Source organism: Rhineura floridana, chromosome 9 (genome assembly GCF_030035675.1).
Source record: "Rhineura floridana isolate rRhiFlo1 chromosome 9, rRhiFlo1.hap2, whole genome shotgun sequence".
Lineage (NCBI taxonomy): Eukaryota > Metazoa > Chordata > Lepidosauria > Squamata > Rhineuridae > Rhineura > Rhineura floridana.
In genome coordinates this window covers 113,759,861-113,888,305 of record NC_084488.1, presented here as the reverse complement: position 1 = coordinate 113,888,305, position 128,445 = coordinate 113,759,861, and the positions used below count along the sequence as shown (strand labels likewise).

The following is a 128,445-nucleotide window of genomic DNA, read 5'->3' as shown; positions in this document are numbered from 1 at the left end:
TACTTTCCATGCAGCATGCCCCAGGTCGAATCCCCAGCATCTCCAGGTAGGGCTGGGAAAAACTCCTGCCTGAAAGCCTGGAGAGCTGCTGCCAGTCAGTGTCGACAATACAGAGCTAGATGGACCAATGGTCTGACTCAATATAAGGGCAGCTTCCTATATTCCTATCCTAATCAGTTCCCGTCCCTCAAATAAGTTGTATGTGGATGAAGTTTCCATTTTCAAATATACTAGAATTACTTTTTCTGTTTTCCACATGGTAAAAGCAAAGCAGTTTTGACACCATCATGTCAAAAATGAGCTGGAAACTGGCTTGCATTTTAGGGTTCCTGCTCAGTCAGGATCCACATCATTTTGGTACTAAATACTAATAACTGAATATGAGAAATGATATAAAATGCAAAGGAAGTTATGAGTTATAAGGGGTGGGATCCAAAATCCACAGTGGGGCAATACCTTTGGTTTGGACCAACCAAAAGTGTCACAAAATGAAAATAGTACTGCATAGACATAATTTCTAATTTGTTCCAATTTGCTGCCTTACAGAGTCATTTTCCAAGGAAATGGCCGAAGCCGTTGCCTCGACATTAAGATGGAGCAAGGCCAGCGCATAAAACAAGTAAGTGAGACCAGAATAAATAGCGCAGGTTGGGTGCGTAAGGGAGTGGGTCCTCCCAGTACTTAGCGATGGGGGAGAAATGCAATCAGTTCACATTTAAAGCTGAATTGATCAAATTCCGAAACAATATCAGAACCGAAACACAGCTATCCTTTGAAATGCACTCTTCTCTGAACTTTGTGATGCAGTTCTCCAACCAAGCAATGTTTACAAAAATGCATATATGAGGAGGAAATGTGCCTAAAAGCGAATATATTACATACAAAAATGCATTACGTTAGGAGAAACTGCTTGCAAGAATGTGTATATCAGTCAAAACAATTGCATACAAAAATATATGTTTTAGGAGAAATTTGCACCAAAATGCCCAAGAATTTTCATGAGGTTTTTTTTTTAAAAAAAGCAGATTGGTACAAAACTGAATTTAAGACTGGAAAACTGACAAACTCAGAGAACCAAGATTGACAGATCCTTCCATCCCTACCAGTACCTCATCACCATTAGCTGCAAATAAAGCACATTGTACAAACCACATATTTTTATTTGCTTCCCTTACAGGCAATTCTGAAGAAAAGGAAATGAGGATTGCAAGAGAGAGAAAACAGCAAAAACATAAGTGGGTCTCTCGTTACAGATGAAGATAAGTTGTGAAATTCAAGCACTCTTTGGGGGAAGTTCCTCCACCACTTCTCCGTGAGGACCTCCTGACAACCCTCTGAAGAACTTGCGCTCTTTGGAACACACTCTGAAAACCACCAGCCTAAGTGTTTAATGACAGGCTTGTTCTACTAATGCTACTGGAATGTGGAAGTGAGCCAAAGCTTTTCCTGTTTAGTTTCTTTTCCTCACTTTCAGGTCAAGAATTCTGTTTTACTACAGAAGGAAACTGAAAATAAGGAAAAAAATAATTGCACAACGTAAAGCCTTGATAGGTGCGTGGCTTAAAAGTCTCTGTGAATGGAAGGCATTCGGTAGAACGTTGTCTTGTTATCATTGTTAAGGAAGAATGTTGTCTTGTTATCATTGTTAGGTTATAATTGTGCTGTCTCCATGTCCTTAATACAGCCTACTAAGCTAATGGTGAAGAACATATGTTTCCTTAATGTAAAGATGGGGAACCTGTGGCCTTCCAGATGTTACTGGACTCCAACTCCCATCAGCCCCAGCCATCATGGCCGATGGGAGCTCAACAACATTTAGAGGGCCACAGTTTACTCATCCCTGCCTTAATAAACACCCAGCAGTACTCTTTGTCCAAAGGCTACTTTAGAATGAATGAAGCAAATGCAAAGCCAGACTGCTCAGTCTGAGGGACAAATTAGACATGATTTTAAATGTATCTTTTCATTAAACATGCAGATTTTTTAATGCAAATAACAGGCTCGTCCACATGGCGATTTAGTGTGTGTCTAGTGCTGCTTGCATCCCCTTGTAATCTGCATGGTTCATATGACGTTGCAGGCAAGCAAAAGTTATCACGCAGTTTCCCTTTTAAATCCATATTAATCCAATCCGCTGATAATGCAAAAAGGAAAGGAAAAACCATCTCAGCTGTGCTGCGCTCCTCCTTGTAGGCACTTTGCTTTAATTTTTTTATTGGGCGTGCTCTCTTATGCCACACTGCCTGCTCCCCCTCTCTCTGCCGCCTGCAAAAGCTGCCGCAGTCGCTGCCTACTTTGCCTTTCACACTTGACCCCTGTCCGCCTTTCACTTAGGCTTGGACAATGGAGAAGGGGAGGTGGTCTAGTCAGGTTCATTGTTTTCTTGTCAGTTGCACACCAAGGTGCCCTCTGGGCTTCAGCCTTGAACTGGAGGGTGTATACATCTAAAATCAGAGGACGGGGCCACAAGGAAACAGCGACACTAATCCTTCCCAGAGGAACACCTACTTGTGTGAATGAAAAACAGTGGATTGAAAGTGTGGACGCTGAAAATCTATTGTGATTGTAAAAGCAGCGTCTTTAGTATGAAGTTAGGCTCCCCTGTGGATAAGCCCAACATTAGCTGTGGGACTTACAATTAACAGGATCACAGCAGGCATGGAGAGAGAGCTACAGTGGTCCTGTGGAAAATCCCTCCTTTGAAGCTGGTATTTGCATAGGGAGGAAGTCCCCATGACAAATGTTTGTGTGTGCTAGGGTGAGCTAAAAGTAGATCAAATCTGGCCAGAGAAAACAAACACTGTTCTGTGATTTTGGTTCAAAGTAGAAGAACTGGTTTTGGTAACTCTGGGGTGCTGTTCTTGCTTCAGGATCTGTATGCACTGCATGCTTACTACCTACCCAACTTGTACATTTGTAAATAAATAAATTTTTGTTTTGTAACAAATCCCCAGTGTTCTCTCTCTCTCTTCTCCAAAGATAACTGGAAAACTGAAAAGCAGCCAGCTCTCAAATCAGATCTTGGCCACAGTGATTCCCTAGTACAAACATAGGGTTGTCTGTTGGGGGTGAAGAGGGACAACATACAATTATGCCCCAGAAGCACCCACCTATATTTCTGCCCAAATCACCAATTCCCTACACCGCGGCCACAAGCCTATGCATACTTGCCTGGAAGTAAGTCCATCACTTCCCAGGTGATCTGCTTTTGATTTCAAGGCACATGTCTATATTGTTATAATTATTAAGCAATGAAATGGGCCTATGTACTAATTAGGATTGCCACCATACAACCTTGAGTCCAGATATATACATATAGGGCCTTTGTAGTGTCCTGGTTAGACTTAGGATGGGGAGACCCATGTTCAAATCCCTTTCCAGTCATGAAGCTCACTAAGGCCCTACCTGCATTATACATTTAAAGCACCATCATACCACATTAACCTTGTCATGGCTTCCCCCAAAGAATCCTGGGATGTGTGGCTTGTGAAGGATGCTGAGACTTGCTAGGAGACCCCTATTCCTGTCACTCGGCTTTGCATGCAGAAGGTCCCTGGCATCTCCAGGTAGACCCGGGAGATTCCTTGATCGATGCCCTGAACAGCCAGTTTAGGACAATACTAAGCTTGATGGACCAACAGAGAGACTTGGTATAAGACAGTTTGCCATGTTCCTATGATGTAGAAATCAAACTTTTAGCACATACCCTTTGGAACTCTCTCCTGTTACATATCAGGCAGGCACCATCTCTATTATCTGTTTGGAACCTGTTGAAGATCTTCCTTTTCCAACAACCCTTTAAAGTGCAGATTTTTATCTGCACGGGTTGAGAAATGGTGTTTATATGTGGTTGTAATTGCTGATGGGTGGTATTCAGTGGTTGTCCTAGTCTGAGTAGACCCAGGGAAATTAACGGACATGACTAACTTAGGTTCATTATTTCAGTGGGTCGACTCTGAGTAGGACTTAGCTGAATACAACCCATGATGTTTTTATTGTTAATTGCTTCAGGGGGGGTTATGGGAAGCAGTTCATAAATGAGCACATCAAATATGCAAAAAATGCACAGACCTTTTAAAATAAACACACTTTATCCCACTGATGTAAATACGGTCAGAGCCAGATTTAGGAGCAGACTACCCATGCCAGCAACTGGGGCTCCAGGACTGAGAGCTTTAGGTTGCTGGGAGGGAGGGCACCTGTCACTGGCTACCTACTCAACTATCCATTAGTACCAACAAATCCTCTTCATTTGCAAAACTGGGAACAGAAATCTGTTTGGAACAGTGTTCTGTTAACGTTCCTCCCCACTCCTTCATATTCATGGGGAAATGAACATAACCAGTACCTCTTCAAAGAATGGTGTGCCTATGACTGATCGTCACTGGAGAACCTGTGTGTGAATTTATTGTCTAACTAGGGGGGCTCTGAACCTCTGCTTGCTCCACTCGCCAACCTGCTCCCTCATTCATCAATGGCATATTTTTAGTTTATTGCAAGGGTTCCGTCAAATAGTAACATCAGTTAAGCTGTGCAGAACATGTATGCCGTTCACTGGTTTACACACACACACACAAGTATGCCAATGCATCTAATTACTCACTGAGCTGTGGCCCATAGAAGCCTGGGCTACCCTAAACCTGCAAACCTTTAAGACCAGGCCCTTCTTTCCTTCCATGACTTTCCATTCTCTCCCCCCTCTGAAGGAGCCACTTGGCACCATCCCCCCTCTGGCCACCCCGGATTGGATGGGCTCCCTCTGGCCTGATCCAGCCGCCAGGCGTGTCCTTACACCCACTCCACTCCTCCTCACATGCACGGAGGAGACAAACACCACAATCCCTGACTCGGAGAATTGTGATTTATTTCGCTGCATAGAAACCACAATCCCTGGAATGCTGAGCTAGGAATTGTGACTTCTCTCCTGAGCACGAAGGAGTGACATGGCTGCTATCAACTCACACACGGTAAACCAAGCTTTACGCTCACCGCGATGTGCAGACACAGCCAGTGTTTCTTTGGGAATTATTATCTTGCCCACCCACATCACCTTTCTTTTCTCCCGACTTAAATGTTCAAAAAATCATGTATATATTTTGGCAAAATCAACGAAGGGAGCATCAATCTGTACACCAAGTCACTCCACTTTCAAAAGTAGCTGAAGATCACACCCAGAGAGGGGCTTACAATGCTGGCATCTCTCAAAAATGAAATTTAGGGACTGGGGGAAAACAGGCAACGGTTCTCCAAGGTCTTTTCGGGGGGGGGGTGTTGGGGAGGGAGAGGGGAGAATTTTCCAGGCCACAATCCTCTGTCTTTTCTAACTGGGAGTTGTGGAGGCTTAGACTTTGGGGCTTCTATGAACAAAGGACGTACTCTAGCCCTGACCTATGCCGCTGTCACCACCACCCACCCCCAATATTGTCACGCACGTGATGCTCTCCGTGTCAGGTTAGAACCACATTAGGTTCCCTTCATCTGACAGAACAAACTTTGCTCCTTTATTGGCAGAAGGGAACTTCCCTTTGGCTCCAGAATCATCATGATTCCTGCACAACATAAACAGGCTGATCTAGACTCAGAGCTAGTGATGTTGGAATTTTTGCCTCGAATGACCTCCCTCCTTCCAGATTAAAAAATTTCAGCAGCTGGAACAGCAACCGGTTGCAGACAACACAAAGAGGGAGGGAGGGAAGCCCACTCGAGGCTGGTGCCCATTGGGACTGGCAGGGCAAACGCCAGGGAGGGCCAACAGCAGGTGGCGCCAGAGCCCATGACAGGCAGAGCCAACTCATTCTGGTTTTCTCCCCATCCTCCTCCCTGCTGAGTTCTGCAAGGGGCAACACTGAGGCTGCGAACATGCTAGGTGCCTGCAGCAAAGCATTTCCATTAGCCACACTTGGAGGGGGAAACGATCTGCCCATCAGCTGTGAACGCTCTTTAAAACTGGATTTAAAACACACACACACACACACACTCAAGCTGCTCCCACCACGTTTTACAGTAAAAAGGAGCAGGGTGCCCCCGTTTTCAGAAGAGAGAGGTGGAGATGCACTGGAACTGGCAGAATAGTGAGTCTGTTTCTACCCAGAGAGTGAGACTGAGCAGGAGGGTGATAGGCTGTCCCACCCCTGGGCAGGCAAGTGGGAGGAAAGTGGGGGCCGGCCTGGGGGCAGGAAGACTGAGGTTGTTAGGGCAGTGCCCTGCTAGCCCCAATGGACCAGCCCCCACTGATTCCTGCCATACACGAACCCTCTCCTTTCCCCCAGGCAGGCTCAATCTCCTCCATCTCCATGGAGCTACACCCTGCCCAGAGCCACTGGGCCTTTATGCTTATCAGCCCTGGTCCTTACCCAGTCCTATGAGTCACTCTCCCAGGCAAGCTGCTTTGCGTTCCCTCATCTTCAGGCCATCCCAAGGCCGCACCAAGCCCTGCACATGCACACATGCCTAAAAGCTTACGTAGCTCCACATTGCATGCATGTGCAGATTTAGTTTGGATGCCACCACAGAGACAGAGAGAGAGAGAGAGACTTGATTCTTCCCCTTTGTGTTTCTAAGGAGCAGGAGTGTAGCCATCCAGGGTCTCGAGGGGTCTTAGACCCCTTACTTTTTTGGGAGCCAGGTCCCAGCAGGGTCCTTATGTCTCCAGTGAGCCAATCAGCAAGAAAGGGGAGTGTCTTGGGCATTGAGAAAAGTTTTGTAAAGCAATATTCAAGTCTGGCCAGATTATTCTATAATCATAGAAGGAAATGAGCTTGGAAAAGTTACTTTTTTGAACTACAACTCCCATCAGCCCATTCCAGTGGCCATGCTGGCTGGGGCTGATGGGAGTTGTAGTTCAAAAAAGTAACTTTTCCAAGTAGGATGTATAATTTTAGAAAGGGGTGTGACTGTGAGAGGGCGTGACTATTATAAAGGGACTTCTGAATTTGCCACTATACTACTGCCAAGGAGACAAGACTTTTTATTCTCCCTCCTGCTGCAAAGGTTGTTGATTCGTCCACCAGGCCTGCCCCTCCAGCATGATGACAATTTAGTACAAATATAGTATAGAGATATATAACAGGGATAAATCATGACTGCAGATTCTGCACCAAAGTCATGAAACGAATGTTAAAAACACCACAGCATTCAAAAGTTGAACAAATTTAAGAAGGGCAATGAAGATGCTCCTCGGTGTTGCCTGGGCCACTCTTTGATCTAGGGCTGAGCTGGCTTGAATGGGCTTAAGCACTGCAAACTTCATAATTGTGACCAGATAAAAAGGACATTTCTTCCTCTTGCTTGACTAACAACCAGAGCTTGGAAGTAACTAGTCACAAGTAACGAATTACTTGTAATTTATTACTTTTTTGAGTAACGAGTGGGTAACTTCATTACATTTTGCTGGTAATAGAACGAGCAGTAACTTCATTACTTTTGAGGAGTAATTGTAATGTTTCCAGCATTACTTTTGTGCATTACTTGGGGGGGGGAGCAGGGGAAGTCTTCTGCTCCTCTGATTTGTGAATAAAAATCATGTGCTTCAAATTGGGCTTCTGTGCAGCGTTGTTCTTCCTTCATGCTCTATGGGTGCTTAGGAGGCGACGAGGGAGGAGGTGGAGAGCGAGATGGCGTGGAGAAAACAATTGTTTAAAAATTGACAGGAGTGGAAGGAGAAAAGAGCTGGAGGCAATACATATATATATACAAAATATGTGTGTTGGGGTATCATCATTGCTGGGGGTGGGGTGAGGGGATGTGAGATTCTGTTATGCCATTCTGTTAATCTTATGGATAAAAAAAATATTCTACTACCCTCTGTGTGTGCGTGCTTATTTTTAATGTTGTTTTAGGCTACTTAGATGTGCAGCAGCCAAGGCCAGCACCTTGTAGGTAATTTTTTTTAAAAAGTAACTAAAATGTAATTGTAGCAATTACTTTTGAATAAAAGTAAAGTAATCAGTTACTTTCAGAGCAATTGTAATTGTAACGGTAATCACTACTTTTGGGGGGCATGTAACTGTAACTGTAATTTATTACTTTTAAAAAGTAATCTTCCAAGCTCTGGGCAGTACTCATGCCTTGATGAAAGTACCATGGGTGCCAGGGTACCAACACATAATGGCTGCCATGGGCAGCAAAAAAAGAGGTGCCAGTACTCTGTACCAGTGATCCATACCGGTGAGTACTATCACACACACAAAAGCTCTGGTAGTAAGTAAGAAAGCAGGCAGGTTGCATCTGGCTGAACCAAAACCGATGTTGGTGGTGCAATGTGTCCCACTCACCCAAATTGACCAGCCTCCACTGGAGAAAGGAGGCAGCACTCATCTCTTCCTCGGGAGTGGGGTGATGCAGAATGGGCACAGAGATAGGACCTGGGCTCCCAATATAAATCTAATAAATAAACAATAAACAAATGATTTGGTGGAGGGTAATCCATCACCACCTTCTAAGTGGTTCTGCCCATGATCCAGAGAGCCCTCTTTTGTGCTTCTTTGAAGTCCATAGCACCTTTGATAATAGCCAACTTCCATTTGGGACACTCATGGGCCAAGACTTCCCAGTTCTCGATGCTCATGTTACATTTTTTTAGATTTGCTTTAAGAACATCTTTAAACCTCTTTTGCTGTCCACCAATATTCCATTTTCCATCCTTAAGTTGGGAGTGAAGTAGCTGCTTTGGAAGACAGTGATCAGGCATTCAAACAACATGGCCAGTCCAGCGAAGTTGATGTTGAAGGATCTTTGTTTCAACACTTATAGTTTTTGCTTCTTCCAATACGCTAACGTTAGTCCGTCTGTATTCCCATGTAATTTGCAGAATTTTCCAGAGGCAGCGTTGGTAGAATCTTTCAAGAAGATGGGAGTGGCATTTATAAATGTTCCATGTTTCACAGGCATACAGTAAGGTTGGTAGTACAATGGCTTTGTAAATAAGCATTTTGGTCTCCCTGTGAATATCCCAATCCTCTAACACTCTACGCTTCATTTGGGAGAATGCGGCCAGAGCTTGGAAAAGTTACTTTTTTGAACTACAACTCCCATCAGCCCAATCCAGTGGCCATGCTGGCTGGGGCTGATGGGAGTTGTAGTTCAAAAAAAGTAAATTTCCAAGCTCTGAATGCGGCACTCGCAGAGCTCAAACAATGTTGAATTTCAGCATCGATATCGCCTTTTACAGAGAGATGGCTGCCAAGATAGGGGAAGAAATCAATGTTCTCCAGCGGCACACCATTAAGCTGGATTGATGGTGCTACAGAGGGACTAGTTCGCACCTGTTGATGAAGCATGTTGGTTTTTTTAATATTAAGTGAGAGCCCAGTCTTTCCCTATGCTTCTGCAAATACATTTAGGATAGTTTGAAGATCTTTCTCTGAATGTGCGGAGACTACATTATCATTGCAAAATTGAAGTTCTATGACAGAGGTTGACATTACCTTACTTTTTGCTTTCAGCCTACTGAGATTAAAAAGCTTTCCATCTGCTCGATATATGATTTCCACACCAGTAGGAAGTTTCCCCTCAATAAGGTGTAATACTAGATTAATTTCCCCTTAGGGAAATCTACAGTGCTGTGCTACACAACACCTGTAAAAATATGTAGAACTAAGAACTAAGACCCCATTAATTATCTTAAAGTATACAGTTTCCCAAACACTTATTAATTTGTGCACATTGAGAAACATGAGAATTTACTCATACGTACATAACAAATGTTGAGGGTTATATGGCAGATGGCCTGAAGAGGGTGTCAGAGACCCCTTTAGAATCTTTACAAAGCATCCTGTTGAATATTACGAGCTTTTTAAAAAATCCTCATTTATCTGGGCAGGGAATCAAAGAGCTACATTAAGCGCAACTAAGATCTTGGACATACTCAATAGAATCCTCCTCCCCACCACCACCAATTCTCTTTGCTTGGCAGATCCCCATCCATGCCAGACTACTTTAAACTTGGGTGGTGTTCAACAAATGCATGCCCATAGCCCCCCCATGGGCAGGTAGAACTAGTTGCACTAGGGTTGCCAGGCTCAGGGTCTGAGAATGATTCTGTATCTTTAAGAGAAGAGAAAATTCAGCCAAGTGCAGGTTTTCTTGCAAGGTTGTAATGGGAAAAAGCACAAGGTGGAATTCTCCCTTCCCCCTGCACAACTTTTAAAGATACAGAAGACCTCTTGATTGCCAGGCCCAGCCTCCAAGAGGTCTTCTGTATCTTTAAAGGTTGTGCAGGGGGAAGGGAGAATTTAACCTTGTGGTTTTTCCCTTTACAGTGTTGCAAGAAAACCTGCACTTGGTTGAATTTTCTCTTCTCTTAAAGATACAGAATCATTCTCAGGCCCTGAGCCTGGCAACCCTAAGTTGCACTGTTCTTTGGATCCCAGCTGTAGCACCTGAAAATTTTCAAGTGCCTTGGATGTGTTATTCCAGTAATGCTGACAACACTGTGCTGTGCTAGCATATCAGGAAGAGTGATATTAGAGACCCACTGCACATTCAGCTCATACAGGTACAGCACCTGTGTGTTGAAAGGCACACCGTGTTAACAAGAGAAGTCAATCTGATTAACACTGTCTTTTGACAGGAAGTTTCTGAAATCCAACCAGTGACCAAACTGGCACTTTCATCCCTTGCTTTACTGAAGTGACCTGTCTCCAGTCAGTCTTCTTTCTTGTGGGATCTTCATCAAAGACCTGCACACATAAAACAAAATTAAAGAGATAAAGATACATTCTCAGAAAGGCTTCATCTGATTCACTGCTCTTGCAGGAAGCTTTTACATTTAATCCTCCATGTGCCATGACTACAGTGGAGTTCCTTGGATAACTCCTTGGAGAAAGGGACAAAGGCAGTAAGTGTATACATCTCCTGATGAAACCAGAACAGTAATTATTTTGTTTTGATTGAACAGAAACAAAAGGATTTTAAGTGCATTATATGTATTAATTGGCCTACCAATGCTAATGTCTGTGTCAAAACTGTTTTGTGAATAGGGATAGGTGAGAATTTAAGTTCACATTTCAAGCCAAATCTATCAAATTCACACTTTCTGAAACATGATAACTGAAACACAGTCATCTTTTGAAATTTGCTGTGATCCAAATTTTGCAATGCAATTCGCCAACCAACCAATATTTACAAAAATGCATATATTATAGGAAAGCAAGCATAAAAATGAATATGTATTAGATGACAAGAAATTAATTGCAAGGATGAGTATATTAGTCAAAACTGCTTAGAAATACTGTGCTTATTAGGAAAAATTAACAGTAAAATGCAGAAGAATTTTCATGGGAATTTTTTTTTAAATATAGTTTTTTCAAATTGCTGCCAAAATGGGGAAAACTGAATTTAAGATTGGAAAAATGAGAAACTGATGAGTAATAATTAACAGAGAGAAAACTCACATGGTTTGGTCTACCTTCACAGGCAGCAGCTTGGGAACAACAGCAATTAAAGCAACACTGCCCAGTATGTGAAATTCCTTTTACCACTATTGGACAAGAATTAAACCATTATGAGAACAACAAGGTGCATCATCAATGGGTTTAAGGGGGTTGAGCTGAGCACATGGAACCACTGTTGTTGCTTCTATGGATGTAAGGGAGTGAGGTTAAAGGTAAATTAAATGCAAATAGAAAAAGACAGTGATGAATGTTCATAAATTTTCCTAAATGCAACACCATACCAACCACAACAAGATTCCTTTGAGTAAGCCAGAAAACTCAGCATCCCACAATAAATCAGGATTCCTAACAAAAAAAAATCCTAGCAGCCAGTCAGCCAAGGTACAGAAATCCCCATGCAGCACAACCTGACTAGAGTTATCGGACCTCCGGAGTTCAGCCAGAGACTCCAGTTTTTGGAGGTCCTCTGTGGGTCTCCAAGTGACTCACCTTATTCTCTGGACTTTGAGCTTTCATTTTTTAAAAAATTAAGTTTCTAGGTGGTCTGGTTTGTCAAAATGTCAGCTGCCGCCCCCACAACTTCTGTTAGTTGCTCTAAGTGCTCTAATCCCTGTCCTTTCAGATTTTTAGCCAATCACAACTCAGGGTTATGATTGACGAGCTAAACCTCATTTTCAGGTTCTGATAACAGTTTCCTTTTCCTGTTTCCTTTCACATCAGGAATTCAGTAAATATATAGCTTTCAGCAACATAAAGAGTACTTTCTCTGTACAGGATTCGGACTTGCTTCTGAGTAAACATCCATAGGATTGCATTGCAACAGAAGGATCTTGATAGGCATAAAAGTGTACATGTAAGGTTTTTTTAATTACTTGTAGAAATGGTATATTATGCTTTTTATTTTTCAAATAATTTTTGAACAAAAGTTTTAAAAAGTGTATATGCTTCAGTGTTATACTTTTCTAATTAAGGAGTCAAACAAAGTTTAGATTTTACAGGACTGTGGAAGAGGGTAGCTTATTTGTCTTATTCATAATCTGTTTTGAAAACCTTCCCAATATGAAAATTTTCTGGGAGTAAAACTTCAGTGCTAATTCCACATGCCTGGGAGCTAACACCATTGAATTCAATAGGACTTACTTTTGAGTCGACATGGTTAGGATTGTGTTGAAAATCAATGGAACTTTTAAGTGAACATAGAAAAGGATTGTGTTGTAAATCTTTCTCTCCAATCTTTTTTTTTTTTAAGCAGTAAGGCAGGCTTACTTAGGTGTCACTGCTTTTATTTGGCAGGAGGGGATGTGAGATTCTGTTATGCCATTCTGTTAATCTTATGGATAAAAAAATTATTCTACTACCCTCTGTGTGTGCGTGCTTATTTTTAATGTTGTTTTAGGCTACTTAGATGTGCAGCAGCCAAGGCCAGCACCTTGTAGGTAATTTTTTTTTTAAAGTAACTAAAATGTAATTGTAGCAATTACTTTTGAGTAAAAATAAAGTAATCAGTTACTTTCAGAGCAATTGTAATTGTAACGGTAATTACTACTTTTTCGGGGCCATGTAACTGTAATTTATTACTTTTTAAAAGTAATCTTCCAAGCTCTGCTAACAACACTTAACACAATACCTTCTTCCACAAAGGCAACAACATTCATAGAATCATAGAGTTGGAAGGGATGTTGGAGATCCTCTAGTCCAACCCATTACTTGGTGTAGGATCTACAACATAGGATGCAACTAAAGCAGAGCTTGGAAAAGTTACTTTTTTTAAACTACAACTCCCATCAGCCCCAGCCAGCATGGCCACTGGAGTGGGCTGATGGGAGTTGTAGTTCAAAAAAAGTTTTCACCCATTTGTACTAGTCCTGACCTCTGGAGCAACAGAGTTGTTCCATCTTCTGCATGACAGCCCTGAGATATTTGAACACCACTGTAATCTCCTCCTCATAGAACTTGGTTTCCAGACCTTTACCATTACAGGAGTCCAGCTGTTTTATCTAGCCACTTCATTCATGGGGGATGGCCTGGATTGTATGCTTCCAATTGATGCATTTTTGCTTGTACCCAGGTGCTGGGATCATTGCCCAGAAACTGAGTCATTTCCAGCTGCAGACCAGAAATCATATTCTTGAAATAATTTGTCACTGTAATTGCTCCCTTTTCCTCTAAAAGTGCAAATTCTCCTACAGAGTCCAATTTCAGTTTCAATGTCTATGATGAGTCATCAAACTGCAGGCGGAGTTTTCTTGTGGGCTGGAAGGAATGTTGTCTGGCTGACATTTCCACACTTCCTGATTTTAAAAAGGGGGAAGAACAGAAACTGATGGAATTAAATTCGGCCTTGGGCAGACTCACTTTTAGTGTGAAGTCTACACTTTGCAAGTTTGGGCAGATTTCTCTACTCCATTCTTCCACAACCTGATGCCCTTCAGATGTTGTCTCTGTATGCAGCAGCTGTGACAAATGTGCATGCTATTCTAGGGATCGTTAGGAAAGGGACTGAAAATAAAACTGTCAATATCATAATGATGTTACACAAATCTATGGTGTGACCACACTTGGAATGCTATGTACAGTTCTGGTCGTCTCAATGAAAACAATGCCTGCACAGTATGTGCTGAAAGTGGGCATTTATCTAGCAGATGCCCAACATCCCATGGCAGATGCTCCTGAGCTCAGGTGGCAAGGCATTAAAATAATACATTCAAAGGATATTGCAGAGCTGGAAGACGGTTCAGAAAAGGGCAACTGAAATGATCAAGTGGTTGGAGCAACTTCCTAGTAAGGAAAGGTTGCAGCATTGGGGCTATTTCATTTAGAGAAAATGCGAGTAAGAGGAGACATGACAGAGGCATATAAAATTACGCATGGCATGTGGATACAGAAAAGGTTTTCTCCCTCTCTCATAACACCAGAACTCGTGGACATCCAATGAAGCTGAATGTTGGAAGATTCAGGACAGATAAAAGAAAGTCCTTCCTCACACTTTGTTGTTGTTGTTATAGGTTCCTTCAAGTTGATTATGACTTATGGTGACCCTATGAATCAGTGACCTCCAAGAGCATTTGTCATGAACGATCCTGTTCAGATCTTGTAAGTTCAGGTCTGTGGCTTCCTTTCTGGAATCAACCCATCTCTTGTTTGGCCTTCCTCTTTTTCTACTCCCATTTTTTCCAGCATTATGGTCTTTTCTAGGGAATCATGTCTTCTCATTATGTGTCCAAAGTATGATAACTTCAGTTTCATCATTTTAGCTTCTAGTGACAGTTCTGGTTTAATTTGTTCTATGACCCAATTATTTGTCTTTTTCGCAGTCCATGGTATGCACAAAGCTCTCCTCCAACACCACAGTTCAAATGAGTTGATTTTTCTCTTTTCACTGTCCAACTTTCACATCCATACATAGAGATCGGGAATACAATGGTTTGAATTATCCCGACTTTAGTGTTCAGTGATACATCTTTGCATTTGAGGACCGTTTCTAGTTCTCTCATAGTTGCCCTCCCCAGTCCTAGCCTTCTTCTGATTTCTTGACTATTGTCTCCATTTTGGTTAATGACTGTGCCGAGGTATTGATAATCCTTGACAAGTTCAATGTCCTCATTGTCAACTTTAAAGTCACATAAATCTTCTGTTGTCGTTACTTTCGTCTTTTTGATGTTGAGCTGTAGTCCTGCTTTTGTGCTTTCCTCTTTAACTTTCATCAGCATTCATTTCAAATCATTACTGGTTTCTGCTAGTAATATGGTATCGTCTGCATATCTTAAATTATTGATATTTCTCCCTCCAATTTTCACACCTTCATCTTAGTCCAATCCTGCTTTCCGTATGATATGTTCTGCTTATAGATTAAACCAATAGGGTGATAAAATACACCCCTGTCTCACACCCTTTCTGAATGGGAACCAGTCGGTTTCTCCATGTTCTGTCCCTACAATAGCCTCTTGTCCAGAGTATAGGTTGCGCATCAGGACATTCAGATGCTGTGGCACCCCCATTTCTTTTAAAGGATTCCATAGTTTTTCATGATCTACACAGTCAAAGGCTTTGCTGTAATCTATAAAGCACAGGGTGATTTTCTTCGGAAATTCCTTGGTCCGTTCCATTATCCAACGTTTGTTTGCGATATGATCTCTGGTGCCTCTGGTTATTGGATTTTAAATGGCTTTATTTCTTGTTGTGAGCTGCCGTGGTTTCCAACTCTATCTCACAGGGTTGTTGGAAATATTACATATACGCACACACTAGAGATGTAAAAATACATATACCCCATATAATAGTTTATTGCCAAAACCAGTTGGCCATTGCAGAACATTTTTTAAAAATAACTATTTGTTTCCTGCCAAATAAAAGCAGTGACACCTAAGTAAGCCTGCCTTACTGCTTAAAAAAAAAAAAGATCGGAGAGAAAGATTTACAACACAATCCTTTTCTATGTTCACTTAAAAGTTCCATTGATTTTCAACACAATCCTAACCATGTCGACTCAAAAGTAAGTCCTATTGAATTCAATGGTGTTAGCTCCCAGGCATGTGGAATTAGCACTGAAGTTTTACTCCCAGAAAATTTTCATATTGGGAAGGTTTTCAAAACAGATTATGAATAAGACAAATAAGCTACCCTCTTCCACAGTCCTGTAAAATCTAAACTTTGTTTGACTCCTTAATTAGAAAAGTATAACACTGAAGCATATACACTTTTTAAAACTTTTGTTCAAAAATTATTTGAAAAATAAAAAGCATAATATACCATTTCTACAAGTAATTAAAAAAACCTTACATGTACACTTTTATGCCTATCAAGATCCTTCTGTTGCAATGCAATCCTATGGATGTTTACTCAGAAGCAAGTCCGAATCCTGTACAGAGAAAGTACTCTTTATGTTGCTGAAAGCTATATATTTACTGAATTCCTGATGTGAAAGGAAACAGGAAAAGGAAACTGTTATCAGAACCTGAAAATGAGGTTTAGCTCGTCAATCATAACCCTGAGTTGTGATTGGCTAAAAATCTGAAAGGACAGGGATTAGAGCACTTAGAGCAACTAACAGAAGTTGTGGGGGCGGCAGCTGACATTTTGACAAACCAGACCACCTAGAAACTTAATTTTTTAAAAAATGAAAGCTCAAAGTCCAGAGAATAAGGTGAGTCACTTGGAGACCCACAGAGGACCTCCAAAAACTGGAGTCTCTGGCTGAACTCCGGAGGTCCGATAACTCTAGTCAGGTTGTGCTGCATGGGGATTTCTGTACCTTGGCTGACTGGCTGCTAGGATTTTTTTTTGTTAGGAATCCTGATTTATTGTGGGATGCTGAGTTTTCTGGCTTACTCAAAGGAATCTTGTTGTGGTTGGTATGGTGTTGCATTTAGGAAAATTTATGAACATTCATCACTGTCTTTTTCTATTTGCATTTAATTTACCTTTAACCTCACTCCCTTACATCCATAGAAGCAACAACAGTGGTTCCATGTGCTCAGCTCAACCCCCTTAAACCCATTGATGATGCACCTTGTTGTTCTCATAATGGTTTAATTCTTGTCCAATAGTGGTAAAAGGAATTTCACATACTGGGCAGTGTTGCTTTAATTGCTGTTGTTCCCAAGCTGCTGCCTGTGAAGGTAGACCAAACCATGTGAGTTTTCTCTCTGTTAATTATTACTCATCAGTTTCTCATTTTTCCAATCTTAAATTCAGTTTTCCCCATTTTGGCAGCAATTTGAAAAAACTATATTTAAAAAAAAATTCCCATGAAAATTCTTCTGCATTTTACTGTCAATTTTTCCTAATAAGCACAGTATTTCTAAGCAGTTTTGACTAATGTACTCATCCTTGCAATTAATTTCTTGTCATCTAATACATATTCATTTTTATGCTTGCTTTCCTATAATATATGCATTTTTGTAAATATTGGTTGGTTGGCGAATTGCATTGCAAAATTTGGATCACAGCAAATTTCAAAAGATGACTGTGTTTCAGTTATCATGTTTCAGAAAGTGTGAATTTGATAGATTTGGCTTGAAATGTGAACTTAAATTCTCACCTATCCCTATTCACAAAACAGTTTTGACACAGACATTAGCATTGGTAGGCCAATTAATACATATAATGCACTTAAAATCCTTTTGTTTCTGTTCAATCAAAACAAAATAATTACTGTTCTGGTTTCATCAGGAGATGTATACACTTACTGCCTTTGTCCCTTTCTCCAAGGAGTTATCCAAGGAACTCCACTGTAGTCATGGCACATGGAGGATTAAATGTAAAAGCTTCCTGCAAGAGCAGTGAATCAGATGAAGCCTTTCTGAGAATGTATCTTTATCTCTTTAATTTTGTTTTATGTGTGCAGGTCTTTGATGAAGATCCCACAAGAAAAAAGACTGACTGGAGACAGGTCACTTCAGTAAAGCAAGGGATGAAAGTGCCAGTTTGGTCACTGGTTGGATTTCAGAAACTTCCTGTCAAAAGACAGTGTTAATCAGATTGACTTCTCTTGTTAACACGGTGTGCCTTTCAACACACAGGTGCTGTACCTGTATGAGCTGAATGTGCAGTGGGTCTCTAATATCACTCTTCCTGATATGCTAGCACAGCACAGTGTTGTCAGCATTACTGGAATAACACATCCAAGGCACTTGAAAATTTTCAGGTGCTACAGCTGGGATCCAAAGAACAGTGCAACTTAGGGTTGCCAGGCTCAGGGCCTGAGAATGATTCTGTATCTTTAAGAGAAGAGAAAATTCAACCAAGTGCAGGTTTTCTTGCAACACTGTAAAGGGAAAAACCACAAGGTTAAATTCTCCCTTCCCCCTGCACAACCTTTAAAGATACAGAAGACCTCTTGGAGGCTGGGCCTGGCAATCAAGAGGTCTTCTGTATCTTTAAAAGTTGTGCAGGGGGAAGGGAGAATTCCACCTTGTGCTTTTTCCCATTACAACCTTGCAAGAAAACCTGCACTTGGCTGAATTTTCTCTTCTCTTAAAGATACAGAATCATTCTCAGACCCTGAGCCTGGCAACCCTAGTGCAACTAGTTCTACCTGCCCATGGGGGGGCTATGGGCATGCATTTGTTGAACACCACCCAAGTTTAAAGTAGTCTGGCATGGATGGGGATCTGCCAAGCAAAGAGAATTGGTGGTGGTGGGGAGGAGGATTCTATTGAGTATGTCCAAGATCTTAGTTGCGCTTAAAGTAGCTCTTTGATTCCCTGCCCAGATAAATGAGGATTTTTTAAAAAGCTCGTAATATTCAACAGGATGCTTTGTAAAGATTCTAAAGGGGTCTCTGACACCCTCTTCAGGCCATCTGCCATATAACCCTCAACATTTGTTATGTACGTATGAGTAAATTCTCATGTTTCTCAATGTGCACAAATTAATAAGTGTTTGGGAAACTGTATACTTTAAGATAATTAATGGGGTCTTAGTTCTTAGTTCTACATATTTTTACAGGTGTTGTGTAGCACAGCACTGTAGATTTCCCTAAGGGAAAATTAATCTAGTATTACACCTTATTGAGGGGAAACTTCCTACTGGTGTGGAAATCATATATCGAGCAGATGGAAAGCTTTTTAATCTCAGTAGGCTGAAAGCAAAAAGTAAGGTAATGTCAACCTCTGTCATAGAACTTCAATTTTGCAATGATAATGTAGTCTCCGCACATTCAGAGAAAGATCTTCAAACTATCCTAAATGTATTTGCAGAAGCATAGGGAAAGATTGGGCTCTCACTTAATATTAAAAAAACCAACATGCTTCATCAACAGGTGCGAACTAGTCCCTCTGTAGCACCATCAATCCAGCTTAATGGTGTGCCGCTGGAGAACATTGATTTCTTCCCCTATCTTGGCAGCCATCTCTCTGTAAAAGGCGATATCGATGCTGAAATTCAACATTGTTTGAGCTCTGCGAGTGCCGCATTCAGAGCTTGGAAAAGTTACTTTTTTTGAACTACAACTCCCATCAGCCCCAGCCAGCATGGCCACTGGATTGGGCTGATGGGAGTTGTAGTTCAAAAAAGTAACTTTTCCAAGCTCTGGCCGCATTCTCCCAAATGAAGCGTAGAGTGTTAGAGGATTGGGATATTCACAGGAAGACCAAAATGCTTATTTACAAAGCCATTGTACTACCAACCTTACTGTATGCCTGTGAAACATGGAACATTTATAAATGCCACTCCCATCTTCTTGAAAGATTCTACCAACGCTGCCTCTGGAAAATTCTGCAAATTACATGGGAATACAGACGGACTAACGTTAGCGTATTGGAAGAAGCAAAAACTGTAAGTGTTGAAACAAAGATCCTTCAACATCAACTTCGCTGGACTGGCCATGTTGTTTGAATGCCTGATCACTGTCTTCCAAAGCAGCTACTTCACTCCCAACTTAAGGATGGAAAATGGAATATTGGTGGACAGCAAAAGAGGTTTAAAGATGTTCTTAAAGCAAATCTAAAAAAATGTAACATGAGCATCGAGAACTGGGAAGTCTTGGCCCATGAGTGTCCCAAATGGAAGTTGGCTATTATCAAAGGTGCTATGGACTTCAAAGAAGCACAAAAGAGGGCTCTCTGGATCATGGGCAGAACCACTTAGAAGGTGGTGATGGATTACCCTCCACCAAATCATTTGTTTATTGTTTATTTATTAGATTTATATTGGGAGCCCAGGTCCTATCTCTGTGCCCATTCTGCATCACCCCACTCCCGAGGAAGAGATGAGTGCTGCCTCCTTTCTCCAGTGGAGGCTGGTCAATTTGGGTGAGTGGGACACATTGCACCACCAACATCGGTTTTGGTTCAGCCAGATGCAACCTGCCTGCTTTCTTACTTACTACCAGAGCTTTTGTGTGTGTGATAGTACTCACCGGTATGGATCACTGGTACAGAGTACTGGCACCTCTTTTTTTGCTGCCCATGGCAGCCATTATGTGTTGGCACCCTGGCACCCATGGTACTTTCATCAAGGCATGAGTACTGCCCAGAGCTTGGAAGATTACTTTTTAAAAGTAATAAATTACAGTTACAGTTACATGCCCCCCAAAAGTAGTGATTACCGTTACAATTACAATTGCTCTGAAAGTAACTGATTACTTTACTTTTATTCAAAAGTAATTGCTACAATTACATTTTAGTTACTTTTTAAAAAAAATTACCTACAAGGTGCTGGCCTTGGCTGCTGCACATCTAAGTAGCCTAAAACAACATTAAAAATAAGCACGCACACACAGAGGGTAGTAGAATAATTTTTTTATCCATAAGATTAACAGAATGGCATAACAGAATCTCACATCCCCTCACCCCACCCCCAGCAATGATGATACCCCAACACACATATTTTTTGTATATATATATTGCCTCCAGCCCTTTTCTCCTTCCACTCCTGTCAATTTTTAAACAATTGTTTTCTCCACCCCGTCTCGCTCTCCACCTCCTCCCTCGTTGCCTCCTAAGCACCCATAGAGCATGAAGGAAGAACAACGCTGTACAGAAGCCCAATTTGAAGCACATGATTTTATTCACAAATCAGAGGAGCAGAAGACTTCCCTTGCTCCCCCGCAAGTAATGCACAAAAGTAATGCTGGAAACATTACAATTACTCCTTCAAAGTAATGAAGTTACTACTTGTTCTATTACCAGCAAAATGTAATGAAGGTACCCACTTGTTACTCAAAAAAGTAATAAATTACAAGTAATTCGTTACTTGTAACTAGTTACTTCCAAGCTCTGGTACTGCCACCTCATTTTTTTTTACCAAAGAAGCACAACCAATCCAAGGGTTTGGCACTGTCTTGGGGGCGGAGGAGGAGGGGGACAGCACTTCAGTTAGTTGCCTCTGCCTTTTTTTGGCTCTGGCTTCTGCTGTTGGCATCCCGGCTTTCTGCTCCCAGGGACAGCACTACCTTTCTCCCATTTCTGGAGGACAGGCAAACCAGCAGTAACAGCTGGGAGGAAGTTCAGGGTGAGGGTGTTCAGAGGGGTTGGCGGTGAAGGTGAGGCTCCCTAGAGACAGCTGTTACTAACCTAGTGCCCTCCAGATGCTTTCAACTACAACACCCGTTGGACTACCAAAGCCATACTGGTTGCGGCTGATGGGAGTTGTTCTCCAAAATATCAGGAGGGCACCAGGTTGGTGAAGACTGCCTGAAGAGATGGCCTGGAAGAAACAAGGGGTGAGAGAGGGAGTAAGGCAGAACAAGATGGAAGGCTAACCAAGATGGACGTCTCTTCTATTAGGTGACAATAAAATATTTGTTGGTGTACTAGGGTTTCCAGCTTTGTTCCTGCTCTGGGGCATGGAGCTTTGTCTGATGATGCCAAGCCCTCCTTAATGTCAGCCCTAATTGCAAGCATACCCTGCGTGCCCAGATCACCCCTCCTCTCAGTCAAGGCCAGTGACAACAGCTGCCTAAGGTTACTTCCTTGAACTTCAGGGGTGAACCTAAATGGGAATTTAATCTGTCCACAAGGAACCTTTTTATTGATCTGCTGTCTGCTGAGGATCAGGGCAGGCAGAAATGTAAGGGTAGAGTGTAGAGTGCCCACTTACCCACTGCTAAAAATACATGACAAAAGAGGATACACATTTGCATAAGCTAATGTATATGTAATGGATGCAAATATAGAAACAACTGCTATAATAAATAGAAAACATCTCTCCATAGTGGGAAAGACTGCAGCCAGCATGCCTTCTCAGTCTGCTTTGCAGGTGCCAACTAGACCCCAGCAGGTGTAGAGTCCATGCTGCCTTCCCTTTTTTATGGTTCTTGATCTTTAAACCGGACTTGGGCCTGACACCTCTTCAAATATAGGATGCTTTCAAATAGAGGACTGTTCTCTCAGACAGGTCTGCAAACAGAGGTCTGTGCTCTGTAAAGCAAAACACACAGCCATCCTAGTACAAGTGTGCGAAATCAATCCTGAATAGCCAAAACCTATATACAGGCAGTAGGAGGAGAGCTTTGCACATACCATGGACCGCAAAAAAGACAAATAAATGGGTGTTAGAACAAATTAAACCAGAACTATCACTAGAAGCTAAAATGATGAAACTGAGGCTATCATACGTTGGACACATAATGAGAAGACATGATTCATTAGAAAAGATAGTAATGTTGGGGAAAACAGAAGGGAGTCGAAAAAGAGGAAGGCAAAACAAGAGATGGATTGATTCCATAAAGGAAGCCACAGACCTGAACTTACAAGATCTGAACAGGGTGGTTTATGACAGATGTTACTGGAGGTCGCTGATTCATACGGTCGCCATAAGTTGTAATCGACTTGAAGGCATATAACAAGCCTAATATAGTATTTATTAATAAGTAAGAGCCAGTGTGGTACAGGGGCTATCTCTGGGTAACCTTGGGCCAATCACTATCTCTCTCAACCTAACCTACCTCACAGCATTGTTGTAAGGATAAAATAGGGAGTGGAAGAACCTTGAGCTCCTTGGAGGAAAGGTGGGATATAAACGTAAAAACAAACAAACAAACCAGAATACTGCTTTGGACACTTTTCCTTATATTTTCATTTTTTAAATTTTAATTTTTAAAAGAAATTAGCAAATTTTAGGAGGAGCCTGATCTGCCCCTGCTCAGGCCAGCAACCCCGCCCGCCCCCGAGCATTTATTTAATTATGCTTTGAACGCAAACGCGGCTCCAGATCACTTGTTTCTGTTGCAACTTTTTGTCAACCTAATTCTTGGTTCGGGCTCCGCTTGTGCCAAAGCGACTGAGTTTGAACGGAGCATGAGCCTTCGCAGGAGCCGTATCCACGTGGTCAAAAATGGCGGCGCCCAGAGGCCGGTCCATGTGGTTCTTCCGGAGAGGGAGGAGACTGGCAGAAGCTCCGTCGCCGCCGGTCTATTCGCGGCCATGGCCGGTCGCAATAACAACAAGTTGCCTCTCAATCTGCCGCAGCTGCAAAACTTGATCAAGCGGGACCCGCCTTCATACACCGAGGAGGTGAGAGCGTGGAGGAAGCACTAAATTACTGTCGCCGCCGACAAAAGTGTAGGACTGGATAAGGGGGAGAAGGAATCGCCGCTGCTTAATTAAACCACTGACTTTCGGGAATCTGTATCGGAGCCTACACTGGATGTTAGTGGTCAACTCTGGCACTTGTAAAATAGCAACTAAGAGAGTGTATCTGGGCATGTACAGAGTTATCACGGCTAGTATCTTCACCTGGGATTGGAGCATTGGGAGACAGAGCTTCCGGGGTCATGAGTAGTGGCTGCCAGGCCGCCTTGAGTCTTGAAGCTTCATTGCGGGGGCGGGGGCGAGAAGAGAGAGAGAAAAGGATCATAATAGTTAAGTGGTAAAGCATTTGTCTTGCATGCAGAAGTTCCCCAAATTCAGGCCTTCCTGTCTTTTGGTAGGGCCTGGGAAACCTTGGAGAGCAGCTGCCAGTCAGTGTAAACAGTACTGAGCTACATGCACCAATGGTCCGACTCAGCATAAGGCAGCTTTTTATATTTCTATCGAGAGGGGAACTTGTTCCCACCCACCCTGGTGTTGTTAGATCCCAACATAAATACATAAAAGTAGACCCAATCAGCATGGCCAGTAATGATGGGATTTGTAGTCTAGTAACTTTGGAAGGGCTGCAAGTTTTCCACTCGCAATAAAAGAACTATGTAAAGATCTAAGGGACAGTATGAATAGCAAGGATGGGGTCCTTAGGAGAACCAGGAGCCCCTTATTGCAGTGACTCTTGTACATCTCACAAGGAAACACATGCCCCTTGATATGCTTTAAATTGTTGTCTGATAATTTAGTCCAGGATGTTTTTATATATAATAATGTAGTTGAGGAACTGTATAACTTCGTGTTCCTGTTACGTGTTATACCAGGGGTGATGTTCTCCAAATGTTGGACTACAGTTCCCATCATCTCTGACCATTGACCATGCTGGCTGGGGCTGATGGGAGTTGGACCCCAACAACATCTGGAGGGGACCATGTTGGCCACCCTTGTACTATAGCTTCATTATCCTTTTCTAATAAAAGGAGTGTCCTCATCTTTCCTTACAAGTAGTTTCCCCTGCCCTAGAAGAGGTCAAATATGGATGTTTAAAACATTTATGTGAAATAAACTGTAATGGAAGCAATACCTTTTTGTTTTGTGTTTCTTTTTAGTTTCTTCAACAATATCGCCATTACCAGTCCAATGTGGCAATATTCAAACTGCAGCCAGCAAAGCCAAATAAAGAACTGGCTGAACTGGTGATGTTCTTGGCGCAGGTAAACTGACATAATCTGTGCGTGCACTTGTGCAGTGTGGAGAATTCTTCTTGGATTAGATTAGGTCGCCATCAGTTTTCTTGCTGACTTAACCATTGTTATAGAAAGAGGAAAATGGAACTGCAAATTCCTAGAACTCTTTCTTTTATTCACAGATGATGTGTAAGCTCTAAAATACAATACAGAAAAGAAACATCAGTTCTGATGTTGGTGTGAAAAGCTAAAGCTGATTTTTTAAACAGTCTCTCCTCTTGGAACTGTAGTTATATGTCTGGGGTTAGGTTTTTCTCATAAGTGTCAGCCCTTTCACAAAACTTTAATTCCCAAGATTATTTGGAGAAGTCGCAACTGTTGATCTGCTATAAAATTTACGTAGTTTGTAGTATTTATATATGACAGTAATAAAAAAAACCTGATGTGTACAGGGAATTTCATTAAATAACATGGCTGATTTAATCTATTCTAACTTCAGAGTAATGATATTTTCTCCCTCTCCATGCCTGTTGTTGTTTTTATAGCACCATCAGTGTGCATGGAGTATTACAGAGGACAAGAGGGCAGGTTGCTGCCCCAAGGAGCTTGCAAACTAAAATTAATCACAGAAGAAACAGTGGAAGGTGAGGGAAGTAGAGGCAAGGCTAAATGGAGAAGCAGTATGCGAGTCTTAAGTAGTTACACATGCTTAGGCTGAGTCTGAGTAGAGCATGTGAAGCCAGGGGGCTGTGCCAAGGGCTTCATGGAAAAGGTGGGTTACAGGGCATTGTGCAGGTGTTCCAGCAGTGTGGAAGAAACAGAGCTTCATGTTCTGTTTGAATCAGATGTGCCAGAGGCACTTTATTAAAACAAAAGATGTAGCTGCTTGGAGAGAAATTCAGACAGGCATGGAAACACCATGTAAGTCCTAAAGTTTTCTGTCCCAAGCAGTTTTCAGCACATACTTATAGTGACTTTCAAGAGCACAAAGACAGCTGCTTCTAGCCTGTTAAGAAGCAGAACGTCCTTATCAGTACACAAACATCAGCATCAGCACTATGCAAGCATCTTTGTCTACTTGTTAAGCATCAACACTTTCTCGGGATGTTTTGTGCCATATCCTTCCAGTACTTTTACCCTTCCTATCACCCCTTTTGCATTTGCACAGTCTGAACCAAAGTTTGAGGCCTACAAATGTTTAATTCCACAAGAGGGAAATCTAAATTGTAAGATTACCACAAACTAATTGTCTTGTAATGAAAGCCATGGTTTCCTGTTCTGCCCTTTAACTCATGACAGACTCCAGAATACAGTAAAACTTTTTTTAAAAATCCTTTGATAGGTAATCTCCCTTCCTTCCTTCCTTCCTTCCTTCCTTCCTTCCTTCCTTCCTTCCTTCCTTCCTTCCTTCCTTCCTTCCTTCCTTGATTGATTGATTGATTGATTGATTGATTGATATCCCGTCCTTCCAGCAGGGGCCCAGGGCGGCAAATATCTGAAATAAAGGGAATGGGCTGTGTGTGTGGTGCAGCAGGTTGAGCGTTGTATGTGGAATGGGGAGAGAAGTTTTGGGTTCCAATACTCCCTCAGCTACGAAGCTTATTGCTTGACATCACACCGGGATGTGATGATTGACCTAATTTTCAGAGAAGGTTATCATGAACATAAATGAAAAGTGGATTGTCATAAATTCTTTGGAGGAAGAGAGGATGCAAATGTAATGAATCTAAGGCAAGGATGAGAAACCTGTGGCCATTCCAGATGTTGTGGAATCCCCATCAGTCCCAGCTATCCTGATCAGTGGTCATGGATGATGCAAGCTGTAGTCCAGCAACTGGAAGGTGACAGGTTCCCCATGCCTTGTCTGATACTTATTCTGTCATCAGGTATGGCTTTTTAAGTGTTGCTTCCTTCAAATTACATCTGTCTTGGGGATGGGAAACCTTTGGTCCTCTAGATATTGTTGGACTCCAGCTCACATCATCCCTGACCACTGGCCATGTTGGCTGGAGCTGATGGTAATTGGAGTTCAGCTACATTTGCAGGGTCACAGGTTCTCCATGCCTGATGAATCCAATTATGGAGACACTTTCTGTTAAACTTTTTTAAAAAAAACAGGTTGGCCACTGCTACCCTAAGCATCTTGCAGACTTTCCACAGCAGCTGAAGGAATTGCTCTCCTACAATCACACAGTCTTGGATGCAGATCTTCGGATGGTGAGTCTGATGTTAATACTTCTTTATCTGGGCCCGAGGATTCTGTAAGCCATGGTGCTTACAATTTGTGAAGAAGTTCTTAGTTTTTAGTGCTGAGAGCAGGGCTGTGGAGTCAGAGTCGTGGAGTCGGAGTCGGAAGCAATTTTGGGTGGAGTCAGTGTCGGTAGAAATGTACCGACTCAGGCTTCAAAATAAATTTTGATTGACAGATTTTTTAAAATATAAATTCAAAATGTCAAATAAGCTTCCCATGAAGTCAGCTGTAGTTGAGCATTTCACCATAACTCAAGATGGAAAACATTTTGTGTGTCAGTGTATGACACAGGACCCAGATGAAGACAAATGCTGTGATGCCAAGATCAGCGCATATTCAGGCAGCGATAAAAATGCTCCTATGAGAGCTTCCAATTTAAAAAGACATTTTAATTGTGTTTTAAATTGTTTTTTAAAAGATGTATTTTAAATTGTATTTGTTTTTAGTTATTGTAAACCGCCCAGAGAGCTTTGGCTATGGGGCGGTATACAAGTTTAACAAATAAATAAATAAATTTACAGCCCTTTCCAGGGCTGTGGAGTTGGAAGCAATTTTGGGTGGAGTCGGAGTCGGACAGTAGAAAAATAGAGGAGTCGGAGTCGAAGGTTTGGCGTACTGACTCCACAGCCCTGGCCGAGAGGTTAGAGTGGCTGTTTTGGAATAGGAGGTGGCTGGACTTTTACACGGCCCCTTCTTGGAGGGCCACCCTCAGTTCTCCCCAACAGTCTTAATGTGAACGTAGACACATAATATTAGATACTCCTGCAGGGTTTAAAGAGGAGGGTGCAGCACCGTTACCTACTCTTCCTGACCATTGGCAATGCTGGCTGAGGCTGATGGGAGTTGTGGTCCAACAACATCTGGAGGCACACCGGTTGGGAAAGGCTGATGTAGAGTTAAATCATGTGGGGATATCACAGAGTTCTCATTCTACTTCCCTGGGCTTTGGCAGGAGCACCCTGGGATATGGATGTTCACAGCACATTGTCAGGACGTGGAATTGGGGTCCCGGGGATTTAGAGTCAGAAGACGAGGGGGAGGGGAGCCCCCTGTCAGACTTGAGCGAAGGAGAAGGAGAGGAATGTCCAGAGATAGGGTTGCCCAGCAACGGAGATCCTGGGAGCGCCAGAGTCTCGGAGCCAACCTTGAAAGTTCACACGCCTCCCCCTCTGCCCGGACCTCCCCTTACGCCCATACCGGAGTCGGAATCTTCAGAAGGGGAGGGGCCGGCGCTTCCCCCCTCACCGCGTACTCGACGACGAGTGAAGAGACAAGAAAGGGGGAGGGGGAGACAGGTGGCCCCTGAGGGTGGATTGAGGCGGAGTGAAAGGCTTCGCGCCCGTTTGGGTCCTACTTAAGAGTTGGGCGGGAAAGTGCACTTCGCTCTGTCAACTATCTTTCCATGTCGCAGGATCTGTAAGTCAGTGGCGCTTTATGAGAAGGCGCAGCGTTTGTGTGGATGTCACTCTAATAAAAACTGAATTGCTTTCACCCACTGGTCTGGTTCCTCAGTCTCATCCTGGACCTGACACACATAGTGGAACCATGGAGTTTGCTACCCCAAGATGTGCGATGGCCATCATGGCTTTAAAATGGGTTTAGACAAATTAATGAAGGATAAGGCTGTTGGTGGCTATAGCCACGGTGGCAGCATACTGCCTCTGGATGAGAGGCAGGAATACCAGTTGCTGAGCAGCACAAATGGGGGAAGGCTATTGTTCTTATGTCCTGCTTGCGGACTTCCCATAGGCATTGCAATGGCCACTGTGGAAAACTAGTGCTGAACTACATAGGCTTTTGGTCTGATTCAGCAAGATTCTCCTTGAGGACAACTTTGAAAACAGCAGGACTTCCTGTGACAACTGCTGTAATGTTTTGGAAGCACCTGCTATGTGGACCAGAGCCATCACTTTAGGGATGTCTCCCTCCAAGCCACCAGAAGTAAGGAGCTGTGGGAATGAGGAGTTGTGAAAGTGTATGGTCCCAATCGATGCGGGGTTAGTTGTCACAGGAAGGCCATTTTTGGTGCATTTCAGTTTATTCAGGGAACATGGTAGATAGGCTACAGTGGGCTGGTTCTAACATAATGCTAAGCTGTGATCCGCTTAGACCAAGTATAGTTTGTTGGAGCATGCAACAGCAACTAGCCATAGTTTGTTTTTTGGCAACAAACCACAATGTGAAGCCATGGTGTGTTGTTGGCTTATGAACCAAGACTCATTTTAACTATGGTTTGGTGTTATGTCCAAACCCAGCAACATTGCTTAACTATTGTTTGTTTGGCCTCCCAGCTAGAAGGGCACAAGGCAAGAGCAGCTGGAAAGCAAACCAAGCTTTGGTGAAAAAAACCACACCTTTTTTCCTTGTCTGTGAGATGAGTCATGGTTTGCTGAACAAGCCATGGCTTAAACAAACCATGGGTTAGTGTTGTGTGTGAAACTTCGTTTAAAAATAAATAAATTGAAAGCTGAGAAAGTAAGAGTGGTGAATTGTCCATTAAGCACCAAACTTCATGTTTGTATACTATAGTAACAGTTTTTATGGTGTGACAAATTCTCATTTCATGATCGTAGGCTGTAGTAACTTCTTTCCTCATGTTGCAGACCTTTTGCAAAGCTCTGATCTTGTTGCGAAACAAGAACCTTATCAACCCCACAAGCTTGCTGGAACTTTTCTTTGGACTCCTCCATTGCCATGATAAATTTTTACGAAAAGTGAGTAGTGGTGTTACTGTATTTTTTAAAAAGATTCTTGTCAGTCCTTTCTTTCTCTGTTGTAATATGGTTTTAAATATGACTGCAGAACGAGCTCACATCTTCCGTACATAACTTGGAGCCCACGCTTAAGTAGTTGAACCCACCACTGTGAATGATCATCCCTCTCTTCAACCGGGGCACATGTTTTGAGGGTACCCATCTGTGTGGGGATGGAGGTGGGGGGCTGGCTACAGTCTGTAGAGCAATCCTGTTGGCTCCTTTATCTCTGGGACAGCCAAGCAGCTGGAGAATGCCAGTGGTTCCCAAGAGTTACTCCAGAAGGAGTAGTGTGAACCATAGCTGGAGAGGGAAAAGGAGGGGTAGAAGGACTTGAGCAGGGGTGGGGAATCCCAGGTCTGGGTGCCTCTCTGATTGGTCCTCTGGATTCTTCCTAAGCCCATCCCCTCTTCAGGCCACACCCCTTACGAGCCATACTGTGTGCCCTCCTTGAGTCCAACACATTCACACCATGCATTTATTCCACTATTAGTCCACTTTAAAGTGTCATGGCTTCCCCCAAAGAATGCTGGGAAGGGTAGTTTATGAAGGGTGCTGAGAGTTGTTAGGAGATCCCTGTTCTGCTCTTAAAGCTGCAATTCCCAGAGTGGTTTAACAGTCAGTCCCTCTTCCCAGAAAACTCTGGGAATTGTAGCTTTGTCAGAGGAATTGGAGTCTCCTTTCAGCACCCATCATAAACTTCCCAGGATTCTTTGGGGGAAGCCATGACTGCTTAAAGTGAAATAAATGTGTGGTATGGATGTGGCCTCCTTGGCTCAGCTGAAATATGCCCTTGAACAGTGATGATGCCTCTTGCTTCTTTGAAGGCAGAGGGGTGTGTGTATGTGTAAATCTCTATTTTGTGTGTGTGTGGCTTGAATGTAGCCTTCTGTACAGAGGCAAGAGTCACATCTGCTGCTCCACCCACTTTTGCCTCTGGCCACGCCCATCACTGGCATGCAGCCTCCAGAAGGTTCCCTATGATGAGGGAAAGTGGCCCTTAAACTGAAAAAGGTTCCATGTCCTTGGACTGGAGGCTGCTACTGGGCAGGTTGTTGCAACTTCAGCTAGTGATGAGCAGTGGTCAGAGTCTTGGGCTAGGCCCTGGGAGTCCTGGATTAACATCCCTGCTCAGTCATGAAGGTCACTGGATGACCCCAAGCCTGTCACTGTGTATCTCAGCCTAACCTACCACTAGAGCTTGGAAAAGTTACTTTTTTTGAACTACAACTCCCATCAGCCCCCGCCAGCATGGCCACTGGCTTGGGCTGATGAGAGTTGTAGTTCAAAAAAAGTAACTTTTCCAAGCTCTGCCCACACAGATTTAGGAACATAGGAAGCTGGCTTGTGTTGAGTCAGACCATTGGTCCATCTAGCTCAGTCTACACTGCCTGGGAGTGACTCCCTAGGATTTCAGATGGGACATTCCCAGCCCTACCTGGTGATGCTGGGGATTGACCCTGGGACCTTCTGCATGCAAAGCAAATGCTCCACCACTGATCTACGGCCCTTCCCCATTTGTCCATCTGTCTCTGCTCTAGTTCAGTTTCCTTGAAGGAACTCTGAGGATTTCCAGCATTTTATACCCATTGTTACTGAACATTTATATTCTTGCTTTGGCAGACGTTGTACTCTCACATCGTGACAGATATCAAGAACATCAATGCAAAACACAAAAATAACAAACTGAACACAGTAAGCTGTGGTTTCTATTTTTTTAATCAGCTTTGAATTTTGGTTAATATTGAAAAAACAAATTCTTACCAAAACCTGTCCCCTCTTGGTTCCCCCCCCCAGACACTTCAGAACTTTATGTACACAATGCTACAAGACAGCAACCCGACCGCAGCCAAAATATCGCTGGATGTGATGATAGAGCTGTACAGAAGGAACATCTGGTAGGGTGTTGACAGGCTTCCAAGAAGGGGAAATGAACGCCACAAGGAACTGCAAGAGAAAATAAACCTTGATGTGCTCAAGTTGCCAACGTTTCTTCATGCAAGGTGTAAACACCTTTTGTTCTTTCTCTTTACAGGAATGATGCCAAAACAGTGAATGTCATCACCACGGCTTGCTTTTCCAAAATTACAAAGGTGAGAAATTAGTTAATTAATTTGTATTCTGCTTCATATTTGAAAAGAAGCCTCTAAGCAGTTTACAGTGTTGAAAAAAACCAAGCAAACCAAATGACAAATTTAAAACAGTACAAAACTTTTAAAAGAAGCCATCTTAAACATTAACATCTTAACATTAACAATAAACATAAAAACCAAACACATTTAAGACAATACAAAACATTTTTTTTTAAAATGTAAACATTAATATAACCTAAAATAACTAACATAATAAATCATAATCACCAGTAACAGATTAAAATATAAATATGCCAGGAAGACCAATAGTCCAACCTCCAAACACACAAGTATGTGTGTACAGGTAGCAGCATCACTCCCTCTTAGAGTTGCCAGGTTCCGGGCCTGAGACTGATCCTGTATCTTTAGGAGAAGAGAAAGTCAGCCAAGTGCAGGTGTTCTTGCAACCTTGTAATGGGAAAAACCACAAGGTGGAATTCTCCCTTCCCCCTGCACAACTTTTAGAGGTACAGAAGACCTCTTGGTTGCCAGGCCCAGCCTCCAAGAGGTCTTCTGCATCTTTAAAGGTTGTGCAGGGGGAAGGGAGAATTCCACCTTGTGGTATTTCCAGATCTTGGAAAAGTTACTCTTTTGAACTACAGCTCCCATCAGCCCCAGCCAGCATGGCCACTGGATTGGGCTGATGGGAGTTGTAGCTCAAAAAAGTAACTTTTCCAAGCTCTGGGTTTTTCTCATTACAGTGTTGCAAGAACACCTGCACTTGGCTGACTTTCTCTTCTCCTAAAGATACAGGATCAGTCTCAGGCCCTGAACCTGGCAACCCTACTCCCCCTTCTGCTGCTACCACCCCAACTTACATTCTCACCAAAAGATGGGGCAACACTACACACTCCCCACCCCTGGAGCTCCCTCCTCTCACCAGGGAGAACACCCACAATCAGTCCACCCCCACACAACACCCATAACAACAGGGGTAACACCATCCTCCTGAGGATAAGGCACAGCGTTATCTGCAGTAGGACAGATCCATTGTATGTCCATGGATGGGGATTTGAAGATGCATCGTGTTGAAACCATCCAGCGACTGTACTTTTGTTCCCCCCAGTAAGCTGGCACGCTCCATTAAGCTGGCACTGTGTAATTTTATTTTAGCATTTTGCACAAATGGCACAAATTCTAGCAGGGCAGCCACATCGTGTTTTCATGGGATTTGTTTTGTTGTGTATTTTTATTTTTGGTGTGTGTTAATGTTGTGCAATTGGTTTTATTTTTGTTAAACAGCTTAGAGCCTACTTTGGCATTAAGCAGTATATACATTAAATAATAATAATAATAATATTTTAAAAATTATTTTATGTTTAGATTATTACTTTTTCATTACTGTTTTGTATGCCAAAAGACATTTACAATGAAAGCAGTGTTCAATAGCTGCATTTGAGTACCCTGATGGAAATGTAGGACATAAACAAACTAAATAAAAGTCTATGCTTGATTAAAAATGGGGTCGGTTTTGGTATAGAGGGGGTAACACATTTCTAGTTCAGCAGAACGCAGACCTAGTACCCTACAGAAGCTGGCTGAAAAATAACTTGACTTCTCTTCTTGTTTTTCTCTTTCTCATCTGTGCATCTCATGACTGTTCAGATATTAGTTACTGGCTTGAAATTTTTCCTTGGGAAAGACGAAGATGAAAAAAAAGGCAGTGATTCAGATTCAGAGGTTAGTGGATATGGCATCTGGGATAGTAACTTCATAAGATGACTCATGGAGGTGGTAAAAGTGTTTGTGTCAGGTTGCAGGCAAGGGCTCACTTTATTGAGTGCTTTTCTATTTAAGAAAATATGGGGAAAACCAAAAGTTAGGGAGAAGTTAAGGGGATATACCTAAGAGGAGGCTAGTTTTTTTTAAAAAAACTATTTCCCCCCCTAGATTACAGCCCTTTAATTTTTTAAAAAATATTTTTTATTGTTTCAAAAATAACAGGAAAAAAAGAAAAACATTGTCAGCTGGAATTAACAATGAAAATATTCCTGCGATCCTTAAACATATAAATTATTATAGGCAGTCAATACGTCCAAACCAGATTGACAATGATAAGTTAACCATTCAAACGCAAAAAGGGCAGTGAGGTCTCCAGACCCCTGAGTAGTAGATGGTGGCTGTTTATCTGTTTTTAATTCCATTAACTTTGGTTATTCACTGCTATGCATGATAAGGACTCAGTGTTGGAAGAAAGGTGTGCAAAATTCCTTTTCTGTCTCTCCAGGTGGGGTGGGCTTGAAAAACGGGTGTTGAATTGCATACCTTTTCCCCATGCAAGGCTTTGTATGAGGGTTAAATCGCTCTTCTGTCAATGATATTCTTTCCTAAGGACGATGGACCCACAGCAAGGGACTTAATGGTGCGATACTCCACAGGAAGAAAAACCACCAAGAATAAGAAGAAGCTAGACAAGGCAATGCGAGTCTTAAAGGTAAGCACTGAGTGACAGTGCGGTCTAGCAGTTAGACTATTGGGCTTGGTGCAAGATGACGTGGATGCAAATCCCCACTTGAGCTATGAAGCTATGCACTCGGCATAGCCAACTTCAAAGGGCTGTTAGGTTTATAATCACATGTGTGTCGAGTGGTTTGTTTGCTTGCTTGTTATAAGATTTCTTACCTACTTTCCATGTCAGCTCCTAGGGTGGGTTATAGCAATTTAATAATGAAAAGAAGTAAAACAAATGCAAACGTTACCATTGTCCGGTAGGCCAGTTTCTACATGCCCTCATGCACACCTCTCTATCCAGAGAAGCAAGAGGCATGATCCGTGTTCAAGGACTCATTCCAGGTGGGCAGAAACACTCGAGGATGTGAAGTCGGGCTGGTGAAGGGTGTGTGTGGCTGGGGAGGAAGTGGGGTGTGCAGTGTTGCTCTTCCCTCGTGCTCTATAGGTGTTTAGGAGGCGACGAGGGAAGAGGTGGAGAGCAAGACGGGTGGAGTGGAGAAAAAATGGTTTAAAAAATGGACAGTGGTGGAGAAGAATGGAGTGGAGGGAGAAAGGAGCTGGAGGGCAAGGAGGCAGTGGCAGAATGGGCATGAAGGAGGGTGGAGGCGGGAGACGAGTGTTTGGGTTTGCACTTGGTGCGAGGGAGAAGCCCTCCCTGGCTACTTTGCTGCATTTTCAGGTTTAACTATTTTTTGCACCCCCAACGAAAGATATTTGCTTTGTGGCAGGGCAGGGTCTTGGAGGTGGTTGAATGAGAGAGTCTATGCTTGCTGGCTGAGAGAGTGTGTGTGTTTGTGTGGGGTTGCACACGGTTTTTGCGCAACGCTCCGAGCGGTGGCCTTTCCCTGCCTCTCTCCCCACCTCCCTTCTTACCAGCAGAGAGAGACCACCACTGCTAGTTAGCTGCCCAGAAGTAGCAAGGCTGCTGAGAGAGCAAGGAGCAAAACCAAAAGCCTCCTCACAGCTGGGATTTGGGGTGAGCGAGGGGCAGGCAGAAGTTGCAGCAGCAAGGAGCCAGGGTCCTAAGGAGCTGCTGCTTCCAGTTTCCTGCCCTTCCTTTCGTCCTAGCAACCAGGATGCATCTTCATCTTATGAGGAAGGTTTTCCCTGGAAGTTCTTTTGTGCAAATTAAAAAAATCCCCCTGTCCATGGCAAATGAAAAGAGTTCCAAACAGGCACTTGTCCAGGCACTTGTTAAAAATGATTGTATAGTTAACGTACAGTACAATATATACACGTCTACTCAGAAGTAAGTCTCTTACTTTGATGCCTGTAATACAAGGACTAACCTGCAATCCAGTACATATCTACGCAGAAGTAAGTTCCACTGGGTTTAATGGGACTTACTCCCAGGTAAGTGTGTGTTGGAGTACACACTCACCTGAGAGTAAGTCCCACTGAACCCAATAGAGCTTAGTTCTGAGTAGACATAGATTGCAGCCTTAGTTTCCTTTTGCAGCTATTTTAATTCTGCCTTCTGTATCTTCACAACAGCCCTGTGAGGTAGGTTAGGCTGAGTGTTAGGGACTTGCCCAAGGCATTAAATAAGCAAAAATAATGATGAGTAAAAATTTAAAATGTGAAAATGCTCATGCTCAGAGTATTAACTTGAGTTCTTTGCATGGTTTTGAGTTGGCATTGAGGAGATCAGGCTCTTGTTCATTTAACAGCTGTGTGGCAGGTAGAAGTTAAATGCAGTAAGCCTTTTTTACTATGGAAATACAATTATGGGGAAAGCTTGTTAACATTCTGTCTGTCAGACATCTTATTACTTGTGTGTGTGTCCCCCTCCCCAGATTTACTTTTGATTTGTGAATGTGTTGACCATTGCTGTTCCCTCCCCCCGTTTATCTTTGCAACAACCCTGTGAGGTAGCTTAGGCTGAGACTATATATGTACATAAGCAGTAATTTTTACCTCTGAAAGGAACGCGCTGTCAGATATAGAATTTAAGAGACATACTTTTTTGGACATGTTGGAAACAGGTGGGTAGGTGGGAAGGGAGTAGTGTTAATCTAATTGGGTCATCAACATGGATGGACTGCCTTCAAGTCGATTCCAACTTATGGCGACCCTATGAATCGGGTGTTCATGGTAAGCGGTATTCAGAGGTGGTTTACCATTGCCTTCGTCTGAGGCTGAGAGGCAGTGACTGGCCCAAGGTCACCCAGTGAGCTTCATGGCTGTGTGGGGATTCGAACCCTGGTCTCCCAGGTCGTAGTCCAACACTCTAACCACTTCACCACACTGGCTGTCATCAACATAGTGCCCTCCAGATGTTGTTGGACTACAACTCCCACCAGTCTCAGACAACATAACTAATTATCAGGGATGATGGAAATTGTAGCGCTACAACATCTGGAGGGTACCACGTTGGCTGTCCCTGGTCTGTAAGATCCCACAAGTAACTTTTGTTGTTTGTTGCAATACATACAAGAACATAAGAGCCTGCTGGATGCAACCATTGGCTCATCTGGTCCAGTATCCTGTTCGCACAGCGGCCAATCACATGCCCTAAAGGGAAGCCCACAAGCAGGACCTGAGCGCAAGAGGACTCTTCTCTCCTGCACTTTCCAGCAGTTGGTATTCAGAAGCAGGCTGCCTCTGACTTTGACATCACTCCTAGGTGCCGCTGTTAGCTTTAACTTCCATGAATTTGTCTAATCCTCTTTTCAAGCCATCCAAGTTGGTGCCCGTCACTGCTTCTTGAGGTGGCAAATTCCATAGTTTCACTTATTTGCTGTGCGAGACTACATTTTTAGTTGCAGGAGAAGGGACAATATTTATCATGGTGGATCACTTTTGATATGTGCATTTTATGTTTACCTAAGTAATGTCTCTTAAGTTCTACCGCTGACAGTTCAGTCATGTATACATGTCTACCCAATGAGTTTAATGGACCGTAATCCTGTACATACTTAACTGGGAGTAAATTACCTCTAAGTTATACTGTTGACAAAAAAAAATTACAAAGGCAGCTAGTAAAGTACTAAAGTTTACATTTTTCTTTAATGATGGGGGATTGCCCTATTGATCAAGATGTGTTTTAGTTGAAAGGGGGGATGCGTTGTTTTTTGCAGCACATGCCTTCAAGCGCCGCAGTAGAACGCCTGTTCAGTACTTGTGGCAACATAATGACTGTAAAAAGACATTCCTTGTCTGACATGCTCTTTGAGCATGATGAGACATAACATGAATGTATTGTAAAAGCAGCATTTCAAGTGTAAAATTTGATTTCGAGTGAAAAAGTCTACATGAGTTGGGATATCACCATTGCTGGGGTGGGGAGTGGATGTGAGATTCTGTTATGCCATTCTGCTAAACTTACGGATGAAAAAAATTATTCTACTACCCTCTGTGTGTGTTTGTGTTTATTTTTAATATTGTTTTAAGCTACTAAGATGTGCAGCAGCCAAGGCCAGCACCTTGTAGGCACTCCATTTTAAAAAAAAGTAATTGAAGTGTTATTGTAGTGATTCCATTTGAGTAACAGTAATCAGCTACTTTCAGTGCAATCGCAATTGTAACTAATTTATTACTTTTGGGGGCCATGTAATATTAATTGTAATTTATTACTTTTTAAAAGTAATCTTCCAAGCTCTGAGACAGTCTGATAAATGGCCACATTTATCAGGCTTGCACTTGTTAGTTTTTACATTCATATCCCCATGCTAGGAATAGGCCCAAGCATGGATACCCAGCAGGTCCAGAGCCTTCGCAGGTAGACGCATCGTCCCATTCTCTCCACCCCTTGTAACCTCTGCCCAGCGGGAATGTAATTCACACCAGGTCTGTGAAGCACGCCACTCAACTTGGTTCTTTCCTATGTCTCCCTGTTGCACAGAAGCACAAGAAAAAGAGAAAGCCGGAGGTGTTCAACTTCTCTGCGATTCATCTAATCCATGACCCCCAAGGCAAGTCCTCTCTGCTTCATAGCCTATACACTCTTCGCGGAGGGTAACGTGGAAGCAGAATGGGGCAAGGAGACCATAATAGGGCCGTTAAATACTGTGGGTGGGAGAACTGGCTCAAGCGTTGGGTTGATGGGATGCTTGTCCTGGAAGAAATTGTTGCTCCAACTAAAATGATCAGGTAGGCCATTCCCACCCTGTGACAAACTGGCTTTGATTTATTCCCCTCCATTTGTGGCTGCCAGGACCCTCTTTAGGGCTGGGAGGCTTCTTTTGACACTCATAGGTATGAAACAGATGAGTGAGATTGTAAGGATAAGAGCTGGCTGAGGCTGTGTTGCCAGGAATGGATATGATGGGAAGGAGAATGGTATAGAGCCTCAGTGGGCCAGTCCCAAAAATAAATTAGGGAAGGGACCTAGCTCAGTGGTAGAGCTTCTGCCTTGCATGCACAAGATCCCAGGTGCAATCCCCAGCATCTCCAGGTAGGGGTGAGAGAGACTCCTGTCTAAAATTCTGAAGAGCTGCTGCCGCCAGTCAGTGTAGGCATTACTGAGCTAGATACCAGTGGCCTGACTCTGAATAAGGGAGCTTCCTGTGTTCCTAACTGGTGGCTCTGATGTGGGCTACCTGTCAGACAGGGGCACAAAACCATTTCCAGCTCACATAGGAAACCTTCTGGGGGCGGCATGCCAGAGATGGGTGTGCCTAAATGCAAAAGTCAGCAGAGCAATGGATGCAGACTCTTCGCTGTGTACCGTTGGGTCAGAGGGTGGGTCGGTCCATTGACAAGAATGGCTGAAAGCTGTTGTGGGAGAAGGGCCTTGAATGGCAAAAGTGGTGCTCTATTCATTTGGGGGCCAATTCTCACTACCAGTGGCCACAGACGGTGAGATTAGCAGACACAACTTCTGATGTGGAAGATCCAACTCTGAGACATCCTCCCATTTTGAGCCCTGGGATGACAGCCAGTTTATTTTATTTATTTATTAAATTTATATTCTGCCCTTCTTCCCAGAAAGAGGCCAGGGCGGAAAACAAAAACACTCCAAAACATATTTTTTTAAAAAAAGACCTTAAAACATATTAAAATAAAACATCTTTAAAAACATATTTTTTTAAAAAAAGAACAGCTTTGAAAACATCTTAAAAAGCAATTTCAGCACAGACAGAGACTGGGATAAGGTCTCTACTTAAAAGGCTTGTTGAAAGAGGAAGGTCTTCATGAGGCACCGAAATACAACAGAGGTGGTGCCTGTCTAACATTTAAGGGGAGGGAATTCCAAAGGGTTGGTGCCACTACACTAAAGGTCTGCTTCCTATGTTGTGTGGAACGGACCTCCTGATAAGATGGTATCTGCAGGAGGCCTTCACCTACAGAGCGCAGTGATCGACTGGGTATGTAAGGAAGGGGTAAGATGAGCTTTCGGGTATCTTGGTCCGAAGCTGTATAGGGCTTTGTACACCAAAACTAGAACCTTGAACTTAGCCTGGTAGCCAATGGGCAGCCAGTGCAGTTCTTTCAGCAGCAGGGTGACATGTTGGCAATACCCTGCCCCAGTGAGTAGTCATGCGGCTGCATTTTGCACCAGCTGCAGCTTCCAGACCAGTTTGCTGTGTAAAGGATTTATTTTCTGTTTTTTATTTTCCATTTTTTAATTATCTAATCCTCCCCTCCCTTTCTACATTTGTTTAGACTTTGCAGAGAAACTTCTAAAGCAGCTTGAAACCTCAAAGGAAAGGTTTGAAGTGAAGATGATGCTTATGGATCTGATTTCTAGGCTTGTTGGAATCCATGAGGTATGAAAGGAATCTTTGGGCTTAAAAAAGTTTTGAGTGCCAGTAAAAAAACAAAAAGCAGTCAGATGGTGGCAGAGAACAAGCAAACTTGTTCGTTCAAGCTCAGTGGCGATTAATAGCATTGTACACATTCTCCATATGTATAACCACTTTTAAAAAGTATGTGCGTGTTTTCAGGTACAGAATATTCAAAATATGAAAGGGCTATGAATGTTTTCATGATCTGATTGATAATGGTGGTATTGGAACTAGAAGGGCGGAGATTTATTTATTTATTTGCAGCATTGCCCCCCACCCTTTAGCTAAAAAAGCTCTCGGAGCAGCTGTCAAAAATCAGTAGTAGCTCACAATCTGAAGAAGACATGGCACACAAGGAAAAGAACGGGAGGGAGGAGGGGAAAGCATGCTCAGGCATAAGTTCTTAACCTTGCAGCTGATGTCAGTGGTAGTTCTGGCTGTCTTGGCCTTGATAAAGAGCAGTCCCTCCCCTGAAGCACTCTTTCCCTCCCCGCCTCCCAATCAGATTTAGGAGCAGCACTAGTGACACCCATCCAAGTCAGGAGGACAGGACAGCTCCTGCCACACAGTTCTTCCTTCAGACAGCTGGCTTTGACTGCAGTTAGAATTCTATTCTTGTATTTTGTCTTGTATTTTTCTGAAAAGTGCATTTCTTTCTTAAATAAAAAGTAAGGAAAACAAACTCAGAGCCCCAGTTTGATGGGCAGAATTTTTACTAGGAGGCAGAGATGGGAAACGTGTGGCCCTTCAGATGTTGTTGAACTACACCTCCCATCATCTCTGACCCTTGGCCATGTGGGAATTAGAGTCCAGACATTCCTGGGTAGCCACAAGCTCCCCATCTCCGTATTAGCATACTCAAGAGGGCATCACGGGATTAGTGCAAAAAGTACCCCAACTTCATTTTTCAACACAGAGACACTGACAGTGGGATTCTGTCTCCACGTGACTTGCCTCTTGGAGCTGTTGTCGTGTTGTGTTGTGGGCTCTCTAACCCTGGAGGCATTCAAGAGGCAGCTGGAAAGCCGCCTGTCGGGGTGCTTCAAGATAGATTCCTGCATTGAGCATGGGATTGGATTCAACGGCCTTATAGGCCCCTTCCAACTCCACTATTCTATGATTCTGTGACATGAAAGTCACTGTCCAACTGTGGTGTTTTCTACACCAGCTGTTAATGAATGGACTCTCCCCTGTCTCAGATCAGTGGGTTAATTCTCATTAACTCATCCCACTCATCCCATTAACTCACAGCCTCAAAGATGAAGTTGACTTCGATAGGTGGGAGAGAAATGCCCTTGGCTTTCATGGTTCATGCCAAGGGTGTTGCAAATAGTGGCTTGAACCTTCATAAGAAGCTTTATGAACAGGGTGGTTTATGACAGATGCTATTGGAGGTCACATGTTCGTAGGGTCGCCATAAGTCACAATCGACTTGAAGGCATATAACAAGAACAACAAATCAACAGAAGTATTTGGTACAGCTCTTGCTGGAGTGTGCCACTTCAAACTGCAGGTGAGTGATTCTGTGTTTGAATGCTGTTCCATAGGAAGGAAAAAACCTCTGTCCATAGAAAAAAGCTATGTCACGGAGAAGGGTTCTAGCCCACCTTACTTCCTAAAGTGCTTGCTTTCTAGGACAAAGGAGGATTCGCTTAATAAGGAGCAGCATTCAAACATGCAGTCACCGAGCAGCAGTGGTACAGTCCAGTAAGAGCTGCACCATGTCATCTTATAGAATGTGTAGCTCAGCTCTGAGTCACAGTCCATGGAGCAGGAGAAGGCTAAGAAGACCGTTCCAGGATGTTCAGAGGCCAAATTATGGTTTTTGCCCCATTAGTCCTTCTTTTGCCCCTGTTGGGAGCAGCTTTAAAAATCTAGTTGCAGCTGTCAACTGGGTTGGTTCTGCATTCTTAAAACCCAGGGTTAAAGATGTCACAGCTGCATTGTGACGGCTAGCTTTGCCCCAGATTCCTCTTCCAATGCTCCACCCTCTATCCCCCTAGAGATGTGGGTTCAGTGCCCACTTGAGGCAGGAAATGAAGGTGCCTAGTTGATGTCTTGTGGCTACTCTGTGTCTCCACAGCTTTTCCTCTTCAACTTCTACCCTTTTGTGCAACGATTCCTACAGCCGCACCAGAGGGGTAAGTGGTCACCTGCAAAATACGTGGGAAAGCTGTCTCATACTGAGTCAGACCATTGGTCCATCTAGTTCATTGTTGTCTGCACTGACTGGCAGCAGCTGTCCAGGACTTCAGGCAAGGGGCATTCCGAGTCCTATCTGGAGATGCCAGGGATTGAACCCTGGACCTTGTACATGCAAAGCAAATGCTCTAGCACTCAGCTGCGGCTCTTCCTAATTTACTGTTGTACACCGCCCTGGGAGCTGTTAGCTATAGGGCGGTTTAGAAATGCAATTAAATAAAAATAAATACTCCTCCTTGTTTCTTTCTTGACTCTTCCCATTCTTGGTAGACACGATCAGTGGTTTCTCTGCATCTCCATTCTGTTACATCTGCCCAAGGAGGATGTTGGTTTCGTTCCATCCTGAAGGCCTCCTGGCATGTTGGCAGCACTTTAAAATCCCAAAACAATGTATTTATTTATTGAACAAGGTTTATTTACCACTTAATTAAAAAAAAAAAAGACTTCTCCAAGACTGTCAATAAAACAAGAAAATCTCAATAAAATCAACAAACTTTAAAAACAAATAGACATGATAAAATCAGCAAAACACAGATCAAGTGAATGCACATCATAGAATTGCATGTCGGGGTTCACTTGCCTAAACGAAATGAACATTTTAGCAGGCTTTGGAAACAATGCAATGAAGGTGCTTGGCAAACATTAATAGGCAGGGAGTTCCAGAGAATAGATGCGGCCACACCGAAAGATCAATCCCTCACAAGTGCAGAATGAGCACACTGTACAATAAAATGACCGGCCCAATTCCAAATTCAAAAAAAGTCCTGCTAAACCTCTTGACTCCTCTTCATCCACTCCTTCCCCTCTTTGACTCCCATCAGCAGCCCATTACTCTGCAGAGGGAGGGAGAGCGAGGCTCTTTCTGCCGACTGTCTCCTGTGCCCCACTTGTAGCTTATATTTTCTTTTCCTAGCTCTGTCAAGTTCTTTTGAAAAAGAAAGATGAACCTTAAGAAAAACAAAAAAAAACTCAAAGCAGTTGCGTCTCGAACAAAAATCCCAAGTTGGAAAACCGACAAGCTTAAGTTGGGGAGACAGCTGTAAAAGTGAGGCTACTGCTGCTTCCTACACATACACGCTTGCATATAGTCTGCAGTATTCCATCAGTTTTTGGGGTACCCTAATTTGGATGTTTATATGTATTTTTCAAATGTCTGAACCCATCTTTTTTCTTTTTGGCTTTTTTTTTTAGAAGTTACCAAGATTCTTCTCTTTGCTGCACAGTCTTCTCATCAGCTTGTCTCACCTGAGGTGAGAATTCTTGTTTTATTTATTGGTGGGTTTATTACATTTATATCCTACCTTTCCTCCAAGGAGCTCAAAGTGGCATACTTAGTTCTCCCCCTCAATGCTTTTTCCTCACAACAACCCTGTGAGGTAGATTAGCATAAGAGACAGTGACTGGCCCAAGGTCATTCAGTGAACTTCATAGCTGAGTCGGGATTTGAACCCTAGTCAGGCATGCTTTCAAAATTGCATTGACTTTTTTAAAGGCTGGGGTACGGCGGAGGGATATACTGTAATTCCTGAGCCTTAAGGCTTTCATTGGCCATGTCTGGATGTCATTTCAAACCATTGTTTAGCATGACAAGAACCGGCCTTGGGCTCACACACTTCTTCTTTGCTCCTGCTCCATTACTCTTTCACTGTGGCTATGAGGAGGAGCTTGTAATCTTTTACTTCCCCAGTTTGCGATTTTCATCCAAACCGACAAACTGTTGTTAATGCTGACTGTGGTTTGCCTGAGACATGCCAACTTCAAAAGATGCTGCCTCCTTATCTGCCAGTTGAACCCTTAAAGGAGGAGGGTAAATCATATGCCCAGCTTTGAGTGCATTTGTATATTCATGGGTGATGCTGGATGTAATTAAAATGTTAGTGTTGGAAATCTAGATCTAATATATTTGTTTCCTTTTGGATAGATTATCCAGTCAGTGCTGATGACGATAGCCAACAACTTTGTCACAGATAAAAACTCTGGAGAAGTGATGACTGTCGGGTAAGTAAAACTCTAAAGCTTAGAAGAGTCAGTGAACGTGGGTGCACATTACAGTGGGTGGGAAGTAGCTATACAGAGCTGGGTCTTCTGGATGATGGGCCCAGCCCTTTGGAAGCAGCTGGACTGCCTAAACCCTTATATCCCAGCCCGATCACTGAGTTTATCTGCAGGAGCTTCATTGGGCGTCCCCTGAGTTGGTGAGGCTTATTTGACAATAACAAGAAATCGAGCCTTTAATATCATTGGCCCAGTCCTGTGGAATGCTCTGCCGATAGAGATTCAGCTGGTACCTTCTGTTCTGACTTTAAAATGCCCGGTGGAAACTTTTCTATGTCACTAGGCTTATGCTGGCACTTGAGAAGATGTCCTTCTGCAATAGTTAAATGATTTCCGATGTTAAATTTTTATATGGTTTTATTTGTATTTATATCTGTTGTAAACGTCTCTGATTTTTTATGAATAGCAGTATAGAAATATTTTTATAAATAAATAAAATAGATAAAAAACGTTTCTGAGCTAGTGTTGCCGGAAGTTAGAAAAATGTATAAATGGCCTCCGTCATGAAGAGGCAGAATGGCTTGTTTCCTGGTTTAGTATTTTGGTCCTTAGTTTTGCCTTGTACTTTATTAAAGTACAAAGGGAAGGCCCATTGCTCAGTCTGCTTTGCATGCAGAAGGGCCCAGGTTCAATCTCCAGTTAGGCCTGGGAGACACTCCTGGTCAGAACGTGAGGAGAGAGCCCTGCCAGTCAGTGTAGACAATACCGTGTTAGATGGATCAATGGTCTGACTCGGTATAAGGGACCTTCTGTGTTCCTAAAGTTCTTTTGGGTTGTATTCAGCTAAGTCCTACTCAGAGTAGGTCCTTTAAAATTAATGAACCTAAGTTAGTCGTTCCATAAAGGAAGCCACAGACCTGAACTTACAAGATCTGAACAGGGTGGTTCATGACAGATACTCTTGGAGGTCACTGATTCATAGGGTTGCCATAAGTCGTAATCGACTTGAAGGCACGTAACAACAACAAAAGTTAGTCGTGCCTATTAACTTCAGTGGGTCTACTGTGAGTAGGACTAGCACTGAATACCACCCATTGCTCTTACTAGTTTTTGTAATGTTTCAATTTTTAAATTCTAAACTTTGTGGGGCTCTGATGTGAGCAAGGGTTTCACTCTGTTCTCCTCTAAGTGTTGGGAAATGGGGCGGCTGCTGCTCACATCAAGCTCTGTAATATGGCACACCTGCTTGTGCATCAGATCTGTGTTGTCTGTTGAGACCTGGGGATTGTGTAGGTCTGCCTGGGTTACTCCACCAAACCCCACCAGATCTGTCATCCACAGTTCGTGGTTCAGATGTGCCATATTTTGCATTCACTGGTGTTGCTCAAATTTGGGGTAGGCTAGCATGCTCTTCTACCTGCCATTCTAGGATCTAGCATGTCTGTATGATGGGAACTGACAGCACAACATAAGCAGCAGCAAAAGTTGTTATGGCAGGGTAGGGGCAACACAGGAAGGTTGAGAGGGAAATTCAGAAGTTTGGTGAGCCTTATGTAATGAATGGGGTATTCCGGTGGTTGCTTCACAGTCACACTACTCAAATTAAGAATTTACCATCCTGAAAATCTCAGCTTTCATTTTCTTAAAATTTAGGTTTCTAGCCCATTTTTGAGGACTAGAACCCTGAATTTTAAAAACAAAATGAAAGCTGGGATTCTCAGGATGATGAATTCTGCATTTGTGTAGCACGACAAATTGCTGGTAGACTCAGAAGCACTGGCAGGGTTGAGAGTGTTTCCAGGAGGTGGGGTTTCAATGCCCTGAATAGCAATTTACCATTACTCACGACTGGCAGAAGCAGAATAAATGGATTTGCCTATACAGGTTGCAGAATCCAGCTTTTTATGGAGGAGAACTTTGGTTGCTTTGGCACCAAGTTTTATTTCTTTTAAGTGTACAGTATAAAAAGAACAAGAGTGCACATTTTGTTTTGTTCTAATGTGTTAAAATGTCTAATTTGTCCAGGATTAATGCTATTAAAGAGATATCTGCTAGATGCCCTCTGGCCATGACTGAAGACTTGCTTCAAGACCTGGCACAGTACAAATCTCATAAAAATAAAAGTAAGTATGCTGCTTTACATATACTTAAGGGCATCTTTAGGTTCCCCTTCAAATTGCCTCTTAAGGACTAGGAGTCTGTTCTGTTTACATTGTACCGCATTGCTGGCTGCATATACAAAGAATTGTTGAATTTATTTGATTCCATGTATTCTGTGACTCTGATTTTATTTTTTATTTTATTGAGTTTGAGTGTTCTGTTAATTTGTTTCTGTGGAAAGTGGAAAGCAGCCACCAAGAAAAAAGCTAGCTTAATTTAAAAAGTGTGCCTTACGATCGGTCTTAATCCTACTTTGAGAGCATCTTCCAACTCTACCAATTTTCCTCTGCAGATGTAATGATGTCAGCAAGAACGTTGATACAGTTGTTTCGGTCACTGAATCCACAGATGTTGAAGAAAAAATTCCGGGTAAATAATGCCTTGTATTTTCAGTGCTGGTGAAAAAATTGACTTGTGAAACCTTGATAACGTGCATCTTTGGAATGTTATCCTCTTAGGCTAAATGAAAGAGTGAGGTACAGTTATATGTTGGTTTGAACTTCTTGGGAGAAGGGATTGATCAGTGACCTACTGATCTTGTCTGCTTCCATGGAGTGCAACACAGAGAGCTTTTCCTGAAAAATAGGAGTTTCACTCCATAGAATATAGGAAAATGGAAAGCCATCCAAGTTGGTGGCCATCACTACATCTTGTGGACTTCCAGCCTTTGTCTGAAATAAATGCTTTGCTAGACAAATCCCATGCAGTTTATAGTTAGAATACATTGCTCCTTTCTAAACAAACATTTGGATTGTGCTTAGGGTAAACCAACAGAAGCCACATCAGAAGCCAAAATCCATGAATATGGGGAGTTGGATGCCAAGGACTATATTCCAGGAGCAGAAGTCCTGGAACTTGAGAATAAGGAAGGAGATGGAAAGGTGGAAGAAGGTCAGTTTTGCTTTTGCTTTCACAGAGAGTTGCTGCTGATAAAGTTTGGGTTGGGGTACAAAATGTGTTGGAGCAGGGGTTGCCGACTGTTATAGGTCCATGGGTACATTTGCAAACCAGAGAAACTTACATGGACACCTCATACACGCAACCGACAACCTATTTTGTTGGCTATAAATTTATTTAAATAGAATGTTTCTTTCAAGTCTAATTACAGCAGGGGGAGGTGACCCTGTGGGCACCAGGGAAGATTTTCTATGGGTGCATATGCGCCCCCCAGTTGAGCCATATCAGCAGCCCCTGTGCTAGGGAGAACAAGCCAGTTTGATCTGTTTCAGGATAGATTTTGTGAATTTTTGCAAATGCATTGCAAACAGTCAGTGGTTCGTTATCCAAGTGTTAACGATTCTGTATGTGAAGTAGGGAGGCTCGGGAAATGTCTGGGATTAGATCTTGTTTTATTTTCATTTTGAAAATGGGAGCACGCTAGGTTCCTGAGAATGTTCCCTCTTTTTGCCCCTTTGCAGATGGCTGGGAGACTGCCAGTTCTAATGAGGAGGAAGATGGTGAAGATGGAGAATGGATTGATGTGCATCATTCCTCAGATGAGGAACAGCAAGAGCTAGTAGGATGTTGTTGCTGTTTTTGTCCATGCATTTTTGCCAGATATCTTCAAAATTTAAGCATCATGTAGCTTGCTGTGTGCATTTCCACACTTTAACGGTAGCATTTTGTAAAGAATCTGGGGAGCATTGGCAGTAAAATGGATTTAAATCAGTGGGTCAATGGGTTCCCAAGGCTGGTGTGTTTGATCTGAAAACAGGAACCTGGCAAGACCTCCATGGTCTGAATTCTCAGTTCTGGAGGTTCCCTGTTCGTGTGTGTGTGTGCATGGGGGGGGGAAAGTGGGGGAGAGAGGGAGTGTGCACATATATGTGCAACATGATGGGAGTCCCTGAACACAAGACTCCATTCTCCTTGCTCAAATTTCATCTGCACCTTCACTTTATAGGTTGAAAAAATTGTACACATGCCCATGGAAGAACGGAAGGCCAAAGCAGCAGCTGTCAGCACCAGCAGGCTCCTCTCCCAGGAAGATTTCCAGAAAATCCGCCTTGCCCAGCTGAGCAAAGAACTCAAGTCTGCACCTGGCAAGGCTGCAAAGAGGAAACTTGTTGAAATAGAGAGTGAAGAGGAGCCCAGGTAAAAGCATGGAACTCAGGCACACTGTTTTTTATCTTATTTATTATCGGTTATTACATTTTTATCCCAGCTTTCCTCCAAGGAGCTCAAGATGGTGTACACGTTACTCCCTCTCCTCATTTTATCCTCACAACAACCCTGTGAGGTAGGTTAGACTGAGAGGTAGTTACTGGTCCAAGGTCACTCAGTGAACTTTATGGCTAAATGAGGATTTGAGCACCCATCTCTCAAGTCCTAATTCAGCACTCTAACCACTACATACACAGTCCCTGTGCTGTAAGGGCAATGGGAGCAATAGCGACTTTACCAGCTTGTAGAGTTTGGGCAGATAAGGGCAGTCTTTCATGAGATCCCAGAACCAACCTGATAATGCAGCTGCCAGATTTTTATGTAGGTTGCAACATATTGCACAGTCCTAATTGTGAAGTAAATGTTCCTTAGCTGACACATGAGGCAATATTATTGTGTTTGTTCTTTTCAGGGGAGAGCTGCTTTCACTCAGGGACATCGAGCATCTTCATAAGAAACCCAAGTCAGATAAAGAGACGCGACTGGCCACAGCAATGGTGAGATGTTTTGTTCAGACTAGAACTTGGGGCTGGCCCAGTGAAGCTGAATGTTGGGAGATTAAAGACCGGACAAAAGGAAGTAGCTGTGTGAAGAAGTAAATGGTGGGATTCACTCACACAAGAGGTAGCAACAACCATCACCTTGGATGGCTTTACAAGACAACTTGGATTAGACAGCTTCTTGGAGGATGACGCTATCGATGGCTACTAACCACAATGGCTGTGTTGCACCTCCGCTGTTGGAAGCAGTGTGCCTCTCAAAACCAGTTCCTGGGGAGCACAAGAGGGAAGGATTCTGTTGTGCTCAGGTCCTGCTTGCTGGCTTCCCACAGTCATCTAGTTGGCCACTGTGAGAACAGGATCCTGGGCTAGATAAGCGTGATCCAGCAGGGCTCTTCTTACAATCTTACGTCCAGTCTGCTGGATTAGTTCAAATAAATACATGAGAAAACTCAACAATCCCTTTGCCCCTTCAGCACTCCTGGACAGCGGCCTTCTACCCTTCAGTGGCTCGTTTTCTTTTTTCCTTCCTTCAGCCTGTCTAATCCTTCACGCCAAGAGCACTCAGACCTTCCCACCCTTTGCTCCATGTGCGGGCCTCCAGCCCCCATTCTTGGCGATCAATTCCTTGCCTGTCTCCCTTTCTTTCCTTCAGGCTGCTTCTTTCACTCATCCTTTAGAGCAGCCTTTCTCAACCAGCGTGCCTCCAGATGTTGCTGGACTACAGTTCCCATCTTTCCTGACCATTAGCAATGCTGGCTGAGGCTGATGGGAGTTGCGGTCCAACAACATCTGGAGGCACACTGGTTGAGAAAGGCTATTTTAGAGCAATGCTTCCCAAATCACTGACAGCTCTCTGGCCCTTTTCATTCAGCCATTCTACCCCTTGAGGCCTCAGCCTCCCTCCCTATTTCTATTCCTTTTCTCCTAACAGCACCCACCACACTTCCTGTATCTAGAAAAAGAGGTAGGGATTTTTAGGCCTGGGGCCAAATGTGGCCCTCCTGCCATCTCTATCTGGCCCTCTGAACTCTCCCTAGGCAGCAACCCTCACTGACTCTACTTTGTGTTTGCCTGGCTGGAATTTGCCCTTGAACTCTGATAATGCCTCTTGTGTGCTAGGAAGGAGGTGTGTGTGTGTTCTCCAAAGTGTTTGTTCGCCTCGAGGCCACCTTTAACTGGTACAAGTGGAGAAGTCTTAACTTGCAATACTGTGTTTGGTTGATGGAGTAGACGTGGCTTTAGGTGGGGGTTAATAGGTGTGGCAAGGCCATCAAGTGTGACTTAATGGAAGAACCTGAAGTTTCTTCTAGTTGCGCAGTGGAAATGGAAGCCAGTTAGAAACAGTGAGAACCTTGACATGACCGGCACTGAAAGGATAGATAGCTGAACGTATTCAGGCCTCTTGAGAGTTTGGGTTTAAAAATAAATAAATTTCTGCACCCCTTTAGTTCGTTTGTGACAAGAGAGGCTGAATTTAGCAATCGGTGTACATAATGCAACTTGATCAGATTTGTGTAACTTCTCTTGCCCAATTTTGCCATCTTTACTGTTTTGCATAATTGTAATTTTGCTAGTTATGGGAGTGGCAAGGACCCTGAAGCCTCACTCTCCCAACAACTGAAAAACCTTATCTAGTCACTTCTCTGGCTCGAGAGTTCAGCAGACTTTGCCCACCACCTTTCATTCAAAACTTTGTGGCCTAGAGAGTTCATTTTTGTTCTTTAAATAGTAGCTAAGATTCTCAGAAAACTGATTCCGGCATGCGCTGCTATGTCCTGCATTTCCATGGACTCTAGGCATGGACAATTCATGTAAACCTTGTTCTTGTTTTTCCAAAATCTTATGGAGCTTTTGCATGTATGGTCATGTGCAGATGAATTACTGACTTGCATGCTTGAGGTGTGGGGAACCTGTGGCCCTCCAGATGTTTCTAGACTCCAGCTCCCATCATCCCTGGCCATTAGCTAAGCAAGCTGGGGCTTATGGGAGCTGAAGTCCAACAGTCTAGAGGGCCACAGGTTGCCTATCCCTGGTTTAAAAGATACATCCTCCATCGACCTGCTTTCCCTTCCAAGTAAGCTGGGGTAACTTTGTTCCCCATCCGTCCTTCATCTCAAGTGTGGTTGGTGGATATGGCTTCCAAAGGCTGGTTGCCAGGACCACGGACATGTGTCCTGTTAGCGTTTCAGAGAATACGGAATAGTCATTGCAGATCAGGTGTGGGGAGCCTTTGGCCCTCCAGCTTTGTTGAACTACAACTCCTGTCATCCCTAGCCGTTGGCAAGGCTCCCTGGGGCTGATGGGAGTTGTAGTTCTGCAACATCTGGAGGACCAAAGATTCCCCACATCTGATGTAGATCAAGGGTGGGAAGTCTCACAAATGCACCCTTCCAGGCCTCTCTCGCTCTTGGGACGCTCCCTCTCTCCCCAGCCACACTCTATTTCCCATGCCACACCTTTCGCTGGCCTTGCTTCACACCCTCATTGGATGTTTTTGTCAGGCTAGAATGTGTCTTAGAGCTCTGATAATATATCTTGCTTGCCTGTATGGAAAATAAACGGGTGCGTGAGTGTGTTTCGAAACTACCCTACTGTACAAAGGTACAAAAATTGCATTTGTTGTCCTGCCCCCTTTTGCTTCTGTCCCTTCCACTAGCATCTGACCCCTTGACAGTTGCCCAGAAGGGAATGTAGCCCTTGAGCTCAAAAAGGTTGACCATCCCTGATACAGATTAATTGCTGCACCCCAGAATGGATTTTTTTTTTAGCTTCTGCTGCTGAAGCATTTACAGTACTGCACTTCTGTGATGTGATTTATACTTGAGTGTTTGAATTCTTTTTGTTTATGATTATGCATTGGGATTTGATGCCTTTGGCTGCAAAGCGCTTTATACGTATTTTTAAAATAAGTAAATAGGAGAATAGGCTAATGGATGAGTTCTAGCTGTTTCTTTTTCCTCTTCCTTCGCTTTTAGGCTGGCAAGACGGACAGAAAAGAATTTGTGAAAAAGAAATCTAAGCTCAACCCTTTTGCCAGCTCCACCAACAAAGAGAAGAAAAAGCAAAAGAATTTCATGATGATGCGATACAGCCACAACGTCCGGTCGAAAAATAAGCGTTCATTCAGGGAGAAACAGGCAAGTGGCTCATGGCTGTGTTCAGTCTCGTAGCTTACCACACCTGCAAAAAGATTCCTGATCTGGGCAAAGACCCAAAGGGAGGGATTTTCTCAACCAGGAGCGATTCAGTATGTTGGTGAAACTTACTGACTTGCTTAGAGAGTTAGGTTATTGCAAACCAACTTTATACTTCAATAAGGCACAATAGTCTTCTTTATGCATTATTTGCACGAAGGGGTGAAGCATGTGGGGAGGAGCTACAGGGTCACACCCCGATAATACTCCACCCTGACCTCACTCGCATATGAATGTCTGAGACCTGCATATTCCTCTTCACGATACAGGAGCGGGGAACCTTTGGCCCTCCAGATGTTGTTGAACTATATCTCCCATCAGCCCTAGCAATCATGGCCAATGGCATGGTGAAAGGTGTAGTTTGCCAACATCTGGAGGGCCAAATGTTCCCCACACCCAAGGAGCAGTGCACATTAGGGTTCCAGAGCCCAGGAAGCTTGTGTGTGTAGATATATGGGTGAATGTGCCTCAGATGTCCATGCAAACACATGGATGGTGGAGTTGAGAGAAGCCAGCACTGTCAGAATGTGGTCCTGCAACTCCTTTCTACACACTGTAACTTGCTTCATACAAGGGACGTGTGAGGCGACTGAAGTCAGGTTTCCAAATGTCACATTCGGAAAGTGCAACTTTTTTTCTGTTGTGTCACTTTTTCTTGCAAACAAGCTAAACTATTTACTGGGGGGGAAATAATTGCGTGTAAGAATATTACCTTGTCTTGTATATTTTTATTTATTCATTGAATTCATATCCCGCCCTTCTTCCCAGAAGGAGCCTGATTTAAGGCTGAAAATTCTTCAATTATTACAATGGTGATAATGCTTACTTAAAAACAGGCTGGGAGTAACATATATGCGTCAGAGGAGGGGTTTTTTTCCAGGGTGGGAGGGGTTAGCCTGTGGTATTTCCTGTACGGTGATTAACTTGTTAGCCTTCTTTATTTATTTATTACATTTATATACCGCCCCATAGCCGAAGCTCTCTGGGTGGTTTACAGCAGAACCTCTGGTTTCTTCTTTTTTTTTCATTTTTCACCCTTTTACAATTCTGAATGCAAGTTTCTGTCCCTCAGGACTAGAGAGATGCTGGAAAGGTTGTAGGAAATAACTGATGAAATTACAGCTGGGATTTCCAATGCTTAGGCGATGAAGTTTCAGTGCTCTGCACAGTTGCTTACTTAAACTCTTGCCCTCATAGCCAACCAAACCTCAGTATTTCCATTTATCCTTCCCGTAGTTATTGCAATAAGTAAATAAATAAATTTGAAATGATCTAAAAACCTAAGTATCTCCCAAACCACTCTGTCCTGCATACTGATACACATCTTTCTGATATTGCAGCTGGCTTTACGGGATGCACTCTTGAGACAGAGGAAAAGGCTGGTGAAATAACCACTGACATGCTGGAGGACATAAAAGAAAAGTGACTCAAGACTGGAGAGTGTTAAATGAACTGTGTCTGAGCTGGCTCATTCATTGCAGTTAGCAATTAACTAGTTTCTCATTTTGTCTGAACTGTGAAATTGTTTGCCAGCTTTGAAGTATATTAAAGCCGGTATATTAAACCAACTTCAAACCATGCTTTTAATATCCTGGCTGTTCAGAACTATAATTTTGTAGTTCAGACAATATATGGTTAACTGTAGTTAATTATTGCCTTTCTAGCTTTATTGCTCACACCACGAAGGATGGAATGAAAGGGCTGCTCATTCATAGTGATATGATCATCTAAACCTGGCCAATGGTGGGAGCGAAATCTAGATTTAATACTTGTAAGATGTTTCAACCTTGGATGCATAAAGAAAAGACTTGCATTTTCATTTAACATAATTCAAAATTTATTTCTGATGACAGATTAAAGACTCTGATTACAGCCACTTCCAGATTATCTGTTTGTTGAGCATTCAGTCTGATTTGTTTGCACAGTTTCTATGACATTGAGTCAAGCAATTAATACTTTTCTAATGCAATTCCCATCACCTTCTATACCACAGTTTTATTTTTTATTTTTTGGAAGCAGATTTGTTGTGACAAGAGTGCCCAGTGCACATTAACTGTGCCACCCACAAAAGAGTCTGAAAGTGCACCCCCTCTTGATGAAGGAACAGTTACTTGAGTCCTAGACAAAGATGCTCAGAGGACAGCAATGGGATTGACTTCTGAATAAAACAGGGTCCGACACAAACTTGTAAATATTTTACATAAATGGAAGAACAACGTGATTTCTGTAAAATATATTGTAAATACTTTGTGTGCTTTCATGGGTGCCTCTTAAGGATGTTATTCTGGTAAACTATATAATAAAATTAGGGTGACTTGATTTGAGCCTCATGGGACAATATCTTACTCTTTTGTTTGTGTATGATGACATGAGTCCTTACCATGTTCTGCCCATCCTAGAGTATATGGCATTGTCATATTAACATATATAAGAATACTTAGCGTTTTATATAATGCATTTCATTTTTTTCTCCAAAATTCTTAACGTATGTATATCCTTTATGGTGCCCTCCAAAGTAGGCCAGTATTATTGCTCTCATTTTTGCACGATGGAAATAAAAGATACAGGCTTGTCACTGCAGTGCGGTTTAACTGTGGCCCTTGCCAACTCTCCTTTTATGCAGAGTTCAATGGCCTGTACTCCAAAGTAAGCATGCCAAGACTTGGCAGCCTTAGCAATCTCCTCTGGTCCAACCTTGCCTAAAAATGAGTTTGTGTCTGTGGTGGGATTTGAACTTGGCAGTTCTCTGAATCAGAAGTCAGCAGACCTAAACACCTGTGGGATCTGTTTTGCTGTTTTTTACTAGAACCCCAAGGTCCAAAATACTGGTTAGCAAAGGAGCAGGGAGTAGCTTGATGCAAAATGCTGGTAAAAGGAGTAGAGCCAATTATTATCAGTTTATTTCTACACCACACTCCGCCCCCCCCCAGCAGTGAATGAAATGAAACGGACTGCCTTCAAGTCGATCCCAACTTATGGCTACCCTCTGAATACGGTTTTCATGGTAAGCGGAGTTCAGAGGGGGCTTACCGTTGCCTCCCTCTGAGGCTAGTCCTTCCCAGCTGGCTAGGGCCTGCTCAGCTTGCCACAGCTGCACAAGCCAGCCCCTTCCTTGTTCTCAACTGCCATCTGGGGGGCAACTGGGCTCTTTGGGACTATGCAGCTTGCCCACAGCAGCACAGGTGGCAGGGCACGTAACCCCTGAGTCACTCACTGTGAGGGTGATCTTTAGCTGGCCCTTGACACCCAGGAGACACTGAGTGGCGATTTGAACTCACAGGCTCTGGACTTCCAGCCAGGCTGTCCTCCCCACTGTGCTATAATAAAATACAGTAAATCTAGTGACTGAAAGAGGTACAATATGATAAATCATTAGCACACACACCCCAGGTACTATTCCAGTTATCCTGCTTCAATTCATGAGGCATAGACTGGGGTGACTTGTCTTCCATGAATGTATCTAGTCCTTTTTGAAAAGCCAGCTAAGATAATATTCATTGCCGCCTCTTGTGTATCATGAATACTTTGTCCAGAATTTACTTCCAACCATTTGCACTGATGCCTCCTGTTCTGGGTCAATGCAAAGTGCACTTAACCCTCTTGGAGGTTAAAGCAGAGTGTGTTGGTAAGCAGGTAGCAACACTTAGGGTGACATCTTGATCTTATTAAAACCCATGGCAACACACTTCTTGCTGACTTCAAAACAGTTTCACAAACAAGGACTCTGGAGTGTGCGTGGAGGGGGGAGACGCCTCAGTTTGTGGCATGCTGGAAGCACTGAATTCACATCACATTTTAAAGATGGGATATGGCTAAAGACGGACTGGAAGCTGTGGAGTTTTAAAAAACAAATCTCCACTTTAAATAACAAGACTGGAGCTGAACCGAAGAGGGTTAAATGGGGCCAGGCACTTTGTTTGGTAAATGACAGGGAATATGTTGTCATGGAAACTAAATGGTCAATTGATTCTCAACAGAGAACACATGTTCTGAATAAGAAAAAACAGAAGGGGGCAGATCTGGAGGAGGTAATATAGGGTTGCTTCCAGATTACCTGTTTACTGAGCATCCTGATCTGCCTCCTGACAGAGCTAGAGCCTGAAACGTGTGCAAGCCAGAACAACGTACACTTAACATTTCAAGCCCAAATTCTCCATAACTTCCAAGTGGCATTTGGATTACTAGCTGAAGGAAGAACAGCATTTCCAAACTATCCAACATTCTCCTCCTTCACTTAAGGGGAAGGGGGGGGGGATTAAGATACTACCCTGATCCCAGAAATGACTTGTTTTTAAGAAGCTACGTCACAAGTGTAAAAGGACCCCTTTATCAAAATCCTTGAGTTGTGTTTCCCAGAAATGAATATGCTGTATATGCTTTTTCTGTGCCAGTATTATATTGCTGGCTCGAGCCAGTATGGCATAGTGGTTAGAGTGTTGGACTATGGCCTGGGAGACCAGGGTTCGAATCCCCACACAGCCATGAAGCTCACTGGGTGACCTTGGGCCAGTCACTGCCTCTCAGCCTCAGAGGAAGGCAATGGTAAACCCCCTCTGAATACCACTTACCATGAAAACCCTATTCGTAGGGTCGCCATCAGTCAGAATTGACTTGAAGGCAGTTTATCATCATCTGCTACTGTATTTTGCTCCCTTTGGGTGGAAGGGTGGGATATAAATTTAATAAATAATGTAGGAGAGAGAACGAGAAAAAAGCAAGCCACCACTGCTTTATAAATAAATTTACCATTCTATCAATATCAACAGCAAAATAATTTTATTCCAAGATCAACAGTAAAAACAATTCATTAACGTTTAAATCCTTCCTGAAGACATAAGATTTCAAACATTCAAATAATTAAAATTTAGTTTCTGGTTACCAGTTCTTTTGGATCAGCAGAACTAAGCCATCAGTAAGAAAACAAACATTTTTGGTCTTATTTTAAGCCAAGTCCAGTGCATTATTAAGGGCTGTGTACAGTGACAGCATTTGACAGAGAGGTAGTGGTGTTCCAGTGGGTCCCCTTAGCTTAACAAGAGAAGGGGGTACACAAAATGGGAACTGTGCTGTCTCTAACTTTCTCAAGTGCCCCGTGCAAAGTGAAAAAAAAGGCAGAATTCTCACTGTACAATACATTCCTTTCCTATAGCCATGAACAGGCTGGTTGCTTAAGAATTATGCCAACTTGAGCTTGTTATTGTATCTGTCTATGCTTGGAATCTTCGGAGATTTGCTTTCATTTTATTTTGGATTATTTGTGAGCTAAGTCCCTGTATCAGTTTTAATAAGATATAATAAAAGTTGGGGGGGGGTGGCAGAATTTTAGAGACTGGGGACCTTTTGGCTACTTTGGGGGCTTAGCAAATGCTCACTCCTATCATTTTTGAACTTGGCCACGGTTAATGAGTTCAGTATTTGGAGCAGATCTGCGTGGATGGTGAAGGTGATCATCCCAGAAGCTGCGGATGGAATGGAAGAAAACTTTGGTCAAGAGACTCTGACTCATAATGGAAACAGGCCTGAATGCCTGCTTAGAGGGCAGAAATGTTTTTTTCTTGAGTGTGGGAGAAGCAGAAATGCTGGCAAGTCATTAGTCAAGAGATAATGCACCGGTATGAAGAAGGTATGCATTTTTTGTTTGTTATGTGCCTTCAAGTCGATTACGACTTATGGCGACCCTATGAATCAGCAACCTCCAAGAGCATCTGTCATGAACCACCCTGTTCAGATCTTGTACATTCAGGTTTATGGCTTCCTTTAGGGAATCAATCCATCTCGTTTGGCCTTCCTCTTTTTCTACTCCCTTCTATTTTTCCCAGCATGATTGTCTTTTCTAGTGAATAAGGTCTTCTCATTATGTGTCCAAAGTATAATAATCTCAGTTTCATCATTTTAGCTTCTAATGATAGTTCTGGTTTAATTCGCTCTAACACCCAATTAATTGACTTTTTTGCAGTCCATGGTATCCGCAAAGCTCTCCTCCAACACCACATTTCAAACGAGTTGATTTTTCTCTTATCTGCTTTTCTCACTGTCCAGCTTTTACATCCATACATAGAAATCGGGAATACCATGGTCTGAATGATCCTGACTTTGGTGTTCAGTGATACATCTTTGCATTTGAGAACCTTTTCTAGTTCTATACAGTGGCATGACTGGGGGGTGCAGACCGCATCGGGTGACACCATCAGAGGGGGGTGACACCCAGAGCCGCTATCTTCAGCCCTGCAGAGGCCATCTCGCCAGCCACATCCCTCTTGAGGAATCTCCCACTCTTCGGCTGCAGAGCAGTTTTTTTCCCCCATCCTGCCTGCCCTGACCACTCATCAGCTGTGAATTTTAGGTGGGAGGTTTGAACCCCTGCCTGCTCTTGGGCTGTGTGCCTGAGTGGCTTCCCAGGCAGGATGGGGGGAAAACTGCTCTGCAGCCAAAGAGCAGGAGATTCAAACCTCCAGCCCAGGCAAGCACTGCCTCTGTAAACCCGCTGCATGCTTCAGTGGCGTACCAAGGGGGGGTCGGGGTGCAGTCAATCAGGGTGCAAAGATGGAATAGGGTTACCAGGTGTCTGATTTTCAGCTGGAGTTTCCGGTTTTGGGGGGTCCCCTCTGGGTCTCCAGATAACTTGCCTTAATCTCTGGACTCTCAGCTTCAATTAAAGAAAAACACTAAGTTTCTAGATCGTCTGGTTCCCGAGATATACACCAAAACGTCAGCCCCCCATGACTCTTTAATCTGTTTTTTAACCAATCTGTATAGCAGCTTTTAGCCAGAGCTTGGAAAAGTTACTTTTTTAAACTACAGCTCCCATCAGCCCCAGCCAGCATGGCCACTGGATTGGGCTGATGGGAGTTATAGTTCAAAAAAATAACTTTTCCAAGCTCTGGCCTCTAATCACGCCCTTTCAGGATTGTAGCCAATAAGGGGAGCCAGGCTTGTGATTTGTTGACCCAGACAGTGCTTAGGCTTCATTACAACGTCAAAATGGTGGTTTTGAGGTCTTCAGTTTGAGTAAGTAAGAATATGGGTTAAAGTTTTTTTCCTCTTGTGTGTAGCACGCAGTCAGACCCTGGGCTGTTGGAGAGGGCAGTGCTTTGAAAACCTTTCCAATATGAAAGCTTTAATCCAATACTGCTTTTCTGGGAGTAAAGGAATGCTGATCCCATGTGCCTGGAGTAAACCCCATTGAATTCATTAGGACTTACTTTTGAGTAGACATGGTTAGGATTGTGCTGTAAATTAATGGGACTTCTGAGTAAACATAACAAAGAATTCTATTGTTTTCTTAACGAATTGTCACTTTAACCACATGAAACTATGTAAATGTAAATACATTTAGGCTGTGTGTATGATATTGTAATTTAAAGGTGTAATTTTAATTTTGCTAGTTGTTTATGTCACTACTATTGCCATTACATGCAGTGATATATTGGAATTACAATTTACGAGTAACATTAGTACAAAAAACATTACTAAGGATTCTGTATGGTCTGGTATGGGAGGAGGTCCATGGGGGTGACACTATGAGTTACCGCACTGGGTGACACCAACCCTAGTGACGCCACTGCTATCACAGCTGCCCTAGCCTTCTTCTGATTTCTTGACTATTGTGTCCATTTTGGTTAATAACTATGCCAAGGTATTGATAATCCTTGACAAGTTCAATGTCCTCATTGTCAACTTTAAAGTTACATAAATCTTCTGTTGTCATTACTTTCGTTGTTTTGAGGTTGAGCTGTAGTCCTGCTTTTGTGCTTTCCTCTTTAACTTTCATCAGCATTCTTTTCACATCATTACTGGTTTCTGCTAATAGTATGGTATCGTCTGCATATCTTAAATCATTGATATTTCTCCCTCTAATTTTCACACCTCCTTCATCTTGGTCCAATCCCGCTTTCTGTATCTGTTCTGCGTACAGATTAAACAAATAGGGTGATAAAAATGGAGTTTTTATTCTCAGATTCATCTCAATGGATCAGAGCATAAAAATCTATAATTTGAGTGACCTCTATAGTACAGGCCTTGCGTTGACCACAAAGTCATGGGAACTAGTTTGCTAATCCCAGGAAGACATGTACCAACAGAATTAATTAGTCGTACAGAAAGGTTTAAACTCCCAAGTATGCTCAGGTGTAATCCCTTTAATGAGACAATGGTATATGCCTAAGTGTTTGAGTCAGTGAAACTCACAAAAGATAAGGGTATGAGTTAATTAACACAAATTCAATTCCTGCAAGTAAAGGAATTAAAGGAAGTAAAGTCTAGTAGATAGAACAACCATATAACAGGAAACTCAGTTTTATACGAAATCACTCACTAGTATCCCCACTCCCAAATTACATTCAGTCCAATGAAGGTCCAATATAAAGGTTTAAACTTTAGTTTTTGAAGAGTTGGTAGCACCTCTTGGCCTCCAATAACTTCCTCATTTTACACAACACTCTCCAAGATCATCTCAACATGTAACTTGGGACACCGGATAAGGAGAGAGATAAGAATGAGATGCTTGGCCAGGTGGTAATATGCAGGAGGAGAAAGAGAGAGGCTGGCTCTCACTAAGCATATAATCCTGCCCTGATATCCTTGAGGAAATGTATAGTCTATGCATATCTCTATTGATTTCCTTCTTTCTCTGTATGATTTCATGCAGCTTTGACTGTACTTAGCCTTAGGGTCTCTGTCTTATGCTATCTATGATGTTAGGGAATGAATGACTGAGTAAAGGTTAGATGCTGTTCACATTAATTGTAAATGCTAATTTTTCCCTGTTTCCTCTTCGAATAAACCAATATTATTTTTTGGTCTGATGCCACAAGGCTTTGTTATTTTTACTGCAACACACTTGCATAGCTACCTCTATGCAAGTTATATCACCCAAATTTCACTGCTGTTGTCAGTAGTCTGAAGAGAGAGAACATAAACATTCAATGGAATATGTTGGTGCAACATCACAACTACTGTCCAATCAACACTGAACGTGACGGATGTGTCTGGATATGTACATCCCCATCTGAGATTATAACTGTAAATCCACAAAGAGCAACAGGCAATGTGATCAGGCCGCATCCGCATCATACATTCAAAGCAATATTATACCACTTTAACAGTCATGGCTTCCCCCTAAGAATCCTGGGAAGTGTCGGATCTTAGTAAGCGGTCTGAAGAGCCCTATTCTCCTCACAGAGCTATAAATTCCCAGAGTCGCTAGAAGAGGGACTGACTGTTAAACCGCTATGCAAATTAAAGCTACGTTTCTGGAAATACAAGAAAATGGGTCTGGGGAGGGTTTAAATACTACGTTTTTTGGCCAGTGCAAAGCAGTTACATGTCAGGGATTGCCAGCCAGAGAAGTTGGGTATTTGGATGGGTCTGAGAACTGACAATCCAAGTGGCAATCTGCATTAAATATTAAAACTTACACATTTTCCCTCCAAGGTCCTGATCCGTGTCATGTACTCACCGGGGGTTGCAGCACTCATTACAGTGGTATAAACTGTACAGCTTGTAAAAAATATGAAAAGAAATGAGGCATGATATACATAAAATTCTCACTCCAACCTAAACTTTAATTTGAATAGAACAGAGACTAGATTTGGAAGACCCCTTTTATACACTGAATTATTTATTTAAAGCATCTTTATCCTTCTCAGCGAAAAAATAAAAAAGGCTCCTCCCAGAAAGGCTTACAAATGTCTTAAGACTGGCTTACAATCTAAAAGCCATGATATACAAGGAAAGGGGATGGGGTGGGAGCAGGAAAAAAGAAAACCCAGGCACTCTTTCTTTAGTTACAGACTTTTTGCAATGACCAGCTGGAATGGAAATACTTTGAAGAGGAGAAGCCTAAAGTTGCTGGTCTTTCTGCACAGTTCCATCTGCTGCAATCTAATGAAATGGCTTCTGTGAACGACAGTTGAAGGAGCAACCTGACTGAGTTGGTCTTTGACGAATGAAATGCTTGATGCATGCTGGGATCCAGACAGAACAGGATTGTCAAAAGGGGTCAGCTCCATGTTGGCAGAGTCAAGGGCACCAAACCCTCATCGGTTCAACTATGGACTGGCCCCAGATGCCTTCCCTCAACCCTAATGGAACAGCAGAGGACTCTGACCGACCCTTTTCTGGTTGTCTCTCTTCCTCTAGATGGGAGCTGGGGGCAGGAGTATTACAGTCACTAAGGACACATCCTGTCAGCTGGTATAGCACAGTGGGGAGGAGAGCCTGGCTGGGAGTCCAGAGTCTGTGAGTTCAAATCCCACTCGTGTCTCCTGGGTGTCAAGGGCCAGCTAAAGATCACCCCCACAAGGAGTGGCTCAGGGGTTACGGGCCGTGCCACCTGTGCAGCCGTGGGCAAGCTGCATAGTCCCAAGGAGCCCAGTTGCCCCTCAGCTGGCAGTTGAGAACAAGGAAGGGGCTGGCTTGTGCAGCTGTGGCAAGCTGAGCAGGCCCTAGCCAGCTGGGGAGGACTAGCCTCAGAGGGAGGCAATGGTAACCCCCCTCTGAATACCGCTTACCATGAAATCCCTATTCATAGGGTCGCCATAAGTCGGGATCGACTTGAAGGCAGTCCATATACCACTTTAACTGTCATGGCTTCCCCCAAAGAATCCTGGGGACCGTAGTTCACCCCACAGAGTTACAGTTCCCAGCATACATTAACAAACTACAGTTCCCAGGATTCTCTGGGGGAAAGCCATGTGCTTTAAATATAGGGTGTGGATATAATCCATGGGGCAGGGCTAGCCAATGTGGCTCTCCCCCAGATGCTGCTGGACTACAACTCCCATCATCCCATTCCCAGATCATTGGCCATGCTGGCTGGGGCTCATGGGAGCTGGAGTCCAGCAACCTCTGGAGGGCACCACATTGGCTACCCCTGTCGTATAGCCAGTGATAGACCTAAGGGAAGACGGGGGAAGGGGGGAATCCAAAACAAAGGTATCACAGTAAGCAATTAAGAAAAAAAACCTTACTTGTTTAAGACCGGCTGTACTGATAGTACCTGGAAAACAACAAAGTGGAAGGAGTCCACGTTCTGAATTAATTAAAAGCACTTCTGAACGGCTTAATTTGAAAAAAATGTTTCAGCAGCATGCAGAAGTATAGCATAAGGACAATAAAACAGCAGCATTGGTGGTGGTGGGGAATTGTTTTCCAAGATACCACAGCAAACATTAACTACAGATGTTTAGAACATAGGAAGCTGCCTTAATACATTTATACCCCGCCTTTCTTTTTCATGAAACGCGAGGCGGCTTCCCAGGCTGTCTCCCATCCAGGCACTGACCAGACCTGACCCTGCTTAGCTTCAGCAGGGAGCTGGCCTCATGTGCCTTCAGACCACAGTCTGGTCCATCAGTCCATCTAGGGGAGGGACGTAGGCTCAGCAATACAGCATCAGCTCTGCATGCAGAAGGATCCTGGTTCAATCCCCAGCATCTTCTGGCAGGGTGGGGCAAGGCTCCTACCTGAAACCCCAAAGAGCTGCTGCCAGTCAGTGCATACAATACTGAGCTAGAGGCAGCAATGGTCTGACTCGGTATAGGGCAACTTCTGAGATTCCTAGCTCAGTATTGTCTACACTGACTGGCAGCAGCTCTCCAGGTTTTTAGACAGGAGTCTGTCCCACAAAGACTGCACTCTGAGGTCTGCCCCTCCCCAATTTCATTGAAATTAGGCTTGAAAGAAGCACTCTGCAGCCAATAGAATTGTAGCATGTGCTAGGTTGCAGTGTGTGTGTCTGTGTGTGTCACCTTTAATAGGTCCTCCTGCTTGCAGCTGTGACCACAGGCCCAAAAAGCTGGCAACCCTTGAAAGATCCCACCAGAAAATGACTCTAGCACAAAGCTCTCGATACAAGAGTTTTAATTTTTTAAAATGGGTATGACATAAAATAAAATAGAGGACTTACATTGTAGAGAGACTTGGGATTAATCTTGCTCTGTCCAGTGGCATTCAGCGCTTTCATGGCTGGAGTCCTGTAGAAGAAAAATAAAATGTTGGTGGATAAATGGTGGCTGAACAAGACTCATGATGCAGAGTACTAGTTTATACTGCAGGAAGGAGGTGTCTGAATGTTTCCCCCAGATGAGATTCTCCTTGTCCATGGGGGAAAAAAACAGGAGGCTGAGCAGCATCTAGTCTTGGCTTGCGGGGTCACTTTCAGTTATTATTATTATTGTTAATTATTGAATGTATATCCCAACCTTCCTCCTGATGGAATCCAGAGCGGCCTGAGGATGCAGACTTAATGCTTGCAGGTGTCCAGTCTACCACATGCTCTCGACTCTTGCCTTTCAAGGCAAGGAAGAACTGACCAGGTGGGTCCAGGGAGCGGTTAGCACCTCTTTGAGAGAGGGGTAGTGCCCACTGCCCTGGAGGAGGCAGTGCCAAGGCCCCTCCTCAAGCACCCCTCTCTAGACCCTGAGATATTAGATAACTACCATTCAGTGGCCAACGTCCCATTCCTGGGCAAGGGGACTGAGATGGCAGTGGTCAGTCAGCTTCAGGTGTGCCTGAGCCTCAAGTTACAGGAAGCCAGATTTCTGCTGAACATCAGGAAAAACATTGTAACTGTTAGAGCAGCAGGACAGTGGAACCAATTGCCTAGGAAAGTGGTGGGCTCTCCAGCGCTGGGGGCATTCAAGAGGCAGCAGGACAGCCCTGCATGGAACAGGGGGTTGGACTCGATAGCCTTATAGGTCCCTTCCTACTCTACTATTCTATCATTCTATATGGTGATTATCTAGACTCATTTCAATCTGGCCTCAGACCTGGGTTCAGCACTGAAAATAGTCCGGGTCACTGATTTATCAGAAGAGAACTTCTTCTGATGGTTCTCCTTGATCTCTCTGTGGCTTTTGATATCACTGACCATGGTATCCTCCTGGATCAGCTCTGGAAGTTAAAGGCACCATGTCATGCTAGTTCTGCTACTATCTGAACTTTCTAGAAACAGCTGAAGACATTTTGTTCTGACAAGCTTTCCCAGCTGGATGAATAGGTCTCTGCCATGGATGTACTTTTTATTTATTTACTTTTTAATTTATGTGCTGCTGGTCTGTGCAGTTTTTAAACTTTTTGTTGTTGTTGTTTCATCTTGTTTTAGTTGTTTCATCACCTTGAGACGTGTGGAAGCTGCTGCTGCTGCAGCTGATAATAATAATAATAATAATAACAACAACAACAACAACAACGTAGCACCGGGAGACTTTTGTAGCAGAACCCCACCTACACACAAGAAGAAGTTATCAGGAGGTTGGGTGGAACCCTGAGGTTCCAGCCACTCCACCTGTAGAACCTTACTGTGGTATCTGAGATTTCACGATAATGCTGTTTCATAACCGCTATATCGCAGTGGCTCTCCTGTATAATCAAGCATGTATGCATTCTGCACATTTTTTTCCTTTTTCCTTTTTTAAAAAAAGGTCACTTGACAAAATCACCTCCCAGCAAAATATACCTTCGATCATCCAAAGGAGGAGGGGTTGTCCAGTGATCGTAGTTGGTCTCCACCCGGTACCACCTACAAACAAGACACAGTTAATACTTATCACTGCATCAGTTTGGCCTATTTTTTAAAACCTGTCTTCCCAACCCTCCTTCAACCTGGTAAAATGGAAATGGACTGCCTTCAAGTTGATTCCGACTCTTCCCAACCCTATGAAGAGGGTTTTCATGGTAAGCAGTATTCAGAGGGGTTTACCATTGCCTTCCTCTGAGACTGAGAGGCAGTGAGCTTCATGGCTGTGTGGGGATTCGAACCCTGGTCTCCCAGGTCGTAGTCCAACACTCTAACCACTACACCACACTGGCTATCTTAAATGAGTTGGGGCACCTCAATTAGGAGGTTCATCTGGCTGACCCCTTCATTGCCTCTGTCTGAGGATTCTATGGACTTTCTTTTTGCTGCCTTTTTTTCCCAGCCGTGCTGCCCGGGGCTGATGGGAGTTGTAGTTCAAAATATTGGGGAGGGAGGAAGAGCGCAACAGCATGGGGAAGGCAGAATTTGATTATGTGTTTTTGTGTACTGTTCCTGCTGTGTTTTATTGCTACTATTTTGTTGATTTTTGCCGTTATTTTGTTAATATATTTTTATTTTGTACACCACCTCAAAATTTGCCTCTAGCATAGAAAGGTGGGGGGATGTGAATCCTAATGTAAACAAACAATAAAATGTTAGATTCTCCTCACCAAATGGGCAAATACAGCAAAGGAAACATTTGCTCCGGTTATCCCTTTAGGAGTCAGACTAGACACAACAGGGCCTACCCACATTTGTCTGCCTAAGTATATGCCTTGCTGGTGTATAAACACAGGGTGGAATAGAGGTGGGCAGGTGTGGGGGGCGCTGTCTTGCCTCCCTGCAACTTTAAAGACACTAATTCCCTAGACTGAATTATAGCCGGGCTGGGAGAAAGTTCCGCAAATGATGGATCATAAAGAGATGAGCGCAGAGAGGGAGCCCCCCTCACCTGCACACCCCATTTAATACAAAAATTAGATCCACCTCCATTTTACACATGAATGGACATAAACACACACACCTCACTGCTCGCATCACGTTGAGTTAGCCCATATGTAGGGAGTCTTTTTCAGCTCAAGGGCCGCATTCCCTTCTGGGCAACTTTCCAAGGGCCACCTGCCATAGCTCAGTGGGGCAAGAGGCAGACGTGAATGGAACAACGGATGTAAAATATACCTCTGTACAGAAGGCTAGTTTCTACGCACACCCCCTCTGTCTTCCAGCCAGGCAAAAATACTCAGCAAGGATATGAAGTAGGGCTGATGAGGGGTGTGGCCTTGGGAGTGGGGCTGTGGCTAAAGAGGGATCCATGGCCTTGGGAGAGTCCCAAGGGCCAGACAGAGAGGTCTGGAGGCCGCATTTGGGCAGGAGGTTCCCTTCCTGTGAGCAAGCCTTTCATAAATGGCTACTCACCTTCTGTATTGAGTGATCAGATACTATACAAGATCAGCCCTTCAGCAGCCTCAGGTTGGACCAGCCTGGATCTCTTCTGGCTAGAGGCCTTTTCCAAACAGTTGAGCTCCCTCCCCTGCTCAAAAGCCACCAAGGAACACTTATATTCCCTCAATCTACAAATACGTAACTCGTTTTCCATCTCCCAACCTACGAAGCTCCATGATTACATAAGAACATAAGAACATAAGAAGAGCCTGCTGGATCAGGCCAGTGGCCCATCTAGTCCAGCATCCTGTTCTCACAGTGGCCAACCAGGTGCCTGGGGGAAGCCCGCAAGCAGGACCTGAGTGCAAGAACACTCTCTCCTCCTGAGGCTTCCGGCAACTGGTTTTCAGAAGCATGCTGCCTCTGACTAGGGTGGCAGAGCACAGCCATCATGGCTAGTAGCCATTGATAGCCCTGTCCTCCATGAATTTGTCTAATCTTCTTTTAAAGCCATCCAAGCCTGTGGCCATTACTGCATCTTGTGGGAGCAAATTCCATAGTTTAACTATGCGCTGAGTAAAGAAGTACTTCCTTTTGTCTGTCCTGAATCTTCCAACATTCAGCTTCTTTGAATGTCCACGAGTTCTAGTATTATGAGAGAGGGAGAAGAACTTTTCTCTATCCACTTTCTCAAGGCCATGCATAATTTTATACACTTCTATCATGCCTCCTCTGACCCGCCTTTTCTCTAAACTAAAAAGCCCCAAATGCTGCAACCTTTCCTCGTAAGGGAGTCGCTCCATCCCCTTGATCATTCTGGTTGCCCTCTTCTGAACCTTTTCCAACTCTATCATATCCTTTCTGAGATGAGGCGACCAGAACTGTACACAGTATTCCAAATGCGGCCGCACCATAGATTTATACAACGGCATTATGATATCGGCTGTTTTATTTTCAATACCTTTCCTAATTATTGCTAGCATGGAATTTGCCTTTTTCACAGCTGCCGCACACTGGGTCGACATTTTCATCGTGCTGTCCACCACAACCCCGAGGTCTCTCTCCTGGTCGGGCACCGCCAGTTCAGACCCCATGAGCGTATATGTGAAATTCAGATTTTTTGCTCCAATATGCATAATTTTACACTTGTTTATATTGAATTGCATTTGCCATTTTTCCACCCATTCACTCAGTTTGGAGAGATCTTTTTGGAGCTCTTCGCAATCCCTTTTTGTTTTAACAACTGATCCTTGAGGGACTCCACTTTCTACAGCCCTCCATTGGGAGAACTGTCCGTTTATTCCTACTCTCTGCTTTCTACTTCTTAACCAATTCCTTATCCACAAGAGGACCTCTCCTCTTATTCCATGACTGCTAAGCTTCCTCAGAAGCCTTTGGTGAGATACCTTGTCAAACGCTTTTTGAAAGTCTAAGTACACTATGTCCACTGGATCACCTCTATCTATATGCTTGTTGACACTCTCAAAGAATTCTAATAGGTTACTGAGACAGGACTTTCCCTTGCAGAAGCCATGCTGGCTCTGCTTCAGCAAGCCTTGTTCTTCTATGTGCTTAGTTAATCTAGCTTTAATAATACTTTCTACCAGTTTTCCAGGGACAGAAGTTAAGCTAACTGGCCTGTAATTTCCGGGATCCCCTCTGGATCCCTTTTTGAAGATTGGCGTTACATTTGCCACTTTCCAGTCCTCAGGCACGGAGGAGGACCCGAGGGACAAGTTACATATTTTAGTTAGCAGATCAGCAATTTCACATTTGAGTTCTTTGAGAACTCTCGGGTGGATGCCATCCGGGCCCGGTGATTTGTCAGTTTTTATATTGTCCATTAAGCTTAGAACTTCCTCTCTTGTTACCACTATTTGTCTTAGTTCCTCAGAATCCCTTCCTGCAAATGTTAGTTCAGGTTCAGGGATCTGCCCTATATCTTCCACTGTGAAGACAGATGCAAAGAATTCATTTAGCTTCTCTGCAATCTCCTTATCGTTCTTTAGTACACCTTTGACTCCCTTATCATCCAAGGGTCCAATTGTCTCCCTAGATGGTCTCCTGCTTTGAATGTATTTATAGAATTTTTTGTTGTTGGTTTTTATGTTCTTAGCAATGTGCTCCTCAAATTCTTTTTTAGCATCCCTTATTGTCTTCTTGCATTTCTTTTGCCAGAGTTTGTGTTCTTTTTTATTTTCTTCATTTGGACAAGACTTCTATTTTCTGAAGGAAGACTTCTTGCCTCTAAGAGCTTCCTTGACTTTGCTCATTAACCATGCTGGCATCTTCTTGGCCCTGGCGGTACCTTTTCTGATCTGCGGTATGCACTCCAGTTGAGCTTCTAATATAGTGTTTTTAAACAACTTCCAAGCATTTTCGAGTGATGTGACCCTCTGGACTTTGTTTTTCAGCTTTCTTTTTACCAATCCCCTCATTTTTGTGAAGTTTCCTCTTTTGAAGTCAAATGTGACCGTGTTGGATTTTATTGGCAATTGGCCAGTTACATGTATGTTTAATTTAATAGCACTGTGGTCACTGCTCCCAATCGGTTCAACAACACTTACATCTCGCACCAGGTCCCGGTCCCCACTGAGGATTAAGTCCAGGGTTGCCGTCCCTCTGGTCAGTTCCATGACCAACTGATCTAGGGAATAGTCATTTAGAATATCTAGAAACTTTGCTTCTTTGTCATGACTGGAACACATATGCAGCCAGTCTATGTCCGGGTAGTTGAAGTCACCCATTACTACCACATTTCCTAGTTTGGATGCTTCCTCAATTTCATATCTCATCTCCAGGTCTCCCTGAGCATTTTGATCAGGGGGACGATAGATCGTTCCCAGTATTAAGTCCCTCCTGGGGCACGGTATCACCACCCACAACGATTCTGTGGAGGAGTCTGCCTCTTTTGGGGTTTCCAGCTTGCTGGATTCAATGCCTTCTTTCACGTATAGAGCGACTCCGCCACCAATACGTCCTTCCCTGTCCTTCCGATATAGTTTATATCCAGGGATAACCGTATCCCACTGATTTTCTCCATTCCACCAGGTCTCGGTTATGCTCACTATATCAATGCTCTTCTCTAAGACCAAGCACTCCAGTTCTCCCATCTTGGTTCGGAGGCTCCTAGCATTAGCGTACAGGCACTTGTAAGCAGTGTCTCTCTTCAAGTGTCTTTGGCACTTGTGGTTAGGCCTGTGGTAATTTTGCTCTTCTGAATTGATATCCTGTGCCCCTGCTCTCACAATGCCTACTTCTAGGCCTACCCCTTTTAACATTTCATCATTTCTTTGGTTTTTATCCCAGGGGGGAGGTTTATTCCGAACCGGACCTTTCTCAGCTCCTGTCGGGTTCCCCCCTCAGTCAGTTTAAAAGCTGCTCTGCTACCTTTTTAATATTAAGTGCCAGCAGTCTGGTTCCATTCTGGTTCAAGTGGAGCCCGTCCCTTTTGTACAGGCCCGGCTTGTCCCAAAATGTTCCCCAGTGCCTAACAAATCCGAACCCTTCCACCCGACACCATCGTCTCATCCACGCATTGAGACTGCGAAGCTGGGCCTGTCTGGCTGGTCCTGCGCGTGGAACCGGTAGCATTTCAGAGAAAGCCACCTTGGAGGTCCTGGCTTTCAGCATCCTACCTAGCAACCTAAATTTTGCTTCCAGGACCTCACGGCTGCATTTCCCCATGTCGTTGGTGCCAACGTGCACCACGACCACTGACTCCTTCCCAGCACTGTCTACCAAACTATCTAAACGACGGGCGATATCCACAACCTTCGCACCAGGCAGGCAAAACACCTTGCGGTCTACACGCCCATCACACACCCCACTGTCTATGTTCCTAATGATCGAATCACCCACTACAAGGATCCCTCCACCCCCTGGAGATATATCCTCGGCACGAGAGGATGGCTGCTCATCCCCCAAGGAATGGGTCCCTTCTAAGGGATCGTTTCCCTCTTCCTCAGCTGGATGCTCTCCTTCCCCGAGACCATTGTTGTCCATGATAGCAGGAGAGCTATCATCGTTGGAGTGGGACACAGCTATAACGTCCCTGAAGGCCTCCTCCACACACCTCTCTGCCTCTCTCAGCTTTTCCAGGTCCGCCACCTTGGCCTCCAGGAAATGAAGTCGTTCCCGGAGAGCCAGGAGCTCATTGCACCGAGAGCACACCCACGACTTCTGTCCAACAGGCAGATAGTCATACATGCTGCAAGCGGTGCAAAACACTGGAAAGCCCCCACACCCCTGCTGGCTTCTTACCTGCATAGTTTTGTTTAAGGTTTATTACGTTAATGGGTTGGAGACTGCGGTTTAGTTGAGGTCAGGGAACAGACGGGCAGAGTGGGGGGCCCTGGCCTCCTCGCCCTGCTGCCGAACTCGCTCTGCTGCTTAACTCGCCTTGACGCTTTGTCAGCTGGGGCCTTGACGCTTCGTCAGCTGGGGCTCCCTCTAGCTCGTGGAGCAGGCTCCCTCGCTAGGGTGCTCTGACTTTATATGTGTGGCTGGTTCCTCCCAGCTACTGCTGCCAGCCAATGATGTGTTACTTGAGGCTGATGGCTATCAGCTGGGGCTTAACTCTTTAGTATTCTCTCAAGGCTACAAGGCTGCTCGCTCACCCTCCACTCAGAGGATCCAAGGGCCAAATATCTACCGGCCCGCTTCTCTTTCTTGTAATGACGGCCCCCTCCCTGGGCGTTGTGCCCCCAATGATGTAGTACACGTCAGCTATAATTGGCGTCTTGGACAGCATAAGAGCAGCAGCCTCAAAGCTTTCCGCTTCGTTCAAAACCTGCAGCAAAGCAGAAACAGAACAACTTCCTCAATTTGGATTTTCAGCAATGAGTCCAAAAAGGAAGACAAAATTATGCCTACTTACAGTCCTGACCAGCCAGCTGACCAGAGAATTTCGATTCAGGAAAGCAGCGATGACATTCTCCCACCAAAAACCCTTAGCTATAAAAGTGAAGGAGGCGGAAACACTCGATGAGAATCAGCAATCACAAACGCAGGCAATCTCCCTCAGTTGTTTAATCACTCCCATCCTAAAAGGCCACCATGAACAACAGTGTATTAGTAAGAAAGTGAAATAAAATCACAGAACAGACCGTTGGCAGGGTGGCAGCACTCACCTGGCCTCCTCACACCTGCAAAAAGAACAAAAAAAAGGGGGGGGGAACCCGAAATGCTTGAAAAAATATATTTATTGTGACAAAAACCCAACGCGTTTCGGCCACTCTGTGGTTTGGCCTTCATCAGGGGATAAATGGGTCTAAAATATTCTTCTCCAGCAAAACTACTCACACTGATAATGACCAATTCACACCTACGTCACTGTAGTATACTGGAAGGGAGAGGGGTGAGGCAGTGCCAAGGCTGCTCAATGCAAACACATTGGGGGAGGTAATCTGGTGCATGTTTTGCTGGCCTTGCCCCTCCCAGAACGCCACAATGATGTAGGTAACAGGACATTAGGAAAGCGCTGCTGCCCCTCCCACCAAAGCTGGAAGAGGCAGATAAAAACTTTGCATTGCATCATACTATATAGATTACACATATACAGTACAATTATTCCATAGTGCTCAGACTGAAACAGAACATGCTGTCCATTTTACTTTCTGCAAGCCTTGAAATTGCTAGTGGGGGTGAGTTACCACCAGAGAACCTATCAGGGCATTCTTGGTGGTGGCACCACCAAGTGGTGCTTCAGGTGATATTGGGCCTGCCCCCACAGTTAAAATGTTTAAATGAAAGCTGAAGACATTTTTGTCTAGACATTTGGATCATGAAGCATAGTGTTTTCCAAGTGCAGCCCTGCTGATATTTATCACTCCTGTATTACTGAATTTTATTGGAATTTTGTGGTTTTAACTACGTTTTCTCTTTTGTACGGTTTCTTTACAAGATATATATATCATCCTCAATGTATATATATAAATATATACTCATACTCATACTCAATGGATGACTGAAGAAATTCTCTTTAACCATTTTAAGAGAAGGAAAGCAAAAGGAAAAGGAGACAGAAACACGGTCAGAACCATAAATGAAATAATACAGTGACTAATATGTAGAGACAAAGGGAACTATTTACAATAGTTATTGTATAGAAATAGAAGAGGACAACAAAAAGGGAAGAACAAGAGCCCTATTCCAAAAGATTAGAGAAATGAAAAGGAAATTTAAACCAAGAGTAGGGATGTTGAATAATCAAAAGGGGAACACACTGACTGACAAAGATGACATAAAAGGAAGATGGAAGCAATACACTGAAGAACTCTATAAAAGAGATGTCAGGATGACAGATTCATTCATGGAGCAACCGTATGATGAAGAACCAGATATTTTAGAATGTGAGGTGAAAGCTGCTCTTAAAATACTTGGAAGAAACAAATCACCAGGAATAGATGGCATACCAACAGAGTTGCTACAATCTACTGAGACTGAATCTGTCCACATTTTGACAAAAATCTGTCAAGAAATATGGAAAACTAAACAATGGCCCACAGACTGGAAGCGTTCAATATACATCCCAATTCCAAAGAAAGGGGATCCCAGGGAATGCAGTAATTATTGAACTATTGCCTTATTATTTCATGCACGTAAAGTAATGCTCAAGATTCTACAACAGAGACTCTTACTATAAATGGAGCGAGAAATGCCAGATGTCCAAGCTGGATTTAGAAAGGGAAGAGGCACCAGAGATCATATTGCAAACGTACGTTGGATAATAAAATGGAGCAAGGAATTTCAGAAGAAAATCACCTTGTGCTTTTTAGATTACAGCAAAGCCTTTGATTGTGTAGATCATGAAAAACCATGGAATACTTTAAAAGAAATGGGGGTGCCACAGCATCTGATTGTCCTGATGCACAACCTATACTCTGGACAAGAGGCTACTGTAAGGACAGAATATGGAGAAACCGATTGGTTCCGCATCGGAAAGGGTGTGAGACAGGGGTGTATTTTATCACCCTATTTATTTAATCTATATGCAGAACATATCATATGGAAAACAGGATTGGACCAAGATGAAGGAGATGTGAAAATTGGAGGGAAAAATATTAATAATTTAAGATATGCAGACAATACCATACTACTAGCAGAAACCAGTAATGATTTAAAACGAATGCTGATGAAAGTTAGAGGAAAGCACAAAAGTAGGACTACAGTTGAATGTCAAAATGACGAAAGTACTGTCAACAGAAGGTTTATGCAACTTTAAAGTTGACAATGAGGACATTGAACTTGTCAAGGATTATCAATACCTCGACACAGACCTTAACCAAAATGGGGACAATAGTCAAGAAATCAGAAGAAGGCTAGGACTGGGGAGGGCAGCTGTGAAAGAACTAGAAAAGGTCCTCAAATGCAAAGATGTATCACTGAACACTAAAGTCAGGATCATTCAGACCATGGTATTTCCTATCTCTATGTATGGATGTGAAAGTTGGACAGTGAAAAAAGTGGGTAAGAGAAAAATCAACTCATTTGAAATGTGATGTTGGAGGAGAGCTTTGTGCATACCATGGACTGCAAAAAAGACAAATAATAGGGTGAAGAAATTAAACCAGAACTACCATTAGAAGCTAAAATGATGAAACTGAGGTTATCATACTTTGGACACATAACAAGAAGACATGATTCACCAGAAAAGACAATAATGCTGGGAAAAATAGAAGGGAGTAGAAAAAGAGGAAGGTCAAACAAGAGATGGATTGATTCCATAAAGGAAGCCACAGACCTGAACGTACAAGATCTGAACAGGGTGGTTCACGAAAGATGCTATTGGAGGTCGCCGATTCATAGGGTCGCCATAAGTCGTGATCGACTTGAAGGCACATAATAGCAACAACAATAAATTCTCATTCATTTTATTTCCAAATACAAACAGCCGTGTTAGCCCTGTGTAAGTAAACAATAAACAGAAAAGGGAAAAAGAGAAGGGGCTGGGGAGGAAAGCGGGACGGAAAGAATAAAGGAGAAGGAGAGAAGACATACAATTTGTAATGAAGAGGGGGAGAAAGAAATAATAAAATCTTATACAAAATACAATATTCTGAAAGGAGCACAGTATACTGCATTCTATCATAACGTCCAATACACATCAACTGACAAAGGAAATCCGCTAAACTACAAATTTCACTGTCTCGTATGATCTTGTGGTGGAGATCTTCCATGTTCTGGTTAGTTTGTATAATCAATAAAATTGAGCCATGTGGCAAAAAAGCATTCTCGTTTACTCTTTGACCCCAGGCTAACTACAGGCATACCCCGCTTTAACATATGCAATGGGACCGGAGCGTGTATGTAAAGTGAAAATGTACTTAAAGTGAAGCACTACTTTCCCCCCACTTCTTGATGCATGTACTGCACTGCAATCGTCATAGATGAGCATAACTGATGTACATAACACGTTTATAACTAAAATAAACATAAAATAAAATAAAGTAAGCTTACCTTTCATGTCAGCTGGCAGATGCGAAATGGATGAATGAAAATGTACATGTATTGCAGGAAGGATGAAAGAGAGGGCATATCTTCTACTTCATAAGTCGAGTCGTCAAGGGCTAGACGCTTTCTTGCTGGCGACTTGGATGGACTACCTGAAGTAGGAGTAGGTCTTGGGGCTGATGTCGATGCTAGAGATGGACTTTCAGTGGATGTTGATGGTCTGGGAGATTGACTGGGTGCTGCTGCTGGCCTTTTGAGAAAGTAGGTGTCTATGGAAGTTTGAACTGTAGCTCTTTTCTTTTCCCTGTAGATTTCTTTGTAACAGGCATAAGCCCCCGAAATGCATTGACTTTGGAACTTCTTTCAAAGTCCCTATCATGCTTTTCAAAAAGAGCCATGGCGCTATCAAGATGAAGGAAGTTTCCAAGAGAACTTTTGAAGTTAGGCCTTCAGGCTGTTCCATGGTCTCATCCTCATCCGGCACATTTTCTTCTTCTCTCTCCTCTTCAAGTTCAAGAAGATCTCCATTGCTGAGGGGTTCAGTATGGGACGCCATAAGTTCAGCAACATCTTCTGCCTCCACGTCCAGCTCTAACTGCCTTGCCATCTCTACAATATTTTCAGTAACATCAGCTACAGGATCTTCAAAGGCTTTGACATCATCAAATAACTGTGGGCATAATTTTTTCCAGGCCCCTTTCATGGTTGTTTCCTTGATGTCATTCCAAGCATCTCTTATAGTTTTGATGCAATCCAAGATGTTGTAGCTTTTCCAGAATTTCTTTAGGACTTCTTGCCCTGTCCTCTCTTCATTTTCTATTGCTGCAATACACTTGCTGAAGGTTCTTTTCAAGTAGTTCAACTTGAAGGTGGCTATGACACATTGATCCATGGGCTGCAGGAGTGAGGTGGTATTCGGTGGTAGGAATTCCACTCGAATGTTAGGATTCAGTTCATCTAAAGTTCAAGGGTGGCCAGGAGCATTGTCTACAAGGAGCAAAATTTTAAAAGGGATATTGTTGTCCCTGCAATAAGCTTTCACCTCTGGTACAAAGCAGGTGTCAAACCAATCTTTGAAAACGGCTGCAGTCACCCATGCTTTTCTATTAGACCTCCAATGCACTGGAAGTCTAGTTTTAACGTAGTTCTTTAAAGCTCTAGGGTTTTCCCAACGATAAATTAGCATAGGCTTTGGTTTCAAGGTACCAGAGGCATTGCCACCTAACAGAAGGGTTATGCTTTCTTTAGCTGGCTTGTAGCCTGGCATTGTTTTCTCCTCTCTGGTGATGAAGGTTCTTGCAGGCATCTTTTTCCAGAACAGCCCAGTCTCATCCACATTAAAAATTTGTTGTTTGGAGTAGCCTCCCTCTTCAATAATTTTGGCAAGGTCAGGTGGATAGCTTTCTGCAGCCTCAGTATCTGCAGCAGCTGCCTCTCCTTGCACTCTGATGTTATGTAGGTTAGACCTCTTCTTGAACCTGTCAAACCATCCACAGCTTCGGCATCCTTCACTGCCTCACCTTTCTTAGCCTTCAGGTCATTGAATAGGCTTAAGGCCTTACTTTGAATCATTGCCTGGCTTACAGGAACCTGGCTGCAGTCTGTTTTTCTATCCAAAGTATTAAGAGTCTCTCCATATCTGCAACAATGCTATCCCTTTTTCTAATTTTTGCTGTGTTCACCGGCATAGCACTCTTAACTTCCGCAATATTTTTTTCTTTGCTCCTCATGACTGTGCTAACTGTCGTTCGAGTGAAGCCTAGCCTTCGGCCTATCTCAGCTTGAGAAACACCTTCATCAGACAGTTTAATCATTTTAAGCTTCATATGTAAGGTGATAGATTTACGACTTTTCTTTGTATCTGCCATTATGTACTGTAGTGTAATACTGTACAGTATTGTACTGTACAATACTGAAGGCAAGGGAAAACAATACCAATACACACACCCCACACACACACACACACATTATTGGGAGTCACAAGCCAGCAGTGGCAAAAGCCAGAACTGATGATGGGCAGAGACAGAGAGAAAAAGCAGGAAAGGAAGATGGGACAATGGAGAGGTATAAAATGGGACAATGGAGAGGTATAAAATGAAATCAGGGTGATCCAAAGAATTTTTTTTATTTTTTATTTTTTTATCACAACTACAGTAAAGCAGATGGGACAATGGAGAGGTATAAAATGGGACAGTAATATCAAATCAGGGGGATCTAAAATGAAATCAGGGGGATCTAAAGAGCACAAGGTGCCCACACACACACACACACACACTGACGCCACCGACCTAGGCCGGGGCAGGCAGGGCTCCAATCGCTCTTTACAGTACTGTAAAGTACTTAAATGTAAAATAAAATATCTTTAAATGATTACAGTACTGTAAAAGGTTCTGTCTCCAAGGCAGCAGCCACTCAGATCGCTAGATCGCTCAATCTCTCCGCTCAGATAGCTCAGATTGCTAAGAAGACGATGCTTTGCAACGCACGTGGAACACAAGTTCCGTCAGTGTCTGTTATTGCGAAACGCGTACGTTAAAATGGGGTATGGTGGAGTATGGAGCATGTACGTTATAGCGAGGTGATGTTAAGTGAAGCGACGTTAAGCAGGGTATGCCTGTAATTTCTGGGTTTATTTTTCCAGAAGGAAAATGTGCCACACTCAATTATACCACCTATTCAATGAGATTCCATTAGGTCTTTCCATTCCTTTATGATGACCTCATGAGCAGCAATTAACAGCATAAAGACCAATTCTTTCGACGTAAGGTCCCTATTAGGCCCAATAAAAAAAATGTAAATGTACTGCCTTCAAGTCGATTCCGACTTATGGCGACCCTATGAATAGGGTTTTTATGAGGCTGAGAGGCAGTGACTGGCCCAAGGTCACCCAGTGAGCTTTGTGGCTGTGTGGGGATTCAAACCCGGGTCTCCCAGGTCGCAGTCCAACACATTAACCACTACACCACACTGGCTCATATTAGGCCCAATACACAATTCTAATAATGCTAATTCTGGGCTTTTCTCCATTTTCTGTTTGGTGATGTTCTCTATCTTAGTGACAATAAGCCATCAGAAGGTTGTCAGTTTTGTACATTCCCACCACGCATGTAAGTATCTCCCAGTGGCAGCACGTCCCTGCCAAAATAGGGCGGGGGAGTCTCACCTGATATAAGACAGCCTCCTGGAAGTCACGTACCATCTGTGGACACTTTCAATGCCATTGCCTTATTTTAAGCCAAGATCACCTGGAAAGGGTTTTTTTTCCCCATTCCAATCTGCCGTTTGTTATTCCCAGATCTCCTTCCCAGAATGACCGCAAGGCAGTTGTATTACCCACATCGTGTTCTAGTATAATTCTATATATTTGAGAAAACAGCCCCGAGAGTACCTTTTTGTTTTATTGATCATACACTCTTAGCCAACCTGTGCTCCAGAATGAAGGGACCCATGGGAACAAAGTAGATCTAACATGCAAAAATCCAACAGAATTGCAGTAAAGATACATGATGCAAACTGCACACATTTTTGTAACTCATTCCGAGTATAGAATCTGTGATGTAGATTACACCCCACCCTGTTCAGGAAGAATGAAAGAATGAATTTTGCTTACCTCGCTCATTTCCAGAAATTGTAAACTTGTGCGGTCTTTGTCCTGTCCATAAACCTACGTAACCGAAAAACGTAGTACCTCTGAACTTTACCTAAAAGTTATCGAGAATAGTCTGCAGTTAAAAGCAATTATGGGTAATGCAAAGTGCATTCCAAAATACAATCAGGCCAAAGATTTGTTAAATAATTTAACTTCATGAAAATCAAGGCCTTTACTAAAATGTAAAGTGAGTAATGACTACTTAATATGCTTGGCTCAGGATTTGTTGTTGTTGTTATATGCCTTCAAGTCGATTACAACTTATGGCAACCCTATGAATCGGTGACTTCCAATAGCATCTCTTATAAACCACCCTGTTCAGATCTTGTAAGTTCAGGTCTGTGGCATCCTTTATGGAATCAATCCATCTCTTGTTTGGTCTTCCTCTTTTTCTTTTTTTTAAAATCAGATTTTATACATGAGAATATGGAAAGGGAAATAGCAAGTTATTTTTTTTTAAAAGAAGGCAGTATTACTTAACAGGATGAACTTGTTTGGTTGTGTGCTTCCCTTCCCCCCCCTTCTTTTTACACAGAAGCTTCAAAACAGGAGATCTCATCTCCTAGGCCAATCCCTAACTTCAGAACCTCATCCCTCTTCCACCCTAGGTTGTGCCCATACACTTAAAGCACATAATGAGCTTTCGGTGTATGGTGTATACGCAGCCCTGGTCCCACACCCACTAACGGCTCCATCTGCCATATCCCACCTACTCTTTCCCCAGCATTCTGCCACTCACAGACTATTCCTCCTTCTTACCTTAACCTCCCATCCTCCAAGCAGTCCCTTTCCACCCAGTCACGCTCCACAACACAGTTTATGAGTTCCAAAGTAGCCTAACCTCCTTCTCCATGCCATCCTAGTTTTCTTTTGCAAAGGACAATTGTGTGTGTGTGTGTTTATTTATTTATTTAGAAGTTTTGGAAAACATATATATTCATCAACAATCTAAACAATACTACTTTACCCCATCCCCCCCAATAAATCTTCCCTCTTCCCACTTATTCAACATCTTCCATTTTCCATTGAAATACACAGTTGTAGAGTCTAAGGAGAACGTTAACTTAACCATAGTCTTTTAAAAGGAGTTGGTACTTGACCCATTCTTTCATCTTTTGCAGAGAAGAGTATGAAGGGCCACTAGTCCTCTTCGAAAGCCTCTTTATTTTTCCTCTTTCCTTTTGCTAATCTTAATTTGATAGCCAATTTTTCTAATAGGGCAATTTCCCACACCCTTCGACGCCACCTGTCCAACGTGACACCTTCCAGAGTATTCCATACCTGTGCAATCACCGTTCTGACAGCCACCAACAAGAAGCCAATCAATTTTTTATAATGTAAATTCTGATTTCCCTCTGTAAAAAGGTTCAGTAAAGCCAGTTCTGCTGTAAAGATTATTTTTTGTCCAGTTATTCTTTGAATTTCTGTATGCATGAGAGACCAAAACTTTGCTACTTTTTCACATTCCCACCACATATGCATAAACGAACCACGTTCCCCACATTCACGCCAGCAGGAGGGGTCCTCCGAGTTGGTGATTCGTGCTAAATGTGCAGGAGTCATGTACCATTTTTGAACAATTTTTAAAGCCATTTCCCTGAAAGATGAGGCCGCTGATTTAAATGGGAATTTTAACCACATGCCCGTCCAGCTCTCATTTTCTATTTTACAACTCAATTCAGTTCCCCATATTTCTTTAAGTATTTGGTTACTGCCCATATCCTTTCCCAATAAAAACTTGTATAAGGAGACTAGACCTTTTGTCAGTATTGCCTGCATTCAATATTAATTTTTCTCCTTGAGTTAGTTCTTTTGTTCCCTGAGTTATAATGTAATTTTTCCTTAGAAAAGTACTGATTTGGTACCATGTCAACCAAAAAATGCCCATATCCCTCAACTTTCTGTGCCAGGTATCTCGAGGTATGGGATTATTATTCACATAAAAATCCTTTAATCTAAAAATATCATTTTAATTAACTCTTTATCATCTATTAATCTTTCTTTCTTATAGAAATCTGGATGATTACAGAGAGGAACCAAGGGGGAAAGACCTGGTAAATACAGCTCCTTTCTATGTTTCCATACCTCCAGTACCAGTGTCATTGTTGTATGTTCTAATTTTATACTTTTTAAACTTCTTTTTTAATATATGGTAGCCCTTTAGGATTATTACGACGTAATAGATATCTTTAAATTTGGACCCAATGTCTTTCTGTCTTAAGATCTAGAAATGAAATCATATGCCTAATCTGATAGGCCTCATAATATAAAAGTAAATTAGTCTTCCTCTTTTTCTACTCCCTTCTGTTTTTCCCAGCATTATGGTCTTTTCTAGTGAATTGTGTCTTCTCATAATGTGTCAAAAGATAACCTCAGTTCCATCATTTTAGCTTCTAATGATAGTTCTAGTTTAATTTGTTCTATGACGCAATTATTTGTCTTTTTTGCAGTCCATGGTATGCACAAAGATCTCCTCCAACACGACATTTCAAATGAGTTTATTTTTCTCTTATCTGCTTTTTTTCACTGTCCAACTCCCACATCCATACAGAGATCAGGAATACCATGGTTTGTATGATCCTGACTTTAGTGTTCAGTGATACATCTTTGCATTTGAGGACTTTTTCTAGTTCTCTTATAGCTTGCCCTCCTAGCCTTCTTCTGAATTCTTGACTATTGTCTCCATTTTGGTTAAGGCCTGTGTCGAGGTACTGATAATCCTTGACAAGTTCAATGTCCTCCTTGTCAACTTTAAAGTTACATAAATCTTCTGTTGTCACTACTTTATAGTTTTCTTGACATTCAGCTGTAGTCCTGCTTTTGTGCTTTCCTCTTTAACTTTCATCAGCATTCGTTTCAGATCGTTACTGGTTTCTGCTAGTAGTATAGTATCGTCTGCATATCTTAAATAATTGATGTTTCTCCCTCCAATTTTACACCTCCTTCATCTTGGCCCAATCCCGCTTTACGTATGATATGTTCTGCATATAGATTAAACAAATAGGGTGATAAAATACACTCCTGTCTCACACCCTTTTTGATGGGGAACCAATCCATTTTTCCATATTCTGTCCTTACAGTAGCCTCTTGTCCAGAGTATAGGTTATGCATCAGGACAATCAGATGCTGTGGCACCCCCATTTCTTTTAACGCATTCCATAGTTTTTCATGATCTACACAGTCAAAGGCTTTGCTATAATCTATAAAGCACAGGGTGATTTTCTTCTGAAATTCCTTGGTCCATTCCATTATCCAATGTATGTTTGCAATATGATCTCTGGTGCCTCTTCCCTTTCTAAATCCAGCTTGGACATCTGGCATTTCTCACATTACTTTACTTGCATGGGATCTTAAAGCAATAGTTTGATAATTACTGCATTCCCTGGGATCCCCTTTCTTTGGAACTGGGATATATATTGAATGGTTATTGAGGAACAAATTTATTATTAACTGGTCAGACCCGTATCCAGCTATTCCTCTGAGAAATTCAAAGCAATGTTCATGGAGTTTATCTCATTTGAAGACCCCAGGTTCAATCCTTAACATCTCCATATCCTTTTGTTGTTGTTGTTGTTGTTGTTATGTGCCTCCAAGTCGACTACGACTTATGGCGACCCTATGAATCAGTGACCTCCAAGAGCTTTAATGGGACCAATTCTAACAATTGTGCAGTGCATTCTATACCTGTCTATTCAGCATTAAACCCTCCTACGTCTAGTGGAACGTACTCTCTGGAAAATGCATGTAGCACTGCAGTTTAAAATTAACTGTGTTTCTATTGAAATGCAGTGAGAAAATCTGAGAATATTAAATCAGCATATTTTGTTAAGATACTAGCAATTTCAGATGAGTTTAGGAATACGGGTCTTCAGTGAAGGCCCTGGTCATCAGCTGGTCAGTTGGGATGTGCTATTTGTTGCAGCCTGATGTAAGGTGGTCACAAAAGCAGCACTACTATCACACAAATATATGGTAAATGCACATGTGGACTGAAGTTGGATCCTGGGTCAGAGAAGGCTGATGATGACTGCACTAGGATTGCATGGCACATTACATTGAGAAAAGGCCATAGTTCAGTGGCAGAGCATCTGCTTTGTGTGCAGAAGGTCCCAGGTTCAATCCCCAGCATCCCCAGATAAGGTTGGGAGAGACTCCCTGCCTGAAATCCCAGAGAGCTGCTGCCAGTCAGTGTAGACAACACTGAGCAGGAAAGACCCAATGGTCTGACTCTGCATAAAACAACTTCCTATGTTCCAGATGTTGCTGGACTACAACTCCCATCATCCCTGACCATTGGCCATGCTAGCTGGGGCTGATGGGAAATGGAATTCAATGACACCTGGAGGTTCCCCACCTCTTTTCTAGGCAGTCAGGTGCCTAAATCCCCCCCCCCAGTAACCTATAAAATACGATGGACACCATCGCATAATCCTGAATAGTTTCTAAAAAAACCCAGCTGTCCACTAGATGGAGCTGGCAAAATGCATAAAAATTCCTACACTTCTTTCAGGCCCCATCTGCACTGTGCATTTCAAGCAGTATCATACCACTTTCATCAGTCATGGCTTCCCCAAAGAATTGTGGGAAGTGTAGTATGTGAATGGTGCTGAGAGTTGTTAGGAGACCCCATTGCCCACATACAGCTACAATTCCCAGAGTTCCCTGGGAAGGCGGATTTATTGTTAAACCCGTCTGGGAATTGTAGCTCTATGAGGGGAACAGCGGCCTCCTAACAACTCTCAGCACCCTTAGCAAACAAGACTTCCTAGGATTCTTTGTGGGAAGCCATGACTGATGAAAGTGGTATGATACCGCTTGAAATCCACAGTGCAGATGCGGCCTTAGTAATTCTTAATCACTGCCATGCGCTTTGTACCTGCCCATTCTTTAAGAAGTCCACATCAATGGTAATCTTCTGTAAAATATCTCCAAAAAGATAATCCATATTCCGGCCATGGTATATATTTCCATCATCATCCTGTGCAATAATACTGGTGCAGAAACTATGAGACAAGAAAAAAGAGACTGTGGGTGGGTGGGTGGAAAAGGACACATCTTTCCTGATTATTTCCTCCAGACAACAAGTGTTGCTGAGCAAGTAGATGGCTTTCCCTGTCTTGGAACACAAATTGCACCAATGGCATTTCATTCCAAGACAGAGATGTGTAGAATTTCCCATTCACTTCAACGGAGGGAGCAGGTTAATACAGAGGCCAAAGGATGCATGCACAGAGATCTCCCTCCATTGATACAAATGGGGAACTCTGTTTTACACAAGTACATGTATCGGAACCATTCAGATAAATGGGGAAAATGCAAAGTATTTAGGCTGCAATCCTATATGCCATTACCTGGAAGTAAGCTCGTTGAACACAGTGGGACTTACTTCTGAGATGTTCATAGAATTACTCTGTTAGTATTGTTGTATAAGTTTGCCTCAGCATTTTCACCCTGCTGTTTAGCCAAAGAGTGTCAGTGGCTTAGAAAGATCAGTAGTTAAGACAGTCCTTGCTTGCAGGCTTACATTCGAAAAAACATGACACACAAGGAAAAAGGGGTGGGAAAGGAGGAAGAAAAAAGCAAGCTAGGTACCGGTTATAGTTCTTATAACCAGCCAGGATGGAAATAGATCAGGTAGCCTGATGGAACGGCATCCACTAGGTAAGAGGTGAGGGAGGGAAAATCAGGAGCGATCTCATCACAAAGGAGCAATTGCATTAACTTTGGAGTGGGTAGGTGTCAATGCCCCATTATAGGGTAGAAGAGTGGGATAGAAATATTTTAATTAAATAAATAAATAAATGTTGGTTTTGCATTGCAAGATTCTCATAGGAAAGGCAGGTCTGCCAATAGCCATTAGCCATGATGGCTACACTGAATTATTACAATGAGAGAGGAAGCATTTCTCCATGCAACAAGATTCTGGGGACAAAACAACAGGGGATGGACATTGCCCATCACTGGATATGCTGAACTAAGAGGGAGCTTGTCTGATGCAGCAAGGCAATCCTTGTTTTTAAACACTTCAGGAGCTTAAAATCACCTTTTCCCATGTATATTGAATTTAGATGTTTTATACTTACAGTAAGGTATAATTTTGGGTTGTTTTCTTATTTTGAGACCTGCTCTGAGCCATCAGAATAGCATGAGTTCAAATGAAATCATCATAACGAAGTGGTATCTGGGCAACTGAGGACAAACACAAGCCGAGAGAAAAGCTGTGCTACGGATACCAACCTATATTGTACCCATCGATATCATTTTGCAGTTAAGGCAGCCAAGCCAGAAGATGGTGACAACTGGCTGGGTTGGTGTAACAACAGAAAATGTTAGTAAAAATTCCAATGCCCAGAGACAGAAAGCTGCCAGAATGTTTGCACTGCAATTCTGGAGAGAGAAAGGAAAGTTGACACTTTGTCTGGGATGAAAGCCTTACCATCACCAAGAAGGAGAAGACTGCAGGCTGGGGTAGGGTAGCTGAAAGAAGGGTGCAGAGTAGACAGCTGAATGAGGAAGAAGAGCCTGAGGGAAGCACGGTTAACAAGGAAAAGGGCAAACTAAGAAAAGGGGAAGGCTCAGTTTCACATACTGATTTGGCTTAGCTAGCCAGTTCTTTGGCTACAGATAGCAAACTCTGACGATGACTGCTGACAGAAATGGCGCCAAAACAGGGATACTGAAAAACAAGGGAGATGTCCACATGCTTGTTATAACCTGAAAGTTTGCAGAAGTACAAAAAAAAAATCTCATTCAAAATCTAGGGTGAGAGGAAGGCTAATAAAAACTCTGTAGCCATGGAATGTTGAGTGTTAGTTGGAAAAGACAAACAGAAATGTGTGTGGGAGGGAAGAGTGTATAAAGCGCTGCCTCGGCCACTTACATCTTATAGCATCATGTAGGACGGTGTGGCTGGCTGGAACCCTGAACATCAGTGCTCTTGCAAGGGAGGATATGCTGCAACATTTTGTGGCAGGTCCTGCTGGTATAATCTTAGTGCAGAAGCACTAAGAAAGGAAATGAAACTCCACTGTTTGCCTCCACTGACAAATGAGTCACCTTCAAAGTTATTGACTCTGAGCAAAAGTCACAGCAATGATCACAAGGGAAGGGCTTTGCATATAATAATCCTGATCTAACAGGAGGATAAAAATATCTGCAGTATGTATATTTCCAAAGAGTTGGAGTCCCAGTTACACAGTCTTGAATGCAGATAATCAGGGTTGGGGGAGTGGAGGCTTCAGTGGACAGCCTGCATAGCGTTTTGTTCCCTATCATGATAGGCAGAAGCAGTTTAGTGAATTATCTATTTTGTTATTGATTGATTTATTAAATTTATATCCCGCCCTTCCTCCCAGTAGGAGCCCAGAGTGGCAAACAAAAACACCAAAATCACTCTAAAACATCATAAAAACAAACTTTAAAAGATATTAAAACAAAAAATCTTTAACGTCTTTTTAAAAAAAGCTTTAAAAACATTTAAAAAAGCAATTCAACACAGACACAGACTAGGATACGGTCTCTGTTGAAAGGCTTGTTGAAAGAGGAAGGTTTTCAGTAGATGCCAAAAAGATAACAGAGATGGTTCCTGTCTAATGTTTAAGGAGAGGTCCGCTTCCTATGTTGTGTGGAATGGACCTCCTGATAAGATGGTATCTGCGGGAGGCCCTCACCTACAGAGCACAGGGATCGACTTGATATATAAGGGGTAAGATAATCTTTCAGGTATCCTGGTCCCAGGCTGTATAGGGCTTTGTACATCAAAACCAGAACTCTGAACTTAGCCTGGTAGCTAATGGGCAGCCAGTGCAATTCTTTCAGCAGCAGGGTGACATGTTGGTGATAACCTGCCCCAGTGAGCAATCTCACTGCCACATTTCATTTATTTATTTGTTTGCTTGTTTGTTTATATCCCTCCTCCCAGCAGGAGCCCAGGGCGTCAAACAAAAGCACTAAAAACACTTTAAAACATAATAAAAACAATCTTTAAAATACATTAAAACAAAACAACTTAAAAAAAAAATTTTTTAAAGCTTTCAAACAAGCATTTGCACCAGCTGCAGCTTCCAGACCAACCTCAAGGGCAGCTCCACACAGAGTGTATTATAGAAATTCAGCCTGAAGGTTACCAACACATACGCAACACTGGTCAGGCTATCGTGGTCCAGAAGCAGCCGCAGTTATCTTACCATCTGAAGCTGGTAAAAGGCACTCCTAGCCATGGAGGTCACCTTATTTAAGCTAATGTATATATAGCCTAGAGAGCCAGTGCGGTGTAGTAGTTAAGGTGCTGGACTACGACCTGGGAGACCAGGGTTTGAATCCCCACACAGCCATGAAGCTCACTGGGTGACCTTGGGCCAGTCACTGCCTCTCAGCCTCAGAGGAAGGCAATGGTAAACCCCCTCCGAATACCGCTTACCGTGAAAACCCTATTCATAGGGTCGCCATAAGTTGGAATTGACTTGAAGGCAGTCCATTTCCATTTCCATATACAGCCTCATATTTTAACAGAAATCTTCAAGAGGTTTACAATCCCACCAAAAAGGAATCAATATAAAAAATGCAATACAAATTTCATATTCAAAGTGAAACACTACAACTGCTCCTATTAATAAAAATCCTATATTTTAAGTACCATAATTACTTAAAATTCTTTCAACAAGACTTTTAAGTGGCAATCTTTACCTAGTCTGTACTGAAACTATTTTTAACTGTTTTTATACGTGGAATTGTTTTTACTTGTTTGCATTGCTTCTTAACTGTTTTATAAATGGAACTGTTTGTTTTTACACTTGTTTTATGGTTGTAACTATTTACCCGTTGTATAATTGTATCTTTTATTGTTTTAACCCACCCATGAACCTCAGGGTGAAGGGCAGGTAAAAGAAAATCTAATAAATATAATTATACAATGGCCTTAAGTTAAAAACACCAAGAACCACAAAAACAAATAATATACAGATCAAAATATATTGTAATGTTGCATTTTGAGGTGTCATAAAAATTTAATAAATATTACAAAAACACACAATACAATCCCCAAAATGATCCACCTACACAAAACTATACATTCACAGTACAAAAAAAGTAATCAGAACACACAATCCCCACAAACACAACCACTCAACCATCTCTTTACACCCACCATGTAACTCTGTCCCACTCCAGTCAAACACTCCAACTTTGAACTAATGAATAACTAACCAATATTTATGCACAGATCCTCCGTGGCGCAGAGTGGTAAGCGGCGGTAACGCAGCCGAAGCTCTGCTCACGGCCAGAGTTCGATTCCAACGAAAGGAGGAAGTCGAATCTCTGGTAAAAGGGGTCAAGGTCCACTCAGCCTTCCATCCATCCGTGATCGGTAAAATGAGCACCCAGCATACGCTGAGGGGTAAAGAAAGGCCGGGGAAGGAACTGGCAAACCCACCCCATATATACGGTCTGCCTACTAAATGTTGCAAGATGTCACCCTAAGAGTCAGAAACGACTCTCACTATAAGTGCGGGGACACCTTTACTTTTATTTATGCACATTTAGGTCAACTAAATAAAAGCAATAGCAGTAGCAAAAACCACAAGGCAGGCTCATTTCTTCCCCATGTCTCACATGGGGCGATAGACACACTAAGCAAGCACACTTTCTGAAGTAAGGCAGGTGATGACCAGAAATAACACTTTGGAACTCTTTCCCCAGGGAGGGTTGCCTCATGCCATCCCTCTCTTCTTTTTGGCACCTGGTAAAGCCCTTTTTTTATGCCCATGTCTTTTAAATTTTTTAGGTATTGAAAGGGAGCCAGTGTGGTGTAGTGCTGGACTACGACCTGGGAGACCAGGGTTCGAATCCCCACACAGCCATGAGGCTCACTGGGTGACCTTGGGCCAGTCACTGCCTCTCAGCCTCAGAGGGAGGCAATGGTAAAACCACCTCTGAATACCGCTTACCATGACAACCCTGTTCATAGAGTCGCTATAAGTCGGGACTGAGTGGAAGGTAGTCCATTTCCATTTTTTCAGGTATTGATATTGTAATGTTGCTATTTTATTCCTCTATGTTGTGATCTTCTTTTACATACAATGTAGATATCGTGCATTAATAGTTTTTCGTCAGCTTTAACTGAAATGCTTGCAAAGAGTTTATTTTAAATAAAAATAAATCTGAACAAGTATGTTTTTAAGTTCACACAGATGGCAAAAATCTCACTTTTCCAACACAGTAATGGGGTTCACGGGATGCAGAAGGTTGTTTTGTTTTTATAAATAAATAAATAATTTTAAAAAAACTTCCTTGTACCAATGGACTTTTCCTCACCAACACCAAGAAGACTTACGCAGAGTATTCGTAGGCCAAGTTGAGGAGCAATCCATCCCCAACATTCAGCCCCAGGGCTTTGCAGAGACCTCGAACCTCGCCTGCAAATGGCTGAGGGAAAAAGGATTCAATTTCTTCAGCTAGCGGACGAATAACAGCATGAACCCACTTGGGAACCGCTTCACTGGAAAACAAGAAGATAAAGCAATAAACGTGGGTCATTGACCTTCTGGGCTGCAGCTTGGTAAAAGGACACATTCTCTGAACGCAGACCAATGCCAGTCAGACTTCAAGGTTGCAAGCAACAAGATCTCTTTTTTAGCAGAACCCCAGAGCCCCACCAGCTGGAACCCAAGTGAAAAACAGCAGCTCATGATGATGGAAAAATACTTAGAATTATGAAATAGGGTGCTTCTGAGAGAGCCAGTGTGGTGTAGTGATTAGAGTGTAGCGGTTAGAGTAGGACCTGGGAGGCCAGGGTCCAAATCCCCACTTGGCCGTGAAGCTCACTGGGTGTCATTGGGTTAGCCACCATCTCTCAGCCTAACCTGCCTCACAAGGTTGTTATGAGGATAACATGAGGAAGGGGAGAACTTTGTATGCTCCTTGGAGGAGCGCTGGGATATAGATGTAATAAAAAATCAACTAATATGCCCAGCCTAGGAATTTGTTCACGGCACCAGAACAGAACTCACAGCCCTCACCCTCTCCCACACCCTTTTAGTTGTTAGTATTGTTAAACAATCCTCCTTTACAATATTAGAAACTGAACCGCCATCCACCGAATAAAATTGATGGTTCTGATATTCTAAAGGAAGAACACACAATGCCTAATTCACTTACAGAGGCACTACCTTAGATTTCATTTAATAAAGACTCACATTCACAAACAGTAAGTCTCTCAATGACTATTAGCCGTGGTAGCTCCACAGTCAGAGTCAGAGCCAGGCCTCATCTGCACTCTACATTTAAAGCAGTAGCACACCGCTTTAGCAGTCATGGCTTTCCCCCACCCCCAAGAATCCAGGGAACTATAGTTTGCTAAGGGCACTGAGTGTTGTTAGGAGATCCCTGTGCCCCTCACAGAGCTACTATTTCCAGAGTGGTTTAAGCATCAATCCGTCTTCCCAGAAAGCTCTGGGAATTGCCGCTGTGTGAGGGCTACAGGGGCCTCCTAAGGACTCTCAGCACCCTTCACAAACTACAATTCTCAGTTTTCTTTGGGGGAAGCCAGGATTGTTTAAAGTGATATGAGACTGCTTTAAATGTGTAGTGCAGATGGGGCCACAGTACACCAGCAGATCCCAATCTACTGATGCAGGAGGATACCGTTCAGGGCTCATTCTGAGCCAGGACTCATCAGCCGCAGAGACGGCTTTTAGTGCTAAAATTCAGACTACGATCATGCAATGGAGTAATAAGCCCATGCGGAATGCTCTCCCTACATCACTGGCCTGCAGCTCTGAAAATCGAGAGAACATGCTCAATAAGCAGAAAGTCCCAGGCTCAATCCCGGGCATGCCCAGTATTCTTTAAGTAGCAATACATACGAAAAGCTTCATTTGTGAGCAGTGATGTAGTGGCAAATTCAGAAATGCAGGGGGGTTCCTTCATGATACTCACAGCCTCACACACCCTTTTTTGCTGCTGGGTTGAGAATGGGATCCTTGTTAATGCCTTCTCCCACAACAAAGATGTCCCTAGGAGCCAGTAACCATGTAAGGGGGCGGGGGAGAGTGTTAGCTACTGAAATGACAAGGAAGCATTTAGAAGACTCTTCTCAGTGGCTAACACGCTCCCCTTTCATGCTGATTGGCTCATAGGACACTGGCAACATAGAGGGCCTGCTCCCTAAAAAGGGTCCAAGATGCCCCCTGAGACCCTGGACGACTACAATCCTGTTTGCTGGCTTCTGCAGAATTTAGATGTTAAGGGCACAAGAACAGTCTAGGACAGCTTGTTGCCTGGTCCGTTGGCAACCCCAGCGGAGCGCCGGCACAAATAAAGGGCTGAATTCAGGCACCTCTCCAAATCTTATTTTCTCTCAAAAATTATTAACCAGCGAAAAAGGGAAGATGCGGCAGAGGTGCTACGCCTCAAGCAGCAGCAGCCACAGCCACCAACTCCTTCTCCGCGTGAGGGGAGAAGAAACACCCCAACAGCAGCAGCCTCAGGACGTCGCACTCACTGGATGATCCGGGCGTACGCGGCTCGCAGGAAGGCCGGGTCAAAGTGGCGCAGGGCCGGCAGCCAGCGGAGCTCGGGCGGGCTGTCCAAGCTGACGTTGCAAAGCAAGGGCGCCGCTGCCGACCCGAGTGCGGCTGCAGGCTGGGGGGCTGCAGCAGCAGGAGCAGCCCCACCGCCCGGCAGCCGCAGCAGCAGGAGCAGCCGCAGCAGCGAGAAAGCCAAGGAGCCCCAGGCGGCGCCCCGCAGCCTTAACCACCGCCCCATAAGCGAGCAACCCACAGCCCTGGCCGAGGCGACTCCGGAAGCCTGGCACAAACCCGAGGGGAGGAGGAACAGGGGAGGGAACCCGGAGGAGGTGGGGGAAAGGAAGAAAACAAAGCCAAAGGGCGACGCCCCAGCGGGTTGCGGGGCCCAGCGGGTTGCGGGGCCCAGCGGGTCGCCATGAGAGAGTTCGGGTTGCTTAACTCTTAGCCACTTTTTCACTTTTTTATATATGTGTGCGTGTTTGTGCGCGCGCGTATATATGTATGTATATAGATACAGGGCCGGCATTTGCAAACGCGGGCCCCGATTGGAAACCTTATGGCAGGGCCCTAGAAGTGATTGTGCTGGACAGAAAAAGGACAACGTTCTGGTATAATAACGTGAGTTTAAATGAAAAATTAAGATGGTCCATTTTTATCATTTTTTAAAATGTACTGTTATAGCGTTGCCGGGTCGGAACCATCCAAAAACCTGAGAAAATGGGGGCGTGCCCTAATGACATCATGGGGCAGGTCCTAATGATGTCATGGGGCAGGCCCTAATGATGTCATTAAACATGATACATTGTATCAACTACAGTTGCTTGGAGCGTACCATTAAAAAAAAATTCTCTGGAGATTAAAATAGAAATCTTACCTAAAATAGGGTGTTCCTAGGTCCATCTGAAGTGACAAGGTCATTCTTTCTCACAAGCTTAGGGTGATGCAAAATGGAAATGGACTGCCTTCAAGTTGATCCCAGATAGGGTCTTCATGGTAAGCAGTATTCAGACAGAGGTGGTTTACTATTGCCTTCCTCTGAGGCTGAGAGGCAGTGACTGGCCCAAGGTCACCCAGTGAGCTTCATGGCTGTGTGGGGATTCAAACCCTGGTCTGCCAGGTCACAGTTCAACGCCTTTAGGGAACATTTAATTAACTTATTTTGTAGATCCCAAACTTTCTTGTAGACCTGTAGGAGTTTCATAGGCACTAATGCAGGGGCCTAGTGGGTAATCCAGCCCTGCACACAAGTATGCCACAATGCTGCTGGAGGAGCCCTGTTGGATCAGAGTAAAGGCCCTTCATATCACAAGCTATATGGCTCTGTGTACCATTTGCTGGGAATCACAAGTGGGGACAGCGCTGCTGCACTCGGGTCCTGCTTGTGGGCTTCCCACAGGCATCTAGGTGGTCACTGTGCAAACAAGATGCTGGACTAAATGGGCCTTTGGCTGATCCAGCAGGGCTGTCCTTATGTTCTTCAAACCCAGCATCCAACCCTGGCCAGTCAAATGCATCCTGTAAGCTCATAACCAGACAGCAAGGCGATAGACCAGGGATTTGCAAATTCACCACCACCACTACTTGAACATTACTGAGGGTCTTGGCAGACCACTTAATGACTTTTTTGCCTGCTGAAGCAATTGAATGGTTTTTAATTGCATCAAGATGAAACGTCTTATAAAAGATTATACAAAATAAGAATACTCTTTTATAATGCTTGGGAAAATAGCAGGGAGTAGAAAAATAGGAAGGCCAAACAAGACATGGATTGATTTCATAAAGGAAGCCATATGATTCCATAAAGGCATGCCTACCAAGATCCTGCTGTGCGTGCTTCTTGGATGTTCTGGACCTCGTCCCGGCTATCTACAGCAAGATAAAGGTGGAGGGACAGGCACATCAGCGCTGAGAATTGTTCAGCCCACAGCCGCCCCCCCTCTCTCTGAGGTTATGCAGCCCATTGCTCTCTCTGCCCCCCCCTCTGAGGTTATGCAGCCCTCTCCCTGAGGTTCTTCAGCCCAGCGGCACCCACAGCAGGAGGGGTGAAGCGGCCGGCCGTCCTTTCCGGAGCAGGGGAACTGGCTCCGGGCCGGGGCTAAGAAGGAGCCGGCCCAGCCTGGCCTCCACCTCTTCACGCCTCCTGCCGGCCCCCCAACATTTGGATTGCCCTGCCCATTTGGATCAAATCTATGATACAGTGTGGCACCCTGAGCACAACATAAACATATGCCAACTAAGATTTGGGAATGCAGAATACAAAACCTAAGAGACAATACCTCAGATGCATGCACAAAACATTGGGACCTGTTACTAAAGTGACCAACAGGCAATATAGGAAATAATGTGATGGTATGAGATGGACGAACCTGACCATTGAAGTTTCTCTTTTAATTTTTCCACTCTTCAAATTGGCCACATTTCTGTATCAAGTTGTGACTGTTTTTTAAAAAACTTAATCCCCATAAAAATGTGTTGGCAGTATTTTTCCGCACCTTAAACGCAGTTTTGCCTAATATAAAGCCTTTTTGTTTTGGGGTTTTTTTTGGAAAACTGCATCAGAAATGTGAACTTCAAAGGACAGCTGTGTTTCCGTTCACGTATTGTTTCAGGAACAGTGAATTAGGTAAGTTCACATTGAAATGCGAACAGAACCTAATTTCTCACCCATGCCTAGTAAAAAAGTTTATTTTGGTCCATGACCAGCAAGACCCATGCCTAGTATGGTGCAAACCAGACCATTGATGGAGAAGACAGATCTCCTGGGCCAGACTCACATCTTTCTAGAGAATGGATTTTAACATGAAATTTCTCCTGCGGTGATGGTGTTTCTGTTTGATGACTTCTCTTGGAATTGTGATCACACTTTGTCACCTCCTGCCTCAACTTCTGAAGTTACAGCTTTCCAGAAGTCTGCAACTGGACCATGATGGTCAGACAGAGCATTCACAAAACTGGTTACCAACCAGATTATAAAAGTCAAGTTTCTGGAGGCTTTGATGCTTCACTGTGGCCACATCCACACTATATATTATCACTTTAAAGTGATACCACTTTACTACTCATGGCTTCCTCCAGGAATCATGGGAAATGTAGGCCCCATCTTCACTATACACAACACAGTATTACACCTATTTAAACATGCATGGTTTCTCACAAAGAAGCCTGGGAACTATAGTTTATGAAAGATACTGGGAGTTGTCAAGAGATCCCTATTCCCTTCTTAGAACTACAGTTCCCAGAGTTCCCAGGAAAGAGGAATCAATTGTTAAACCACTCTGAACATTGTCACTCTGTGAGTGGAATAGGGTTCTCCTAATAACTCCTAGAACCATTCACAAACTATAGTTCCCAGGATACTTTGGAGGAAGTGGTATAACATGTATAATGCATATATGGCCTATGATTATGGTGATGAAAAGTTTTTGTGAACCATCCTTTGACTACTACAGAATACTATTGAATATCAGTTAAGCAAAATCTTCCTGATATTGAAGTATGTTCCTAAAGTTAATTTATCCCTAATATATTTTTCCAGCCCTGTAAATGACTTCTTTCCAGATGCAAACCAAAGACACCATAAGCCTGTATGGGAGCACTCATAAGAGTAAACTAATTGAAGTTTCCTGGACTTAAAAATTAGCTGCCTAATGTGCAACCACGACTCCTAAAAGCAATCCTGTAAATGTCTCTTAGTGTTCCCTACAGCATTAGGAAGCTTCACTGAGTTTTTACAAACCACTGCAGGGATTGGACAGCACAAAAATCTGTCAGAAAAACAAATAAATAACTAAACAGACAAACTAGCAAATAAATACGAGCCAATGTGGGTAATTCTTACTGTTTCACACTGTAAAAGTAAACCTTTTCAGAATGATGTGTACATCCAAATTTAATTAAAAATGAATAGTAATAAGAATGACTTGCTAGCTCTGTCTCAAGAGGCTAGGGAATACAGCATGTAGTAATTCCTCAAGATTACAGAGCAATGAATAAATGTTGAGAGATGTGTGTCAAGAAAAAGATAAGGCAAACTTTTAGATGTTTCACGAGGCATGAAGAGGCGGTGGCAGTGGAGGTCAGGCTGGGCCGGCTCCTTCTTAGCCCCTGCTCCGGAAAGGATGGCCGGCTGCTTCACCCCTCATGCTGTGGGTGCCGCTGGGCGGCAGCAGCCCCGATGGGCCCCCCAGCCAGAGACTGCTGAGCCCCATCGTGGCTGCTGCCGCCCAGCAGCACCCACAGCAGGAGGGATGAATCGGCTGTCCGTCCTTTCCAGAGCAGGGGAACTGGCTCCGGGCCGGGGCTAAGAAGGAGCTGGCCCAGCCTGGCCTCCACCTCTTCACGCCTCCTGCTCAGGCTGCCAGGCCGCATGGGCCGTGTCTAGGCAGCGGTTGCTAGGAGATGGCGTGAGCAGCCTGCCAGCCTCAGCAGGAGTGGAGGCTGGCCAGGGCCGGCTCCTTCTGAGCCCCGGAGCCGGTTCCCCTGCTCCGGAAAGGACGGCCGGCTGCTTCACCCCTCATGCTGTGGGCGCCGCTGGGCGGCAGCGGCCGCGATGAGCACCCCCAGCCAGAGACTGCTGAGCCCCATCGTGGCCGCTCCTGCCCATTGGCGCCTACAGCACCTCGTCGTTTCGAATCGGCTCCGGGGTCAGAGAAGGCCTCTGGGTGGAAGGAGCGGCCTCTGCGATGGAGCTGAGCCGGAGGCCTTCTCACCCCACCCGGAGCCACGCCACAACGTGCTCTGGTCCCCGATCGGCGGCAGCTCAGCCGTCTCTGCCTTGGGGGGGCCCATCGCGGCCGCTGTCGACCAGCGGCGACCAAAGCACGTTGTCGTTTGCAGAGGAGGGCAATCGGCCCACAGCATGAGCAGTCAACCGGATGCCCAGCGCTGCTGCTGGGGGCGGGCCCTCCAGGGGAGACTACTCCACGAAGGGGCCCACATCGTAGCAGACGCGGCCCAGGAGATGCGGGCCAGCAGGCTGCCGTCGCTCGCCTCCAGTCATCACCCTCACCTGTACTTGTGTGGGTGGCGGGAGCGGGCAGGGGCTGCTACTCGGCGGGGGGCTGCAGGGGCGGCGGCTAGACCTTCCTCAAACGACTACGGCGGCGCCTCAAGTCCACCTCCTGTCTCTCCAGTGGTCCCTGCCTCAATGAGAAAGGGCGGGAAGGCGGCCAGCCACAGCCGTCACGCATGCATGTGTCAATCACGCATGCGTGCCTGAGGGAGACACTCAAAAGCCGGAGATCAACGTCTTCAAAGAAACTATGGCCGGAGGCCGGAGACGGCCCCCTTTTGCCGGAGACTCCGGCAGAAAACCGGAGATCTGGCAACCCTAACTGTTATTCAACTTTTCTTAAAACATATTATTTATTTATTTAAAAGATTAAAACAAACCAAAGCTAATTACATTTTTCTCACTTTTTGATCAGCAAAATCTTCAATTATCTTACCAAAATTTAAAAATTTTGCTTCTTCACTCTCGATTGATAATATTGCCAAGTTATTAACCCTTTCTTGCAGCATTGTTGACCTCAAATAGGTTTTTATTAATTTCAACCTAGAAAAATTCCATTCCCCTGAGGCAACCGTGGCTGGTATTGTTAGATATATTTGGAGAGCAATAAATAAATTCAGGGACGCAGTAGCTCTCTCATTTTCAGCAAGAAATTCTAAAATTTTGAGAGGCTTTCCAAAGTAAGAAAAACAAAGAATTGGCTTAAGTGCTTCCATTTCTTCAACCAGCATTCTACCATCTGTATCTGCTACCTGCATGGAATTAACAGATTCGTCTCCCTGAATGAGCTTGTGATCTATCAGCGCAATTTCCAAATCTGCAGCTTGTTTTTGTAATTCTCCTTTTTCAATTTTTTGAAATTTTCCTAAGAAGTCAAATAGTTTGGCATGATTTTTCAGTTGCTCGAACCGTGATTCTAGAGACTGTTTAGCCTTGTCCAAGACGTGGTTGAAACATTGTACTTTGTAAGCTCCCTTTGGGTTAATAATGGGTTCATCAACGGCTTTGTAATTAAAGTGTTTTTTTCTCTTTCGTAACCATCTAGTTAGAAATTCAGGAGTTATCTCCAATTCATCTGCAAATTTGTTTGCACCTACCAAGACTTTCTCAAAGCCAGTTTCTCTATACTTAGTCAGCCAAAATAATATCTTTTCAAATGAAGAAAGAGCCACAGAAAGATCTACTGTATCTCTTTGAAGGTCTTTACTAACAAAATTAACTTGAAAAAGTAAATTGTACCCAAAAATCAATGATAGAAGGAACTTGTAATCTTTCATTTGATTTGCTAGTGATTCAGCTTCACTTTTGGTCAGAACATCTTCTGATGTCTCTACTATTTCAAGAAGTGCATCGTAGAAATCACCAACTTGGTACTCACAGCCTTTACACTTTGGATACGACACTCCCACCTTGTATCACAAAGAGTCTTCACGGTAAAATGCGTTGCATGTTTTTGAATGACTGCCCATCGTTTTGTTGATGCTGAAAATAACACATAAAGCCGTTGAAGAGTTCCAAAGAAGGTTAATAAATCAGAACATGTTTTGGCAATATCTCCCAGGACTAGATTGTAATTATGACAAGCACATGGTGTAAAAAATGCTCTTGGATTTTCCTGCAAGATTCGAGCTTGAACCCCTGATACTTTCCCCCTCATGTACGAACCATTGTCATATCCTTGTCCTCGGATATTATTTATCTCTAAGCCTAATTATTCAAGTTCGTGTTTAAGCACATTATACAAATTTTGTGCAGCGGTGCTCTTCACATTTACAAACTTGATAAATTGTGTATACTGGCTGGTGCATTAGGTGACGTTCCATCGGAAACATATCTAATTGTCAGGGACATTTGTTCCTGGTGACTGATGTCTGGAGTGCAGTCAAGAATTACAGCAAAATAGTTTGTGGCTTTTATTCGATCAATGATGTTTTTTTAAAACAGCATCTCCCATGATGCTGATGAGTTCATTTTGAATACATTTGCCAAGGTAATGACTATTTATCTCTTTTCTAGAAATTCGTTGAAGGTGTCCTTGAATTACTGGATCAAATTTTCCTAACAATTCTATAATTCCAAGATAGTTGCCATTATGTGAATTTCCTAGTTGCTCAACGGAGCCACGAAATGCCAAATTACGTTCTGATAAAAATTGAACTACAGCAACTAATCTTTCAAAAACTTGACATAAACGTGTTTTTTCTTGATTAATTAGTTTCTGTTGTACCTTATCTATAGTTTCTTCAGCCGAGAGTCTTTTCTGAAGTTCAGAACAATGTAACATAGCCATTAAATGACCTTTTGATTTTTCATGCTCTGCCAATCTAGTATGGCTATTTGGCCAGTTGTTAAACTCTGTAGTAGCCAAAGCACACATCATGTTTCCAAATAGGCGACAATAAAAACAAAATATCTTGTCAGCCGAGTCCAAGTATATTATCCACGGACAGTAAAAGATTTCCCCGTTTTGAAGGTTTCTTTTACAATGAACTTTTGAAAAATGTGTTCCATTTTTGTTCAGAGGAAATTCTTCCAAACAATGTTTGGTGGTCCTTTCTTTACTAGATAGTCTCTCACAAGTTGCTCGATTCTTTCGGGCCAAGTGACAGGATCCTCTGTTATGTTCACTGGATCTTCAGGACTTGCATTGACATTTTGATTACCTTTTTTAGAATTCTTGACATAATGTTCTACAGTGTCTTCACTTTGACTGGTGCATCAAACTGAACTGTTTTCATGTCAGTATCTCTTGAAATTGAGATCCTCTTTTACTAGGATCTTATTCTGACTGGATGTTGTATCTGGGTGAGAAATATGAATATCCATGTCAATTTCTGTTTCTTGAGTTTCTCTATTGGAATCGTTGAGCTCTATTAATTTTGATAAAACATCTCTACTTTCACTTCCATTAACTTGATTTGTCTCTTCAGATATTTCATTTTTTCCTAAATACTTATGTAGAGCACCTTTTTGCTTTTCTTTAGCAGCCGTCTTGCTTCACTTACTTTTCTTTTTGCACTTCCACTCAGATATTTCCTGCCTATGTCACTGGTTCTTTTTGGTATAGACATTTTAATAAATCTATATTCTACGCTTACTTCTTTCACTGACTGATCACAACAGAATGAACAATTTAGAGCAGCTCAACTGTCGAAATTTGTTATTATATGGTGATTTTGATCTGAGAGTTCTCTTCCACTACTTCTTCACTTCACATGTATGTAATACAATCTACCACAATTATGTGCAGACCAGAGAATGGTGGGTGCCAATTTCTGCGAAGCAGCGGAAACAGAAACAATGACATTTCTAGCAGGAAGAGAGAGCAATTTTTCCTGTTTATCTGGCATCCCTCTCTACCTACCCCTGTCCCTAGCAAGCGAGCAACGTCTAGGAAGTCACAAGATAATATCATGCTGCTTGCTGGCCCATGCTTGCGAGTGCAGAAAACAGAAAAATGTTAGCGCTGCCGCTCGAGGGTTAAAAAAGGTGCAATTCCCCCATGAGCACGGGCCCCCCGCTAAGCGCTGGGCCCAGTCGGTCCAATCGGTATTTTGCTGGCTCTGTATAGATAGATAGATAGATAGATAGATAGATAGATAGATAGATAGATAGATAGATAGATAGATAGATAGATAATGTTTATACCCCGCCTTCCTTCTCATGATAGAAAGCCAAGGCAGCTATATATATATGTGTGTGTGTGTGTGTATATATATATATACACACACACATGTGTGTGTGCGTGCACCTTTAACAACTGTGTGGCAGGTAGTAATTCAACAGGCGAAGACTTTCCCGGCGTGACTGGTGAAAAAGTCAGCTATCCTTCCACCCCACCACTTGCCAAACTGCCCTAAAAAAAGGCAGGGGGATCTTACCTTGAAAAGGGGCAAAGGGAGAGTAGGAAAAGGTGGTGACCCTATTTGATACCATAGTACAGCCTTTTCCAACTAAGGGGCCACCAGATGTTGTTGAACCACAATTCCCATCTTTCCTGACCATTGGCAATGCTGGCTGAGGCTGATGGGAGTTGTCCAACAATACCTGGTGGCCCACTAGTTGGGAAAGGTTGCCATAGTATGAGGGAGTTAAAGTGTGAAGGTAGCGTAATAGGCACATGAGGGGGGGGGGATTCCTTATTAGAGAGCAGTACCTGAAAACGGGCATTTCTCCTACGGAATGCCCTTCCCTCTGCCATAGCTGAAGCAGCTACCATCAGTTGCTTCAAACGTCTTGTAAAGACTGGACTTTGTGCCCTGACCAATAAGAGCAGACTCCATTTTTGTCTGTATAGATTTCTCTGAACTCATGCTTTTTAATGACTTATTTTAAAATTGTTCTAACCTGCCCTGGGACACACACTACTGGATTTTTATTGTATTTTTGTTTTAACGGTTTTGACTGTTTTTTGTTGTACACCACTTAAATATTTTTTTAAAAGTATAAAGTAAAGTATTAAGCAGTTTATAAATGTTTGAGGCAGGGATTCAACGTGGTATCGCATGAACTCTGTAGCCAATCTCACCAGGACTTGCTGTCACCACCTCAGGTGGCAAATAGGGAGTGGAGGCAACACACACACACAGTTGTACCTGTTAATTCTATGTTAGAGGACAGAGTTGTGTGAGCATAAGATAACCTGCACCCCCATAACTAGCCTGCTGCATCAGGTGCAGCAGAGGACACTATCCTGTTGCCAGTACTGAAGAAAGATTAAACTGCCAGACCAGCTGTCTTCTATAAGTGGAATGGGAGGGGTGACGTCTTTTGCCTCAGGCAGTAAACCACCTTGGGCCAGCTCTGGCTGTCATACCAGCATCAAGTCCTGTTCTGTAGCAAAGTATTAACAAAACTGGCCAGGTTTGTCATTTGGGAGGTATGTTATTAAGAAGAAACTGCTTTAGACATCTGTTCTCACTCCACCTTCCTGTCCCCATCAACTTCCTGCCTTTCACTTAGAGCAGGATGACTCTAGATACATTGCAGCTGCTCACAGTCTTGAGTTTCCTTCATTTCTCAGCTACCCCCACAAATTTACAGCTTCAGTTTCCCTTGTCTCTCCCCCCCCCGCATCATCAGATGGTTTCTTCTGTTATAGTTGCAGAGCAGCAGAATCACACAAAGACTGCAGTGAAAACCTCTTTCGATAAGCTGCTGGAGAAAGGCTTCCTCCCAGGTAGCTTGGACTGGACTGCCTTTCAATTTGATTCCAACTTATGGTGACCCTGTGAATAGGGTTTTCATGGTAAGCAGTATTCAGAGGGGGTTTACCATTGCCTTCCTCTGAGGCTGAGAGGCAGTGACTGGCCCAGGCAGCTCACCTGTGGGCTTTCAGCTAGTTTCATAATGGAAGGTGATGGGGAAATGCACTAAAAATCAGCTCATTTGAAATGTGGTGTTGGAGGAGAGCTTTGCGGATACCATGGACTCCAAAAAGACAATTAATTGGGTGTTAGAGCGAATTAAACCAGAACTATCATTAGAAGCTAAAATGGTGAAACTGAGATGATTATACTTTGGACACATAATGAGAAGACCTTATTCACTAGAAAAAACAATCATGCTGGGAAAAACAGAAGGGAGTAGAAAAAGAGGAAGGCCAAACAAGAGATGGATTGATCCCCTAAAGGAAGCCATAGACCTGAATGTACAAGATCTGAACAGGGTGGTTCATGACAGATGCTCTTGGAGGTCACTGATTCATAGGGTCGCCATAAGTCGTAATCGACTTGAAGGCACATAACAAACAAAAAATGCATACCTTCTTCATACCGGTGCATTATCTCTTGACTAACGACTTGCCAGCATTTCTGCTTCTCCCACACTCAAGAAAAAAACATTTCTGCCCTCTAAGCAGGCATTCAGGCCTGCTTCCGTTATGAGTCAGAGTCTCTTGACCAAAGTTTTCTTCCATTCCATCCACAGCTTCTGGGATGATCACCTTCACCATCCACGCAGATCTGCTCCAAATACTGAACTCATTAACCGTGGCCAAGTTCAAAAATGATAGGAGTGACCATTTGCTAAGCCCCCAAAGTAGCCAAAAGGTCCCCAGTCTCTAAAATTCTGCCATCCCCCCCCCCAACTTTTATTATATCTTATTAAAACTGATACAGGGACTTAGCTCACAAATAATCTGAGACAAAATAAAATGAAAGCAAATCTCCGAAGATTACAAGCATAGACAGATACAATAACAAGCTCGAGTTGGCATAATTCTTAAGCAACCAGCCTGTTCATGGCTATAGGAAAGGAATGTATTGTACAGTGAGAATTCTGCCTTTTTTTTCACTTTGCACAGGGCACTTGAGAAAGTTAGAGACAGCACAATTCCCATTTTGTGTACCCCCTTCTCTTGTTAAGCTAAGGGGACCCACTGGAACACCACTACCTCTCTGTCAAATGCTGTCACTGTACATAGCCCTTAATAATGCACTGGACTTGGCTTAAAATAAGACCAAAAATGTTTGTTTTCTTACTGATGGCTTAGTTCTGCTGATCCAAAAGAACTGGTAACCAGAAACTAAATTTTAATTATTTGAATGTTTGAAATCTTATGTCTTCAGGAAGGATTTAAACGTTAATGAATTGTTTTTACTGTTGATCTTGGAATAAAATTATTTTGCTGTTGATATTGATAGAATGGTAAATTTATTTATAAAGCAGTGGTGGCTTGCTTTTTTCTCGTTCTCTCTCCTACATTATTTATTAAATTTATATCCCACCCTTCCACCCAAAGGGAGCAAAATACAGTAGCAGATGATGATGATGATAAACTGCCTTCAAGTCAGTTCTGACTGATGGCGACCCTACGAATAGGGTTTTCATGGTAAGTGGTATTCAGAGGGGGTTTACCATTGCCTTCCTCAGAGGCTGAGAGGCAGTGACTGGCCCAAGGTCACCCAGTGAGCTTCATGGCTGTGTGGGGATTCGAACCCTGGTCTCCCAGGCCATAGTCCAACACTCTAACCACTATGCCACACTGGCTCGAGCCAGCAATATAATACTGGCACAGAAAAAGCATATACAGCATATTCATTTCTGGGAAACACAACTCAAGGATTTTGATAAAGGGGTCCTTTTACACTTGTGACGTAGCTTCTTAAAAACAAGTCATTTCTGGGATCAGGGTAGTATCTTAATCCCCCCCCCTTCCCCTTAAGCGAAGGAGGAGAATGTTGGATAGTTTGGAAATGCTGTTCTTCCTTCAGCTAGTAATCCAAATGCCACTTGGAAGTTATGGAGAATTTGGGCTTGAAATGGTCATGTTAAGTGTACGTTATTCTGGCTTGTACACGCTTCAGGCTCTAGCTCTGTCAGGAGGCAGATCAGGATGCTCAGTAAACAGGTAATCTGGAAGCAACCCTATATTACCTCCTCCAGATCTGCCCCCTTCTGTTTTTTCTTATTCAGAACATGTGTTCTCTGTTGAGAATCAATTGACCATTTAGTTTCCATGACAACATATTCCCTGTCATTTACCAAACAAAGTGCCTGGCCCCATTTAACCCTCTTCGGTTCAGCTCCAGTCTTGTTATTTAAAGTGGAGATTTGTTTTTTAAAACTCCACAGCTTCCAGTCCGTCTTTAGCCATATCCCATCTTTAAAATGTGATGTGAATTCAGTGCTTCCAACATGCCACAAACTGAGGTGTCTCCCCCCCCACGCACACACCAGAGTCCTTGTTTGTGAAACTGTTTTGAAGTCAGCAAGAAGTGTGTTGCCATGGGTTTTAATAAGATCAAGATGTCACCCTAAGTGTTGCTACCTGCTTACCAACACACTCTGCTTTAACGTCCAAGAGGGTTAAGTGCACTTTGCATTGACCCAGAACAGGAGGCATCAGTGCAAATGGAAGTAAATTCTGGACAAAGTATTCATGATACACAAGAAGCGGCAATGAATATTATGTTAGCTGGCTTTTCAAAAAGGACTAGATACATTCATGGAAGACAAGTCACCCCAGTCTATGCCTCATGAATTGAAGCAGATAACTGGAATAGTACCTGGGGGTGTGTGGTAATGATTTATCATATTGTACCTCTTTCAGTCACTAGTTTTACTGTATTTTATTATAGCATAGTAGGGAGGAGAGCCTGGCTGGGAGTCCAGAATCTGTGAGTTCAAATCCCCGCTCAATGTCTCCCGGGTGTCAAGGGCCAGCTAAAGATCACCGCCACAGTGAGTGGCTCAGGGGTTATGTGCCTTGCCACCTGTGCTGCTGTGGGCAAGCTGCATAGTCCCAAGAAGCCCAGTTGCCCCCCAGCTCGCAGTTGAGAACAAGGAAGGGGCTGGCTTGTGCAGCTGTGGCAATCTGAGTAGGCCCAACCGTATTCAGAGGGTAGCCATAAGTTGGGATCGACTTGAAGGCAGTCCGTTTCATTTCATTCACTGCTGGGGGGGGGCGGAGTGTGGTGTAGAAATAAACTGATAATAATTGGCTCTACTCCTTTTACCAGCATTTTGCATCAAGCTACTCCCTGCTCCTTTGCTAACCAGTATTTTGGACCTTGGGGTTCTAGTAAAAAACAGCAAAATAGATCCCACAAGTGTTTAGGTCTGCTGACTTCTGATTCAGAGAACTGCCAAGTTCAAATCCCACCACAGACACAAACTCATTTTTAGGCAAGGTTGGACCAGAGGAGATTGCTAAGGCTGCCAGGTCTTTGCATGCTTACTTTGGAGTACAGGCCATTGAACTCTGCATAAAAGGAGAGTTGGCAAGGGCCACAGTTAAACTGCACTGCAGTGACAAGCCTGTATCTTTTATTTCCATCGTGCAAAAATGAGAGCAATAATACTGGCCTACTTTGGAGGGCACCATAAAGGATATACATACGTTAAGAATTTTGGAGAAAAAAATGAAATGCATTATATAAAACGCTAAGTATTCTTATATATGTTAATATGACAATGCCATATACTCTAGGATGGGCAGAACATGGTAAGGACTCATGTCATCATACACAAACAAAAGAGTAAGATATTGTCCCATGAGGCTCAAATCAAGTCACCCTAATTTTATTATATAGTTTACCCGGAATAACATCCTTAAGAGGCACCCATGAAAGCACACAAAGTATTTACAATATATCTTACAGAAATCACGTCGTTCTTCCATTTATGTAAAATATTTACAAGTTTGTGTCGGACCCTGTTTTATTCAGAAGTCAATCCCATTGCTGTCCTCTGAGCATCTTTGTCTAGGACTCAAGTAACTGTTCCTTCATCAAGAGGGGGTGCACTTTCAGACTCTTTTGTGGGTGGCACAGTTAAAGTGCACTGGGCACTCTTGTCACAACAAATCTGCTTCCAAAAAATAAAAAAATAAAACTGTGGTATAGAAGGTGATGGGAATTGCATTAGAAAAGTATTAATTGCTTGACTCAATGTCATAGAAACTGTGCAAACAAATCAGACTGAATGATCAACAAACAGATAATCTGGAAGTGGCTGTAATCAGAGTCTTTAATCTGTCATCAGAAATAAATTTTGAATTATGTTAAATGAAAATGCAAGTCTTTTCTTTATGCATCCAAGGTTGAAACATCTTACAAGTATTAAATCTAGATTTCGCTCCCACCATTGGCCAGGTTTAGATGATCATATCACTATGAATGAGCAGCCCTTTCATTCCATCCTTCGTGGTGTGAGCAATAAAGCTAGAAAGGCAATAATTAACTACAGTTAACCATATATTGTCTGAACTACAAAATTATAGTTCTGAACAGCCAGGATATTAAAAGCATGGTTTGAAGTTGGTTTAATATACCGGCTTTAATATACTTCAAAACTGGCAAACAATTTCACAGTTCAGACAAAATGAGAAACTAGTTAATTGCTAACTGCAATGAATGAGCCAGCTCAGACACAGTTCATTTAACACTCTCCAGTCTTGAGTCACTTTTCTTTTATGTCCTCCAGCATGTCAGTGGTTATTTCACCAGCCTTTTCCTCTGTCTCAAGAGTGCATCCCGTAAAGCCAGCTGCAATATCAGAAAGATGTGTATCAGTATGCAGGACAGAGTGGTTTGGGAGATACTTAGGTTTTTAGATCATTTCAAATTTATTTATTTACTTATTGCAATAACTAGGGGAAGGATAAATGGAAATACTGAGGTTTGATCAGGAATCTTTTTGCAGGTGTGGTAAGCTACGAAACTGAACACAGCCATGAGCCACTTGCCTGTTTCTCCCTGAATGAACGCTTATTTTTCGACCAGATGTTGTGGCTGTATCGCATCATTGTGAAATTCTTTTGCTGCTGCTTCTCTTTGTTGGTGGAGCTGGCAAAAGGGTTGAGCTTAGATTTCTTTTTCACAAATTCTTTTCTGTCCATCTTGCCAGCCTAAAAGCGAAGGAAGAGGAAAAAGAAACAGCTAGAACTCATCCATGATCCTGTTCTCCTATTATTTTAAAAATACGTATAAAGCGCTATGCACCCAAAGGCATCAAACATCAATGCACAATCATAAACCAAAAGCCCTCCCTGGACCCATTTGTCTGTGACAATTACCAATCAGTCACAAATATCCCCTTCTTAGGGAAGGTGATGGAGAGGGTTGTGGTGCAGCAATTGCAAGTACTCTTGGATGAAACAGATTATCTTGACCCAATTGTTGAGCCCCAGCTATCCCAAGTGCATCAGGGAGAGTGGGCAGAGGAGGATGAGGGAGAGGGGAACGCTAGCAGCCCTCCAGTTTCTCTGGACAATCCCCTGGGTGATTTATACCCCACTCCACCTGAAGGCACCTTGCCATCTGCAAGCGCTGCACCAGAGCCGTTGGGGAGTGATCTCACGCGTGCCCCAGGACTCCCTGCCTGGACCTTCAAATGTTTCCCCGCCAACTTGCTCCCCACCTCCTGAAGTCGAGCTGGCACCTAGCGAGCCTTTCCTGTTAATGAGCAGTCAGAGGCTCGCCCCCCCCTCGCCTCGCACGAGATGACACAAGAAGCGGGACAGTCAGAGGGTGGAACCACGCAGGAGTCTGACATTACTGGTGAAGACCTTCCCTACTTAAGGCGGCGCCCCCCTGATTTAGGTGCTGAGTCAACTTATTCCACACGCTGCAGAGAATGCTTAGGTAGCATAGTTAGCATCAATAGTGAGTCAGCCTAGATAGGTCTATGAAGTGCACTGCTTTTGATGTAACCGTGACTCTGATAAAACAAGAATTATTGCCAGTCTTGCCTCCATTTCCTGTGTTGGGCTCTGGGCAGGACGCCATTCCAGTCTGGGTTTAGGTCTGGGCTGAATCGGCCTTGGTTGCCCTGATGGATGACCTTTGGATGGATGACCCAGGCCCTGCAGGAGAAAGAAAGCATCGCCCAAGGGAAGGAGAGGCTGCTGCTGCTGTGCTGCTGCTGCTGTGCTGCTGCTGCTACTGTGGGACCACCATCTCCACCACCCTTCCCTGAGGGACTTCTGCCTGGCAGGACCAGGCCCCAGGTACCCAGCCAGCCAGGACTGATTCTTACCACCTGTCCCTCTTTGGAGGGATACATAAGCTGGCTGGCTGAGGTGGCCTGGGAGACCCAGGCCCTGCAGGAGAAAGAAAGCATCGCCCAAGGGAAGGAGAGGCTGCTGCTCTTGCTGCTGCTCTTGCTGCTGTGCTGCTCCTTTCTTTTTCTTTTTTTTTTCTTTTTCTTTTTTTTTTCTTTTTTGTTGGTGTGTTGATGCAATTTGAGATGAATGGGTGCCTGATTATATGAATGTATGTCTGAGTGAGTGTGTATGTTTATATGCTGTATATATGGCTGTATATATAGCTGTTTTTCTAGCTGTTTTTATACGTTTAATTGTTGTATATTTTAGTTGTATTATGTGCTTCGGAGAGAGTTTTATCCATCAGGCGGGGAGACTTGAGGGGGCCCCAATTACCGTAGTGACGGGCAAAGGAAGGTATGGCGCTGTGAGAAGGACGTGCCAGGTAAGGGGAACGCGGTCCAGACATGTTGTGGCTGTGCCTTGTTCCGGTCCTTCCCACACCCGCAAGGTTGTTGGTAGTCCTATCAGCCAACTCTCAGATCTCCAGTTGCTGTTATTAAATGCCAGATCGGTATATAATAAAACCTCCCTCGTCCACGATTTGATTGTGGATGAGGCAGCCGATCTGGCATGTATAACCGAGACCTGGGTGGGTGAGCAGGGAGGAGTTGGTCTCTCTCAGCTCTGCCCACCGGGGTACTTGGTTCAGCATCATGGTAGATCTGAGGGTCGGGGAGGTGGGGTTGCTGTCGTCTATAAGAGTTCCATCTCACTCACCAAGCACCATGTTCATTCAGTTACTGGCCTGGAGTGTTTGCACCTTGTGTTGGGCCAGAGGGACAGGCTGGGAATCCTTTTGGTGTACCGCCCACCTTGCTGCCCAATGGCTTCCCTAACTGAGCTGGCGGAAGTGGTCTCGGATATATTGTTGAGGTCCCCCAGACTAATAGTACTGGGGGATTTCAACATTCATGCCGAGACCACTTTGTCTGGCGCGGCTCAGGACTTCATGGCTTCCATGACAGCCATGGGGCTGTCTCAATATGTTAGTGGTCCAACACATGTATCGGGGCACACTCTAGACCTTGTTTTTGCTACTGAGCATGGGGAAAGTGATCTGGATGTGGGGAGTTTTACAACACTTTCTTTGTCATGGACAGACCACTGCTTGCTGAAGTTTAGACTTTCAGTAACCTCTTCCCTCTGCAAGGGTGGGGGACTTATTAAAATGGTCCGCCCCCGGAGACTAATGGATCCTGAAGGTTTTCAAAGGGCTCTGGGGGATTTTCCGGCTGATAGGACTGGCGCTCCTGCTGAAGCCCTGGTCGCTCTGTGGAATACGGAGATGACCCGGGCTGTAAACACGATTGCTCCTGCACGCCCTCTCCTGTGTAGAGCTCATACAGCTCCATGGTATACTCCGGAGCTGAGAGCGATGAAGCAAGATAGGAGGAGGCTTGAGCGGAAATGGAGACGAACTCCCGACGGATACAATTATGCGCTGGTTAGTGCTTCGACTAAGCTCTATGTAGGAGCAGTGAAGGCAGCTAAAAAACATCATTTTGCTGCCACTATTAAATCATCTCTTTGCCGCCCAGCGGAGCTCTTTCGAGTTGTCCGGGGGCTTCTCCATTCAAACCCTCCGGACACGGTGGAATCATCGGAGGCCCGCTGTAATCAGTTTGCCGATCACTTCCAGAATAAGATCTCATGTATCCGCCGGGACCTAGACTCTCAAGTTATAGCAGTAGATCCTAGTGAGATGTCCGGAGCACAGTCTTGTCCTGTTTTGTTGGATGAGCTTCAGTTGGTTCAACTCGAGGACGTGGACAAGGTGCTTGGACAGGTACGTGCAACCACTTCGGTACTGGATCCTTGCCCCTCCTGGCTGATAAAAACTAGTATGAATGGAACAGGTAGCTGGGCCAAGGAAGTGATAAATGCCTCTTTACGAGAGGGAGTGGTCCCAGGCTGTCTGAAAGAGGCAGTGGTGAGACCACTCCTGAAAAAGCCTTCCTTGGACCCAGACAATTTTAACAGCTACAGGCCAGTGGCGAATGTTCCATTCCTGGGCAAGGTCTTGGAACGGGTGGTTGCTGGCCAGCTCCAGGCGCTATTGGATGAAACTGATTATCTAGATCCATTTCAATCGGGTTTTAGGCCCGGTTTTGGCACTGAGACAGCCTTGGTCGCCCTGTACGATGACCTATGTCGGGAAAGAGACAGAGGGAGTGTAACTCTGTTGATTCTCCTTGATCTCTCAGCGGCTTTTGATACCATCGACCATGGTATCCTTCTGGAGAGGCTCGCGGAGTTGGGAGTTGGAGGTACTGTTTGGCAGTGGTTCCGCTCCTACTTGGCGGGTCGTCTCCAGAAGGTAGTGCTTGGGGAACATTGCTCGACACCGCGGGCTCTCCAATATGGGGTCCCGCAGGGGTCAGTTTTGTCCCCCCTGCTTTTTAATATCTACATGAAGCCGTTGGGAGAGGTCATCAGGAGTTTTGGAGTGCGTTGTCATCAGTATGCTGATGACACGCAGCTCTACTTCTCCTTTTCATCTTCTTCAGGTGAGGCTGTCGATGTGCTGAACCGTTGCCTGGCCTCGACAATGGACTGGATGAGAGTTAACAAACTGAAGCTCAATCCAGACAAGACTGAGATGCTGTTGGTGGACGGGTTCTCTGATTGGATGGTGGATATATACCCTGTCCTGGACGGGGTTACACTCCCCCTAAAGGACCGGGTTCGTAGTCTGGGAGTCTTTTTAGACTCTTCCCTCTCACTTGAGGCTCAAGTAGCCTCGGTGGTTAGGAATGCGTTTTACCAACTTCGGTTGGTAGCCCAGCTACGTCCCTATTTGAGTAAAGAGGACCTTACATCAGTGGTACATGCTCTGGTAACCTCACGTTTGAATTACTGTAATGCGCTTTACGTAGGGCTACCTTTGAAGACAGTTCGGAAGCTACAACTAGTGCAAAATACGGCGGCCAGATTGTTGACAAGGACCAAGCGGTCCGAGCATATAACACCTGTTCTGGTCAGCTTGCACTGGTTGCCAATATGTTTCCAGGCTAGATTCAAAGTGTTGGTATTAACCTATAAAGCCTTATACGGTGCGGGACCACGATACCTTGCGGAACGCCTCTTCCGATATGAACCGGCCCGTGCACTACGTTCTGCTACGAAGGCCCTCCTCCGGGTTCCAACTCACAGGGAGGCCCGGAGGGTGATGACAAGATCTAGGGCCTTCTCAGTGGTGGCCCCCGAACTATGGAACAGTCTCCCTGAGGAAGTACGCCTGGCGCCGACTCTGCTCTCCTTCCGGCGCCAGGTCAAAACCTTCCTATTCTCTGAAGCATTTTAAGTTACACTGATTTAATTTTAAAAATGTTTACTGTGTTGGATTGTTGCTTGTATTTTAGTATTGTTTTGTTATTTATTGTATTTTTATGCTGTTTTATGTTCACCGCCCAGAGAGCTATTGCTAGTCGGGCGGTATATAAATTTAATAAATAAATAAAAAATAAATAAATTTATCGGGAGAAGGACAGGGAGAGTGCGACCCTGTTACTCTTCCTTGATTTCTCAGTGAGTTTTGATACCATTGACCATGGTATCCTTCTGCGCTGACTTAGTGGAATGAAGGCACTGTTTTAGAATGGTTCTGATCCTGCCTCCAAGGTCATTTTCAGATAATAGCATTGGGTGATTGTCTTTTGGCCCCTTGAGAGTGGTGCTGTGGGGTGCCACAGGGTACCATCTTGTCCCCCATGCTGTTTAACATCTATATGAAGCCCTTGGGAGATTTGGGGCGAGGTGTCAGCAGTATGCTGATGATACCCAGCTCTATTTCTCCGTAACATCTGAACTGGGAGACGCCATGCAAGCCCTGGACCTCTGCCTGGACTCGGTGGTGGGCTGGATGAGTGACAATAAACTGAGTCTGAATCCTAGCAAGATGGAAGCACTGTGGATTGGTGGTTCTCAAGTTCAGAATTGGTCAGTTGCCTGCTTGGAAGGGGTTGTACTCCCTCTGAAAGAGCAGGTCCGTGGTCTGGGGTTGCTCCTGGATCCATCTTTGTTGCTAGAGGCCCAGGTGACCTCAGTGGCTAGGAGTGTCTTTTACCAGCTTTGGCTAGTAAGACAGCTGCAGCCATTTCTGGACCGGGATAGCCTGTCCACTGTTGTCCACGCACTGGTAACCTCTAGGCTCGATTACTGTAATGCACTCTGTTGGGCTGCCCTTGAGGTTGGTTCGGAAGCTGCAGCTGGTGCAAAATGTGGTGGCGGGACTGCTCACTGGGGCAGGGTATTGCCAACATGTTGCTCTACTGCTGAAAGAATTGCACTGGCTGCCCATTTGCTACCGGGCCAAATTCAAGGTTCTAGTGTTAGTGTACAAAGCCCTATACAGCTTGGGACTGGGATATCTGAAAGATCATCCCTTATATACCCAGCTGACCACTGCGCTCTGCAGGTGAGGGCCTCCTGCAGATACCATCTTATCAGGAGGTCCGTTCCACACAACACAGGAAATGCACCTTTAGTGTGGCAGCACCAACCCTGTGGAATTCCTTCCCCTTAAATGACAGGCACCATCTCTGTTATCTTATTGGTGCCTATTGAAGACCTTCCTATTTCAACAAGTCTTTTAAGTTGAGACCTTATCCCAGTCTGCATATTTGTTGGAATTGCTTTTTAATATATTTTTAAACCTTTTATTAACACTATGTTTTTAACCTTTTTTTTTAAGATATCTGGAAGGCTTTTTAAAGATGTTTTGTTTTAATGTATTTTAAAGTCTGTTTTTATGATGTTTTAAAGTGTTTTTAGTGCTTTTGTTTGCCACCCTGGGCTCCTCTGGGAGGAAGGGTGGGATATAAATAAATAAATAAATAAATCAAAGCAAAAATCTGTCTCTGTGTGTGTGTGTGTGTGTGTGTGTGTGAGAGAGAGAGAGAGAGAGAGGGAGAAGGCAAGATAGCCAGCATTCATTCTGCAACTTGATGAATATGCAGTGGAGGCTGGTGCCCGCTGAGACTGGTAGGGCGGAAGGCAAGGATCCAACAGTGGATGGAGCTAAAGCCAGTGGCAGGCAGAGTGAGAGCCAGTAATAGGTGGAGCCAACTAATTCTGGTTTTGTCCCCATCTTCCTCCCTGCTGAATTCTACAAAGGTAAGACTTGAGACAGAGGAGGAGGCCAACAGCAGTGCCACTCCCTGGACTGGTTGTAAGTACTGTATTTAGGTAGGCAGTTGGGGGCTGGCTGAAGGCAGACTGTGCTTGGTGGGGCAGTGCCCTGTTTGCCCTAGTGGACTAGCCCCCACTTTCAAATGCAGTTGTGGTGTTTTAACGTTGTCTACCACATTTAGGTATATAGGAAGGTAAACTATAAATGTCAAAATAATTTTATCTGGCTTTCTTCTTTTCCTTTGGGTGGATGTGCAATAAGAGGAGTGTATGTGTGCATTTGTGATCCATTTCTTCTCCTTGGAATCACATTATGAATACTGTTAAAATTCCTGAGCCTCCTGTGTAAAGCTGTATTTCCCTCTGGGTTTAGGACTAGGAGCCATGACAGTTAAATCAATTTGAAATCAGCTTCAGCTTGGAGAGTATCTAGAGAGCTTGGATGCAATCCTAGACAGAAGGTCCACCAGCTTCAGGGGCTACAGGATTTGGTGGAAGCTCCACTAGTCTGGCAAAATGCCAGATACATTGCCACCATGACAGATGCATCAGCCGAACACACTGTTGGCGGAGCTCTTCCACCAGCAAGATCTACCACATTTTTTGGAAAGCTGATCATGTTTGCTATGCCTTTGTACACCTCTTAAGATTGTAACCAAATTTTGCGTGATAGTTTCTAAGATCATTTTTCACCTGTGTTTGGATACAATTGGATGCCATTTTAAATCAAGATGGCAGATTGATCCTTTCAAAGCTGCACTGATTTTAACCACATTTTGCATGATGGCTCCTGAGAGCAAGGAGCAGGTTTTCATCTACGTCATGCAATGGATGCCATTTTGAATCAAGATGGTGGACTGAACCTTTCAAAACCACAGTAATCTTTTGGTTTCTTAGAATTCCCAAGCAATGCTGGGAATCTTGCTGCCACATCTTGATGGTCACCCACCTGGAAGGCTTTAAAAGGGAATTAGACAAATTCATGGAGGATAAGGCTATCAGTGGTTACTATGCATATTGGCTGAGTACTGTTGTACGCACTATGTCTCTGAATACCAACTGCATGCAAATGACAAGGGGGGAGAGTGCTGCTGTCGCACTCAGGCCCTGCTTGTGGGCTTCCCATAGGCATCTAGTTGGCCACTGTGAGAACAGGATGCTGGACTAGATGTGCCTTTGGTCTGATCCAGCTATAGGGCTTTTCTTATGTAGTAGTAGTAGTAAGTTTAATCCAGGGCCAAAGGCCAACAGCATTATACAAAAATAACAAAAACCAAGATAAAATGTTAGTATAAACACAATTAAAATGCTGACTAGTAGGGTACAATCAAAATAAAGCTTGAAACTAGACATAACATTTAAAAACAGAGTATTAAAATTGACTATAGGGTTACACAGTTGTTATCGTCATCAAGTAGCTGTAATCTTTTAAAATTAGCCCTTAACTTCCGAGCAGCTAAAGTAAACAACGATACATTATAAGTGACCTCAGGGTTAGAGTCAGACAATAGTATTTTTATTTTATCCTCTACTGGGGTCAATGTGTCATTAAAGAGCCCAAACCTAAGAAATCTGAGTCGAGCGTTAATATATATTGGGCAAGAAAATAAAATATGGGGAAGATCTTCTGGCTCAGAGGAGCCGCATATGCAGGTCCTCTGAACATTGGGGACATCAGAGAGCCAGCCTTCTCTAACTGCATTAGGCAGCGAGAAAAAGCATAAGGCTGTAAAGGCATGCCTTAGGGCTAGAGGAAGGGGAGATATAAGATAGAGTGAACATTCAGTATCTGATTTAAATCTCCAGAACCATAGAGCAGCCTTTGAGCTCATAAGTGATAGTCAGTCTACATAATGAGCATGGTAAAAGATGGCTTCCTGAAGGCGGATTGTGTTAGAAATCGAATTGAACTCCCGAGTTGAAATATGGTAATTATGTAACAGGTCCCCTAGATTGCTAAACCACAGTTTAGATGCCAAAGGGTGGGCAAGGCAGAGTTTTAGGAGATTTCCATCCGGAAAAGAATCAAACGATCTAAGGAACTTCAAAAGTGCATGGTGGATACGAGCGGAGATCGCTGGAAAACCGGTCTCCGAGCGCAACATAGCAGCTGATGTTCCTTTTGGTAATGACAAAATACGCCTCAAGAAGTCATTTTGAGTGGATTCTAAAATCTTTATGTTGTTATTTTCCCATCCCCAGACCAATACACCATAAAGTATTTGAGGGACCACTTTAGCTTTGAAGATTTTCAAAATTGGTAAAATCATATTACCTCCTGAAGTGCGGTAGAATTGTAATATAGCTCCTATTGTTTTGGCCACCGTGATTTTTATATGTTGTATATGAGGTTTCCAGGACAGGGTATCTGAAAACAGAATTCCCAAGTATTTGTATGTTCGGGATTGCACAAGCTGGATATTTGCCATCTGCCAGCGATGGCCTTTATATCGCTTTCCAAAGACTAGGATATTTGTTTTATCGTAGTTTACTTTTAATTTTTCATTAGTGCAATAAATTTGCAAACTACTAAGTAACCTCCGTAGACCTAGGGATGTTAAGGAAAGGAGAACCATGTCGTCGGCATAGAGTAACACAGATACTTTTCTATTGCCAACAGACGGTGGGAAAAATTGCAGGCCAGATAGAGCAGGAATGACGTTGTTCAAAAATAAATTAAAGAGAAGGGGAGCCAACAAGCAACCTTGTTTAACACCCTTCTCCACCTTTATTGGGTCAGATAAGGCTCCTGTCCTGCCCTCTCTCACCAGAGCAAAAGTGTTGGTATGAAGAGCTCTGATGAGATGGAGCAAACGCGAATCGATGTTTAAATCATATAGCTTGGACCATAATAGATTTCTGTGAATCAAATCGAAGGCTGCGGCAAGATCTACAAAAGCCGCGTATAGATGTTTGGTTGGGCCTGCGATGCTCTGTCTTGCTAAAAAGTAAAGGGTCAAACAGTGGTCAATAGGTGAAGACCCTTTTCGGAAACCTATTTGTTCTGGGTGGATAATCTGATGAGAGTCTACCCAGTCATTCAGTTTATTGAGTAGAAACTTACTATATAGTTTTGAAACTACATTCAATAAACTGATGGGCCTATAGTTAGAGGGAGCTAAGGGGTCCCCTTTCTTATAGATAGGAATAATTATACTATTCTTCCAACCTTCAGGGATCATACCAGAGTCATTGATTCTAGTAAAAAGGCGTGCCAGAAGGGGAGCCCACCACTCAGGGAATTGTTTAAAAATCTCAGGGGGAAGGAAATCTCCTGGGGCTTCCCCGTTTTTTAATGAGTCTAGTAAAATTTTTATTTCATTTGCTGTTACAGGTGGCCATAGTGGCATAATGCCATTGTTTAAGCTAAGAGATGTAATATTATCAGGTGTAGTTACATGGTAAAGCTTAGAAAAGTGAGAGTGCCAGGCTGCCAGAGGGATCTGCACAACGTTAGAGTTATTGACAGGAGAGGTCCCAAATTTAACTAACTGCCAGAATTTACGATCATGATGTTCAGAAATTGCTAAGATTAAACGCTGCCAGTTGGATTCAGCATACTTAGCTTTTTTTTCCCTTAAAAGGCATCTGTAAGATGCCTTGGTCGTTTTAAAAACCTGATAGGTTTGTTGGGTCCTGAATTTCAAGAAGAGTGAAAGAGCTGACTTAAGGTTTCTTTTCGCTGCTCTGCAATCATGATCAAACCAAGTAGAGGGATTAGAGCTATGGGTCAGACCGTTATTATGTCGAGTTAAATAGGGTCTGAGGTTAGAAAGAATAGTTTGGAAGACAGAGAAAAGATCTTGGGAGTCTTCAAGGGCTGACTTGCGCAATGTTTGAAACGGACTACTATTAAAAAGGGAATTACAAGTGGAATTGAGATGTTCGGACCAAGGGATTCTTTTTACAGCGTTTTGAGTACCCAAAAGGGCGGAGAGGGATGAACTATTATTATTAAAAATCTTCAGTCTCAGAAGGAGTGGGAAATGGTCACTCTCAACGCGGGGAACTACAGAGATCGATGATATCCCCTAAAAGCTTGTGAGGCACCAAAATATAATCAATTAAACTGGCTCCATGCGGTGCCCAATAGGTAAAGGAGCCTTTTGATGAATCATATTGAGTACCATTTAGAATTACCAAAGAGTGGATTGAGGCCAGATCAATTAGCAGAGGGCTAATTAGCTGATTAGAAGTGGTAATATTATAGGGCCAAGAATTACCGATTCTGGCGTTCAAATCTCCACAGAGGATTATTCTATCATTTGGGAATTTGGTCTCTAAATAAGATAGAACATCTTCCAGCTTGGCCCATAGATTAAGAACATCATCAACAAAACTTAGCTTGGGAGGGAGGTAGACATTAATACAGATTATATGGACAGACCCTAGGCCTTTTATCCTCAGCACCAAAACGTTAAGTGGGAGAATTGTGGGAATTAAATCAATCAATAAATTTCGGGCCTTTAATACAAAAGTTGTGAGGCCCCCACTAGGGCGGCCCCTCCCCATAGGTTTTAACGCTAGGGTAGAAAAGGAAAGATAATCTGATAAGTTAATAATTGTTAATGATGATGCCCACGTTTCCTGCAAACAAATGATCGAGAAGGAATTTAAATAATCAATAAAATCAGTTTCCTGTTGCTTGTTTTCCCATCCATTTATATTCCACGAAAGGATAGATAATGATCAAGCAGGATTGATTTCGTCGAAGAAACGGGAGGGAACAATACAGCCATTATGAACTGAAGTTTTTAAAGGGGTCCCAGCTGAGGGGCCAACTGAATTTGTTTCTGTAGGTTGTATCACTATATGATTTGATTGTGGATAAAGAATTGGTACGATTGTGGATAAAGAATTGACCCAGTGACAGAGCATCTGCTTTGCATGCATAAAGTCCCAGATATAATCGCCAGCATCTCCAGTAAGAGCTGGGAATGCCTCCTGACTGAAACCCTGGAGAACTGCTGCCGATCAGTGCAGACAACACTGAGCTAGATGGCCCGAGGGTCTGACTCAGCATGAGGCACCTTAGTCCTATGCACCTATGTTCCTATTCCTAACTAGCCATAGTAGGATTGTTACTGGCTGTGCCACTGGGGCTGATGGTGTGTGTGTTGTGACATTGTCTTGTGTGGTATGTGTATGTTATGATGCAGGGGTAAGTCCACCTCCCATCCAGCGTTCACTGCAGTGGAGGCTGGTCCTTTATGACAAGTGGGGCAGTGTCCCACCAATGTCAGCCAGCCCCCACCTGCCCTCTTTTTTTACAACCAGTCCAGGTTTGTGGCACTGTTTGTCAGCTTCCCCCCCCCTTACTTGCTGTTAATCTTTCTAGAACTCAGCAGGAAGGAGAATGAGGACAAAACGAAATAGGTGGCTCTGCCTGCCTATCACTGGCTGTACCTCCTGTTGGGCTCCCTGCCTCCCGCCCCACCAGTCTCACTGGGTGCCAGCCCCACTGCCTCATTGGCTGCCTCTGTGTGTGGGTTCCCTGTAGCTGGGAGTCTTGGAGCATCACTGAACAGCAGACCACTAAGGGTAGAAACACACTCACTGTTCTGCCGGTTCCAGTGCGTCTCCACCTTCCTCTTCTGAAAATGGGGTCACATGACACTAGTCAAAACCTACCCCCTTTTACTGTAAATTTTGGTGGAATCAGCTGTATTGCTTTTTATTTCATCATCAAGAGGTGTCATGATTGGCTAATTGGCCTTCTCACTGTTGCTGGGCAAATCCCCATTAAAAAAGGGGCTAACCTTTAGCTGTTGGCCCCATTCCATCTTGACTTACCTGTGTGATGTCTATTGGTATATGGAGCCAAGGGGACTGGCTCTTATACAGTAGGGCCCCGCTTCTCGGGGCCCTGCTTCTCAGCATTCCGCTAATAAGGCACCAGTGGGGCTATTAGCTGGATGGGGGGCTGGAGCTCCCCAAGCTCCAGCTGATCTCGCCAGAGGAGGGGAACATCAGCTGTAGAGTGCTACAGCTGATCTCTTCTGGCGCGATCAGATTCCCACACTTGAGCTGATCATGCAGGAGGAGGGGAAGATCAGCTGTAGCGTGCTACAGGTGATCTTCTCCTCCGGTGCAATCAGCGAGTTAGTTTCCAGACCCCCGCGCTACAGCTGATCCTCTTTTCTGCAGTTTTCTGTATTAGTGGGGCCCTACTGTACTTTCCTGCCCGTGACTATTTAGCTTAGCTTAGGAAAGCTTTGTTATTTTATGTCTGTGTGGAACTTTCTTACTGTGTTTTTGTATAGATGTTGACTATGCCAAACTAAGTTAAGAGTGTTTGGCTTGAAGGAATTGTATGCTGCTTTTTTTATATGACCTTATATTTTAGCTAATAAACTGCCTCATATTCTTTCCTTAGGGAAAGGTGAACTACAGGCTAGAAAAGAGGAGCTGTTGATAGATTTCTTCACCCCGTGTGTGCCAGCCGTGGAAGTGAAAGTGCAGGAGGAAAAGTTGGAGATGTGTGTGCGAGAGGAGCTGTCAGCACCTGGAGAAATGGCTGTGCAAGAAAATGTGTAGGAAGAGAAGCCTGAGGTGGGAGTGCAAGTCAGCACCTGGAAAGATGGATGAGATAAAATCCTCAAGTGACTTTGTGCCTTGGGTGCCCCACAGTGGAGTGGCCTTACAGGGTGGGATCTGTTGAGTGCAGACTAGGGTTGCCAGGTCAGAAGCATCCCAAAACCTGAGATTTTAGGGGCGGGCCCAAGTGCTGTCATTAAGCATGATAAGCATCAATCACAGTTGCTTGGAGCGTATAATCAAAAAAAAATCTGACTGGAAATTAAGCTAGACATCTTAGCTAAAAGATGGAGCCTGGGTAGGGAACATTTAATCTAGCCTACTTGCTTTCGGCAAGAAGGGTTTAAGTGCCTTCAGGCCAGGCCAGTCACCAGAAGGTCACTGTAGGAAGAAAGGAGCCTAGTGTTGTGGAGATGTTAGATGGGAGCATTCGGGAGTAAAGATGGATGTCCCTGAAGGCTGCAATTCTAAACACACGTACTAAGGGACTAAGCCGCCATAGAACTCAACAGGACTTACTTCTGAGTAGATATAGTTTGGATTGTGCTGTTGGTAAAGCTTGACTAGGGATCCTCTGCAAAGATATGCATATCCAAGCAGGGTTGGCAACCCCCTGCCTGGAATGCCCTGTCCTTATCTTTTAATGTGGCTGCTCCAAACTTCTTTACAGATTTGACCCTTCACTTCAGAAAGAGGTCTGAGAAATGAGTAAGAAGATTCTCTACCCTTTCTGTCTGCATAGATGCCCTCATCCTTCCCCTACGCCCAGCAGAAGCTCTGGGCCAGGCGGGACACAGTGGCATCTCATAGAGGACACCCTCCCCTTTCATGGGGTGTATGATTTGTCCTGGCCCAGAGCAGATTTTGGGGTGGGCACCCCCAATTACTTATTTTTCCTGTGTGTCTTTTTCTGCTTTGATTTTGTATAGATGCCCTCTTCTGTGCCCTGCACCCAGCAGAAGCTCTGGGCCAGGCGGGACGCAGTGGCATCTCGTAGAGGACACCCTACCCTTTCCTGGGGTATATGATTTGTGCTGTCTCAGAGCAGATTTCGGGGTGGGTACTGTTGGCATGAGGCCTAGTAGTTTTCCATCAAGTCTGAAAGTTTTGAAAGTTAAGAGGAGTTATGTCTTTGCCCGGTCTGGGAACGGACAGTGAAGGCCATTGTTATGGTAACCATCAAGATATAGACTGGGAAAGTTCTAACAGAGTCTGTGAGTTGTTGTCCTTCTGCTCCATGCCTCTGAACTGAGAGGCTGTCTTACTTTTGCTTTTGAAGAGAAATGTGCTGTAGAGCTAGAGGGGGGGGAAACTGCTGAAAAGCCTTAATGTCTTAATAAAGACTCTTACATGAGTTAAATGCTCTGAAGAAGTTTCTTGCTCAACTTAACTCCAACGTAATGTATGCTGTTTCACGCAACAACGCACACACGCCAACAGGTACCCCCAGCTACTTATTTTTCTCTATGTGTTTTTGTCCATTTTGATTTTGCATTGATGCACCCGTGCGTGCCCGGTGCCCAGTAGAAGCTCTGGGCCGGATGGGATGCACTGGCATCTCGTAGAGGACACCCTCCCCTTTCCTGGGGTATATGTTTTGTCCTGGCCCAGAGCAGATTTTGGGGTGGGCACCCCCAGTTACTTATTTTTTCCTGTATGTTTTGGTCTGCTTTGATTTTGCATAGCTGCCCTCATCTTTCCCCTGCACCCAGCAGACGCTCTGGGCCAGGTGGGACACAGTGGCATCTCATAGAGGACACCCTCCTCTTTCCTGGGGTATATGATTTGTCCTGTCCCAGAGCAGATTTTGGGGTGGGCACCCCCAGTTACTTATTTTTTCCTGTATGTTTTAGTCTGCTTTGATTTTGCGTAGATGCTGTTCTCCATGCCCTGTGCCCAGCAGAAGCTCTGGGTCAGGCGGGGCGCAGTGGCATCTCGTAGAGGACACCCTCCCCTTTCCTGGGGTATATGATTTGTCCTGGTCCAGAGCAGATTTTGGGGTGGGCACCCCCAGTTACTAATTTTTTTCTATGCGTTTTTGTCCATTTTGATTTTGCATAGCTGCCCTCATCTTTCCCCTGCGCCCAGCAGAAGCTCTGGGCCAGGTGGGACACTATGGCATCTCGTAGAGGACACCCTCCCTTTCATGGGGTGTATGATTTGTCCTGGTCCAGAGCAGATTTTGGGGTGGGCACCCCCAGTTACTTATTTTTTCCTGTATGTTTTGGTCTGCTTTGATTTTGCATAGATGCCCTCCTCCATGCCCTGTGCCCAGTAGAAGCTCTGGGCCAGGCGGGACACAGTGGCATCTCATAGAGGACACCCTTCCCTTTCCTGGGGTACCATATATTCCGGTGTATAAGACGACTGGGCATATAAGACGACCCCCAACTTTTGAGAAGATTTTCCTGGGTTAAAAAGTCGTCTTATACGCCGGAATAACAGCCCCCCAACCACAGCCACAACTCTTCAACCCGCTTGCCCCCATAGCAACCCGCCCCAGCCGCAAGAAAGACCCTGATCCCCGTTTAAAAAGCCAGCGTCCCTCTCCCCTTTCTTCCCTGCATGGCCAGCACCCCCTCGCCCCATAGCCCGCACCAACCTTTGCCCACCAAGAAGTGGATGTCGCTGAGCACCTCGTTCTTGAAGAGGAAGGCGAAGCGCTCCTGCACCGTCGGCTTCATCGCCTGCCAGTTGTAGGCCGGCTCCCGCGGCGCCAGCAGGCCGGAGGCGGCGGTGGCGGTGGGCGCCGAGGAGGAGGCTGCAGGGGCAGCTGTCAGCAGCGGGTTCCCGCCTCCGCCACCTCCCGCTGCTGCTGCTGCTGCCACCACCCGGTGGTTGTGCGTCAGCGGAGGCGCCGGCGCGGCCTGCGGCGGCAAGAGCAGCGAAAGTGGCCCGCCGTTGGCCGCCTGAGGAGGAGCAGCCGCCGCCGCCGCGGCCCCGTCGCTCACCTGAGCAGCCGCCGCCGCCGCGGCCCCGTCGCTCACCTGAGCAGCCGCGGGCGGAGGAGCAGCAGCAGCGGCGGGAGGCGGCGCAGGCGAGGCCGCCGCGGAGGAGAAGGATGCGAGGAGGCTGCTGCTGCTGCTGCTGCCACCGCCCGGTGGTTGTGCATCAGCGGAGGCGCTGGCGCGGCCTGCGGCGGCAAGACCAGTGAAAGCGGCCCGCCGTTGGCCGCCCGAGGAGGAGCAGCCGCCGCCGCCGCGGCCCCGTCGCTCGCCTGAGCAGCCGCGGGCGGAGGAGCAGCAGTAGCTGCTGCGGCTGCTGCTGCTCCCCACCCCGGCTGCCATTTTGCGGCGGAGGAGGCCGCGCAGGAGATGGCGGGGACAGAGGAGCAATGGGGATTCCCCTCAGGGGAGGGGATGCCAGGCCAGGCTGCAAGCAGGAGAAATACTATATTCCGGCGTATAAGACGACACCCAGCGTATAAGACGACCCCCCAACTTTTGTGAAGATTTTCCTGGGTTAAAAAGTCGTCTTATACACCGGAATATACGGTATATGATTTGTCCTGTCCCAGAGCAGATTTTGGGGTGGGCACTGTGACGATCCTACCAGCTGGCTCTACCTGTGATACTTCCACCAAGGCCACCACCTGTCAGGATATCGGTTTTTATTTGTTCTCTCACATGCTCTAGCACAGATCTCACAAGTTCCCACTGCTAGGCAGCACCACCAGTCACTCCCTGTAAACAATACTGGTAGAGACTTTGTCTTAGTCTCCCTATGGCTTGTTACTTTGTGTCTGGGTGCCCTTGCTGTCCACAACCCCCTTGTATCTTTGTCTATAAAGCATACAATCCTGGGTTGCTCTGGATACTTGACGGTTACAATATCTCCTTTCAACGCTGCCACCATTTATTTGATACTGTTTCCTTCCAGCCTTGGTAATTACCCTGCCCTCCCTTCTGGTCTGTGTATCTCCAGCCAAGGATCAGGCTTTTGGTAAACCAATAAAAGTATTTATTTGATAACACCAGGAAATAACAAGCTTACTTTAGGAATGTTCAACAAGCGTATGGTTTCATATAGTGTCACTCTTTATGTTTCCAGTCTTATATATTCTGCCTAAATACGAGCCAAATAATCCAACCCTCCCTCAGAACTCTGCCAACCAACTCATCCAAATAACTCTCCACTAACGACTCTCACAACTCAACTGTCATCCTCTCATATATACCTTCAGCCATTCAAACACTCAGCCAATAATCATCCAACATTCTCCAGCATTCTAGCCCATGTACTCCCCCCTCTCACTCAGTCACTTACCATATATCGCTTAATAAACCCTCACTTACCATATTTACAGATATTAAAATACAGGGACATCGCAGGCACCCCCAGTTACTTATTTTCTATGATTTTATGACATCATTATGTATTTATGATAATATCAGAAGCCTGATTATTTTGATTGCATAAATGTATTGTTATTCTTGACGGGGAGAGTCCCCCGATCACAGTGATATATCATACAGGGTACCCCAACATATATTTTGGGGTTCAGAGGCATGTTAAGTTTGGTTTGAAGTTGCTGTAGTTGTCAACTCTTCTTTTTTAGTGTTTTGAACTTTCAAGCAAATAAGGAACTGGGAACTAGGAACCAACTTCAGCATCATATCAGTTAAATAGATTAAACAGTCACAGGGCGGGGGCTGTTTTGATGTATATCTCAGGAACCAGACCACCTAGAAACTTAATTGGTTTTTTAAATTGAAGCTGAGAGTCCGGAGATTAAGGAGAGCTAGCTGGAGAGCCGGAGGGGGCACCCCAAACCGGAGACTCTGCCCAAAAACTGGAGACCTGGTAACTCTAGTGCAGACCCTGAGCAAGCTCCAGCAGTGAGAAGCATCCAGGGTCCTGTGAGTTTGGAGAGCAAGGGACACTGGGAGAGTTTCCTGCCTCTGTCTGGGCCCATGATTTACACTGGAGATGGTGAGGGAGATCAGAGAGGAAGATTTCTTTGTGCCAACCCAGGTAGGCTAGGCTAGCTAGTCCTGAAGAAGATGCCCCCAGATAAAGACTTTGATTTTGAGTTCGGGGCAGGAAATGAAGTGGACTGGCTTAAAGACTTTTCCTGGGGCAGCGAGTGGGAGGAAGATGGCTACAGTCTGCTGTGTGCTGATGAGGAAACAAATGTGTTCCTGAAGATGCATCCCAAGACCCTGTAGGCAGCAGGAGGAATCGGCTTGGACTGGGAACGTCATGAAGCTCCAAGACAAAGGGCCGTGTGGGCAACTGCATGATCTGGGGGTGGGGGTTGTGCTTATGTGATTGTGTACTAATTTGCTGTAGCAATTCTTCTGATGGTTTTAATATTGCCTTTTAGAATGCTTTTTATTTGAGCCTTTTGCATGCTTGTGGGGATATGAGCTGGTGTATGTCAGGAGAGTGTGGAGAAAGAGGGAGGTGGAGTTCGGATTAGTAATAAGTCAAATATCACAGTAATAGATGAAACCATAAGCTTGTAGATCATTATCAAAGTTATCTTGTTATTAATGTTACTTAATAAATACTATTTTGGTTTACCGAAAGCCTGATCCTTGGCTGGGGTTTCACAGACCAGAAGGGAGGGTAAGGTAATAGCCAAGGCTGAAGGGAAACAGTAACAAATGGTGAAGCAATGAAAACACAATTAAAAATCAATATGAACATTTAATGTGATGCATGTGCCATCTCCTGTCTTCAACCACACATCCACAAACATGCCACAAGTCTGAATGATGCTCTGGTCTGCAGACCACAGTTTGGGAACTCCTGTTCAATAAGGTATTTTTCTCCTTACTGAAGGAAGGAAAGAGTATTGTATTTGTAAATTGCCTCTCCAACTTTAAAAAATGTCCAAAGCAATGTACCACAAAAACATGGGGGTTCAGTCACTTTCTATTCAGTAACTCCCTTCCATGCCCATCCATCACAGGACAATCAACTGGTTAAACAGATGCTCTTAGATACTCTTTCATTGCTGCTTCCTTCAATCTGCCGGGCTGTTCTTCCATAGACCTGATTTACTCACTGTTTCTAGAATTTTGCTTCCACAGGAGGACTTTACACATATGCAGTCTTCATCAAGGGAAGATGGGCAATTGTCAACATCAAGGGTGGATAACTTATAGCCTTCCAGATGTTGTTGGACTCCAACTCCCATTAGCTCCAGCTAGCTTGGCCAAGAGGCAGGGAGTTGTAGCTTAGTTACATCTGGGAGGCCTTAGGTTACCGACGCCAGTCTACAAAGTACTATTTTGCTGCATGCCTGGTATGAAGAAACCACTGTCTTGTCTATGGATCATCACATTCCACTCCCCTGTGGTTGGCACGGGGCCACCAAGTTTGCTATTAGAAGGAATAATTTATATAATGTTAACTTACCAGGATGTGATGCATCTGGCAATTCATGACCTAGTTAAAAGTAAGTGAGAATGAACATATTGATATTTACCCAGATTTATGCAGAAAGGACATCAGAAAACAAAGTTTAAAGTGTTTAGAAAAGCGAAGAAATAACTTACCTCTGTCTGGCTTGGATAAGAAGCTGCTATGTGCAGAAGTGCCACATCCCATAGTCTTCAAATAATGCACCTATGAGATTATAATTAAACACAATATCTTAAATTTACAATAGGCTTCAAGCCTGCTGTCACCAATATGTGAACCATCATTCTTCTCTAGGGATGGAGAAGAAATTAAATTCAGTTTACATTTAAAGATGAACCAACCTAATTTGCACTTTTCTAAACAAAAATGGAAATGGACTGCCTGCAAGTCGATCCCGACTTGTGGTTATCCTATGAATAGGGTTTTCATGGTAAGCGGTATTCAGAGGGGGTTTACTGTTGCCTGCCTCTGAGGCTAGTTCCCCCCAGCTGGATAGGGTCTGCTCAGCTTGCCACAGCTGCACAAGCCAGGCCCTTCCTTGTCCACAACTGCTAGTTGGGGGGCAACTGGGCTCCTTGGAACTATGCTGTTTGCCCATGGCTGCACAGGTGGCAGGGCACGTGTAAGCCATAGACAACTATATAGCCATTGTAATAGCGAATATATAGCTGCTTTTAGGAATTAAAACTTGTAATGTTTCTTTAGAAATGAAAACTTGTAATGTTTCCTTCTGATCCTCGGGACCTGCAATAATTTAGCATTTTTCTGACAGCTTGGACGATAGGTCAAAGAACGGTCAATGTGGCTCATAGCTCACCTGGGGGCTTATCTGAAGGATTTATGAGTCTGCATTGCCAGGGAATGGTCTGATGTGGTGCCAGGAAGAGTAACTCCAAGATGTCAAGATATTCTGCCTGTTAGTAATGCTAATTAGTGTAATGTCTTATCCCTTTGATTTTGTGAAAACAAGACATCCAATCAAATGCTATGATGCTTCATAGATCATTGCGATGCTTGTAAACAGGTATGCTATATAATCACCTTTGATGCTCAGCTTGATTGTTCAACGTTCTGTGTAAGATCTTGCAGTCTGATCTACCTGGGTACACCTGTGTGCTGTTGCTCAATAAACTCTCCTTGTAAGCAAACCTGAATGTGCCTTATCGTCTCCTTGGTATCTCTGAAACCTAAAAGCCCACAGCCAGGGCATACAGCACATAAGCCCTGAGCCACTCACTGTGGGGGTGATTTTTAGCTGGTCCTTTACACCCAGGAGACACGAGTGAGATTTGAACTCACAGACTCTGGACTCCCAACCAGGCTCTCCTCCACACTGTCCTAAACAATATACAAATCAAAATCTACTCTTGTCCATATTTTGAAATGCTGTTCTCCAGCCAAGTAATGCTGGAATGGGGAAGTGATTGAGACTTTATTCTGAATTTCTGATTTGTTTGCAAGGTGATTATACAACAATGAACATTCATCCCCATTTGATTGCATGCCGTGAATATTTGTCTTCCCATTAATCATTCATTCATTCCACACATTTTCAGTCCATGCCACCATCACTTTCCTAACAGCAAAAATTCAGATTGTTTTTTAAAGTAGATTTGTTGTGTGAGACAACAGAGCCACTTTAATTGTACAAATATACACAAATGGCATGCGCTCGACTCCCTCCTCAGAATGGTGATAGTCTGCAGGTGCTCAGTGCCTACAACAGGGATGGATGTTATCAGATTCCAAGGCTGTGTACACATTACCGGCTTAAAATGCAGCTAGGTCATTCTTTTTCTTAATTTGGATCGAAGCTGGTTTGGGGAAAGGCACATCAAAATACAGGATTTCCTAAGGATAGACACAGGATAGATACAGATTCTGGCAAATGTCATGTGTACAAAGCTTCCAAAACCAGCAATGGCAGCATACTGGATGCAGAGTGTGTGCACAGCCCAACACCCATCATCCCTGATCACTGGCCACACTTCATGGGGCTGATGGGAGTTGTAGTTTAACAACATCTGAAGAATCACAGGCTGCCCATCCCCGGTCTACATTTTAAAGGAAATTTAATACAATAGGGCAGGTGCAGGGAGCCTTTGACCCATCAGATGTTGTTGAACTACAACTCCCATCATCCCTAGGTTGCTGGGGCTGATGGGAGTTGTAGTTCAGC

The 128,445-nt window shown here is 43.8% G+C and overlaps 3 protein-coding genes and 1 long non-coding RNA gene across 7 annotated transcripts in view; 3 read left to right on the top strand and 1 right to left on the bottom strand.

Moving 5' to 3' along the window:
* The window catches only part of CXCL11 (C-X-C motif chemokine ligand 11), a 5,666-nt gene extending 2,719 nt beyond the window's left edge, over nucleotides 1-2,947 (top strand). Inside the window, exons 3-4 of the mRNA XM_061584829.1 lie at nucleotides 547-619; nucleotides 1,178-2,947. Of these exons, the coding sequence (XP_061440813.1) occupies nucleotides 547-619; nucleotides 1,178-1,201 (97 nt within the window). The 3' untranslated portion in view covers nucleotides 1,202-2,947. The remainder of the gene's footprint in view (nucleotides 1-546; nucleotides 620-1,177) is intronic.
* Nucleotides 2,948-23,183: 20,236 nt separating this feature from the next.
* LOC133363840 (protein SDA1 homolog) lies at nucleotides 23,184-54,012 on the top strand. 2 transcript variants are annotated; one of them, XM_061583391.1, is made up of 22 exons: nucleotides 23,184-23,350; nucleotides 24,526-24,630; nucleotides 26,722-26,820; nucleotides 29,458-29,568; nucleotides 31,231-31,302; nucleotides 31,405-31,505; nucleotides 31,643-31,700; nucleotides 33,345-33,419; nucleotides 34,072-34,173; nucleotides 38,035-38,104; nucleotides 39,798-39,901; nucleotides 42,003-42,060; nucleotides 43,313-43,371; nucleotides 44,043-44,119; nucleotides 46,142-46,239; nucleotides 46,569-46,645; nucleotides 47,038-47,167; nucleotides 47,695-47,792; nucleotides 48,180-48,370; nucleotides 48,852-48,936; nucleotides 51,918-52,079; nucleotides 53,477-54,012. In XM_061583391.1, the coding sequence occupies exons 1-22, from the start codon at nucleotides 23,261-23,263 to the stop codon at nucleotides 53,525-53,527; spliced, it is 2,073 nt and encodes a 690-aa protein (XP_061439375.1). In that variant the 5' UTR covers nucleotides 23,184-23,260; the 3' UTR covers nucleotides 53,528-54,012. The 2 variants fall into 2 exon arrangements, with proteins under 2 accessions (XP_061439375.1, XP_061439376.1); XM_061583392.1 differs by lacking the exon at nucleotides 23,184-23,350 and adding an exon at nucleotides 23,385-23,485.
* A 2,883-nt stretch (nucleotides 54,013-56,895) lies between these two features.
* On the bottom strand, nucleotides 56,896-91,962 carry NAAA (N-acylethanolamine acid amidase). Of its 3 annotated transcripts, none has more exons than XM_061583394.1 (11): nucleotides 91,641-91,960; nucleotides 89,472-89,636; nucleotides 84,018-84,144; nucleotides 79,103-79,193; nucleotides 71,918-71,994; nucleotides 71,658-71,830; nucleotides 65,596-65,658; nucleotides 64,045-64,111; nucleotides 63,107-63,135; nucleotides 61,553-61,634; nucleotides 56,896-60,036 (listed from the first exon to the last, which is right to left on the bottom strand). In XM_061583394.1, the coding sequence occupies exons 1-11, from the start codon at nucleotides 91,901-91,903 to the stop codon at nucleotides 59,704-59,706; spliced, it is 1,470 nt and encodes a 489-aa protein (XP_061439378.1). In that variant the 5' UTR covers nucleotides 91,904-91,960; the 3' UTR covers nucleotides 56,896-59,703. The 3 variants fall into 3 exon arrangements, with proteins under 3 accessions (XP_061439378.1, XP_061439379.1, XP_061439380.1); XM_061583395.1 differs by having other exon boundaries at nucleotides 59,900-60,041; nucleotides 91,641-91,959; XM_061583396.1 differs by lacking the exon at nucleotides 61,553-61,634 and having other exon boundaries at nucleotides 59,921-60,041; nucleotides 91,641-91,962.
* A 9,769-nt stretch (nucleotides 91,963-101,731) lies between these two features.
* On the top strand, nucleotides 101,732-103,311 carry LOC133364391 (uncharacterized). Its single transcript, XR_009757933.1, has 2 exons — nucleotides 101,732-101,924; nucleotides 102,605-103,311. It is a non-coding gene; the product is annotated as an uncharacterized LOC133364391 (long non-coding RNA).
* Nucleotides 103,312-128,445: the final 25,134 nt, after the last annotated feature.

Excerpts from the sequence above, each read along its gene's own strand:
- LOC133363840 (XM_061583391.1), top strand. The coding sequence starts at position 23,261 with ATGGCCGGTCGCAATAACAACAAGTTGCCTCTCAATCTGCCGCAGCTG. Across the intron at positions 31,506-31,642 it reads CTGTACAGAAGGAACATCTG|GAATGATGCCAAAACAGTGA; the intron begins GTAGGGTGTTGA and ends TTCTCTTTACAG. Across the intron at positions 33,420-34,071 it reads GCAGTGATTCAGATTCAGAG|GACGATGGACCCACAGCAAG; the intron begins GTTAGTGGATAT and ends TTCTTTCCTAAG.
- NAAA (XM_061583394.1), bottom strand. The coding sequence starts at position 91,903 with ATGGGGCGGTGGTTAAGGCTGCGGGGCGCCGCCTGGGGCTCCTTGGCT. Across the intron at positions 89,637-91,640 it reads GCGTACGCCCGGATCATCCA|TGAAGCGGTTCCCAAGTGGG; the intron begins GTGAGTGCGACG and ends CTTGTTTTCCAG. Across the intron at positions 63,136-64,044 it reads ATCCCAAGTCTCTCTACAAT|GTACTATCAGTACAGCCGGT; the intron begins GTAAGTCCTCTA and ends GTTGTTTTCCAG.